Below are 144,179 nucleotides of genomic sequence, written 5' to 3' on the forward strand. Positions count from 1 at the left end.
TGCCAACTGCAATATAATTAATCCTTATTGGAGGCTAAACAAACCTGTTGGGTTTAAATGATGTTTAAATGTTTTTTTTAGTAGACTTAAGGTATGGAGATCCAAATTATAGAAATATCTCTTATCCGGAAAGCCCCAGGTCCCGAGCATTCTGGATAACAGGTCCTATACCTGTATTATAAATGAATTTACTAATAATACATTTATAAGTATCCGAGTCATAGAACAAAGTTTAAAAAATTAAATCTGTGACAATATACAAAAACATATATGTGTACCACAAGTATAGAAGAAGTATTGCAGTTACAAAACCACCTCTGGAAATGCTTTTGGGGCCAATGTTGTCATGTCATTAAAATGCTATACGGTACATTAAATAGACACATTCCTAAGAAATGCTGTGCTGTGAAATGTTGTGTACTCAGTTGGATGAGGGGTGAAATGTTTTTAAGTCCAGTTGCTTTAGACTTAATTATACTAGATACTGTATATCATGACCTGTATAAATGAGAATGACCTGTATAAATTAGAATGGTTTCTAAACAATTAATCCATAGTAAAATACCAAGCAAGATAAGAAATAATTATAATAAATAAAAGTGCTTTGGTGAATAGGCTGGCAATGGTTAAATTTTCCTTCATAAACCTATTTTTTCACTTAAATGTATTGTGGTTTAGAAGTGCTCTGGGAGCATTTGCAAATTCTGGTTGGTGGCAGATTCCGAGAAATACTTAAGGAAAACACAATAATTATGCAGTCGAATAAATGTATTGCTATATGGTAATTTGCTTGTACTATTCATGCCTAATATATCTAATAAAGACTAAAATTACTGATAGCACAAAACTGCAGTGCAGGTATGAACAGTGCGAAAATGACAAAATGACATCCCCAATCATAATATCTCAGTACACACCATATAAAGCAAATCTTTGTATATTTCTTTTTGGTTAGATCTGAGAATGATGTTTATTCAGTAATGCTGCTGTAGCAACTTATACTGGAAATTGCCAAGTCAAGTTTTCAGAAACGCTATGCAGCATTTCATTAGTAATCGGTGTAATTTAAGTATTTTGCAGCTAGACTTGCTTAGAAACGAAACCAGTGGGGGACTTATTCTGCAGTGAGTTATTGATACTGGTATACTAATTCCTTATCATCCTCCAATTAATCCATCTTTTTAGCAACCCACATGATAACTATTACTCCAATAACTCATGTTAGCAGATTATTTCTCAAAAAGGACTCACTCATTCACTCATTAAAGACTGGGAGCCATTTACTACTTGTAAAACTTTTTTTCGTATCATCATAAATCCACAGAAATAATACATGAATTTATGGTTAGCACCCGGACATTGGCTACTATTTTGGTGAGTGCCGATATTTGGACTTTATATATATATATATATATATATATATATATATATATATATATAAAATCAAATATATGTTTTTGTTCAAAGTTAACTATAGCTGTTTAGGTTGCAAAGCCCCCTGTAGTCTTCACATAATTTACAGGTATCAACAAATATTCTTGGGCACAATAAGCCATACCATTGCTATCCAAGTAGTGTCTATTGTACTTTTTGTTTTGATCATTAAGCATGGTTTGGGGGTCAAACCATGACTGTCAATGAAGTGTTTAATAAATTGACAAATACACAAAGCAATCACTGCTTTGATCAATGCATTAGTTTGTCAGAATGCATCTGATTGCTTGACAAACCAGTCAAACTTTCTTCTGTGTTATAAAGCGTTAGAGCCCATAAAATACATAATTTAAAAGCTAATTTTTGACCCCCGAGACCTATTTCCTTTAGTCTTAACTGGCCACTCTAATAACTGTTTGATTACTAATAATTCACAATTAAGTCGTTATATGTCAGTGTACCACAACAGCATTACCACTCCAAACGCAACTTGACTTTTAGGTCAAATACAGAGTAATTTACAATATAAAGTCTGAGTCTGATCTTTCAGAAGGAGCCAGCGCTACACATTAGAACTGCTTTCAGATACCCTATTGTTTCTCCTACTCCCATGTAACTAGAGGAGTCCCAAGCTGGACTTGGATTTCTTACTGCTGAGTGCTATTCTGGTATCTACTGGGAGCTGCTCTCTTGCTACCTTCCCACTGATCGGCCGTTGGGGGGGTAAAGCACCCTGGGAAATTAAGAATATGAATAGCCCCATGTGAAATTTCAAAATTAAATATAAAAAAATCTGTTTGTGTTTTATAAAAATAAAATAAAAGCAAATTTCAATGCAGGTTTCTGCTGGAGAAGCTCTAACAATTAATGTGTTTTAAAATGCATTACTTTAAGCTGGTCGCAGTGGCTGTAAGAAAAAAAATCCTTCATAAAAAATCTTTCATATAATTGCTCTAATGGCTAATTTGTTCTCCTAGGGCATTTTTTAATGCACCGTCAGCAAGTGTGTCAGGCGCATGATCCCTTCATGGACTATTACACTAAATTACAGTGGATAACTTTAAATTAAATAACTTTAAATAAAAGATAGCAACTGATTTGCATTTCATTGAGTGAAATAAGTTTTTGAACCCCTACCAACCATTAAAAGTTCTGGCTCCCACAGAGTGGTTAGACACTTCTACTCAATTAGTCAACCTCATTAAGGACACCTGTCTTAACTAGTCACCTGTATAAAAGACACCTGTCCACAGAACCAATCAATCAAGCAGACTCCAAACTCTCCAACATGGGAAAGACCAAAGAGCTGTCCAAGGATGTCAGAGACAAAATTGTAGACCTGCACAAGGCTGGAATGGGCTACAAAACCATTAGCAAGAAGCTGGGAGAGAAGGTGACAACTGTACAAAATGACCATCAATCGACCTCGCTCTGGGGCTCCACGCAAGATCTCACCTCGTGGGGTGTCAATGATTCTGAGAAAGGTGAAAAAGCATCCTAGAACTACACGGGAGGAGTTAGTTAATGACCTCAAATTAGCAGGGACCACAGTCACCAAGAAAACCATTGGAAACACATTACACCGCAATGGATTAAAATCCTGCAGGGCTCGCAAGGTCCCCCTGCTCAAGAAGGCACATGTGCAGGCCCATCTGAAGTTTGCCAATGAACACCTGAATGATTCTGTGAGTGACTGGGAGAAGGTGCTGTGGTCTGATGAGACCAAAATACAGCTCTTTGGCATTAACTCAACTCGCTGTGTTTGGAGGAAGAAAAATGCTGCCTATGACCCCCAAAACACCGTCCCCACCGTCAAGCATAGGGGTGGAAACATTTTGCTTTTGGGGTGTTTTTCTGCTAAGGGCACAGGACAACTTATTCGCATTAACGGGAAAATGGACGGAGCCATGTATCGTGAAATCCTGAACGACAACCTCCTTCCCTCTGCCAGGAAACTGAAAATGGGTCGTGGATGGGTGTTCCAGCACGACAATGACCCAAAACATACAGCAAAGGCAACAAAGGAGTGGCTCAAGAAGAAGCACATTAAGGTCATGGAGTGGCCTAGTCAGTCTCCGGACCTTAATCCAATAGAAAACCTATGGAGGGAGCTCAAGCTCAGAGTTGCACAGAGACAGCCTCGAAACCTTAGGGATTTAGAGATGATCTGCAAAGAGGAATGGACCAACATTCCTCCTAAAATGTGCGCAAACTTGGTCATCAATTACAAGAAACGTTTGACCTCTGTGCTTGCAAACAAGGGTTTTTCCACTAAGTATTAAGTCTTTTTTTGTTAGAGGGTTCAAAAACTTATTTCACTCAATGAAATGCAAATCAGTTGCTATCTTTTATTTAAAGTTATTTTTTCGATTTTCCTTTTGATGTGCTATCTGCCACTGTTAAAATAAACCTACCATTGAAATGATACTGTTCTGAGACTTTTCATTTCTTTGTCATTGGACAAACTTACAAAATCAGTGAGGGGTCAAATAATTATTTCCTCCACTGTATATTACTGATGTTAGAGTTGATTTTTGCATTTTAGACCTGAGCTTGTATTGCTCAGTAGATTGGCTCAGATAACCTTTTACCTACATAATAATATGCCTGGCAGACTTCCATGTCTGGAACATTTCTGCAAATGTTCTGCTCAACAGGATGGTCAGGATGTGGTCCAATAGCTTTATGTACAGAGGGTAGGGAAATGAAAATGGTAAAGATGAAGTCCTGCTTCTCTGGGCATCTTGCCTTACCACAGGAGATGCTTAAATACTTAATTCAATAAAATAATGGTTTTATTCTGTATATTAAATGTGTTAACCAATGAAATTACAATGGTAATAATAAGTAATTACTTATGCTAATGATGTTTCTTCAGAAGATATAAAAACATTATGTCACAGAGAGGGTGGGGAACAAATTTGTCAGAAACTGATGAATGCTGTACTGCTATTCTATGCTTGGTGCACCAAATCAATAAATTTCCTTTTCCTGAGTGAGCATTGCAAAAGATCCTGAAATGTGACCTTTGGCCTTTCACTGATTATGTTTATAAATGTTTTTGTTTCCCTTAGATAAAGATTATATTAAATGTTAGTTTGTGATATTTCCCCTTTATTTATTTCAGGCTTCAGGATAATAAAATGATAGTAATAATGTAGCTTTTACAAAGGAAAGCACAGCGTTTTTCCCCCTTTAATAACTCCTTTATACCTCCTTTATGCTCTTAAAACTTAAAAACTTTAGTTGTAAATTGTTGTTTATGGTACAAAATGCCAGTTATTACTCCATGCATTACTTGTGTTCAACTAAATTATTTAAATGTCAAATTTAAATTATGACCTAATGACAATTACTTGTATGAATCAAACATGACTTTAAAACTTACTGATGAGAGGTATTTTAAGAGCAGGAAGTTCTTTTAGTTGGAAAAGTTTCTATAGCTAAGTAAACTGAATCTGCCAAAAATATATCAGAACTAAAACTAGAAAAATGTAAACATATACACACATGAACACACTTTGGTCCCCGGATAATTTAAACATTTGGGAATAAATGTAAATTGTTTGCTAGTTTGAAAACTGGAGAAGTATTTTACTAACTTTCTGGACCCCTAAAAAGGCTGTCTTTAAGTTAGAAAACTGAAAAATATGGCTGAGGTGGACGATTTAGATAGTACAGGTATAGGATCCCTTATCCGGAAACCCGATATCCAGAAAGCTCCGAATTACGGAAAGCCTGTCTCCCATAGACTCCATTATAAGCAAATAATTCAGATTTTAAAAATTGATTTTCTTTTTCTCTGTAAAAATAAAACAGTGCTTTGTATTTGATCCAAACTAAGATATAATTAATCCTTACTGGATGCAAAATAATCTTATTGAGTTTTATTAATGTTTTATTGATTTTTTAATAGACTTAAGGTATGAAGATCCAAATTACGGAAAGACCCCTTATCCGTAATACCCTTGGTCCCGAGCATTCTGGATAATGGGTCCTATACCTGTATATGAAATTGTAAAAATAGTAAATTGTAAAAGCTGATCTACGTGTTACCCTGAGGTAGTGTGTAATTTGACATGAGGCTAAACTTAAAGGAGAAGGAAAGGCTAATAAAGAGTTAATCTCAAACTGCAGGCATACCTTCAGTTGTCTCAATAGTGCCTGTCATCCTAATACATAACTCCAAATTATTTTCTATGTTAGTTAAGGAAAATAAACTTTACTTACGCTATATAAATAATATAAATCTTGTTTCCTTCCGTCTTGGAATTACTCAAAGTAAATCAAAGTAAGCAGGCAGGCACCATTTTGTGGACACTGTTATGAAGGCAAACTTTGTATCACCCCAAAATCTTGTTTATGTGCCAGAATGGGGGACCAGATGGCCGTGCCCATGCACTGGCTACACAATTAGATAATGAGGAGGGAGGGGAAAGCGAGATGTGCAGTGACATCTAGGTAGTGCTTAAGGGAAAGCTAAAGCTGGGATTTTTAAATGCCTTTATAATGGGTTTGGATGTGTTAATATAAAAATGAATTTGGGTTTGCTGTTTACTTTGAAAAGGACTTTTATTATACAGCTTTTTATGTCTGGGTGACAGGTCCACTTTATGTCTCCCCATATTTCACCTGTTCAGATGATCAGAAGCCAAACACGAAGAAAGAACGCTGAGCTGTGTAAAGAAAATTCCCATAATGCCTCGCTCCTGCACAGACACCCAGACCAATTAACATGCTCAGTTAGTAAGACTATGAGTCAGCTTCCTGCTGATTGGCTCAGATCCACATTCCTAAGGGGGGGAGTGAGTTCTTAGCATTCTTGAGGGAGTGGGGAGTGGGAAAGAGCAGGAAGCAGAAAGCTGCATGTCTCTGGCAGAAGAAAACAGACACAACTAATCTTTTGACAGAGAAGTCAGTGCAACGTTTCTGTGAGTGCTTATGGCTGTATTTACATAAACTTTTCTGATAAAGCTTACTTGGTTTTTACCTTTCTTTCTCCTTTAACTGAGACAAATTGTTGAGCTTCAGAATTCTTAAAGGGAAGGTGAAACTGTGGAATAAAAAAGGACAGTGGTTAACTGGTAGTGTACAGCAAAACAATACACAAATGCATTAAGAGAAGAGAGGCAATTATTGAAATACGAGTGCCATGAGGTGATGCCATATAACAAATATATACTTCTGAAAAGTCTAAAAATAACCATTTATATTAGTACATTAGAGCCAGATATTGATTATAGCTACCAACAATGCTACTACAAGGCTGGATGGGGTAGGATATCTGCAGATGGAATACTATAGGTTAGAAAGGACACTTCTCAAAATACTACAACACAATGAATGCAAAAATAATTTAACCAGTAGGTGGCACAAAAAAACAAAGAATAACACAGGTGTCACTCTGGGCACAGACAGACAGCTAATGGTCTGTTCTGCACTACCTGCACCAAAATTAGTGCACTACTCTATGGCAAGTCCAGTAAAGTCAAATCCTCCCACACAAATGCTTAGAAAGTGGTTGGCAATAAAGATAGTCAGGTCATTGCAGATCTATTTGTAAGTCCCATTGGTTCCGGAGATGATGTTTAAGAACAGATGTATGTTTCAAACTATTTTGGGCTACTAATCCATATCCACAATCTACCTAGCACATTGTAATAACAAACACATTATAATATTCATAATAAGTAACATAACTTGAAATAATCAGCTGTAGACAATTTATATTAAATATATAAATTATTACATTTATTATTAAAAAAAAAAATCATATTATGCATGGCTGTTGTAAATGGACAAATAAAGAATTAGGATTACCAGAGTATGCTGTCAACACGTGGTTACAAGAGAGAGACTGTGTAATGAATTTCCATTTGCTTCAGATTACTTTCAGTTCTGTTCTGTTCTGTTCTGTAAGAGTTAAGAAGACAGAACCGAAAGCATCATGTGACTTGCAACTTAAAGGAGAATTTAAAAAGCATACTGGCCAACTTCTTTGTTAATGTGACAAAAAGTCACGTGATTTTAAGGATTCTGATTCGGTTTGGACAGAGGCATGGATGGTCGAACCTTGGCCGAATCCCAAACCAAATCTTGGATTCTGTGCATCCCTAATGGAAACAGCAAGAGAATCATCTGCATTCTGTATATTCTGTTTAGTAGATATCACATTGCCAACCTTCACATTAAGGTTAGGGTTCCCTTTATATATCCAAAATATTCTCTCAATAATGGTTTAAAATATATTTTGTACAATCACCCTTTCAGCCTAAGACTTCCCAATGATGAAGTTATTTTCCAAAGGTCATCCCCAAGTTGCCCTTTCTTACAAGAAATACAGTAATGGTGGTAGTAAAGATCTCACTGATCTGTTTATATTATTATGAAAACATGCTGTGTATGACTATATCAATTTATGAAGGGGATGAAGCTTCAATATCCAGAAAGTCAGGCAAAATGATTCAGGCAGAGAAGACCTCTAACACAAAGCATAAAAAGCTTTTAAATTAAAAAAACAATGAAACTATAGCATGGTTCTAGAAACTAAACAAACTTCTGCAAAGAAAAGTTTACAGTAACAAAGATCTTGATGTATAAAAGTTTACTTATAGAGTTAACAAGCAAAGTAAAATTGACATTAAACGGATGGTAAATAATTTACTCTAAGATTTAAAGAAGAAGGAAAGTCATTTTGGCATTTTATCACCAATAGATTAGCCACATTAGTGCAAGCTACAACACTATATTTATTCTGCAGAAAGCTTTACCACACCTGAGTAAACAGCCCTAGAAGCTACCTCTGCAGGTTTAAGATAGCAGCTGCCATTTAAACTTGGTCTCAGTAGCTTCCGTGTTATAGCTCTAGCCGTTGGTAGCTCTAGCCATTGGTAGCTTAGATCACACATTGTGATGTGTGGAGTGGATTCTTATGAATTCTTATGGGAGGGGGAGAATGCTGCGCAGACTCCTGCCAAAACCTGAAGAAGCCCTAAGGAGAGGAAGTCAGATACCAAAGAACATGTTTACGCAAACGAAGACAAGAAATCCTGTGGTTCTTTTGATAGAGAACTCAGTGCAGTTCATCTGTGAGTGCTTATGGCTGTGTTTACATAGACCTTTCTGACAATGCTTACTTTGTTTTTACCTTTACTACTTCTTTAAAGGAACAGTAACATCAAAAAATTAAAGTGTTTTAAAGTAATTAAAATATAATGTGCTGTTGCTCTGCAAAAAACTGGTGTTTTTGCTACAGAAAAGCTAATATATAAATAAGCTGCTATGTAGCCATGGGGGCAGCCATTCAAGCTGGAAAAAAGGAGAAAAGGCACAGGTTACATAGCAGATAACTAGTAGATAAGCCCCGTATAATGGGGGTTTATCTGTTATCTGCTAAGTAACCTGTGCCTTTTCTCCTTTGAATGGCTGCCCCCATGGCTACACAGCAGCTTACTTATATTAATTATAGTAGTCTTTCAGAGGCAAACACACCAGTTGTAGCAATGCAGGGCAACAGCACATTATATTGTAATTATTTTTATACACTTTCATTTTTTGGTGTTACTGTTCCTTTAAAATTTTATTCTTGAACCAACAAATGTATTTTGTTAGTTATAATATTGGTGTGTAGGCAGCCATCTCAGTGCATGCATTGTCTCCTATTCCCATGTACCTGGAGGAGTCCCAAGCCAGACTGGATTTTTTACTATTGAGTGCTATTCTGATTTCTACTGGGAGCTGCTATCTTGCTACCTTCCTATTGTGATATGTGATATCACTTCAACTTGCAGTGCAGCAGTTGACTGAAGTTTATCAGAGCACAGGTCACATGGCTGTGGCACCCTGGGAAATGAAGAAAAAGGCTACCCCTTATGTGAAATTTCAAAATTAAATCTAACAAAAAATCTGTTTAAAAAATGGATTTCAATGCAGGATTCTGCTGTAGAAGCTCTATTAACTAAAAAAAACAGGTTTTCCCAAGACAGTATTCCTTTAAAGAACAAGTTGCCAGTTGTTCACTGCAGGCAAACCAAGCCCTGATGAGTTTTTATAGAGCCATTATATGATGAAGTCTCTCTTCGCCATGTATAATGCAGTGTATAAGTACATTTTTTTAAAAACTCTTGGCCAGTTGCCTTTAACAGCCTTTCAGAGCAAAACCGATGTCACTGCACTCAACTTATATGTGTTTAGTTGTTATGTTTACTGACAAAGTGTTGCATCTACCAGTGACTCAGTGCTCAAGGTAACCAAGTTTTTACTTGCAGTGTCAGACTGAGATGGCAGTGGCCATCTTGGTGAGAGAGGACACGGAGAGGAGCACTATATAAGGCAGGACTGCTGAACCCAGGAGCGACACTGCAGGTTGTGAACAGGGAAAGGGAAAGGAGCAGCCACCTGATCCATACTAGTGACTCTTGACATGCGCATCTTATACTCTGTGAATGTATTGGGAAGTTTTATTTGTATTACAGTAATTACATTTTTAAACATATGGTGTATGCATTAATCCCATGGTAAGTGCACAGAAGGGGAAGGGAAATGGATAAATCGTGAAATTAACTTAAAGTTGCTAAAGTTGGAAATTGACCTATATGTAGTGGTTTCTAATACTGCCTGAAACTAAGAGGTGGGAAAGTGGAGATTTGTGAGCTACAAGCGAATCAATTGGATGCCATTTAAACCCAAGGGGGTCTGTAAGTAAATTGGCAATCGGAAAGGGATATCACAACTGGGCACAAAAGGGTGATAGAAGTAAAAGTTATCACTGGCACATGGGAGTGCACATTGTGAAGTAATAACAGTATTACACTATTTTTTTTTTTCCTCATAAGACCTCATCGCTAAGTCTAAAGCAGAAGAGGGCACTTTGGAGTATTCTATTGTAATGGCAGGGGCCCACCAGAAAACCCAGGACCATTGGCCCCCTCTCAAAACTTTAATGCCTCCTCCTTCACTCTTTATTATCCTAGTCTCTTTTCTCTACATACTACACTCTATCCTTCCATCTATCAAGCTTCGTTGTTCCCATATAGAAATAGGGAATGACTATGATATAGGCTAAACAGATAGAAGCAAGAGGGCCCACTGACACCTGGGCCCGCCGGGAGTATCCTGGCGGGCCAGTCAGACACTGGTTACTTGTCGGACTGTTACTGTTACTGGCCAGAGTCTGTAGCTGCGAGAAGGGAGAAGCAGGACAGCGCTCTACTGAGTACCCGGCAGCCTGTATATTCCAGTGCGCTGTCCGCAGTGCTGAAACTCTCTGCGCTCATTCCTAGGCAAAAACTTTACTGTCCGCGTCCAGCCCAGTGTAGAAGCAGTCACCTTGTGGGAAAGTGCGACTGCCATCACCGTAGAAGCGATTTGGAAAATTAGCTACTGTATATGGATGAGCCATAGTATCTCTTGGGTGGATTGTTATAAGCTGTTCCTCTAGTAAAGTTGTCGATACATACGTGTACTATACGTTGAACGTAAACAAATAGGCCTTGGAACGTACTGGAAAGCAATGATTTGTAGCGATACAATTGAGATATAAGTGCCACCTGTCTGTAGCGCATAGTATGGCTCTGCTGTGCTGTAATATACCATGAGTGTTTTAACTACCCTTTACCTTCCTCAGCACCTAAACTTCTTGGCTCCTCTTTGTGCTGGGAATGACATTAACACGTTTAACACTTGACACTGACAGCAGACACTGTAAATACAATATCAATGGCCATATGTGCTCATGCTGGAGAGTTGATACATTGTGCTGCCCACCTAAATGTTATATATTTTATTTGACCTTTGCTACACAAGCTAGCGTGGCTATAACTAAAATGAAAATGACTTAGTGGCTGCACGCCAAGCTATAGATAAGGGTAAAACAATTCAAGCCCCTTTAAGTATTGTTTTGGATTTGAATGGGGATTTTAGACAGTACCTTTTATCTCCTGAGAGGGGAAGGCTGTACATCATCAATACATCAACATTGCCACTTTAACAAAAAGTGTTGTAGTACAAAATCTAAAAGATCATTGCAGGGATACTAATTGATTTATATTCTAGATGCGTTTAACCCACACCCCACATGGCCACTTAATCTAACTGGAAGATGGAAGTTAGACAGCTATGAACAGATTTTTCTATTTTGTAAGTATGATTGTTGGACTCTGCGAATGAGACCCTTGTTTATGTTAGTGCATCTCTGCTAAGTTATGCGCGATAGACTCTGGCTAAGCAAGAAAAGGACTGATTGCTATTAAGGGGATAGCTGGGAAGAGCACCCACTCGCGTTGGATTGCTATAGTGAGTAACAGCTACTTTATCACATCAGATTTCCCCTAACAAAGCCAGCCTCGCATCATACTGCAGTATAGTCTGCACGCACACACAGAGTCCTTGTGCAGCCTTATGCCATAGGGATAACCAGACATACATTCTGTCAATAGAATAAGAAGAGGAACTGCTAGCATTTAATACTACTCAAGCCCCTTTCATAGAATCTGCTTCATTAACGCTTTCAATACAGGTGATTTATACTTAAGCCCTTTTCTTGGGGAGAGGGCGGGGTCGCCACTTGCGGGATGATAAGATCTTGGCTTAGGAGTCGTTTGGCTTTAGCCCCACGCAAGGTGCAGTCTATATATGCGCTGCCTGTGAATGACCTTGGCTCAGTCCTTTGCTGCCAGCGTTTTCTGCATTGCACACACATACTCAAATAAACCGTGCCTTTGAACAAGCCAAACTTTATAGGTCAGCAATTAGCAATGGTAGGGAATGCTGAAGCGGGCACACGCCCATCGCCTTATCCGCGTCCCCCAGTGGGCGTGCCCCGCGTTCGCCAACAGGAGCGCTGAGAGCCCAAAGCAGCACCAGTACAGCGGGCAGGTGTCTGCAGCAGCACAGAGCATAGGAAAGGGAGCGGGCAGGCTGATTGCATTTAAGCTCACCCATAAGGAGCTATTAGAAGTCTGCCATCCGCTCCACCTCCCTCTTTCCTAAATCCCTCTCCCCTTTTCATTTTTGTCGTATTTTTATATAAGACACCCCCCCAACCCTTTCTACCCCCACCACCCATTTTTTTAATGCACCGGGTCCTAGAGGATACCGCAGATCTCCTCTGCAGCGCCCAATTAAAGCAGCACCAAGGATCATCACGGTTAAAAGGGAAGCAAATCCTAATAATAAAGAGAGGCACACGTACACTCGCGTTGGCATCCCTCCCCGTCTCTTTGTTTTTGCAACCCTTTCATTTTTTCATTAGCAACATCGAGTAAGCTAGGGGCTGCTCCCATTCACTTGCATTTTCTTTTCTCTTTCCTATTCATTTGCTCCATTTTCCTCCTTTCTTTCCCCGACCGCAGATTTCTTTGTGTAATAATCCGTGGCCGGTCTCATTGTGTGGGCTACGACTACAGATCCGTGCAGTTAGGCTGCTGCTGCTTTTTAATTCATTATTGTTTCTTTTTTAACAACCGACTTGCTTTCATCATCTGCTTTATACCCATTTTTGTGAAGACTGCGCTCCTCTGTCCCCTGACAGCAGAAGGTAAGTGGGAGCATTTTTGTCCATTTATTTCCATAGAGATGCAGGACTGCATGCATTCTGAATGGGAGTTTCCGTCAAAGCAGTAACTGTCCATAGCGAGGTGCTAGCACTGCAAACCATTTAGGTGTTGAGCACACAGGTTTAACCAAGTCACTGCTGGAGGGCAAATGTCACCCTGGAGTGTTATAATTGCCTAGAGGCGCATAGGGGGCTAATTGGGGATATAATTCGGTAACTAATCAGTATGAAATCCAATGCAAAGTAATAAGATTTTCACTGACCAATTTAGCGATAGTCCTTTTATTTTATGCACCCCAAACTCACCTTATATTAGTAATTTTTCATAATAACAGTTCATGTTTTGTATCATTGTACGCTAAATACGCTAATCACCTGCACAAAGGACTTGCACTTCTGAGTAGTTTTGCTTTGATCTGCTTAGGGCTGGAATTACTGGATTACTTGGATACCAATATTAATTACATTGGCTAATTACTTCTTGTATGAATGTAGTTTAAAGAAATGTGTCACATTCCTATGCCTGGCAGGGGCAAAGCGATATGTATTGTTAAGAGACAACTGCTGGATTAGTTACATTTCCTCATAATATAGCTTTGCTCTTACAAATTGCACTTGGTTGCGGGATCATTGTAGTCATTTTATCTTAAGGCAATGTACATCTAAAGAAATATAACAATTGTTTTCAGTTAAGACCTTACTCCACCTCAATCGTGCCTGTAAAAAAGTGATGTGAATGGGCTACATAAGACTTAAAGAATAGAACTTTCCTAGTGCTGCCATCTGAACCCCCTGTAAAGTATATACCCTTGCTTTGCTCTCTGTTCAGAGTAGACAAGTTAATATAAAGTCACAATCCGACAACCCAAATGACAGGACTTTTTGGCAGCATAAGCTAAACAGGGAAGGCAGACATGCAGGAAATCATCACCAAGTAAAACTGCATGAAACGTCTGAACCAAAGCACTGTCAAAAGTTATCCTTCTACTATACACTGTTCCTTTAAAGATTTGCACATAAAAAAAAAAATGTTTTTTCCATAATCAAAGAACGTTTTATTTTAAGCAGTGTACCAGATATATAATTAAGCATTTTCAGCGATATTAAAGGTTAATAGAATTGCTGTTATACCTTTTTGTCCTGGTGTTCTTTCTCTTGAAATAATGTAGGAAAACTCCAGGTCTGTTCATCAACATTGTTGCTGAAGTCAGAACAAGCCATGACTATAGCCAGCCAGATGCTGATTTCAATATCACGTTATTTTGCCACTAACTTGAAAAACAGAATTTATATGTGTATTAGACATTTGCTTCAAATTCCATTCTATGCATCATAACAAAGTCAGATTTTAAGTGGAGATTCCTTTTTAAGCATGTCCCCCATTGCTCTTTGTGACCGTAGCATCATTTCAGCAGCCTTGATGTAATAATAGAACTCAGGCATAGTGGATCGCGTAGTACTGTAGGGTAGAATCGCAGAACAGAGAAACCTTCTAGCAGCAGGTGTTTTCTATTGTGGCGGTGGTTAGGTTGTTTCCACAAGTCCACATCTCAAATCATTAGACACTGAGTTTTTTATTCTCGTGTCGTGTTTAACATTGCAGTGGGATTAAATAGATTAAAATGACTGTAGCAGCACAAGTAGTAAAGCCTCAGTCATCAATCAAATAGTATTTTATAGTATAGGTCAATGTCTAATATATTTGCCTTTGGCCATGGGTGATTGTTAAGCCCGAACAGCTAAGTGAGTATGGGAATTGTAGCTCAAGTAGATGGCTACTAGCAAACTTCACATGCCGTGCTCTAAAACCTATTTTAGAAGTGCGGTTATTGGAGCAGCGCTCACAACTACAGAGGCACGGGTTCCTGCTCCCGGCCCTCAACTCAGGTGTTGGGAATACCCTAGTGATCACCTGTTGCTGATTGGATGAAAGAGGAGTTTCAATGTTGTAAGGCTGAGGTCAGTAGTAAATGCATAGTATCACCTTTAACTGAGGAAAGCCGTCATCTGTTTCTCCTTTCTGTGGGAAGCGAAGGCGTTTTCCGGGAACCAACTACAACCCTCTACCCGCTGCCGGGCAAACTTCGGCTCACGTCCGCACTCTTCAGGGTTAACCCCCCATTTGCGCCACCTTGTTGCTGACGTCACAGGAGGAGGCTTTATCTTGCCCTTGCGGACGGCGGGAGCTCGCTGGCGGCCTCTGCTGTTGCGCGGGAGCACACAGAGAGCAGGCGGTCCGGCAACTTGCGTTCGGCTTAGGAACGTCGCGGATATCGCTTTCTTTTGACGGAGTGGAACGCCACTATCGCCTTACGAATGACGAAACGACAGTCTAACCTTGGACGCGTGAGTAAAGTGAGTGTGACCACTAAATACTGCGTAGTGAATAGAATTCATGCAACACTGGTCTGTTCTTAAAGGTGTCCAAGCAAACTCACGACTTTTTTGGGTGTAGAGAATGACGTTTTTAGTACTTTTGTAAGTAACTTCAGGTAAACTGTCCTCGGAGGTGTAGGTCCGAGCGGTAGTAGGTTTACGCGGGCCTTCCTTCAGCTGCTTATCTGCTTTCAGTCATTACTTGTGCGCCATTCCGCCTGTGTAATGTGCCACGCCCATTTTCTCTTGTAGTCCTACCCATGGCGTGCTTCCAGCAAGACTTTCTCTTAGGTTCTCTGTTATGGAGTCCTTTATCTTACTGAGGAGAAAACGCCACTTTCTAGGTTACGGCAGTAGGTTTGGTGGCAGGAATCTGTTAAATAGTGACAGAACCCCAAGGCGACATTATTTCACAGTGTGGTAGTATGGCGTGTGTTAGTAACTACCGGCCTTCAGCTGAACTATCGTTTTTCCTTTTTGGTCAGATATTAATAATGACTTTAACACCTGTTTGGCCTTTGTGGTTGGTGGCCGTGTATGGTTTGGGTCTTTCAGTTCTCGAATGAAACGGTGATCTCTCAGGAACTTTATAAGACCAGGCCCTTTTTTGTGTCATTAATAGTGAACTCTGAATTTTATTTAACTAATCATCCAGTAAAATGTCATAAACATAAAAGTACGTTATGTACTTTGACTATTGCTGGTTATAGTAGGATTAGCAAGTCCATTGTGTGTGACAAGAATTGAGGTGTTATGTCTACATACATTTAAGCAATGCCACTTTAGCATCCTAAAGACTGTCATAGTAAAACACAAAGTACTTCAAAGTGCTTTGACATGTCACCTGTCTTAATCTAGGCTGATAGCTTTACTCCAGGGTTCCCCAACCTTTCCTACTTGTGAGCCACAGTCAAATGTTGGCGAGCAACACAAACATCATAAAAGTTAATGGAGGTGCCAAATAAGGGCTAACGGTCCCCATACACGGGCCGACTATAGCTGCCGATATCGGTCCCTTGGACCGATTCGGCAGCTAATCGGCCCGTGTATGGGGAGAGCAGAGCGGCCTGGCCGACTGATATCTGGCCTGAAATTGGCCAGATTTTGATCGGCCAGGTTAGAAAATCTGGTCGGATCGGGGACCGCATCGGCTCGTTGATGCGGTCCCCGATCCGACTGCCCCATTGCCGCCCACATAATCCGATCGTTTGGCCCCAGGGCCAAATGATCGGATTATTTTTTTTTTTTACCTAAATGCTCCCCGATATCGCCCACCCGTAGGTGGGGATATGGGGGGAAGATCCGCTCGCGAGCGGATCTGCTCGTGTATGGCCACCTTTAGATTGGCTATTAGGTAGCCTCTATGCACACTATCAGCTTACAGGGGGCTTTATTTGGTAGGAAATCTTGTTTTTATTCAACCAAAACTTGCCACCAAGTCAGGAAATCAAAAATAACTACCTGGTTTGGGGGCACTGAGCAACATCTAGGGTTGGTAAGCAACGTTGCTCACAAGCCACTGGTTGTTGATCACTGTTCACTACTCATCATATATCAGTTTGTTGAACATGTTAAAATATTTTGTGTGCCACTGCACCAGTGAAGGATAGACATATGTAACCCACCTTCTGTTGCACAGACTTCTGTCCATCTGATCTACACACTCGGCTAGCCTAGGGATAGTCACAGCAGCAGGCAAGAGCACTTGTACACATCAGGCAGAGATACCGTAGCATTTTATTGATTTGCACCCGTCTTGGGACCTGTAAAACAATAGGGAGAACACTGCCATTTTCAGGTACATCACAAGGCCAGCCACCTGCCCAATTAATTCAACATTATTATAGTATTTATAAAACTGAAAGGAAATGCAGTATAATTGAAGTACATGACATATTGCCGTATAACAATCTCAAAACAGTACAATAGCCAAAATAAAACAGATGACATCCGTTGTTTTCCACAGCAGACATTTTAGACATGTGTTCCGTCTGTCTTCATTGCAAATTTTGTGTAATATGCTACACACACTGCAAAAACTGCTCAAAGTATGAAATTGCTATCGCTAAAGGTAAACTGGTTGCTGTAGTAAAGACATAACCTTTTAAATAAACAAAAAAACTTTTGCGGTGATAAGAGCAGTAACCGACATCGTGTGTCTTCTGTGGAGCTAATGCACTGAGAAGGGACCAGACCAAATGACAAAACATAAAAGGGGGGTTAGAGAAAGTCCATTAAGGACTATAGTCTGGCAAAGATTCTGTTTAGTGTTTGGCTATGATTTGTACACAGAAGTAGCCGGTCTGTCAAACTATAAATTAATTAGAACCTAATAACCCGTAAAATATACAGTCTTATATGTTGTACTCCTGGTCAGTATATTAGTACAATCCAAGTGGTTTAACCTCTTGCAGATCAGAGATATTTAGCAAATATTCATTTATTTAAATTGTGTTACACAGACGTCTTTACTATCTTCTCTTGAGATCGTTTGGATAGTATGGCCATATGTATGATATCTGTCTATTTGGCCCATGGGCTGATTGGATAGCTACTGAAAGGTATTGGGTATGGCTATCCTTAGTAGCTAATGATGTCTATGGTGCGTTCTCATAACACATTCAGGGATAGCAAGGAACACTACTGCTCAGTCCTCTTACTTTTTGTTAGAGATACTGACACCAGAAAGTAAATATTTTTTTTACATCTATCATAACATTGTCTTTGCAAGAACTTTATAATTTTGCCATAAAAATATTTGCCTGATGCGTTTACATTAGCTGTCTGATCCCCCATGTTCCCCTATAAGGGGGCTGCCATATTTGTCCAGCAGGAGGCTGTTCGCATTAGAAGCTATAACTGACAGGCTGAGAAGGGACAGTCAGGTTGGCAAAACAGTCAGGTTTAGGGACTTCAAGTAACCATTACATACAAAACCAAACCTGTCAGCCAAAAACCGTCAACGCGACCTATAGGTAACTTTTTACGTATATTCATATTTTGAAAAGTAGTTTTTTCGTGTCAGTATCACTCTAATGTATTTAACTAATCTAACTGGCAGAATTTGACATACAAATGAACATGGAAAGGTGGGGTCATGTGCAGTAGCACTTAATGATTGCATTATGCTCCTGTAGATTTTGCTGTAAAGTAAAGCACTCTGCAAGACCAAACCTACAACCCTTATTTAGCTACCCATATTTTCCACAAGTACCTATCAACAGGAGCCTAATGCAATTGTTAAGTGCTACTGCACCACCTTGATGCCTGTGGCTGCAGACAACTCACAGCTAACTGGTAGCACCTGAAACCAACAAAGTTGTAGTTGTCTGCAGCCACAGGCATCAAGGTGGTGACTCCATCTCTAACTGATAACCTAAAAATGCTACTTTTTACAGTACATTTTAAAACTCCAGCTGTTGCCCCACAAGCCTTCACAGCATTTTGGGTTTACCATTTTCTAGTACAACAGACTTTAAATTGGTACCTGTGGCATTCTGTAAAAGGTCCTATAAGGAAAAGCTGGTCCTCTCTGACAAAGTAAAGGCCACAACCTTGTGGTTTCAGACATTCTTTCTTGAATAAGTTTTTTTTTATTCTATTCTACTCAGATGCTTTTTCCATTTTTATGGAATAATGGAATCTTCTTACAAAGAGTCAATGATTCATTTAGTGCAGGCGATTTAATTATAGTGAGTTGTGGGTCCTCTGTGTAAAACATTTTATTAAGTTTCCAGTCCTATAAATTTCTTCCCTCAGATTTGTTTTATTTTGCAGAATACTGTCCTTATTTTATATAAAGTTTTTATTTTTTTGTGGCACTGTAGCTGAATGTTTTTAATATCGAACATTTGATTATGTCCTACTACAATTTTCAAGTTTTATTGTAAAGAGCAGTACCTTCGTGTTTATATGTTAAAAAAAGTCTGTTTTATGGTGGTTATAGTTCAGCAATATCTTGGGACCCAAGGATAAGAAAATAGACAAACACATGTGCCACCCACAAGCAATTTGTTTTGCCCTTAAATTATCATCATTTATTTATATAGCGCCAGCAAATTATGCAGCACTTCACAATAAAATTAAACAAACCGGGATCTTAAAAAGTTTAACAAACAGGGTTATACAGAGTAAAAATAAGATCAGAGGGCCCTGCTTGCAAGATCTTACAATCTGCAGGATTATCTAGGTAATTTATCTTAATTATCTACTTAAACATGGCAAGATATTTTATTTAAACCAATGCAAAGGATGTTCATAATCCGCACATGGGCTGCATTAAAATACAATGGCAATAAAAACGATAGCGTTTAGGGGTTGTGCCTTCAAAAGGTTTTAAGCGGTACTTGCAAAATAGAACTTGTATAATTCTTTAGAACATTTGTGGTTGCTAGTTTGTATAACTGTCCATGTGCTGCAATATTAGCTTCTTACTGTCAATCCAGACAGAGTTGGTATCTGTCTTGTATATCTGTCCAAACCAGCATAGGGTTCCCCCAATGATCTAATAGTGTAGGCCAGTGATCCCCAACCAGTGGCTCACAAGCAACATGTTGCTCACCAACCCCTTGGATGTTACTCTGTGGCCTCAAAGCAGGTGCTTACTGTATTTTTGAAGACAAGTTTTGGTTGCATAAAAACCAGATAACAAACAGAATCTCCTGTAGGCTGTCAGACCACATAGGGGCTACCAAATAGCCAATCACAGCCGTATTTGGCGCCCCCCAAGAATTTATTTTTGTAACATGAATGTATTTGGGCATGATTTACTTTCTATGTGTTAATGTGATATTCATCTGACAGGTCTTTGAAACCTGCCTGATAGATATTTAGCTACATTTCTTGAAGTTCCTAGGCATACCTAGCTAGACTTAGGGGGAGATTTACAAAGGCACGAACGCTTTGAATGCATCCGAATACGTTTTTTTCGCAAATTTTTCGTCGCTGTCACAACTTTTTCGTATTTTGCAACAAATTCGTATTGTCACATATGAAAGCTTCTGATTCATTCGAGCTTCGGTATCGTGACTTTCCTTGGGCAGGGTTGGAGCTGCAGAGTGCCATTGAGTCCTATGGGAGGCTTCCAAAATCATGCACTAAAGGATCAAAGTCTGAAAGGTTTTCCCGCCGTTTATACGAAAAAGTTGCAACGGCGACGGAAAAGTCGCGATCTTCAGTATTATCGCATCCACTCAGAATTTTTCCCATTCGGGATTCGAACTTGTGTTTTAATGAATCGGCCCCCAAGACTAGGGGCTGAATTACTAATCCACGAATCCGAATCCCGAATGGGAAAAAATCGGATTGGAAACAATCATTTTGCGACTTTTTTCATGCGACTTTTTCGTGAATTGACGTGACTTTTCCGTAGCCGTTACGACTTGCACGAATTGTCGCGACTTTTTCGTATTGAGCGCTAGTAAATGCGATGGCGACGAAAAAATCGCAAAATACCGATCATTACGAAAAAAACACATTGGGACGCTTTCGATCCATTCGTGGATTAGTAAATCGGCCCCTAGGAGTGCCTGGGAACTACATATTAGATTGCAGCAAAGAGCTGTTATACATATTTTCCCAGGCTGGTGCAGCACAATAACATTTATTAGGACAAAAGTAGCAATAAGTAGATTGTGTGTGCTGTCATGGTTCAAAGGGTCTCCTCCTGAAAAAATTGTTACTTTAAAAATGTGTGTATCACTTACCTGTGGGCAGGCAGTTGATGCTGAATAATGGGCGCTTTTTTTTTCTCCCCATTTATCTGGAGACACTTGGGTGATCATGCCTCAGTCTGTTAGTTGTGTAGGTGTGAGTGAACTAAGCAAAAGCTTTAATCCTAGAATCTGTAATTTATGGTACTTGGGCCCCTCATACAAATATTGTAGATGACCACGATAGTCTGTTTTGGCTGCAGGGACAAGTTCACCACTGCCATTAGGCTCATAGTGTGATTCTACAGCTGCCTTGCCTCATTACATTCTGCAGTAATGAATTCTGGGACAAATTCACTGCTTGTGGTCCCAGAAACCCTTCAGAATGGAACAAGGTCTCGTATAGTTTGCAAAACACTGTGGCTTTAAGAGGTACTGAGAAGTGGTTTCTACCAGTAACATGGCTTCTTTTCAATATGTGGAATAACTACATCTGTGCAAAATAAAGGTCACTTTTGAATACAAAAAGTAAAAGCGCCTAATAAAGAAGTGATAAATCAAAATATCAGACCTTTCCAGGTGTTAAAAAAGGATTATTTATTCTTCCTATATTTGGAAAAAAAATTCCAAACGCTATATGCATTGAAACCCACCTTAAACATAAGCTGCAAAGGGCTTATTGACTTATTAAGAGACTGTATTTTTGGTGTATTGTATGTACTGTACAAATACTGCACTAGTGTGAAAACTAATTTAAGGCAGTGTGCAAGGGCCAAATGGGTTTGAAACAGATGCTGTAATTTTACTTCAGTTACAATGATAAAGTGCATTAAACTGCCAGCATGTTTTTACCCATGTAGAACTGCTTTGTAGCTGCAGTAGAGGCTTACTGGCATATTAGTGTTAAAAAAAAAAATAAATAAAAAAAATAAATAAATGCACAACTAATACTAGTTTTAACCACTGCTGAATGCAATGTGACTTTAACCCTTTTACTGCCAGCCGTTTTGGTCAAAGCGGAACTTCTACTGCCAGACAGTTTTGAACATTTTGTACTGGTTCACTTTAGGGGCCTTTCCTCGGGGGGACTTTTAGTTTACCCAGGAAAACAATATATCGTTTTTTTCAGAACAACCTAAGCTTTAAAAATATGGTAGAATTTTTGTGTAATTCCAATTCTGAAAAAAGATATAGCCTTCTAAATGTCTAAAAATGAAGAAAAAAAAATCAAATTTACCATAATATAAACACACATACTAAAAACACAAAAATTATTTTATGCACAAATATACAACTGATTTGTCTCCTGAACGTGCCAATACCAAATATGTAGTTTTATGGAGATTTCTCACTTGTATAGGTCAAAAACTCCCAGCAGTACCCTACCTAATTTTCAAAGCACTGCTTCAGAAAGCTGCATACTTTAGATTTCAAGGACAAAAATTCCACTAACAGAAGGTTTATCCCAGAAAATTGTACATTTTTGGAAAAACAGATTCTGGGGAATACAGAATAGGCACAACTGTCTGTCTACTCCAAACTATCAAGTCGCAATGCTTTCCTAAAGTTATTTGTTTTTATCAAAATTTGTGAAATTTTTAAAAAAATCGCTTCAAAGCTTCCAGTCTATAGTATCTTATCTCCTACAGGTCATAAAGTAACCAAAAAAAACCCTAAATAAGAATGCCAGGGGTATGTGGCATGTAGGGGCCCCAATGTAAACATACCCCCATATGATCAATCATTTCTGTTATTTCAGCTCCAGCAAAATCAACACATTTACATCTTTTATGTGGGATAAAGCTAGTAAAAAGTACGCTCACCCCAGAAAGTCCTATATTTTTGGAAAGTACACATTCCCCCGAATCTAAAATGGTACCCATGTCTTTCTACTCCAAAGTACCCAGCTGCACAGCTTTTCTAAAGTTAGCAATTTTGATGAAATTTCCAAAAATCCCAAATCCAATTTGCAGCATCTTATCTCCCACATAGTGTTCGGTACCAAGATAAAACACCCTAAATTTGAACGCCAGGTGTCCACTGAACAGTGTGATGCCCAATATGTATAGGTTTACCTAAATATTTGGCATGTAGGGGCCCCAATGGGAACATACCCCCATATGATCTGTCATTTCAGCTCCTGCAAAATCAACACATTTACATCCTTTATGTGGGATAATGCTGCAAAAAAAGTACACTCACCCCAGAAAGCCATATATTTTTGGAAAGTATACATTCCCCCGAATCTATAATGGGTAAACATTTCTTTTTGCTCCAAAGTACCAAGCTGTAAAGCTTTCCTAAGTTTGCAGATTTTTGACATTTAGAAAATTGCATAAAAATGTTGCAATTTGCCGCATTTATCTCTCACAATTTTTGATAAAGATCAGATAAAGGCAAGTCACCCCAAATAGGAACACCTAAGGTCTACTGAACAGTTGATGCCCAATATGCATAGATATACCAAAGTCTGCGGTATGTACTGACCTCAAAATCAAAATAGTGCATATGGATTTCTCGCCTGCCAACTCGGCTTTTGCATACAGAGACCCCTGACAGCATATTATGTGCCGAGAGACCCCCAGAAAACCATATATTTTTGGAAAGTACATGTTCAAAATAGGTAAAGTTATTTTTGTACACCAAAGTTACACATGGCAAAGCCATGCTAAAAACCGATTAGGAACACTTATACAGGGATAAAAATGCGATGAAACAACAAAAATTGTGAAACAACAAAATATGTCACATGTAATTAGTGGTCAATATCTGATCCAATAGTCAATGCTGTCAAAATAAACAGTTTTTAGGTAAAAGAAACTAAAAACAAAGTGGTAAAGTGTGTGTGTGTGTACATGTGTAAAAGTTGTGTGACAGTGTGTGTGTGTATGAGTGTATATAAGTGTGAAAAATGCAAAAAAACAAAACGATCGCGTTGCAGGACCCACATGACTGCCCCCCGGCTCATTGCCCAGGGGGCATGCCGCCGCTGCAGAGAGAATCCTTCAAATGCCGACGACGTATGGGACACGTCATTGGCAGTTAAGCCCTTTTTCTGCCACGACGTATCCCATACGTCGTTGGTAGTAAAAAGGTTAACAGCACAAGGGAAAGGAACAAGAGCGCACTGTGCCCAGCAATGGGTTATTTGGAATTTTTTTTTTTTTTACCAATATTGAATTATCCAGGTTTTCTTTTTTTACAAATATTTTATATAGTTTGGAAAAATCAACATGTATAACTCCTATGATCCCAGCTCTTGTACAGAGTCTGTAAAAGCTATTTACCAAGTTTTCATGTTTCGTAATTCAAGAACATTTGATTGCAGTGGATCACAAGATTTTGTTTCTTTGAAAAGAAAGAATCTATTTCTGTTAATCAGTGAAGTGAAGACAGATCTCTGTAAAGTAAATTACTTACAATGAAAACCATTGCAATAACTAATGTATGTACCTGCTTTAATGTGACAAGCCTAAATCATCACTGGACAATGCTTTCAACAGTTACACATTGTGTAGTCAAAGGGTTAAAGTGACTAATACAAATACACGTGTATCTGGAAGGTTTTAACTTCTGGCTAATCAGTATGGTCATAACCTGCACCATAAATACAAAAGAACACTTGAAGCAACTCTGAAAAGTACAAGCCCGAAGATGAATGCAGAAGAATCAATCATGCACAGTTAAATCAATTATGAAATTGGGAGACTTTGGCACAACTATAAACCTGGCAAAAAGAGTCCTTCCACCAAAAGTGAGTTGCTGTGCAAGGAAGAGACTGCTGTGGGTGATTTAACTGCTTTTGCCCAGGAATATTCAATTGCACTTTTATAGGAGTGGCAAAAAGAAAGCAAGGTGATTGTCATGGAGTTATTTGGTTGCTGCATCATAAGGTTATTGGAAAACCATATGTGCTTGGGGTTGCCAGTGTAACAAAGGATACAAATGTGTTATATTGCATTGTTATCATTCAATTTAGATATTTACGGCTAACTGCACACTGTTCTATATATCTTTAAAGGAGACATATCATATAAAATTAAGAATGTACCAGTGAATTATACTCTAAATAAAGGATTGTGGCGCCTCTCAGTACTGCACTGTAGGATAGGAACCAATCAGCAGCTAGTCTGACCTGATAGAGAACTGAAGTCTGTCTTTGCTTGTGTGAGTGCAAGGCTGTGATTGGCTATCCCCCTCCTGCTGTGCGTCTGGCAGGGACTGTTAGGACACGCCACCCTTCGTTTGATCTGATAGAGAACTGATAGGATCTATAGGAAGCTCCAATAAAGGGGCAATGTTTACAGATAGGATTATTATTTGTAGCCCAAAGTGAAACCAGCACCATATAATATTCATAATTGCCTACAAAATTAGGGTTTTTTTTTTCCATTTATCCTAGGTCTCCTTTAAATCAATGCTAGTTTGCTATGAAGAATGACAAGTGGGGTCATTTATCAACTGGGCAAATTTGCCTGTGGACAGTAACCCAAATAACCCAAGTAACTCAAATTGTTGCATTCATTGTTCTACCTGCAGCTGACTAGGAAAAAAAACAAGCAATGATTGGTTGCTATGGGTTACTGCCCAAGGGCAAATCCCAGCGTTGATAAATGAGTGTTGTGTCAAAGTTTTTAAGGGATTAGCTGCAACTCTGCTTGTTTAGTGTGCTGTTAGTTCAGTTCTGTGATTTAGATATGCAGTATAGATGTTTTGTGCTCTCTAAAGCTATGTTCATCAACCAACTTGTAAATGACTAATTGTGGCATTCTTTGGATTATGATACAATATGATATTGTGAAACTGGCTGTTTAAGCACTTCTGCCTTGCAAGGCTTGCATCCTTTGTTTAAGCCTAGCCTGGGCACTATCTGCTAGGAAATTGTATGTTCTGTCCATGTTTGTGTGGGTTTCTTATGAATATTTTGTATGGGATGGGGAGGAAATCAAATGGGTTGTCACCTGATAAAATTGGTCCTAGTGTGTATACATGCGATAGGGATTTCAGATTGTAAGCTCCACCAGGGTAGGGGCACAACATGAATGATGAACAAGGGCTACATAAATGTATTGGCGCTATTTGAACAACAAATAGTGAAAATATAAATGTAAAATAAATACATCTGCTGATCCAAACCTACAAGCTTTTATTTGGCAGCAAATTTTCTTATTTTTGTGTTTCCATTCTTTAACTCTATAGTGTCATAAATATTAGATATGTATTTATCTCTCTGTATAATAAAACTTACTGCATCTTTCACAGCTTATTGTCTTATCTGGCATGCAGATGTGCCTTTTGTTCTATTTAAGTTGTGGCTGCACATCAGCTTAGTTACACAGTATATTGGCTCTTTATAGAGATGTTTCTAAAGCAATTTTACCACTACAGGGTAACAGAATATTTAAAGAGGTAGTTTACTACTTCAGGGTAACAATATTCTCTATTTTAAAGGTGCGAATCTGCTTTAATTTAACTCTTTAGTATTTTATAGCCTGTCCTGTTTTTTTTGTGACTTTTGAGGACTGCTTAAAACAACAACATTCCTTTAAAATCTAGCCATGCAACTTGCTGCAGTGTAGGTACTGTGGTCTGCATTAAGGTCTTACATTTTGGCACCCCCAAGTGACTTAGCCTTTCTTTCTCCTTTTAAGAAGTAAAATTCAGGCTTACAAATGAGCAAATATTTACCGTGTAAAACACAGTATGTACTGAAGTGACATTGTGTTTTTAGTAACCAGACTGGGGCAGGTTAAGTGTGATGACCCACAGGGAAGTTATTTGCTCACGGTTAAATCTCTGCTGTTACGGGCAACCAATCTCCCCGAAATGCCTTCCCAATGGCAATAATGTAAATTGTCAGTGGGAAGGTATACACATTGGTGCTTTGCGAAGGAAATTTCTGGTGACTTGGCAATGTAGATGCCTTTCCACCAGCAATTCAGTTTGCCAATGGAAAGGCATTTGTGGGACATCAGCCTAATTTGTTATAAATCAGCGGGATGAGTTGGTTTTGGTTCCCTTTAGAAAATGACTGTAAGTGCATAGTATTCTTAATTTCCAATATTCAACATGGCTGTCAGAGTGGCAGTGACACCCAATCTAATTTACACGTTGAGGTGGAACCAAAGGTATGTGATAGAATATCCATATATTTTACAACAGGGGATATATTAAGTCACAGAGGAGCTCTATGACCATATAAAAGACAGTGCTTTTATACAGATCATGGAATTCCGAGATGATTTCTCATATTTTACAACAGGGGGGTACATTACTAAGCTCTTTATAAGGATATAATTAACAGGATATTCATATGTGTATTATAACGTTATACCGTAGAGGTCATCTTGCGAACTGCACCCTGGGTATCATCTAGTCACAAGCAGTAGTGTAATATCCGTTCACTAAATATATTGCAAATGTATGTCTGAATAATCTGTGTAAAGAAGAATCCTTATTCTCTGTTTGGAAAGAATGACATTGATTTCTTGAAAAAATCCATAGATACGAATAAAGCACCTACTATAGTTTTATAAATGCTGCTGTTAATGAACAGTGTACATGCTTTTTTAGCCCCATGTTACAGGTAAGGAATATTTTATATGCCGTTAACATTATTCAAATAACTTATTTTATATTCTATGAACTATATAATGAAAGCTAAACCTTATTTGGGGTTTAATGCCTTTTAAACATGTATTAGGCTTATTTAAAATAAATAAATATTAAAACTTGGAAGCCTTACAGCTTGAATGTGGGGGGAGGGTTGTTTAAATAGGTCACTGTGGCTATATTTAAAAACTTTCTGTGTTCTGCATGGATGCAAAATTCTTTATCGGCTATAATGGAACAAATTTTTACTTGAATTTCATTTTTTCACGTAGCTCTGGTTTATAGAGAAAAATAATATACCTTTATATTGTAAAATGTAAGAATTTGTAAAATGAAGAATCCCAGTCCAGGCCTGCTTTGCATAATTACAGAAAATGCTCTATAAATCCTAGAACTGGAGCAGGCTTTGTAACAGTTATTTTATGACCCTCAATATCCCTGTATGAAGAGTACGACAATTAGGGTTAACACTAAAAATTAAGTTCAGTGATTTCATTTTTGGACACGCAGGGGCAGTTAGGAGGTTTTTGAAGTAATTGGCTGTAGCCAAGTGATGGATCCCAACAAGAGTGGCTTTCAAAGACATTTCTAAAATGTGGAACACTTTCATAACATGGCATGTTTGGACTGCTAACAACTTAACTTTTTTACTGGTAAGCCTCAGGAAGCACTCACAAACCAACTGAGATAATGCGATGCCTTCGCCTCCCTGAATGAGTTTTCTCACAGGCATTGGATCAGCCCATCAGCAAACTTGGTGGATTTTGACATCAAAAATTCATACATATTTGTGTGTGCAATGATAGGCTGAACACAAATTGAGGGAGGTGGATTGGATTTTCTCCACTGGTTCTATATATGCCAGCAAAGAAACAGACCTGCATGCCAGTAGCCTAAGATAGTTTTTTTTTTTTTTTTTTTAAATGCCCCACTTTGAGAGCTAGACCAGTGCATGTTTAGTGGCACATGTGCACATAATGTTAATGTCACGTGCATGTGTAATGAGTGAAAGTTGCGGGACTTTTCAAAATGCCACAACTAGGATAGGATAGCCTAGTGCTATTGTTGTTGGAAACGGTTTTAAATATTTTTAGGTAACAGGTGCCCTTTAACCATTTAAGTTTGACATAATGTATAATCTATGTACTACACATAGTAGCTGCTATGTCTTGCAGCACTTTTGGGTCTGGGAATGGAGGAGCATCTTATAAGGCCGCTCCTGTACTCCCCACATGTTCCCTAGACCCCAGGCAATGAGCAGAGGTGGAGAACAAATGGGCTCTGGGTGGTGATCCCCCAGGGGCCTCATAGGAAACAGCACGCATGTGAAAACTACATATCTGCTGTTTCCTGCTCCTCTTCCTCCAACCTCCCCACGATGCCCACTTACCGTGTTAAGGCAAGAAGAGGCATCCTCCAGTTCTTGCACCAGCTTCTCCAGGACAATCTGCCTGCCTGCCAACCGCTGGGTTAGTGTCAAAACAACACGCAGACACGCTCATTAATACACATACCTTTGTGTGTTTGGGGGGGGGGGTGGAGCATTAATTTTAGTAGTTTTAGTGGTGTTCTTTACTTGTTTTGCCCATGGAAATTGTATCCGCTGTATATTGATAATATTGATTGGGGTGCTTTCGCATACCACATAGTTTAGTGAATCTATGCATATTGGGCCTCAAACTGTACAGTAGACCCCTGGTATTTTTATTTAGAATGTTTTTTATGTTGGTACTGTAGCCTGGTTGGAAAAATCATAGATGGAAAGTATATCCCTCCCAGAATCCTCTACAAAGCAGCACAAAGGGCTGTGAAATTAAGGGTCTGTGCAGCTATAAGGGCTGATTAGCCTCATCTGTAGTTAAAAGGTGTTCCAAGGGTTGTCTGGCCTGCTCTTTTTTGGGAGAGAGGTAAGACACTGGAGCTGCAGTGTGGAACTTATCCTGTTTGGGGGAAAAGTGTGTTTGGGACCTGTTTGGAACTGTTTTCTGCAGTTACCTCTGAGGGCCGGAGGAATATTTGTCCACAGAGGTGGATGGCCTAGTAGCAAGGACCAGCTACTATATGCTACCCTAAAGAGGGACTGAAGTGCAGCCGCTTCTGAGAAAGCATATGAATACTATAAAAGACTGTGAGTGTAACCTGCATTTACCTGTATTGGCTTATTCTGCCCAAGTGTGGCTGTGTGTGCCCCCTGGGAAGGACAGTTTTCAGTTTCAGCATGATTGCTACTTTTTGGTTGTATTTGGGATATCGGCTGTATGAACTTTTATGGTCTGTCAAGCCTGCTGTGTTAAATAAACTCATACCAGAATGCAGTTGGAATCCCTGTGTACCTTGTCTCTTACCTGTGTGAAAGGAGCTGCCGCTAAAGAGCTAAATCCCCACAGTACATTCTGAAATATGACACATATATTGCAGTAAAAATGCATGGTTTGTGAGAAATTTTGAGAAATTTCATAAAAAAAATATAAATTTAGCATACATTTGCAGGTATGTAGTTTGCAGTAAAAAGGGGCATTTACCCATTTTTGTTTAGTCAGAATGTGTACTTTCAGAATATCATATATGGTTTTCTAGGGTCTCTGTACTGTTAGGGGGTCTTATGGCACATAATGCACATACTGGGTGCTTATATTGCAGCAGCCAGTGTGTCAGGCATGAAAAGTCATATGCACTAATTTTGTTTGGGTATCTCTGTCACATAGTTTGGTAAATCTATTCATATTGGGTGTTAAACTGTTCAGCAGACCCCTGGGATACATGTTTCGGATGTTTTATGCTAATCCGAAAAGTGGGTTATATAATGGGGTGAATTGCAAATTTTGAGACAATTTTCTGAAATTTCTTGCCTAGACAACCCCCCAGGAAATGCCTTTAAAATGAGAGCACAAAATGTTCTGGCATTTTGTGGAACTGGTGTGAAATTCTGTTGGCACTTAGAGGGTTAAGCTAGTGTAAATCAATATAGGTGGTAGAACAAACCTATCTTGCGTTTTTTTTTTCTGTGTCCAGTAACCTGAATGCACTAGTGTTATGATGCAAAATAAATTTAAACTAAATGGTAACAAAAACACAAAGTACTGTTTTATTATTGGGAAAAAAAATATTTTTTTTTTTTACTGTATGATGAATAACATTACTATAATTTGGCGTGTTTCCAAAAAAGAGATCCTCATAGATTTTTTTTTTTGTATTACAACTTGCATGTTTTGACCCCTGTTGTAAAATTATAAGGATATTATAGGTCGCCTTGGAGTTCCAAAAAAAAGGCCAAAGGCTGAGTACTTTTATACAGGTCATGGAACTCCAAGATGACTTCTGATATCCTAATATTTTACAACAATTTATAATGCAAACATTTATAACTGGTTACATCAATAATCCTAATTTGAGGATATCATTTACAGGATATTACTCTTGTTTAATATACCAGTATAAAGTTAATAGTAAAGTAATGTTTGCAGATAACTAAAACAATCTGTTGCAGAGTTTTAAAAGTGGTCTGTGAAACTTGATTCAGGACTAGTGGTTGTTGGGTAAGGTAACCAGATAGTGTAAAATTCTAATGAATTTTGTCTGGACTACAGGGATTGCAAGCTTGTACCCCTATTCAGAGGGATAGGCGGTTCAGAAAAAGTAGGACTTGTAACCAACATACCTTTTTGCCTATTTAATCACAAAAAAACCTATCTTTCCCGCGTGTAAACAGTGATGTTTTTAAGCTGCTTCATGTTTGGTCCTTGCAAAGTAGATAACTATATTACCACAGTAACTGTAATATTGTGCAAAGATGGACATTTTTTGTATATAACTTAATTGTCTTGCAGTGCTCTGTAAAGAGACATAAAATATATCACACTGTTTATCCAGGATGTGGCATCCTTGCAGCAAGATCTTGACAAACTGGCAATCTGTGCGGCTAAGTGGCAGATGAGATTTAATGTGGATAAATGTAAGGTTATGTACCTGGGATGTAAAAATATGCAAGACACTTATACCCTTAATGGGACTGCACTAGGCAAATCCATAATGGAGAAGGACCTTGGAGTCCTTGTAGATAATAAACTTGGCTGTAGCAAGCAATGCCAAGCAGCAGCTGCAAGGGCAAACAAGGTTTTGAGCTGTATTAAAAGGGGCATAGATTTACGGGAGGAGGGTGTTATTCATCTCCTTTACAGAGCGCTGGTAAGGCCCCATCTAGAATATGCTGTTCAGTTTCGGTCTCCAGTTCTCAAACAGGACATTATTGAATTAGAGAGGGTCCAGAGAAGGGCAACCAAGATGGTAAAGCGTATGGAAAGTCTCTGTTATGAAGAAAGACTGGCCAAGTTGGGTTTGTTAACACTGGAGAAGAGGTGCTTTGAGGGGACATGATTATGAATAAATATATAAGGGGATCATATAATAACCTCTCATGCTTTATTTACCAGTAGGTCCTTCCAACTGACATGAGGGCACTCACTCCATTTAAAAGAAGGGAGGTTCTGTTTAAATATTCAGAAATGATTTTTTACTGTGAGATCTGTGAAATTGTATTGTACTGGCTGATAAATTATATAGCTTTAACCCTTTAACTGCCAACGGCGTACGTTGTTGCAGTAAAAGGCTTTATCTGCCAACGACGTGCACTGTAAATTGTTTGGCAGATAAAGTTACATGTGCCGCTTCTGCAGAGTTTTTAGCAATGACCGCCCCCTGGGCAATGAGCCAGGGGGGCTCTCATGTCGGGCCTGCAACGCGACCATCGTAGGGCCAACTCCCAAGCAGCAGATGCGATCACATCGCTTCTGCTGCTTGGTCCCGCTTCCTGCTTCCCCCCCCCAGCGCCAGCCCACTGCCTAGGGGGATTTCTGCTCCAGGACTGCAGCACTTTGTTTTCAGTTTTTTTTTCCCTAAAAGCTGTTTATTTTGACAGCGTGACTATTGGCTTAGATATTCTGACCACCAATTACACTGTCGTGTAATAAGTTGTGTGACTTATTTTGTAGTTTCACTGATTTGCACAATTTTTATGATTTTATTGCATTTGTATCCCTTATTAGTATTCCTGATCTGTTTTTAGCATAGCTTTGCCATGTGTAACTTTGGTGTAGAAAAATAACTTTACCTATTTTGAATTCATCAGAATGTGTACTTTCCAAACATATATGGTTTTCTGGGGGTCTGTGTATAGTTTGGGGGTGTTACGGCACATAATACGCTGACGGGGCTCTATGCAAAAGCTGAGTTGGCAAGCGAGAAATCCATATGTGCTATTTTCATTTTGGGGTTAGTACATACCACAGACTTTGCTGTATCTATGCATATTGGGCATCAAACTGTTCAGTAGACTTTAGGTGTTTAGGTGATTTTCCTCTGTATGCAAAAAATTGTGTGAGATAAATGCGGCAAATTGCAACATTTTTAGGCGATTTTCTAAAATGTCATAAAATTCGGCAAACAGGAAAGCTTTGCGGTAAACCAATGCACATTGGGCATCAAACTGTTCAGCGGACCCCTGGCATTCCTGGTACCTAATGGTATGTGGGTGATGCTTGGAGGTAATCTTTCAAAAATGTAACCCATTTTTATAAGCAATAGCTTTAGAAAACAATAACTTTAGGAAAGCATTGCATGTTGGTAATTGTACCAGTTTTGGATTAATCAGAAACAGTTTGTTTTTTCCAATAACAAAGTTTTATAGGGTGAACCTACTGTTCAGATATCAAGGCCAGAATTGTAACTATGAAGATTTATGGAACAGTGCCTTGGAAATTTGGTAGTGTACTGCTGGGAATTTTTGACCTATACTAGCAAGAAATCTCCATAAAACTAAACATAGTTGGTGTTTGTCCATTCAGGAGACATGGGACTTTCCAAATCAGTTGTATTTTCATGCATGTGCATAAAATCCATTTTTTGGTGTTTTTTTTTTTTTTTTTTTTTCATTTTCTAGATATTTAGAAGCCTGTGGTGTAAGCTCCCCAGCTATTGAAACCACAAAAAAAGTGTTTTAGGGGGAACACTCCCTTCTTCAGAGCTCAGTTCAGATGCAGAGATTAAACGTGAGGGGGTGAGAATTAAACACACAACTAGGCATGCCCCATCTGTTCTCCTTATTAGCATTAAATTAATTCAGTTGGCTGCCAGTATGATTAATGAAATACAAATGGGTTACAAAGAGACAGGGAATGTACAGTAAGGGCAGTGATACTTGTGACACTTGGGATGTCACCTTTCAATAATGTCTCAAAACACTGCATCTATAGCACTTTACATGTGTTGATTCAGTGTAACATAGAAATATGCAGAAGAAAGCATTTTCCTGCAACTGTTTTGATCGCCATAAGTAATGCGGTGGATAAGGTCTCTTTACCTTTGCTTTATTATATGTCAAAATACACGAGCCACAGCACAATATAGCATCGTTAATAACGATGAGCGAAATTTTTCACCAGGCATGGATTCTCAGTAAATTTCGGTGTTTAGCAATTTTTTTGCAAAACAGGAGCAAAAAATTCACTGTGGGGGGAAAAAACTGGCACATTGCAAAGTCAGACGCATCATATTTTTGACGTGCCAGACTTTCCTGCCGTGCACCAAATTTTTTGTATGTTGGCACACGCATTGGGTTTTTTTTTTTTTTAGCGAGTCATATTTGTGTTTTGCAAATTTTACAGCAAAGAGAAAGTCGCTCATCACTAATCATGAAACACCAGCGTGTAAGAGCATGTCAGACAGTGATGCTCAAGACAGTCACCTATGGCAAATAGACTCTCCTCTTTTAACTCCTCTCTTAACTCCTCTCGGTTATCTAGTCGACCCACCATACACACACCAAATATTGTATGAAATCTCGTTTCGTATGATATCGATGCGTGTATGGCCAGCTTTACTCTTTTATACTACAGCTTTATTACCTAAAATTACATTTTCATTTTAGGTAGATTCTGGGTATGGTGGTCTAATTAACAGGCCTTTTATCTGGAAAATACCAGATCCTGGATTACTGATCCCATCTTTAAAGTGGATTGTCCATCTTTTGCAACGTTTTAAGAAAGTTAGTAAGAACTTTGCAAAGTAAACATTTAAAATGAGATAAAAAAAACTGAACACGGACTAGTTTTCTAGCTTTGAGACGTGAATATATGGTATTTATTTACTGTAGTATATATTGGCCCCACACCCTTACCAATACTTAGAGATAGAAATCATGGAGGGGTCTGAAATTCACATTGTAGGTGCATTCCCACTGTGAGACCGCATTTAAAAAAAAAATTCAGGAAATCACATTGTATGATTTTTAAAGAATTTATTTGTATTGCACTGCTGCACATAAGTATTTGAACACCTGGCAATCGGCAAGAATTCTGTCTCTCAAAGACCTGTCCACCTCTACTCCACTCATTAATTTAAATTAGTAGCACCTGTCTGAGCTCTTTAAAGACACCTGTCCACCCCAGTCAATCAGACTCCAACTACTACCATGGGCAAGCACGAATAGCTGTCAAAAGACACCAGAGACAAAATTGTGAACCTCCACAAGGCTGGAAAGGGCTACAGGGCAGTTGCCAAGCAGCTTGGTAAAAATAGATCAACTGCCCGGAACTACAAAGGAGGAACTACAAAGGAGGAGCTGGTCAATGACCTGAAGAGAGCTGGGACCACAGTTTCAAAGGTCACTGTCGGTGGAAAACTACACCATGGTCATGGTTTCAAATCATGCATTGCACGGAAGGTTCTCCTGCTCAAGTCATCACATGTCCAGGCCCGTCTGAAGTTTGCCAATGACCATCTGGATGATCCAGAGGAGGCATGGGAGAAAGCCATGTGGTCAGATGAGACCAAAGTAGAACTTCTTGGTCTAACCTTCACTTGCCGTGTTTGGAGGAAAAATAAGGATGAGTTGCATCCCAAGAACACCATCCCTACTGTGAAGCAGGGGGGTGGTAACATCATGCTTTGGGGGTGCTTTTCTGCGAAGGGGACAGGACGACTGCACTGTATTAAGGAGAGGCTGAATGGGGCCATGTACTGTGAGATTTTGAGCAACAACCTCCTTCCCTCAGTTGGAGCATTGAAGATGGGTCGTGGCTGGGTCTTCCAACAGGACCATGACCCAAAACACACAGCCAGGATAATCAAGGAGTGGCTCCGTAAGAGGCATATCAAGGTTCTGGAGTGGCCTAGCCAGTCTCCAGACCTAAATCCAATAGAAAATCTGTGGAGGGAGATCTGTGTGGAGGAGTGGGCCAAAATCCCTGTTGCAGTGTGTGCAAACCTGGTCAAGAAGTACAGGAAATGTTTGACCTCTGTAACTGCAAACAAAGGCTTCTGTACCAAATATTAACACTGATTTTCTCAGGTGTTCAAATACTTATGTGCAGCAGTGCAATACAAATACATTCTTTCTAAATCATACAATGTGATTTCCTGAATTTTTTTTTTTTTTTAAATGCCGTCTCTCACAGCGGGAATGCACCTACAATGTAAATTTCAGACCCCTCTATGGTGTCCAAATACTTATGTTCCTCACTGTATATACTTGTGCCTGCCCCACCTCTCTAGTGTTTGAGGGATGGGTGAGGCATGGCTATATAAACAAGGACGGCATGCCGGGTCAGATGTGGGCTTTTTTTTCCAATATACATTAATTATCAGTGTGTTCAGTTTAGTGTAGAAGATAATTCTACTTTCAGTATCAATTTATGTTTTAAACCTTTTAAAATAAATGAGTGTTAAATATATATTGTAAAGTTGGTTAGAATCATTTTATTATGCAAAATAGTTTTTGGGTGGATATACCTTTTAAGAGTGCACTATTTATTTTTTAGAAAGTACTAGTTAGATTTGGTAGTTAATGGTGCAGATATACCCCTTTTTTGGCATGAGTCTTTTTCAGTTTGGCTTGGTAGAAAAGGTACATAAATACCTTTATGCATTCATTAATTTATGCCAGTGCTGTCTAACTTCTGTGGTATCGAGGGCCAGAATTTTTCTGGCCTGTTGGAGGGCCAGTAATGGAAGCCAGTCTTGACCACACCTATCTTTTAAACCCTTTCACTGCCAGCCCTTTTGGACAAAGTGGAACTTTGTGAAATTTTTAAAAATCACTTCAAAGCTTCCATTCTATAGTATCTTACCTCCTACAGGTCATAAAGTAACCAGATAAAACACCATAAATATGAGGGGTCCACTGAGCATTTTGATGCCCAATATGTATAGGTTTACCTAAGTATGTGGCATTTAGGGGCCCCAATGTGAACATACCCCATATGATCTATCACTTCTGTCATTGCAGCTTCTGCAAAATCAGCACATTTACATAATTTTATGTAAAGCTACAAAAAGTACGCTCACACCAGAAAGCCATATATTTTTGGAAAGTACACATTCCCCTGAATTCAAAATAGGTACCCACGTCTTACTACTCCAAAGTACCAAGCCGCAAAGGTTTCCTAAGTTTGCCGATTTTTATGACATTTCCGAAAATCACCTAAAAACTTATAAATATGCAGCATATTATTTGCTACAGGCCATTAGGTAGATCTATAAAACACACTAAATATGAACCCCAGAGGTCTACTGAACAATTTGATGCCCACTGTACATAGGTTTATCAAAGCACATGGGACTTAGAGACCCCAAAATATACCTTGTGCACACTAATTTCATGGCTTGCCTTTACTTAATTCATAAACACATGGCAGTTTTATGTGGGATAGAAGCTGCAGAAATGTAGGGTGACCCATGAAAACCATATCTTTTTGGAAAGTACACATTCTGACAAATCCAGCATGGGTAAAGAGTCCTTTCTACACCAAAAGTACCAATCTGCAAAGCTTTCCTAAAGTTAGTGGTTTCCATGACATTTCAGAAACTAGCTTAAAAATGTTGCAATTTGCCACATTTATCTCAAACAATTTCTTGCATACAAAGGCAAATGACCCCAAATAGGGACGCCAGAGGTCTACTGAACAGTTTGATGCCCAATATGCATAGATATACCAAACTATTTGGCATACAGGAACACCCAAATAACAATAGTACATGAATTTTCACATATGATGCTCCTGCTCACGCAATTATTGCGCCTGGTATGTGTATTATGTGCCATAAGACCCCCTAGACCAGTGATCCCCAACCAGTGGCTCAGGGGAAACATGTTGCTCCCCAACCCCTTGGATGTTGCTCTCAGTGCCCCTAAACCAGGTAGTTTATTTTTGAATTCCTGACTTGGGGGCAAGTTTTGGTTGAATAAAAACAAGATTTCCTACCAAATAAAGCCCCTGTAAGCGGATAGTATGTATAGAGGCTGCCTAATAGCCAATCTTAGCCCTTATTTGGCACCTCCATGAACGTTTATAGTGCTTGTGTTGCTCTCCAAGTCTTTTTACATTTGACTATGGCTCACGAGTAAGAAAGGTTGGGGATCCCTACCCTAGAAAACCATATATTTTCCGAAAATACACATAAATGGGTAAATACATCTTTCTACTGCAAACTACAAAGCTATGCTAAACAATGGTTTTTATAACATTTCTGAAAATCGTCACAAAACTTGCATTTTGCCCCATTATGTACCCCACATTTCGTAACGTACCAACATAAAACACGCTAAATATCAACGCCAGAGGTCTACTGAACAGTTTGATGCCCGATATGTTTAGAATTTATCAAACTATGTGGTGTACAGAGGAAGCCAAATTGAAATAAAGCGGACAATGGTCATGTACAAAGACAAGTAACAAAAAATGTGAAATGCAATAAAATTGCTAAAATCCAAAAAAATTACTAAAATCAATGTTTTGTTTTTTACCCTAGTTGTGTTGGGTTGAAAACCCCAACATACTGTTCTTCGACTTTGGCTTATTCTTCCGCTTCTTTTTCTTCCACTTCTTCTTCTTAGTGCCCCCAATTTTCTAAATGCTACTCCTCCTACAGTTTTAGGGGTACAACAACCAAACTCGCCACACATCTGCACCTTATAGCGGAGCAGGTTGCTTGTGCTTTTTTAAGCAATCCGGCCCCCCGTCTTTTTGTGGCGCCCCTCCGAACCCCCCAATTTTTCCATTGACTTGAAAAGGGAAGATTTTCAAACTGCTGCCACTCTTACAGCTTTGAAGCTATACCCCCCAAACTTGAATAACATCGTCATGGGGTCACCCCAAATGAAATGGCAACATTTGTTGGTTGATCCAAAAGTGGGAGGGGCTAGCAACAGCCAATCAAATTTCACCCATTGACTTTAATGGGGAAATTGAAACTGCTGCCAATGTTACAGCTTTGAGGCTACACTCCCCAAATGTTGGCGGAAATCCAACCTGCTGCCATTCTCACAGTGATAACACCGGGTTCCCCAAACGTTTTACACTTGGTCACTAGGGGACTGCAGTTTTAGATTTGAAAAGTGGGCGGAGCTACCAACAGCCAATTAAATGTCACCTATTGATTTTTTTTATTGGTTTGATGCCAGAGTTCCCAAACTTTGCACAGTCAGTCACTGGGTGACTACGCATTCAAGTTTAAAAAAAAAAAATCCGCAAAGTGGGAGGGGCCAACAGCCAACTGCTGCCAACCTTACAGCTTTGAGGCTAAACTCCCCAAACTTGAATCACATAGTCAGGGGTCAGCCTGAATGAAAATATGATGATTGTTGGATGCCCAAAAGTGGGCGGAGCCACCAACAGCCAATCAGATTTTACCTATTGACTTGGTGGAAATCCAACCTGCTGCCATTCTCACAGTAATAACGCTGGGGTCCCCAAACTTTGCAGGGTTAGGCACCAGGTAACTGTGGTTCAAGGTAAGAAATAGTGGGAGAAGCCACCAACAGCCAATCAGATTTCACCTATTGAATTTTATTGGTTTGATGCCAGAGTTCGCAAATTTTGCACAGTCAGTCACTGCGTGACTTCGTACTCAAGGTTAGAAAAAGTGGATGGGGCCGCCAAAAGCCAATCACATTTCTTTCATTGTTTTCAGTGGGAAAATTTTAACTGCTGCCATTCTCACATGTTTAATGTCAGGGTCCCCAAACTTTGCACAGTTTGTCACTGGGTGACTATGTTCCAAGTTTAGAAAAGTGGGCAGGGCCAACAACAACCAATCAGATTTCACCTATACACGTCATATGTTTAAATTTAAACTGCTGCCATTCTTTAAATATTAATACTAGGGTCTCCAAACTTGCAGAGCTAGTCACCTGGTAACTGCGGTTCAGAGTTAGAAAAAGTGGGTGGAGCCACCAACAGACAATCAGATTTTAACTATTGATTTTCAATGGGGAAATTCAACCTGCTGCCATTCTTACAGTATTAACACCAGGGTCACTAGGGGACTGCATTTTTAGGTTTTAAAAAGCGTGTGGAGCCACCAACATCCAATCAGACTTCACCTACCGTATATACTCGAGTATAAGCCGAGTTTTTCAGCACCAAAAATGTGCTGAAAAAGTCACCCTCGGCTTATACTTGAGTATATGGATTTGAAGATGTAACTTACTGGCATTCTGGCGTGCAACATCATCCCCCCCGCGGACATATGGAGTCCTTATACCAGTGGTCCCAAAACGGCCCTCCGCGGCCATTTACCCGGCCCCCTGTTCCCACTCCCATCTCCCTTGTTTGTACCTGTGTTGGCGTTCTTCCCCAGCAAATCACAGCGTTGGCGCATATGGGGGGTTGCCAACGAATGCAAGTGAGTCTTTATACCAGTGGTCCCCAAACGGCCCTCCGCGGCCATTTACCCGGCCCCCTGTCCCCACTCCCTTCTCCCTAGTTAGTACCCGTGTTGGCGTTCTTCCCCAGCGAGTCACAGCGTTGGTGCGCAACATGAAGATGTCACCGCATTACGCGCCAACGCTGTGACTCGCTGGGGAAGAACGCCAACACGGGTACTAACTAGGGAGAAGGGAGTGGGGACAGGGGGCCGGGTAAATGGCCGCGGAGGGCCGTTTGGGGACCACTGGTATAAAGACTCACTTGCATTCGTTGGCAACCTCCTTTCCCCCGTACGCACCAACATGGTGACTCACTGGGGAAGAACGCCAAAACAGGTAATAATGGGTGTTCATAGAGTTAGTTATTTGTGCATTTGCAGACCACAAATGTTGGAAACGGCAGCTTACATAGGGGTGCGCTGATAGATGGACAGCTACTAGCTAGGAAACAAAGGACCTATAAATAACCGTTTTGGGGAGCACTGTAGTCATACTTTTGCCCAATTCCAAAGTAGTCCCAGCCTGTTTTGTTGTTTAACCACTGAAACCAGCTGCAGTAAAGATTCTCCCTTTGGTGTTGCATTTAGCTAAGAGACTGTGCAAATACCTTATTATGGGGGGGGGGGGTGCGCAATGAATGCCAACGCAGTGACTCGCTGGGGAAGAACGCCAACACAGGTACTAACTAGGGAGGAGGAAGGGGTTTGCCTGGATCTGGCTACTCTTTCTGAGAGGGATGACGGCACATAAGGGATTACTCACTTATGCCCAAACTCAGATCCTGCCAAGCAAGTACCTGTGTCTGTATTCCAGTATGCCTTCTTACAAATGCAGGTATCATTCTGCCAAGTTTCACCCTACTAAACTTCACAACGTTATTAAAAAAAATATTGCTTCCGGGGCGCTCATTATTAGTATGGCAGCTTCCTTACCCTTCCTAAACTTGCTTTTGTCTGCTGCTCTTCAAGGCAAGGGGGGGCAAAGGGTCCTCCATCCACCTTTCCCTAATCTGCAGCTGTCAACATGATATATTTATTAAGAGTTCACAGGGGGTCACGCAGAGTGTCCTTTTATTATTTATTTGATTATTGAAACTTAGCAGTAGCTGCTGCATTTGCCACCCTAAGCTTATACTCGAGTCAATAAGTTTTTCCAGTTTTCTTAGGTAAAATTAGGTACCTCGGCTTATATTCGGGTCGGCTTATACTCGAGTATATTTTTTTTTTGTTTAAATTTAAAATGCTGCTTTTCTCACACTATTTATGTCAGGGTTCCCAAACTTTGCACAGTCAGTCACTGGCTGACTACATATTCAGGGTTAGAACAAGTGGGAGGAGCCACCAACAGCAAATTCTTTTCCACCCATTAGATTTCATTGGTTTATATTTAAACTGATGCCATTATTTAAATATTAATTCCAGGGTTGTTAAAGTTTCCAGAGTTAGTCACTGGGTATTTGTCATTCAAAGTTAGAAAAAAGTGGGCAGAGCCACAAACAGCCAATAACATTTCACCTATTTACTTTCAATGGTGATGTGTAAGGTGATGTGTAAATTGCGGTCAGTCTCACAATTTTTATGCCTGAGTCCCCAAAATTTGCAAAGTTGGTCACTGGGGGACTGCAGTTAAAAAATAGGAAAAGTGGGTTGGGCCACTAACAGCCAATCTGATTTCATCCATTTAATTTTATTGGTTTAAGTTTAAAATGCTTCTGTTCTTTAACTATTAATCCTAGGGTCCCTAAACTTTGCAGAGTTAGTCACTGGGTAACTGCAGTTCCAGGTTAGAAAAAGGGGGTGGAGCCACCAACCGCCAATCAGATTTCACTCGTTGACTTTCAGTGGAGAAATTTAAGTTGCTGCCATTCAGACACTATTAAAACCAGGGTCCCCAAACGTTGCAAAGTGGTTTTTACTATATAACTGTAGTCCAAAGTCAGAGAAAGTGGGCAGAGCCCATTCAGTGACGTCATGTTTTTCAATCCAACATGAAGTTTGTTCTCAAACTTCCATTTCTAGTTATATCTGCAGGTAGAATCACAGTTTGAGTATTTTGGCAAATTAGTTTTACAGACAAAGTGAAGTGTACAACAACTATGCATAACTGAAAATGCAATAAAATTACTAAAAATGCACCAAAATCACAGAAAATGATAAAACACCAAAATAATTAAGAACTAAGTGATAGTATTTGTGTGCAAAGCTAGATCTTTTATGATGTGTACAGTTTAACCCTTTCACTGCCAACAACGTAATGCGTATGTTGCAGTAAAAGGCTTTGTGCCAACAACGTGCGCCGTACGTTGTTTGGCGGATAAAGGTACTCTCTGCAGAAGTGGCATGTGCCGCTTATGCAGGGAGTCTTTAGCAATGACAGCCCCCTGGGCAACGAGACCCTGGGGCAGCTGTCATGTTGCAGGGCTGACCCCCAAGCAGCAGACGTGATCGCATCTGCTTTGTCTTCACTTCCTCCTTCCTGTTTCACCCCCCCCCCCAAGCTCTGGCCCCGGATGGAGACTGAAGCAGGAGGACCAGGACTGCGATCCCTTCTTCAGGACTGGTAAGGTTGGGTTTTTTTTTTTTTTTGCACTTACACACTCACTTACACATACACACACTTACATACATTTACACACACAGCAGAAAATTTAGCTGTTTTGTTTTTTTTTCATTTTGCACACTTATATACACTAATACACACTTACACACTGTCACACAACTTTTACACATGTACACACATGTATACACAAACACTTTTTAAAAAAAAAAAATTATTTTCCCTAAAAACAGTACATTTTGACAGCGTGACGATTGGATCGGATATTCATATGCATTCATATGCATTTTTATCCCTATATTAGTATTCCTGATCTGTTTTTAGCATAGCTTTGCCATGTGTTACTTTGGTGTAGAAAAATAACTTTACCTATTTTGAATTCAACAATGTGTACTTTCCAAAAATATATGGTGTTTTGGGTGTCTCTGTATAGTTAGGGGTTGTTACGGCACATAATATGCTGTCAGGGGGCTCTGTGCAAAAGCTGACTTGGCAGGCAAGAAATCCATATGCGCTATTTTTATTTTGGGGTCAGTACATACCACAGACTTTGGTATATCTATGCATTTTGGGCATCAAACTGTTCAGTAGACCTTAGGTGTTCCTATTTGGGGTGATTTGCCTTTCTATGCAAGAAATTGTGTGAGATAAATGCAGCAAATTGTAACATTTTTAGGCGATTTTCTGAAATGCCATAAAAACCACTAACTTTAGGAAAGCTTTGCAGATTGGTTCTTTGATGTAGAAAGGATTCTTTACAGATGTTGGATTTGTCAGAGTGTATTCTTTCCAAAACTATATGGTTTTCTGGGTTTTTCTGTATAGTTAGGGGGTGTTACAGCACATAATACGCCGTCAGGGAGCTCTGTATGCAAAAGCTGAGTTGGCCGGCAAGGAATCCTTATGCGCTATTTTCATTTTGGGGTCAGTACATACCACAGACTTTGGTAAATCTATGCATATTGGGCATCAAACTGTTCAGTAGACCTTAGGTGTTTCTATTTGGGGTGATTTTGTCTTTGTATGCAAGAAATTGTGTGAGATAAATGCAGAAAATTGCAACATTTTTAGGCGATTTTCTGAAATGTCATAAAAATCGGCAAACAGGAAAGCTTTACGGCTTGGTACTTTTGGAGTAAAAAGAAATGTGTACCCATTATAGATTCAGGGGAATGTATACTTTCCAAAAATATATGGCTTTCTGGGGTGAGTGTACTTTTTTTTGTAGCATTATCCTACATAAAGAATGTAAATGTGATTTTGCAGGAGCTGAAATGACAGATCATATGGGGTTATGTTCCCATTGGGGCCCCTACATGCCACATATTTGGGTAAACCTATACATATTGGGTATCAAACTGTTCAGTGGACCCCTGGTGTTCAAATTTAGGGTGTTTTACCTTGGTACCTAATGCTATGTGGGAGATAAGATGCTGCACAGTTGAAGCTTTGAGGGGATTTTTGGAAATGTCATCAAAATTGCTACATTTAGAAAAGCTTTGCGGCTGGGTACTTTGGAGTAGAAAGACATGAGTACCCATTTTGGGGGGGAATGTGTACTTTCCAAAAGTATGACTTTCTGGGGTGAGCGTACTTTTTACTAGCTTAATCCCACATATAATGATGTAAATGTGTTGATTTTGCTGGAGCTGAAATGATAGATCATATGGGGTTATGTTCACTTTGGGGCCCCTACATGCCACATACTTAGGTAAACCTATACATATTGGGCATCAAAGTGTTCAGTGGACCCCTGGCGTTCATATTTAGGGTGTTTTTATTTGGTTACTTTATGACCTATAAGAGATAAGATACTATAGACTGAAAGCTTTGAAGTGATTTTTTTAAAAAAAAATTCACAAATTTTGATAGAAACCAATGACTATTAGGATTAATAGTTAATGGTTTAAATTTTAATTGCTGCCGTTCTTTAACTATTAATCCTAGGGCCCCTAAACTTTGCAGAGTTAGTCACCGGGTAACTGCAGTTCCAGGTTAGAAAAAGGGAGTGGAGCCACCAACCGCCAATCAGATGTCGTTGATTTTCAGTGGGGAAATTTAAGTTGCTGCCATTCAGACACTATTAAAACCAGGGTCCCCAAACTTTGCACAGTGGTTTTTACTGTATAACTGTGGTCCATGGTCAGAGAAAGTGGGCGGAGCCACCATCCACAATTCACCTATTGACTTAATGGTTTAAATTTTAATTGCTGCCGTTCTTTAAGTCAATAGGTGAATTGTGGATGGTGGCTCCGCCCACTTTTTTCTAACCTTGAGTCGAAGACACCCAGTGACAAACAGGTGGGCACCCTGGCATAAATAGTTTGAGAATGACAGCATTTTAAATTTAAACTAAAAAAATTCAATGGATGAAATCTGATTGGCTGTTAGTGGCCCAACCTACTTTTCATATTTTTGAACTGCAGTCCCCCAGTGACCAACTTTGCAAATTTTGGGGACTCAGGCATAAAAATTGTGAGGCTGACAGCATTTTACACTTCACCATTGAAAGTAAATAGGTGAAATGTTATTGGCTGTTTGTGGCTCCGCCCACTTTTTTCTAACTTTGAATGACAAATACCCAGTGACTAACTCTGGAAACTTTAACAACCCTGGAATTAATATTTAAATAATGGCATCAGTTTAAATATAAACCAATGAAATCTAATGGGTGGAAATGGATTTGCTGTTGGTGGCTCCTCCCACTTGTTTGGGAACCCTGACATAAATAGTGTGAGCAAAGCAGCATTTTAAATAAATATAAACAAAAAAAATTCAATAGGTTAAGTCTGATTGGCTGTTGGTGGCTCCACCCACTTTTTAAAACTTAAAAATGCATTTCCCTAGTGACTCTGGTGTTAATACTGTGAGAATGGCAGCAGGTTGAATTTCCCATTGAAAATCAATAGGTAAAATCTGATTGGCTGTTGGCTCCACCCACTTTTTCTAACTCTGAACTGCAGTTACCAGGTGACTAGCTCTGCAAAGTTTGGAGACCTTAGTATTAATATTTAAAGAATGGCCGCAGTTTAAATTTAAACATATGAAGTCTATAGGTGAAATCCAATTGGTTGTTTTTGGCCCCACCCACTTTTCTAAACTTGGAACATAGTCACCCAGTGACAAACTGTGCAAAGTTTGGGGACCCTGACATTAAACATGTGAGAATGGCAGCAGTTAAAATTTTCCCACTGAAAACAATGAAAGAAATGTGATTGGCTTTTGGTGGCCCCACCCACTTTTTCTAACCTTGAGTACGAAGTCACGCAGTGACTGACTGTGCAAAGTTTGCGAACTCTGGCATCAAACCAATAAAATTCAATAGGTGAAATCTGATTGGCTGTTGGTGGCCCCGCCTACTTTTTCAAAACTAAAACTGTAGTCCTCTAGTGACCAACTGAAAAGTTTGGGGACCCCGGTGTTAATACTGTGAGAATGGCAGGAGGTTGAATTTCCCCATTTAGAATCAATAGGTAAAATCTGATTGGCTGTTGGTGGCTCCACCCACTTACAAAAATACAAAAAACCTTAAATGCGTAGTCACCCAGTGTCTGACTATGCAAAGTTTGGGAACCCTGGCAACAAACCAATAAAAATCAATAGGTGAAATCTGATTGGTGGTTGGTGGCTCCGCCCACTTTTCAAAACTAAAATTGCAGTCCCCTAGTCACCAACTGTGAAAAGTTTGGGGACCCTGGTGTTATTACTGTGAAAATGGCAGCAGGTTGGATTTCCCCATTGAAAGTCAATAGGTAAACTCTGATTGGCTGTTGGTGGCTCCACCCACTTTTTCTTACCTTGAACCACAGTTACCTGGTGCCTAACTCTGCAAAGTTTGGGGACCCCGGTGTTATTACTGTGAGAATGGCAGCAGGTTGGATTTCTGCCACGTCAATAGGTAAAATCTGATTGGCTGTTCACAGCTCCGTCCACTTTTGGGCATCCAACAATCATCATATTTTCATTTAGGCTGAGCCCATGACGGTGTGATTCAAGTTTGGGGAGTGTAGCCTCAAAGCTGTAAGTTTGGCAGCAGTTTCAATTTCCCCATAAAAGTCAATGGGTACAATATGATTGGCTGTTGGCCCCTCCCACTTTGCGGTTTAAAAAAACAAAAACAAAAAAAAAAACGCAAAAACCTGAATGCGAAGTCACCCAGTGACTGACTGTGCAAAGTTTGGAACATCTGGCATCAAACCAATAAAAATCAATAGGTGAAATTTGATTGGCTGTTGGTGGCTCTGCCCACTTTCCAAAACTTAAACTGCAGTCCCCTAGTGACCAAGTGTAAAAAGTTTGGGGACCCTGGGGTTATTACTGTGAGAATGGCAGCAGGTTTAATTTCCGCCAAATCAATAGGTAAAATTTGATTGGCGGTTCACAGCTCCGCCCACTTTTGGGCATCCAATAATCATCCTATTTTCATTCAGGCTGACCCCATGACTATGTGATTCAAGTTTGGGGAGCGTAGCCTCAAAGCTGTAAGATTGGCAGCAGTTTCAATTTCCCCATTAACGTCAATGATTAAAATTTGGCTGTTTTTGGCCCCTCCCACTTTGGGTCATCCAACAAATGTTGCTGCTTCATTCGGGGTGACCCCATGATTGTGTTATTCAAGTTTAGGGGGTGTTGCTTCAAAGCTGTAAGTGTGGCAGCAGTTTTAAAATCTTCCCTGACAAAGTCAATGGGGAAAATTGGAGGGTTCGGAGCAGCGCCACAAAAAGACAGGGGGCGCAATCGCTTAGAAAAGCACAAGCAACCTGCTCCGCTATAGGGCGAAGATGTGTGGGGAGTTTGGGTATTGTACCCCTAAAACTGTAGGAGGAGTAGAGTTTAGAAAATGGGGGGGCTCTAAGAATAAGAAGCTGAAGAATAAGCCAAAGTCAAACAGTATGTTGGGGTTTTCAACCCAACATAATTAAAAGTAAGTCTAAAGGCATTCTTTTTAAGTACTTACTGCATATCTAAATTCCCAGATCCCTGCTTGCTTCTGAGATATGGTGCTGGCAGCCTACAGCAGTGTGAAGACTACAGTGACATCACTGATATCTCTCTTCCCTTCCTGTAGGCTGCCATGGGCTGTAATATAAATTCAGATGGGATGGGTTTTTTTTCCTATATTTGACAATCAGTGTGGTTTCACCGAGAAGTCTGACACAGTCAGATTTTCTCTTTCGATGAAGATGCGGCGTTCCCTTCCAACATGCATGTCCTGTTGAATGGCAATCCTTTTATGTACTTTACACCAGATTTTTTTTTTTTTTTTTGATCAGTCCCATTTTATTTTGACCCACATAACTACATCTGACTTGTAGGATGCATTTTGTTGATCTGACACCATCCTGCTAAATATCCCGTGGAGTTTATCCCTAACAGATTGGAGCCAGCTGCTTTACTGAGATGGCGGCTACATTCACACACAAAATGAATTGGGAAAGTAAACAGAAGGGGTATTATGCAATGGAAACGTAGTAAGCACTACACCTCTGTACACTTTACTATAGAAGTAAATGGTTTATAGTTACCTTTAGCTCTATCTTCAAATAATCCCATTGTTTTAGATAACAAGATAATTTACATAGTGCTGGTAAGGATGGTTTTCATTGGAGACTTTTTTTGCATCTGTTAAATACAGTATGCCGACTTTTGAGAGTAGCACTTTAAAATCTACTTTATATGTTATCTAAGGCAATCGGAAAAGCACTTGTTGAAAATACCGCCCTATGCCTCCTACATGTGCCTGCACCCGAATGAATGAGATACGCTCAGGTGCAGGCACATGTAGCCGAAATACGAATAAAAACGCGCTTTTATGCATATTTCGGCGCTTTTCCACTTGCTGAAAATATCCGCCCTACGCCTCGTCTGCCGTCAGCCTAATAGCCTTTTTGTAGGCATGCTTGGACAAAAGCCCTTTGACAGTTTTTTTTTTTTTTTTTTTTTTTTGCACCTAGAATGTGCACCTCCGTTTGAGTTTTGTATAGAATATTATTAATGAATGTGAGTAATATTTTGCAGATAGTGTTGTTAGATGCTTCTATTGTAGTCTACAGTTTAATGCAAGAGTTAAGGTGCCCATACACGCCGAGATCCGCTCGCTTGCCGAGATCGCCAAGCAAGCGGATCTGCACCAGATATCCCCACCTACGAGAAAAAAAAAAATTCAATAATTATACTGGCGGCAAGGGGCAGTTGGTTCGAGAACCGCATCAACGAGCCGATGCAGCTCCCGATCCGACTGAATTTTCTAACCTCCGATCGATATCTGTCCAATTTCAGTTGGCCTGGCCCCTCGTTTCTGCCCGTGTATGGGGACCTTTAGGGCACCCCTTGCCGAATTACTGTTACAGACATTTGCAAATACTAATGCACAGTTGTATTTTATTTCACAAACTATAAAACATAGGAATAAGGTAAATAATTGTGGTATGTGTAAAAATTTCAGTCACCGTAGTAAAGCTGTTGTGCTTGCACCTGTCAGTATGGGCAGATACGAAGGAATGAATTACATTTCGTCCTGTGCTCCCTTCAGTGGGAAATGAGAGAAATTCACTGTAGGGGAACGCATGGTGAAATGCCCATGTGTACGAGCCCTTAGAGTGCCAGCCCAAAGTTGGAAATATCTGAGATTTTTTAAAACTTGGCAGTAGTCAACAGGTGACAACTCCTTATCGCTGTAAGGCCTAATGTGGTAATTAGTGTTAGGGCCCTTGTAGTACTGTTTCTATTGCGGACACTGCCGTTTAGAGGGAAATGCACCGGCTTTTCTCTGCCTGCAGAGTAAACGCAATTAGAGTAAAGTCGAGGTTAAGCCTTGGTGTGATATTCTAACTAAGGCAATATGTAGAGTTTTAAAAACTTGCAGTATGTTGTATTTATAGATTGCGATTTAACCTCCTTGCTTTTGCATTGTACTCTGTCTCCCATGCTGATATGCTGTGTGCTTTTACATGAGCTAGAGTTTTTAAGCAGTGCCTCTTTAGAAGTAATAGCAAGTCAACAAACTGGCTCCCCTTGACTTCCCATCTTTAACATGACTAATTAGCTTGCTTAACTGAAACTGCATTAAAAGTATCTGTAACTAGCCCTATTTTGTTTAAATGACTACCTTTTTGGACCAGTTGCCAATAATAAATTCATAAGTGAGATTGCCATGGCTTCTATATTTTTTATATGCTTCATGACAACAAAAGTGTGCTTTCTGTATTCGTTTGGCTGCAATTTTTACGTTCAAACTACTGGTAATGCCATATACACAAAATTGATTGTAAACTTATGTTGCTGTTCTATATTTCTTGGATATGTCCATCAGATTTGTGCAATAATTGCAATCTCAATATGCAGCGGAGTTCTGCTGGCCTTTGTTTGTACAGTCCAGGTGTTTTTAGTGGCAACACATGACCATTTACCAACTTTTTTTTTCTTCCGCTATCTGCAGTGTAGTGTATAATATTTAACATGTCTGATTAGGTACGAATTCTCCCACATTCTTCCTTCATGTAAGATTTAAGATGATTTGTATACTTTTATGAGTACACTTGTATTTCCTTCACAATCTAACATGCGGTACTTTTTGTGTCCATATTTGCAGACGGCAACTCCAAACTAACATGGCAGTCAGACTGTGTGATGTGGCTTCTCTGCTTAGAAGTGGCTCGTGGGCAGCAGAGCCTTGGACTGGGGTCTGTGGGCTTTTTTCTTATATTTTTTTTTTTATATAGGCTGTTATTTGCAAATGTAATGAGGTCATACCAAAATTCCAATAAAATTTTACAATCTGATAAAGAAACCTGTTGGACACTTAACTGAAAAGTATGCTTAGATAAAAAGTTTTCTTTATAAATCACGGCTGTGGGTGTTAACTAAGTTGAATAACATTCATGCTTATTAGTAATGGTTTTGGTATGGTCTCCGTTTCTGTTATTTCCCCCTCCCCTTTATTATCACTGCATACTGTTTGAAACAATTTCTGAGCAACATGCAATACATTGCAGTTTTCACATTTCTTAAGGCGATAGAGATTTGTTTAAGATATTTTGCCCATTTAATATTGGCAGTTTTGTTGATCCTAATATTGGATTAAAACTGAACTAGAGTATCATTTTAATCAAAGCAGATGGTCCTGTAGCTGAGCAACACTATTTCTGAACACTCGGGCTACTGCAGCTGTCACTTGAGTGGTGTCTTACAATATCACATGTGCCACCTTAAGAATAAATGAACAAATAGGCAGTATGTTTTATTCAGTATATATTATATCGTGTATGTATGTGTATATAATATGTGTGTGTGTGTATATATATATATATGTATATATATATATATATATATATATATATATATATATATATATATATATATATACAGTGGTGTGAAAAACTATTTGCCCCCTTCCTGATTTCTTATTCTTTTGCATGTTTGTCACACAAAATGTTTCTGATCATCAAACACATTTAACTATTAGTCAAAGATAACACAAGTAAACACAAAATGCAGTTTTTAAATGAGGGTTTTTATTATTTAGGGAGAAAAAAAATCCAAACCTACATGGCCCTCTGTGAAAAAGTAATTGCCCCCTGAACCTAATAACTGGTTGGGCCACCCTTAGCAGCAATAACTGCAATCAAGCGTTTGCGATAACTTGCAACGAGTCTTTTACAGCGCTCTGGAGGAATTTTGGCCCACTCATCTTTGCAGAATTGTTGTAATTCAGCTTTATTTGAGGGTTTTCTAGCATGAACCGCCTTTTTAAGGTCATGCCACAACATCTCAATAGGATTCAGGTCAGGACTTTGACTAGGCCACTCCAAAGTCTTCATTTTGTTTTTCTTCAGCCATTCAGAGGTGGATTTGCTGGTGTGTTTTGGGTCATTGTCCTGCTGCAGCACCCAAGATCGCTTCAGCTTGAGTTGACGAACAGATGGACGGACATTCTCCTTCAGGATTTTTTGGTAGACAGTAGAATTCATGGTTCCATCTATCACAGCAAGCCTTCCAGGTCCTGAAGCAGCAAAACAACCCCACACCATCACACTACCACCACCATATTTTACTGTTGGTATGATGTTCTTTTTCTGAAATGCTGTGTTACTTTTACGCCAGATGTAACAGGACACGCACCTTCCAAAAAGTTCAACTTTTGTCTCGTCGGTCCACAAGGTATTTTCCCAAAAGTCTTGGCAATCATTGAGATGTTTTTTAGCAAAATTGAGACGAGCCATAATGTTCTTTTTGCTTAAAAGTGGTTTGCGCCTTGGAAATCTGCCATGCAGGCCGTTTTTGCCCAGTCTCTTTCTTATGGTGGAGTCGTGAACACTGACCTTAATTGAGGCAAGTGAGGCCTGCAGTTCTTTAGATGTTGTCCTGGGGTCTTTTGTTGCCTCTCGGATGAGTTGTCTCTGCGCTCTTGGGGTAATTTTGGTCGGCCGGCCACTCCTGGGAAGGTTCACCACTGTTCCATGTTTTTGCCATTGTGGTTCGCTGGAGTCCCAAAGCTTTATAAATGGCTTTATAACCTTTACCAGACTGATAGATCTCAATTACTTTTGTTCTCATTTGTTCCTGCATTTCTTTGGATGTTGGCATGATGTCTAGCTTTTGAGGTGCTTTTGGTCTACTTCTCTGTGTCAGGTAGCTCCAATTTAAGTGATTTCTTGATTGAAACAGGTGTGGCAGTAATCAGGCCTGGGGGTGACTACAGAAATTGATATTGAAATTGAAAATTGAAATTGATAAACCACAGTTAAGTCATTTTTTAACAAGGGGGGCAATCACTTTTTCACACAGGGCCATGTAGATTTGGAGTTTTTTTTCTCCCTTAATAACGTAAACCTTCATTTAAAAACTGCATTTTGTGTTCAATTATGTTATCTTTGACTAATAGTTAACGGTTTTTGATGAGCAGAAACATTTAAGTGTGACAAACATGCAAAAGAATAAGAAATCAGGAAGGGGGCAAATAGTTTTTCACACCACTGTATATATATATATATATATATATATATATATATATATATATATATACATACATACATACATACATACATACATACATACATACATACATACATACATACATACATACATACATATATTTGTCAGTACCATATTATCTGCCCTGCAATTATATTGTGTACATTTGTGAAAATTCGGTAGCAAGTATTTGGTTATTTTCCCTTTAATTTTATTTAATGCTGCATTACATCTCACCTCATATGTACTTTTTGTTGAATAGTATTGAAGGCTCTTTCTAAGTACTTCAAAGCTTCTTAGTGCTTATATATTTTTTTTTTTTTACTATATCAAAGCTGTGAACAATATCAAACTTTGGGACTGTGTACATTTTAAGAGTGTAAATGGAAAAAATATGCACTGTAATATTATAATTTACTATTACAAATTCAACTCCAATACTGCTGCCACATAAATACCCATCCAGTGAGAGGTACAACCAGGACCGTAATACTGGGAAAAAATAGATGTTCATAATAATGACTTCTACATAAATACAAAACACTACAAATTTTATTTGACTACAGCAAAATAACCCTCGGCAAGGTTATTTGTATGCCAAAAATTATCCCTGAAATTTAATTGAGAGAATGAGAATAGTTTTGTGCTTAGATCAAATTATCATACTGTGTTAAAAATTATCTACTGAAGCCTTTTGTACTGCATATTTAAAAAAAAAAAAAAAAAAAAAAAAAAAAAAAGCCATGGGCAGTTTAATTCCTTTCTTTTGGGGTCAACTTTAGAGTGGGCTTGGGTGAATAAATGAAAAGATATATCAATACAGTATATTTACACACATGATTACAAAATAACTACAAGATTGTGAAAGTCACCCAGATTTAAACCTTTTTCTCGCCAAAAATGTTAACTGGTTTACATATGTGCATAGTTTGGTGACCTTCAATTCAGTTTTGAATTGATATAAGTGATAGTTGCTATGATATAACATTTTGTTTTATAACATTGCCTGAACAGTCTTTAATGTGAACTGGCATTTTATGGTCCGTTGTGGCTTAAATATGTGTTTTTCATATCATAGCTAATATTTGTGCAAAAAAAGCTTTGGGTTTTCTGTGTTACTGTATTTCTCAACGCCTGTAGTAGCTTTTTTAAAATATTATTTGCACCACAATCATACATATTAACATTATACATGTTATAATGCACTTTTTGTTTTATATAATGAAAGTTTAGGCAACATATGCTTGGAGGTTTAGCCATGTCCCTATTTTCCATGGTAACTTTAAAATATATAGGAAGCTGATATCAAATGCAGGTTGGATCTAGCTTGGGGGACACCTGCTTCTCTCACCCTGCTGAAGTGGTTAATCTGTAGGTGCATAAAGATCCGTGTATATATAGTGCTTCATTGTTCCACTTTCTCATGATTAAGGGTTGGTTAAGGGGAAACAAATAGGCAACAAAGCACTGAGTAACGAAATAATAAGTAACCTATATTGTACATTTTGTATTGCTCTGCCATTTTAAATGGCACTAGGCTATGCTTAAAGAGGACTTCCCCATCCCACAGAAGCTGTTTGCTCTTCCAGCCTACACACTGGGTAGGATTGTCTGTAGTGGCACTAAATGCAATGTGACCAGGCAGGCTTTACCTAAGGTTGTTCTGCCTGCTGTCATTAGGGTTGCAGCCTTTTCTAGAACTTTGTTTTTTTTTCCCATTTGCTTCTTAATAATTACCAAGTACTATTCTTACCAGTCCAATCGGTAAAATACAGGGTTGCATACATAGATGCATTGACCAACCGTGACATGCTATGCCTTGCAATGTGTATAGTAATTGTGGGACCACTTCTGTGCATATATAGCGTTTCAGCTCTTCAAACATGGTAAGCCAGCTGACTAACATTTTTAGTTGCATTATTCGGCCCTAAATTGACATTTACAAACATAGGATACAGAAACAACATTCCTGTTTGTGCCAGTATTAATCAGAGGAGTTAGCTGTGTCTAAAACAGAAATATGAGACAATTGACAGAGTAGCTTTTTGTTCACTATACAAAATCCATCTTTGTATATTTGCATTTGAACACTAGGGGGATGTAATTTTACTCTTGGCTTGTCTCTAGGTGTTGGGGCATAACTGAGACTAACCAGAGGCTACTGTTGCCTTTTGCGTATGAGTTGCTTATTGATGGTCAGGACTGTTTAAAGATCTGGTTAATTTTCCTCCCTGTTTATGACTACTTAATTAAAATGCTGCAATATTTTAAAAGAAATTATCTGCTATACAGCCATGTCCTAGTGCTAAGTGAAAGAACATTATTCATTTTTAACTTGCTGTTAGAGGTGTGGAAACTAATTAACTTCCCACTTTTTAATCTCATTTGGAACCTAGCATTATTTAATTACTAAGCTTTCCAGTCTCAGGCAAAAATACATTTGTGTTATACAATGTAAACAGACACATTACACAAATACAGTAATACATTATATTTTATCTCGCCATAAATATTGTAGGGACACCAGTAAAAAAAAAAATGAAGGGGGGGGGTGGAGTTCTGTCATTCCAGATGCTGTATTTGTAAATACATATAAAAAAAGTTATTTCCCTCCAAGTATAAAGTTTAAATTGGACATTCTACTCTGTTGAATTTGGAGCATTTTTATTGAAGTTTGTCTGAAGTTGTGTTTTTTGTTTTTTTTTTTTAACATGCATTTGTATCATGTTTGATGATGGAATATTAAATTTACACCAAGCTCTTTCCAATCATGAGCTGAACTGCTACTATATTTCCAAGAAATTATGGTACATTTCTATTAATCTGGCCACAATATAGACACGTGGTTTAACAGGAACAAACCCTTAAGTTTGCTAACCAGTATGTCTAATTTCAAAAGAGTTCTGAAAACTGTCTGCTGGTCTCTGCTAGGTGCTGCTAGATTATATATGAGCAAATAGTTTTTGGGCATTTGAAAAAAAAACAAAAAAAAAACTGAACCATGTGTGCTAGAAAATAAATTTTTCTGACAAGCTTTTCCTGTATCCTCTGTATTTTAGCAGGTAATTGCTGCCATGGAAACACAGCTGTCCAATGGACCCACTTGTAATAACACAGCAAATTGTCCAAACACCATAAACAACTGTTCATCACCAGTTGAATCTAGCAACACAGAAGACAGCAAGACCAATCTTATAGTGAACTACCTTCCGCAGAACATGACACAGGAAGAATTGAAAAGTTTGTTTGGGAGCATTGGTGAGATAGAGTCCTGTAAACTAGTAAGGGACAAAATTACAGGTATGCTTAAATATATACAACATTTTTCTTGCTGCATAGCAGATAAACTGGAGTTTGGTAATATTGTATTTTTTTTTTATTAAGGCTGCATTATAATTTTCATGCTCAACTCTCAAGGTATTTAAGATTCATGTAATAGTTGAGGTATAAAGCTGGACAATAAACATCAGACTACTAATCTTTATTTGGATACAGCTTTGTCGGATAACTCCTCCATACAGTAGACACTTCTGATGAGCAACACTACATCAGACTGTGGATGCAAACTTGTTACAGTGGGTCTGCAAAGGGACTCCAATCATTGTTCCAGGGATCTGTCAGTCACAGCTTTTTGACCTTGGTTGTCAAACCAGCCAAGGATTAATTTGTTTGAGGAAATGTTAAACGTATGCGACCCGCAAAGGACTAATTGCACTTGCTGGCTTTCAGAGGGTCTTTTGCTAGCACATCTTTGCATGTTATCAATTTGCACGTCTTTATCTCAAAACACTCATTTAAAAGGGGACCTGTTGGCCACACACAAATTTTGTTTTAAATGAAACTTGGTAAACCATGAAACACATCCATACTTATTATAAAGGTAATTAAAATTCTCAGCTGTCAGTTATATATTGGCTGCTATGGCTTATGTCCCACAGTAAGAATAGTTGCCTGCGGTTAATCTCAGTCATTTCAAGTGACCTCCCCGAAATGCCTTTCTTCCAGCAACAGGAAACTGTGCAACTTTGTAAAAAAAAAAAAAAAGCAACGTGTATTTATTTACGCTAGCGATTCACTTTATTGATGGTGGAAAGGCATTTCCGGGAGATTAGTTGCCCGTGGTAGCAGAGATTTAACTTTGGGTGACTAATCTCCCTGTGGGCCATCAGCCTTAGCCTCAGGTGTAGAGGTGGGGAAGGCAGGTATTTGTTTTTTTACTTTCTGCTGCACACACACACACATTCCCCTTCCCTTCTATTATTTTGTAGCCCCTACAAAACAATAGATTATATTAGTGTTCAACCCCTTATCTGGAAACCGCCTAAGAATTATTGATTACAGGTCCCATACCTGTACTAGCATTAAACCAAAAATGCCAAATGTTGGGCTCCCTTTGTCAAATTATATTTTAATTTTGTCAAATGTGGTAGTACTGTATACTTTTTACAAAATTAAAATCTGTGCAGGAATCAAATCCAGGTATCAGAGTGTTAACATATTGTTATATATAAACAATTGTTATTTAATTAAAGTCTTAGTTAATTGTCTAACACGGCCTTGATAACCATTTGGTGTTGTCACTTGATGGCATTTGAGCCTAATAGAATACCTTGCACCCAAACTTTGGACGGTCACTCAATAACCATGGGCTTCCCTAAGTAAATGAGTGAGGACCTGAAAACATAGCTAACTGATGTCTACAAAGCAGAGGAATGCTATAAAAAAAACAAAAAACCTGTTCAAGCTTACAATTTTTTACTGACCATTACATCATCAATAAATGGCAGTGAAAGGAAACTGAATGTCAAAGCAAGATCTGGAGAGCAAGAAAATTCTTAAAGTAAGAGCTGCTGATATTCTGGCAAGCCCTCATGGCTTTGAGACAGGAAGGTTTGGTTGGCACAGGAGTGGTATTGCTCTATTTCACACTCCGCATTGCTTGCACAACCATAATCTACAAAAGTCACAAGGAGGAAGCCTTACCTGCAACCCCATCACAAATGTCAAGGTTTGAGGCATACAAAACAGCATTTAGACTGGTCAGATTACAAGCCTTCGTTAATCCAAGGTTTGGAGAAAGCCGTATTTGAGGAAAACATTTTGCCAACTTCTTAACACAGGTTTAGATCTGTTATGCTGTGGGGTTTTGTGGCAGCCAGTAGCTGTGTACAGGGAAGCGTTGATTCTACTAAATATCAACACATTTTTGATGCCAGTGTGAAGGAGTCTGCCAAAAAGCTGAAAAGACCATGCTCCTTGAAGAAAATAAAGCTAAAGGTTTTGGAATGGCCCATGCAGTCCACCTGGCTTAAACCTCATTAAAACATCTTAAAGCAGCGTGCTGTGTTCTGAGTGTTACTAAATGTGCAATAACTAGTCTTACCTATGTTTAAAAGTTTTTGAAATAAAATGTAAATGTGTGTTCATAGCTGCAAATATGTTTAAACCTGCTGTAGTAGTACTTTGCACTTTTACAAAATTAATTAAATATATAATTTGTAAAAGGGTGCCTAAACTTTTCTTTCATCCAACTGTACAGTCTTTTATATAGTCAATTATACAAATATTGCAAAGGGGAGCGCCACCACGATTTCAAAGCCTAAAGTTAATCAAAGAACGTGTGCAAGATCATAATTATATGAACCTATAATTTTACGAAAGAAAAAGTATGGCCATAAGGATGCACCTACCCTTCTTAGAAATCCAAGACAAAGTTCCTCGTTAAAATATAACTTTTATTCAACCTAGATAAAATGCACACTATGGGGCACATTTACTAATCCACGAACAGTCCGAAGGCGTCTGAATGCGTTTTTTTCGTAATGATCGGTATTTTGCAATTTTTTCGTAGCCATTATGACTGTTTCGCAAAATGTCGCGACTTTTTCGTAGCGCTACGACTTGCGCGAAAAGTCTTGACTTTTTCGCAGCTTTCGCGGCGAGTACAAAAGTTTCGGATTCATTCAAGCTTCAGTATGGTGACTTTTCTTGGGCCAGGTTGGAGCTGCAGAGTGCCATTGAGTCCTATGGGAGGCTTCCAAAATCATGCTAAGTCTGAAAGTTTCGCCCGCCGCTTACGAGCACTCAATACGAAAAAGTCGCGACAAGATACGAGCAAATCGTAATGGTTACGAAAAAGTTGCGACTTTTCGCGCAAGTCGTAATGGTTACGAAAAAGTTGTGACAATTTACGAAAAGTCGTAACGGCGACGAAAAATTCGCAAAATGTTCGTTTTCCAATCGGAATTTTTCCAATTCGGATTCGTGGGTTAGTAAATCAGCCCCTATGAGTTTGTGCAATAACAGAAAAAATGAAAATAAAATATATTAAAGTTATCAAACAGCACAGGGTTACCTGATGAGGGGGATCAGACCCCCGAGGGAGAGAGAAATTCCAGTCGGTAAACAATTGCACTGCTCGGTTTTGATGCACATGAAATGCTGGTTTATATGCTAAATTCTTAAACCACTATATTCCAGATAGCAGCATCTATAAATTTGGCTGAAATTTATAGATGGTGAAATCACACCAAATCAAACCCACACACATTCCATAGAGTGACCCAATAGCATGCTCACCAGAAATGAGTCAGTGGTAAGAAATGGGTCGAACCTACCCCACCTGCAAACAATTCCCCAGTACCAGGTCTTGATAAAGCACCAATGTAAGGAGTGAAATGCACGTTGGCCCTTTTTAGTTTCAAATCAGGCAGAGTTTTTTCTTTATAATCTACCTGATGGGGAACTTTTCTTTGTAAGTACTAGGCACTGGGCAATTGTTTGCATGTGGGGTAGGTTTGACCCATTTTCCTACCACTGAGACTCATTACTGGCGAGCGTGGTATTGGGTCACTGTATGGAATGTGTGTTGGTTGGATTTGGTGTGATTTCACACATTGACAAATTTATAGATGGTGATATTTGGGATATAGTGGCTTGAGAATTTGTCATATAATCCAGCATTCCATGTGCATCATAATCCAGCAGTGCAATTATTTACCAACTTCAGGAATTTTTTTCTCCCTCGGGGGTCTGATCCCCCTTTTCAGGTAACCCTGCGCTGTTTGATAGTTTTAATATATTTTATCATTTCCATTATTACACAAACTCGGTGTGCATTTTATCTATATTGAATAAGTTATATTTTACTTAGGAACTTTGTCTTGAATATCTAAGAAGGGGAGGTGCATCCTTACGGTCATACTTTTTCTTTCGTAAAATTAGTCTTATATAGTATTGGGGCAGTGTTTGTTTAAAACTCTGAATCTTTTATCTGTAAGTGATTCTGTATTGTAAGTATACGTTATGAATTGCTATGGAATCCTCTAGAACTCCAGTAGTTTTATTAATGGGTAGTTGACAATACTGCAAGTACCTGATATTTTATGTAGCTATTTATTTGTGTATGGGAACCTTTCTGGCGGGTTAGAGGCTTTTATTTTTTGTAATAAACTCAAGGCATCAGCAAGATGGTCAACCTTCTTATATTGTTAACAGTGCAAATCTATATTGTACTTAAAATTAATTTTTGGGCTGAAATAATGGGTTAAAGTGTATTATGAAATGGCTAAAGGATATGATTAATGCACTGACCTGATGAGCTGTACAAAAATGTTGACTAGTGTGGCCAGCACTTAATATTTGGTCTTAAAGAATCCCATATGAATAGGTTTCTAATAAGTTGTCCATTAATTGTTCAAACTAAATAGGTATGTTTAAGGTTTAGGCAGAACTCAAAATTTCCCTATTTAGATCTTGGAAGTCAAGTGTTTAATCATCTGCTATGAGATTGGTCAGTGATCCTGTATGGCAGTTACACTTAACCCAAAAAATTTTCCAGATAGCTGCATGTGTTTAAAAGTTGACTTCTTGTAAAGTATAAGGGCAATGGCAGCAAGGTTTGTCACCCATAGTTAAATCTGCGCTACCTTGGGCAACCAATTTGCCAATGTTCTGCTTAATCTTATATTCTGCTTTTAAAGGCAAACATATTTGAACTAGTAAATCAAAAACCTACTACTTGAAAGGCCTGCTACTTGTACTCATGTCTCTACTTCTATCATCTCCTATGAGCTGTTAAGGGCCTAGTCACTTTCTTAATTTTGAACAACCCATGTTTTACAGTTGGACAAATTATTCCTTGAGCATTAAGCAGTGACAGTCAGGCGGTTGCTTTTTTTTCACTATTTACGTCCTGCATTCATAGCTGCTAAAGTTCTCGGTTGAGTTGTTGTCAAGGAGTTTAACTTTTAATGAATAATCAAACCCATTCGATGTAAATAGAGCCCCCCCCCCCCCCCCCCCTTCTCTTTGGGGCAGTTGCACAGATATGGTAGTTTCTTCTAGCCAATGTTTCCTCTAATTTCTGTATATGTGCACACATTTTAAACTTGTGTGCTCATTTTTTTAAAGCTGTGTACTTGGTTCAAAATAATGTAAAATGTTATGTTTTTGCACACAATTCTTTGTGCTCACCACAATTTCTTGTGTGTGCAAGCTCACAGCCTAGAGAGAATATGGCTTCTGGAATATTTCAGCCACTGGAGAAGTGTTAAAACGGCTGCTGGTTCCTTTTTTTCACCTTAAGAAATTTCTGACAGCTGTGATCTTTCTACAATGAAAACAATCATTGGAGGCCTGATGTAGAGGTTATGTGTCTGGTATTTTCATTATTTTTTTATATTTTTTTAATACAATGCAAGCAACACAACTCTTCTGGTTATGGAAACGTTAGTTTAACTTGAAGCATAATGCTGCATAAAAATGTGTGAAGTGTAGCTTTCAACACAGTATTTATACGGCAAGCTGATTAGTGAACATGAGTGCTTTCATTAATGGCCCTGGAATGATTTGTTCTAAAGCCAGGATTCTGATATTAGTGCTCAGTGGTACTGTGGCGTTGGGTTGTGTGGTTAAAATGTGTTTTGCTGCCCAGTGCAATTGAACACATTCTGGTGAACCAAAGCAGCTATTCGTTTTGTAAATGGAGTAATTATTAAATTCTCCAGGACTCCCTGTTCTATATGCAATAACTCATGTGTGTAAAGAACCTAATGCCTTTTGAACTAATATTTGATTACCCCCACCTTCCTTCACCAAAATGCATACAGCTACAAATGTCTGGTTGTTGCTATCCACTCAAAGGCAAAACTCTTTACCTATTGCAAATGCTATGTATGATCTTAATATAGGATTTTAATTTACTTTACTGTGGCAGTAGTAACTACTAATGTATGCATAATCTATCTCTACCTGAATATTTGTGCTAGTAGGAAAAAATCACTTTCCGTAGAGCACATTCTCTTAACTAGCGTGTGTTGATCATTTATGATCTTGGTCCATGGAATGCATCATAGAAAAGGAATATGTTGCATAGGGTTTCCACCTCACCCCTTTAATACCGACCACTTACTGAATCCACATCTTGCAGGGCTAATTAGCATTTAATTAAGATGCATGCTGCAGACTTAACTGATTTACGTGCAATCATGTAGCATGCATCTAAATTAATTGATAACTAGCCTTGCTGGATGGGGATTTCATATGTGGCTGGTAATAAAGGGGTGAGGGGGTGGCAACGCTGATGTTGTGCAGAAATGTTTTACGTGCCTATTCCAGTGTGTTCCGTTTCAGCTGAATGTTTTTGTTTTTTTTTCTCACTGTATGTTTATAGATATGTTTGGAAAGGCTGTACTGGGAAAATAGTGTCAAAGCAGAAATGTATCTAGCCTCGGTGTGCCCATATATTTAAGAATTGCATCCTTTGTAGTTGCAGAACAAGCTGTTACACCATTTTGTACCCCTTTTTTAATGTATACAGTATTTGGAAAATGGCTCCCAGTTTCATGAAATGTTATGTAATACTTAGTGTCATCATGCCTTAAATTTTTTTCTTGATTTTTAAACTAAGCCATTTTAAGAACATATTGTATGTTTTCCTTTGCTCCCACAGCTCATTTGAAAGAGACCTAAGCTGCCATTGTCTTTCACAGGGGCTGTACTGTATGTAGAGATCTTCCTGTTCAGTTCAGGAATATTTTGGTGTAGTAGCACTTTGAAAAATTCAACTTTAAAAAAAAAAAAAAATACTTTCATGACTATGCATTAAAGTGCATGCCTTTGTGAATGTGTGCCCCCCTTTCATTGTCCACCCCTGCTGATTCACCTGCATTTTCTTTTCTGCCATGCTTTGCGGACTTACAAACACTGGCAATCACTAAAATAGAAGGTATGTTGTTATCAAATTTATGCACACTACTGTTCCCCTGAACTGCTCCTTTTCTTTACCTCTCGCATTACCCTTGTGTACCTGTGTATTTATAGAAAGCCAAAAATATTAAGATCTGAACCAGCATGCATAACTAGTTATCCTCCTTGCATAAAGATCTCTCACGGACTACCCTCTTTCCATTATACCAGTTAAACATTTTTATTTTCTAATACAGTTAAAGTTTTTAATATGAAAATGGATTGTCCTCACACACTGAACACTTAAAGGTAGTGGTCACCTTCAAATTAACTTTTTGTATGGCATAGACATTAATATTCTAAGACAATTTACAGTTGGTTTTCTATTTTTTGTGATTTTTCAGTTATTTAGCTTTCTCTTCAGCAGTTCTGCAGTTGCAATTTCAACAGCTATCTTGTTGCTTTTAGGGTCTTTTTTACCATAGCAACCAGGCAGTGGTTTGAATGAGACTATCAATAGGGCAGGATATGAATATAAAGATAAGAAATAAAATAACAATAAAAATGTAAGCTCGAGCAATAGTTTTTTTTTTCACTGTTGGGTCAGGGATCCCCATTTGAATGCTGGAAAGATGTACAAGAGGAAGGCATAATTCAAAAACAATAAAAATAATGAAGACAAAGTTGCTAGAAAAAGGGCATTCTATAACATACTAAAAGTTAACTTAAAGGTGAACCACCCATTTAACAATTGATTTAGTATCACAATCACATAGTGGCTGGACAGGCTACTTATAGTAATAGGTACATAACTCGAAATTTTTGCTTAAGCAAATTGTTAAAATTGTTACATTTTACAAATAACCCCAAAGTTAAAAAAAATTTTTTATGAAGAGCTAAAACAAGGCCCAAACACATACTATAGATTCATAAACACATGGTTATACTGGTTACAGCAACATGATAAAGTTTAAAGTTGAAAGCTTAATGTGTTCTAACAGCATGATAGTGGCAGCTGATGGAGCCAAAGTCAGTGGCAAATTAAGCCATCCGTTGAGTACACAAAGAAATATGACTTTGTGGTGTAAAGGAGCAGTATTGCTGGTATAAGGTTTATGTATAGAATGCTAATTTAAGGGGCCCTTTCACTCTAAAGCTGTTAAATACCACAAGTGGTGGGGGGGGGTAATTAAGTATTGACTGTTGAGCATGGTATCACTCTATAGATTTACCTCTGTTACACCTAGTCAATAGCATTTTTTGCAGCACAGCTTTCTCATTATAAATAATGGGTTTAAACATTAGACATACATAATTACATGCAAAGCAACCAATATTCGATGCAAGAGGTGGAGGGCCCTGCCCAAAAGAGCTTGCAGTCCATAAGATATAGGGGTTGAGACAAGGTGTGGAAATGGGCAAAATCATAATTGTGTAAAATGTAGCAAAGGGTAAAGCTTTTAGTAGCCTAATGAGGTTGTGCTAAACTTAATGAGGGTAAGCTTCTCTAAATAAATGAGTTTGTAGAAATCTTTTGAACGCAGAAAGATAGGGAGACGGACATTGAGAGTGAATTCCAGAGAAGGGGTGTAGCCCTTGCAAAGTCTTGAATGTAAGTGTGTGATGAGGTAGTGAGAGAGTAGTTGAGGAGCAGGTCCATAGAGGAGCAGAGTTATGTGGCAGTTATAAACTGCTTTAAATTTGAGGGTCACGAGTTTGAATTTTATTCTGGATGGTGTTGTAAGCCAGTGCAGGGATTGGCAATTTGTCATGGCAAAGGAGTGTTTGCAGAGGTGTATGAGCCTAGCCTAGTATGAGTCTCTGGAGGGAGAGGCCAATTAATAGGGTTACAGTAGTCCAGATGTGATAAGAGTGAATACAAATTTTGGCAGCATCATGGGTGATAATCATATTTTGGAAATGTTCTTAGGTAAAAGTGACATGATTTGATAAGTGACTGCATATGAGGAGTGAAGGACAGGACAGGGCAGAATCGAGAATAAACCCAAGGCACCAGCCTGGGAAGATTTAGGTGATAGTAGAATTGTTAACTGTGATAGATACTTCTGGGTTGTTATGGAGGAAGGAGAACCAATCCTTATTTATAAGTATATACCAGCCATCCTTATGTACCTTTTCATTTTTCTGCTGCTTTATACCCAAGACATATTTAATCCTGCATTAGATGTAATCTTTTACATCTTCTGACTTTGAATCCATCACTGCCACCAGTACAATCAGTTTTTTTGTACATACATTTATAGACCATATTTTCATATTTTAAAAATGTCACTGCTTTCAGTGCAATATAAAGTGTTTGGTTTATGACCTAATTGACTGTAGTAATTAAACATTTTCCAATAAACTGAAATGAAGGAATTCTGTTGTTGTTGTTGTTGTTGTTGTTGTTATGGTGTAGTTTTTAATACTATATTAAACTCTGTGCATTGCAAATACTTTTACCATTTTAAAATGTGATTCTTGAACTAACAAATATATTTCTATAACTTTTTTAATTTTGTTTGGCAGCCATCTCGGTCCAATATGCATGATTCCGTGCTTTCAGAAACAGCCAGCATAGCTCAAGTCCTTTCAAGCAACTATTCGGTTATGTCCCCAGTAGCCATAGACTCTGAGCTTTTTCTTTCTTATCCTTGGGTGCTTTTCAAACATTTACCACTAGGTGGAACTTGTAAGCCTTTTTTAGCAACACAGACTATTTGAGTTCATTTTGACATGTGCAATATATATTTGGGTTGTCACTACCCTCTGCCTCTCGCTGTATTATGTAATTTAGGATCTTTAGACAATGTTCCTGGAAGTCAGTGTATTATTTACAGGTGCATACTGTCTTTGTGTGTGTGTGTATATATGTTTGTGTAATATATTTTATATATGTGTATATATATTACTCTAGCGTCCCTCCTGTCAGTGCAGATGTATGAGTTTTGTCTTCATTCACCTCTGGAGGCAGGAGACAGAAACTGATAATTGCTGGTGCCCAGTCCTCCTGCAAATATGGGCTGACTCCACCTTCTGCCCTCAAATCTTTGTCCTGCCTCTGAGGTCTAGGACAGGTTTTCGTATTTTAATTTTTAACTTGTTCTTTGTTTATTTTGTACTTTAGTGGATTATTAAAGGCACACAGGACACACAGAGCCATCCTCTTAGTTGCCCCACCACAATGCTGTCTAAATTAGGAAAAGGTCTAAAGTCTCTAGGCAAACTTCATAATAGAGTTTTGCAGGAGCAGGGATTGTGGTCTCGCTGTACAGGAACACTTCACACGTGACGCTTGGGAAAACTACCTGTTGGCTGCGGTCTCCCCCTTAACAAAGCTACCATCACTCCCAGTTAAACTTTAGATCGCTATTAATGATACTGACTACTTAACCTCCAGACTCATGAGGGCATATTATCTTTCTGATCTAAGCTATACAGTATAAAATGAAGTCAGATTCTCCTAAAGGATCTTGAGGGAGTGATTAGAAAAACATGCAAACATTCTTTAAGAATGTCTGAGAGTGTTTCCGGCTCTTATTGTAAAGCCTCTTCAGATTCAACAGCTGAGACACTAGTTCTTTCCCCGCAAACCAACTATACCCAGACTCCTGAGGAGCCTACTTTAATCTTGAACAACCTCCACAGCAAACTTGCCACTACCATCATTGCCTCCTGCCACCCAGCCTACTTTTATAGAGGTGCCTACGCAAATGCCTTGGAAGCAAAATCTACCAGTTTAACAACTGGCCTAGGTTCCCGCCCAGTTCAGAGAATTTTTGCAGCCTTACCTGCTGGGGAGGCTCCCTTTAAATATGGAGAGTGTTCCTAGCCTGGTGCAACACACCACATCCTCTGGGATAACCGTTTTCACATGTTCGGTGTTAGAATTTCTCAGAGGGCTTTTGGAAGGGCTTAGCCCTATGCACACTGAAAGGTCTTTGCGCTGGCCACCCTAACGCATGTCAGATAGCTGAGGATTCTATTACCCAACAATTCCTTAGAGGTGTGGCCAGGTCATAACCACCTCTAAGGAAGCCTCTTGCTACTTGGGATCTTCTGCTGGTACTGACGGCTTTACAACAACTCCCCTTCAAACCCCTCTCAACTTGTGATCTCAAGTAGCTTTCATTTAAGGTTGCCTTTCTCATAGCGATTTACTACTGTGAAGCAGGTGTTTGCAAGGAACCATGGCTTAGGTTCTTTCGAGACAAGGTGGTCCTTTGGATTTCATATGAACAAAGACATCATTTTACCCTCCTTCTGTTCAAGTCCAGCAAACGACAAAGAGCACTCCATAAACTGGACATAGTTTGTGCCTTAGGATATATTTGAAAAAATCAACAGCATATAGACACTCTGAAAACCTGCTAGTCTTATACGCTATGACTTAGACGGTGTCAAAGAGAACTGTAGCAAGATCGATGGTGGAGGCCATCAGTACTGCTTACGGAGACCCAGACAATTTGCAGTAAAGGCTTGTTCTGCGAAGATGCAGAGTATATCCTGGGTTCTGCAATACAGAACAGATCTGTCAAGCAGCCACCTAGGTGTTGCCAAATACTTTTAAGTACTACAAGTGAAATGTTTATGCATTCCAACCTGCTGTGCCTGGTTGGAAAGTTCTACAGGATGCTGTAACACAGTGACCATGCGCACTATGCTACGTATCCTTCAGTTATACCCACCCTGATTACACAGGACAGCTTTTGGATGTCCCCCATACATCTGCACTGACAGGAGGGCCGCTAAAGCCGCCAGTTATCCTTATTAATGGATTGTTCCAAGTCAGTACGTGCCGTTTATAAGCTAGAGCTTGCTGCTTCTACTCTCTCACTGCAGCTCTTCCTCCACTCTTGCCCCCTCCTGTTTAATTTTCTGGCTCAGCTCATAATTATTTGGCACAGCATTCTTCTCCTTTCTCACTCTCTCCCAGCTACAGTCCCATTTTACTTCCATGTCGGGTCTCATTCTTCCTGCCCCTGCATGATTTGCTCTCTCCCCTCACCACATGTGTGTCTGATCTATCTTCCCCTCATTGCTTCAGTCCCTCTCTGGTTTCCCACCCACTCACCCTCCCACCTTCTCAAGTTTTGCTCCTTAGTGTCCACTCTGTATGGCTTTTTCTTGCATGATCTCTCTCTTTCTCTTTTTCAGTGGATGTTTTTTTCTTCGTACCTAATGCTATGTGGGTGATAAGGGTGCTTAAAAGTGGAAGCTTTGAGGCAATTTTTTGAATATTATAGAAACTAAGTTCAGAAAATAATTGCTGTTTGGTACTTGGGAGTAGAAAGACATGCTTACCCATTTTGGATTTGGCAGAATGTGTACTTTTCAAAAATATATCATTTCCTGGTGTGAACCTAATGTTCCAGGTTTTTTGGCTTTGGAATCGAAAGTATGCCGTATTCCACAGTGCTGTACAATACATTGGACATACAGAGTAACGTATAAAGTAAACGATAACCAATACAAGAGGGCCCTGCCCAAAAGACCTTAAAATCTCAAGAGAAATAGCAATTTTTTTTGGTATTTAGAGCTCTAAATCTTGTTCCAAGAAGCAGAAATACACAAAAACAGATTTGGAAAGCTCCGGTTCTCCTGGAAAAAAGTTTTCCTATGTAAACGACCCCCACACACTCTCACTCCAGTAAAGACCCCTAAAATGAGAGCACAAAATGTTCAAAAGACGTCTGGCACTGAGCAGAACTGAAATGTGCAATTCCGCAGGCACATAAAGGGTTAATACTATTGTCCTGTCATCACTTACCTCTCTGAACTGCAAGCATTTTTTCTTTATATGCCACTACTGACCATATCTCCATCTTTCCCTGACTTGTAAAACAAGACAGTAAGTGCCTATATAATAGACTAGAGTAATAAATGTGCCTGTGCCCTATAACACTGCTTCTATCTTAATCTCCTTCAACTTGACATTATGGCAAAGAGGTTTATTTCATAATTAGGAGAACTTTAAAGGCTGAGCTTTGTGCAGTAATAGTATTATAGTTGATACAATTTAGCATTTGCTACAAGGTTCTGGTGCAACTTCACCCTTATCAACAATCTTTTAAAACCAAGAAATGCAAGTTCTTTTAAGGTTAAAGTAACGTAGGTTCTCCTTCAAATGTTGGTGGTATTCTTTTATTCATGCGTGATGCTGTGTAATTGATTCCCCATGAAAACAGAAATGGCAGCACAGTTTGGATAGCCATCTACTTTACTTTGTCAGCTATACTGTGCTTTTACGACAGAGCAGTACAGTAGTTCTGCTGGGATGACTGTCTTGTCAGCAATCAGGCTTTGCCCAAATATGCTCACTATGCTAAACAGTGGTTTCTTGAGGTTTTTTTGTTTTTTTTTTATAGCCAGTGTTGGAAAGTTTGGGGGACTTTAAGTTTGAAATATATATATATTCTGGTTAGATGAAAAAGCATTCTTCTATTTTAGTGGCAACATTTTATGATATCTAATAAATGCCCATATGTGCAACCATTGTGTAATTAATCTACTCTGTTCTTCTTGAGACTGCTATATCTGTACTTCTGTCTGTAGTAAAGCAGCCTGTGTCTCCCTTTTATTCAACATAGCGCATATACAGTGCTTTAGAGAGGTGACAGACGGGGAGATTAGTCGCCCTGCAACAATTCTTAATTGCCGCGGGCGACTACCGGTAATCTTCCCACAATGCCACCCCAACGGCAAGAATGTAAATCGCCGGTGGGATGGTATACGCGCCACTGCGATTTCCAGAAGTCACCCGAAATTACCTTAAGAGTAAATCTAAAGTGGCACTTGCCTTGCCTGTGTCTCCAAACAGATGTAAACAGATGGCGTAAAGGAGAGAGACACTATCTGATGCTGATTTGTAGGAAGGTTGTTATTTTACATTTCAGCAGGCTAGGCACAACTGTGGCCCTCTCCCTGGTAGTCTGCAGAAGTTAAGCCAGGGCTCATTTGACTGAACTCTCATATTTAGGTTCTCTCAAAAACTTCAGGGAGCATCCATGTCTTAATTTCAGGAGACAAAATAATTAACTTCTAGTGACATTGAAAAGAAGAGGTTCTGGCTAACCTCTAATTGAATGAAGGGTGGCCTGATTATGTAGTTTGACCTTAGAATTCATTTGATGGGGTGAAGTGGTCCCAAGCAAGCTACAAAGCATATGATCTGGCATAATTGTTTTTCCCCAGACTAACTTTTCACAAGGCAGATTTTTATAAGGTGGCATTCTGCACTGGGTTTTTTTTTTCTTCTGAAGGTCTTTATAGATTTATGACATCTAAATCAATTTTACCTTTTGCATATTTTCTAATACAGGTATGGGATCCAGTATTTGGAAACCCACTATCCAGAAATCTATTACTGGAAGGGCGAATGATTTAACACTTTCAAACATTCCCTTTTTCTCCATAATTAACCAATACCTTGTACCTGATCCCAGCTAAGGTATAATTAATTTTTACTGGAGGCAAAACAACCATAAATTTTTTTTTTTTTTTTTTTAATGTCTAAATGATTTCTTAGTAGATTTAAAGTATGGCAATCCAAATTACAGACAGACCCTTATCCAGAATGCTCAGGACCTGGGGTTTTCTGGATAACTGGTCCCATACCTGTAATGTTAATTTAGCTGCCTAGATTTATATTTACAAATGTAATATTCTGGATGTGCCGACTAAACTTTGTATAAAAAATGTAATGTACATATTTTAATTTATAGTGCAGTTGTTGGCTCTGTAATGTTGCTCATGACTTTTGTATTATAACTATGGTATAAATTCTCCTGAAACCCTTTTTTCAGAAAGCTTGGAACTACTGGAATGCAATTTCCTGTAGTGCACTATTAAAACAAGCCTTCACTTTTGACTCATTTGTTTCTCTGAAATACATTATTGTACTTAATGATGATGGTAGTTGGCATAATCTATGTTGATAAACCATTTTTAAGAATGTTTTTAGCCTTATTGAATCAGGCTCCACATTACAGCATTCCCAATAATTGATCACACATCAAAGGAAATACTGTACCCTTGAAGGAAAAACAGTATTGGAAGTAGTTTTGAAGTTCAGTGACGTGTATAATCATATTAGCTTTGTGTTTCTTATAGTAAAAAAAAAAAAAAACTTAATTTTTTTGTTTTGTTTATTAGGACAAAGCTTGGGTTATGGCTTTGTGAACTACATTGACCCTAAGGATGCTGAGAAGGCTATCAATACGCTGAATGGACTGAGACTCCAGACTAAAACAATTAAAGTAGGTTGAGGTTTATTTTTATTTTTGGTAAAATGTTCATTCACCATTTTTGATTATCAAATTGCCTTCATTTGCCGGCAATAACGATGCCTTTCTAACTCCCCAAGCTTTGTAAAAGAACAGGCTCTTTAGGGTGATCCTCATTGTACGCTTTGAAGAGGATATTTGGGGCATTTTAGCATATTTGCTTGGAAAAAAGATTTGGGCAGTTTTGACATTTTCTGTTGCAATTGAACACTTAATTAAAAGCTAGTGTCACCATCTTTGTAAAATGAATTGTGTCCATTACCTCATATATAATGGTGGAGGTGTGTATAAATTGATAGGTTACGATCTAGGACCCAAAAAAGTCCTTAAAATCAACCACCGAGCTTTTAAGACTTAATTGAAAATATGCTTGATATCCAAAAAGCAAAATTCCAATAAAACCACATGTAAAATGTTTCAATACAAAGATTAGAATCATTGCAATTCTGTATAGGATCACCTATTCAACCTTTTGTAATCACAGTAATTTATCATAACATACAGCCTTTACCTTAGTCACTTGTCAATAGCAAATCGTTACCATTCAACATTGTCACTTGAACATAAATAGCCCTTAGGTACCTGACTGCGTTAACATTCTTTCATACAGTATTTTAAATGGTTAAACTGCATCATTTTTGCACAATATCGATTGTTACAGTCAGTCAAGATTATTAAAAAAAAAAATATTTTTTTTTTTTTATCCCAACATGACCGCACAAAGTCCCTTGGCCTAACCTGTACAGCTTTAGCCCAAAAGTATAGTCAGTGTAGCCTCCCATTTTAATAGTTTTCACAAGGCAAACCCTGATTGCTTGAAGGTTTTCAATATCCAATGTGAAATTAGGCTTCAGTAGAGGGCATCTAAGGATCAAAGCATTTTAATGTGAAAATAAGCATTTTTAAGTTTGAAATACTGAATTAATAAAGAACTGAATTTTGGTGCCTGAGTAGTAGTGTAATTTTAAGAACATACTTTCAAGTTGTCTGTAAATTATTTTTAATTGTTGCTAAACACCACAGTGCAGAGTTATGTACAGCTTGTTTGTTAACACACAAATGTTGCAGGAGTAATTTGCTTCCAGGGAGTAGCCCAAGAATGCAAAGAGTGCTTGTGGTACCGTGGTTGGATAAGAAAATTTAGCGCTCGTCTTTCCAGTATTTGTCATACCAGGCCTGGTGTATCCAATATTGGGAGGAAGGAGTGGAGAAAACAGCACAAATACTTTTCTCTCTGGCCAGCTAAATGCTATCATTTGCACATAATTGTCCATAAATGACAGATTTAAAACTTTATTAATGACCTCAAATTTACAGTTGATGCCTAAGGAACATAACAAAATCACAGTCAACTAAATAGTCATTGTGATAACAAAACTGAAGTTGGGGTGGTTCACGTTTATTCAAATACAGCTTATATAGCAAATGATGTAAAAAGAAGTCTATTTCTAATGTATATGTATTAAAAAATCTCAGCCATTTATAAGATAATGACCTGGAAAGTTGGCATTATATGCTACTGGAGTTGGAGGGTCGGCAAACCCTTCCACAATTGTTTGCAGAAGCGCACCACTCTACAGTAATAAAATCACTTTGTACTGCGCATGTGCCTGTTCTATAAGTTTGCATCCCTGTCCTCCTATTGGCTAATAAGCACTAAATGAATCGGGGCCTCTTCAGGCTTATCAGAACAAGTGATAACACTGTTGCAGTGACTAAGTTCAAGAAGGCAGAAAAGTTTGTTTAAACGGGAGAAAAACAGTGAACATGGTTAAATGATTTCCTTTTTCTCTGCAATAATTGAGTAGTTTGTACTTGATCCCAACGAAGATATAATAAATCTTTATTGGAGGCAAAACAATCCTACAGAGTTTAAATAATGTTGAAATGATTTTTTAGTAGACTTAAGGTATGACGATCCAAATTACAGAAAGATGCCTTATCTGGAATGCCCTGGGTCCCGAGCTTTCTGGATAACAGGTCCTATACCTGTACCAAAATTTAGGCCACACACCTTTTGTGTGCAATATATACAGCAGGTATTTTTTCTATAATTAACAGTTTATATAATTTACATTGATGTGCTAATTAATGGTCAGTTCATTGAGGGTCTATGAAGTTTGCCCTAAGATTAAACAGTGCACTTTTTCTGCCCCTGTTCCATAAACTGTAAGTTAAGGGGCCAAACGATGTAACTTTTGGGCTCATTTCCCTGCTGGAAAGTTCATGTAGGAATTAGCTAATATAATTCAGTTAAGAGCTCCCAATATAAACAGCTAACGTTAATCTGTAATAAGCAATTTATATAATTAAAATTAATTGTGTTAAGTCAGTTGGTTAATTGTGGGCAGTAGAATTTACCTCTACCTGCCCCTGTCAAGTTTTTCAATTTTATCAAATCGCTCTGCAAAGTGGCAGCATCCTGCATTGAACTTATAGCTTTGCATTTCTATTCCCACCTCCAGGTCATTGATAAACAAGTTAAAAAGCAAAGGACTAAGGACTGACCCCTGCAGTACTCCACTAACACTGGCCCAATTAGAAAATGTTCCATTTATCACCACTCTTTGTAATCTAGCCAGTTTTCTATCCAATTGCAAATATTATGTTCTAGGCCAATAGTCCTCAATTTTATCATTAACATTCTGTGAGGTACTGTATCAAATGCTTTAGCAAAGTCTAAGCAGATTACATCCACTGCTATTCCAGCATCGAGGTTCCTGTTCACCGCCTCATAAAAGGCAACTAAATTAGTCTGGCAAGATGTGTTGCACATAAAACCATCCTGGCACAAACTTATAGTATATTACTATATTCTAGTATTATATGCCTTATTACTCCTTCCTAAAGCTTTCCTACTACTGATGTCAGACTAACAGGCTTATAGTTTTCAGGCTGAGAACGGTATCCCTTTTTAAATAACGGCACCACATTAGCAATTTGCTAGTCTCTTGGCACCATGCCAGACCTAAATGAATCCTGAAAAATTAAGTGAAGAGGTTTGGCAATCACAGAGCTAAGCTCATTTTATACATGGGATGAATACCATATGGTCCTGGACCTTTGTTTACCTTTACATGTTCTTGAATTTCCTCCTGTGTGACTACATGCATTAGTAGTTGTATTGGAATAATGGTATAAAAGCCATTGTGAGTTTGAAAGCTCCTCTTGGGATTTCGAGTTAAGCAAAGCAATCCTGTTCTTTCTCCTGACCAGACCATCTCCAGATGTGTAAATCCAAGCCTGAACCATATAGGAGGCAATGCCTTGAATGCAAGTCCATGAAATAGCCTATGGCCCCATATAGGATTTGTGAGTGCAGTGTTTTTTTGTGGGAAATGTGAGCCTATGGTTTACACTTAAGGCTGCATTGTTTATGTGGGTCTTTTGTGTTGCTGGTCTATTTTGTAGGACTTTCTGAGGGGTTAACAAAGTAGAGAGCACCCATTTCCAAAGCCTACACAAGGATTGTCTTGGTGTTTAGGGAACATTTAGAGCAGTGCTGTCCAACTGGCGGGCCGCATGCGGCCCCCCTCTGTGTGGCCCCCCACCTGTCTGGCTGCTTTGATGGCTTACTCTTGTGTAAGCTTTAAATGGTATCAGTACTGTGATTAACTGGCCCCCTGCATGGTTCTCACCTCAGATTCAGGCTGTAATCCCCCTGTATTGTTTAAACATGTAATCCCCTGTGTTTTTCACACTTTTTAATCTCTGCATTGTTCTACCCCTGCAGTGTTCACACCTCAGGCTCAGGCTATAATCACCCCCATTGTTCCCCTGTTCACACCTCAGGAGCAGTAGAAACCCACAAATAATCCCTGCACACTACAAAAAGAACATATACTGAGGGGGTACTTCAATTAAAAAGTTTTTTAATATATAGTTATTGTGCAGACTGTAGGAGCAGTGCCAGCATTGTGTCACTGTATGCTGCCTGTGTGTGCCATACACACAGGCATCATAGGGCAAGCAGAGTATGGCACACACAGGCAGGGTAGGGAAGGCAGAGTATAGCACACACAGGCAGAGTATGGCACACACAGGCCAAGTATGGCACAAACCAGCCAAGAATGGCAAACACAGTGAAAGTATGGCACACGCAGGCAGGGTAGGGAAGGCAGAGTATGGCACACACAGGCAGGGTAGGGCAGGAAGAGTATGGCACACGCAGGCAGGGTAGGGCAGGCAGAGTATGGCACACACAGGCAGGGTAGGGCAGGCAGAGTATGGCACACACAGGCAGGGTAGGGAAGGCAGAGTATGGCACACACAGGCAGGGTAGGGAAGGCAGAGTATGGCAGGGTTTTGCTGTACTACAACAATTAATATGGGTATGGTCATGTGATAACATGGGTGTGGTTTCAAGTGGGTGCGGTTTCAAAAGGGGGAGTGGTCAAAACTGGCTTCCATTATCGGCCCTCCACCACGTAGGTCGGAAAAATTCCGGCCCTCGGTACAACAGAAGTTGGACAGCACTGATTTAGAGTATTATGGTAAGTTGGACTGCTAAAAAGTAAAGCAGTCCTTATTTTTTCCAAAGCTTGTGTGTAGCTGTGAAAAAATTCCCAGATACATGGAGCTGTTTTCCAACTCCAGGGGGACAGTCAGACTTTTACCATGTACTGGAGGGTCAGTCAGGAATAGAAAAAACAGAAGCTTCCACAACGTGTATGTAATCTACTCTTCAAGGTGGTTCTGTCACCCAAATATAATAGCTTGTTATTTGCGCTCAGCTGTAACTTTTCAGTGACCAGTTTGCAGACCCTGTGTATAACCACTTATGAGTAGCAACTAGGGCACTGATCTTAATTTTACCAACTAGCAATGCTTTAACAAAATCTTACTAGATCCCACAGATCTGCTCCAAAATCTGTAAAGCCAATCAATGCTTATTCTTTTTGCACATTTTGTAACCACTTAACATAAAAAACAAAGGGTTTTACTGGCTTGCAAATACCCCTGGGTTCTAAGGGCTCTGGCACACGGGGAGATTAGTCGCCCGTGACAAATCTCCCTTGTCACGGACGACTAATCTACCCGAACTACCATCCCACCGGCGAAAATGTAAGTCGCCGGTGGGATGGCACGCTGCGCAGGCGATTTCGGCAAATCAGGCTTGGCTCGATCAATCGATCGCCGCATAGTTGATGCATCTCCTGATACTTTCCCTGGTATCTCCGTATCGCCTTTGTTCAAATGACAGGAAGCCACGTTTTTTACAGGTATTTTCTACTAAAGCATTCAAAATAACAAATGGTTTTCAGGATAGGGCAATTATTGGGGGAGGGTAGAATAGATATTTTAGTTAAAAATTTTTAGTGTTACTTTTCCTTTAAAGGAACAGTAACACCAAAAAATAAAAGAGCTTTAAAGTAATAAAAATATAATGCACTGTTGCCCTGCACTGGTAAAATTGGTGTGTTTGCTACAGTAACACTACTATAATTTATATAAGAAGCTGCTGTGTTGCCACGGGGGCAGCCATTCAAGCTGGAAAAAAGGAGAAAAGGCACAGGTTACATAGCAGATAACAGATAAGTTCTGTAGAATACAATAGTGTTTTATCTGTTATCTGCTATGTGCCTGTGCCTTTTCTCCTTTGAATGGCTGCCCCCATGGATATGTAACAATAATGAATGTTAAGGACATAGGAAACTGTTTAAAGGGATAATGTTTTTAAATAAGACTGATAGAGTTTGTTTTTATGGATTTTTATGTATTCATTTTTGCAGATCTATACCCATTGTTTGAATTATGCCTTGCTTATGGAAGTTTCACTTATGGACACTGAATACTGGGAAGAATGGTTAATTCTGTATAATATAATTCATCAAAGTTTTTGTGAATCATGTACAGGTATCGGACCCCTTATCCGGAAACCCGTTATCCAGAAAGCTCCGAATTACGGAATGCCCGTCTCCCATAGAATAATTCATAATTTTAAAGCTGATTTTCTATGTAGAAATAAAACAAAACCTTGTAATTGATTCCAAATAAGATATAATTAATCCTTATTGGGTGCAAAACAATCCTATTGGGTTTAATTAATGTTTTATTGATTTTTTAGTAGACTTAAGGTATTGAGATCCAAATTACGGAAAGACCCCTTATCCGGAATACCCTTGGTCCCGAGCATTCTGGATAATGGGTCCTATACCTGTATTGCACAATTTTGATAAAGTTTTTTAGAGTGTTTTAAAGGTTAATATATCAACCAAACAATCACACATGTTAATGTTGTGACTATTTAATCATCTGCACTGCTGTGTGTCTGTATGCCTGACGAAGGGGTACGCCCCCCAAACGTTGCATTTTGAATAAACACGCAGGGGCTAAGCCCTGCTTGCACTTTACTTGTTGTGCTGGCTGAAATATTTTGATTGGACTGTGTGGAGAGTGCCGACTCTCTAGGCTGTGCACCAAGTAGTAATTCTCTGGAGGAGGTAAGGGTGTGCTGGTGTAAATATTTTTCCCATTGCCCTCATGGCTACACAGCAGCTTATTTATATAAATTTTATAGTAGGCTTTCTGAAGTAAACACACAACTTTTACCAGTGCAGGGCAGCAGCACATTATATTTTAGTTACTTTTATACACTTTCATTTTTTGGTGTTACTGTTCCTTTAAAGGAACAGTAACATCAAAAAATTAAAGAGTTTTAAAGCAATTAAAATATAATGTGCTGTTGCTCTGCAAAAAACTGGTGTTTTTGCTACAGAAAAGCTACTATATAAATAAGCTGCTGTGTAGCCATGGGGGCAGCCATTCAAGCTTGAAAAAAGGAGAAAAGGCACAGGTTACATAGCAGATAACTAGTAGATAAGCCCCATATAATGGGGATTTGTCTGTTATCTGCTAAGTAACCTGTGCCTTTTCTCCTTCGAATGGCTGCCCCCGGGGCTACACAGCAGCTACCTTATATAAACTATAGTAGTCTTTCTGAGGCAAACACACCAGTTGTACCAGTGCAGGGCAACAGTACATTATATTGTAATTACTTTTATACACTTTCATTTTTTGGTGTTACTGTTCCTTTAAGATCACAAGTCGGCTCCCTAGGAAGCAGCATTTAAATGTATTCTATCTAATCTGCTCTGTTGTCTTTACCTACCTGGACAAATGAGCTAAAATTTGAGTTGAAAGTTGAAAAGTTGAGATAAGAATAAAATGTACTTTACCCAAAAGCTCTAATAGGGGAAAATGGAAGCCTTTAAAGGAAAAGTAACACTAAAAATTAAGTAAAAAAATCTATTCTACCCTGCCCCAATAATTGCCTTATCCTGCACACCATTTATAATTTTGAATGCTTTATTAGAAAATGCCTGCTAAAACTTGGCTTCTGGTCATTTGAAATAGGGCGATGCAGGGAAGAATCCACTATGCAACGATCGATTGATCGATCCTAACCTTCCTTCTGTATAGGAAGGAGTCGGGCTAGGATCGATCTCATTAGAAAAAGGGAGTTTGAGTCTGTGGATGACATGAAAGTAGATTATAAAGGCATTTTGGAGAATTCTGTTCCAAATCAAAGGTAGTCAAGCAGGACAGCGAAGCACAAAAAGCATCCACAAATGATTAAACACTGAGGGAGCCATTTACTAATGCTAGGATATTTTTTCCGGATTTTAGTTTTTAGCACAAAGTCACAAATTTTTTTTTTTTGAGATTTACTAAGTCCAAATGGCTAAAAATACAAATCCAGCAATTCGCCAGCTAAAACTTGCTGAGGTCAAATCAATGACAGAGGGTCCTGTCCCTTTTCTTGAAGATCCTTCTTTTGTCTCAAGGTTTCAGATTTTTGACACTGGTTTTTTGTGCAACAAATTGAAACATTTGGGAACTTAGCGACTTTTTCAGTTTAGACTCTTTAGTAAATGTAAGACATTCCTGGAAATAGTTTATTCAGTTTTTTTTTTTTGTTTTTTTTAAATTAGAAATATGAGTTTTAGTAAATGTGCCCCTAAATGCTGGACTGTTTGAGGTCCAGATCTAAATCACATTGGGCACTTGCTAAATCCAGATCTAAATTACATTAAGCATGTGCTTATGATTGTGTATGTATGTGTGTATATATAATATAAATGGTACATGATTGGGAGGAAACATGCTATTGGGTGTGGGTCTGTCCTTTTAACTATTTATAGAAGTATTGGTTTTAATGAGATTGTGGTCTTGATAAAGTTCTTAGGAGACCGAAACCTTGTCCTGATCTGTAATGTATTAATTATTTAACGAAATAAGTTATATTTTAAAGGATTCCCGGTGTGCACCAGTCTACACATGAGTATATAAAAATATATATTTTGCACTATGGGTTTTTTCTTGATCAAGAATCACCCTACATAGTGCTCATTGGGGAGCGGCTTTCAAAATATTGGTATATTTAAAATGCTTATGTTGTCCTGAGAAAATGATAGTTCTTTTCTAGGTAAAATTAGTTGTCCAAAGGAAATAACACTGAAGTAAGGATAAGCACAAACATTTCTTTTATAAAATCAGTTAGTACAGGTATGGGATCCCTTATCCGGAAACCAGTTATCCAGAAAGCTCTGAATTACAGAATGCCCGTCTCCCATAGACTCCATTTTAATCAAATAATTCAGAATTTTAAAACTGATTTGCTTTTTCTCTGTAATAATAAAACCGTATCTTGTAATTGATCCTAACTAAGATATAAATAATCCTTATTGGATGCAAAACAATCCTGTTGGGTTTGATGTTTTATAAAATTTTTTAGTTGACCTAAGGTATGGAGATCCAAATTATGGAAAGACCCCTTATCCGGAATGCCGTCGGTCCCCCGAGCATTCTGGATAATGGGTCCTATACCTGTACAATACTGCAAATCCCAGAAAAGAACTTTAACAGAACAGTTGCAACACTAAGGGGTATATTTATCATGGCGTGTAGAAAGTGGAGCAAAAGTTGTGATGTTGCCCAGGGCAACCAGTCAGCAATTCGATTTCAGTTAGCAGCCAATCCGATGCTTTGCTTTGGTTTTCTATGAGCAACATCACCAGTACTTTTTACACAGTATGATAAGTGTACCCCTAAAGTAACCATTTTTGCAAATGATTAGAAGCTAGAGATGTAATCCAACATTTGCATTTGTAGGTTACATCTGCTGAGTCCTGAAATAGAAATGTCGTCATATTTACTTTTTCTGTTCTCTTAACAAAAGTGAAATTATAGTTATAGTGCTTTTTAAAATTTTGTCTATGTAAAATGTTTAAACCCCACCTTTTATTTTTGCTGTGGCGTCTGCATTCCAGGGACATCCTTGAAGTCTTACTTAGGCCTAATGAGCCTAGAATTACTGTTTATACAAAACAGTTTTACAAGCTATCAAAATAATTCTAAAAACCAAAGGCAAATTTAGGGCCCTATGTCCTTGAATATTATATTAGTATTGGGTAAAAGATATTATATTAGTATTGGGTAAAGGATGGCATTGTTAAAGGAGAAGGAAAGTTATTTTGGCATTACTGCCAACAGATTAGCCACCTTAGTGCCACCTAGAACGCTATATTTATTCTGCAAAAAAGCTTTACCATGCCTGAGTAAACAGCCCTAGAAGCTCCCTCTGTTTAAGATAGCAGCTTTGATTTTAGCTTGGTTTCTGTAGCTTCCTGCTGTTGGTAGCATAGATCACACATTCTGATGGGAGGGGGAGTACATTCTTATGCATTCTTATGGGAGGGGGAAAGAGGAAGCAGACTCCAGCCAGGAATGAAGGATTTTTTTGAGAGGAAGTCTGATACTGAAGTACATGTGTACACAAAAAAGACAAGATATCCTTTTCTGAAAGAGGACACAGTGCAGCTTTTCTGTGGGTGCTTATAGCTGTATTTAAATTGACCTTTTTGATAGAGCGACTTGGTTTTTACCTTTCCTTCTTTAAAGGGCACCTTTCATACCAAAAATGTTACCCCCACCAGAGGTGAAGGCTAACAGCCTGGCCTCAGGATGAGGAAAAACAATACTTGGGAAGAAATTCTCCTAGTAAGTACTATGCTGCCTAATATAGAGGGAGCTCCTAGTGTGGTGACCTGGGGTTGTCTCCTTATTTGCTTATTCTGATCTGATCTCACATGCAGGCACATTATGAGCAAACTGGGAAACTTTGTAAAAGTGTGGTTGCAGGTAATAGAAATACCATAGTAGCTTTCATTTCTTTAAATAAGTGCTTAAAGTACCTTAGTTCCTCAGGTCAGTCTCCATCGTATTTTCATGACAAGATATTTGTTTTTATTGTTACACTTAAGCTTCTAACTTAGTAGCAGTAACTGTTTATAATGTATCATTAACTTAAAACACATTTATCTAATAGGTATCCTATGCCAGACCGAGTTCAGCATCAATACGGGATGCAAATTTGTATGTCAGTGGGCTTCCAAAAACCATGACCCAAAAGGAGCTGGAACAGCTTTTCTCTCAATATGGCCGCATTATTACATCTCGAATTCTAGTTGACCAAGTTACTGGTAAGTAAGATCACATTAGTTAAGTGAACAATTTCAGTCAACTTTGTTTTCCAGGACCACAACCATTAGTGTGCTTTGAACTTTCTCAGACTGTCCTCCGTTTGAGTCTTGAATGACTGGAAATAATAACTGTTACTTGGAATTAAACAGTTCTAAAGCTAGTCAGAAATCACTTGATCTTCGTACAAGTATATACACTGTAGCATCCAGTGTTCTGTTCAAAATAGCGAACTGTTTAAATTAACCTTAATTGCTGCCTCTGCTGGAATGTGATGGATTTTTTTTACTAATTCAGGGCCTTACAACCAATGTAAATTAACCCACAATAAAGTTCATAAATATATTATCTTTAATGTTTTTAACGACTTACCCTAAATCCAAAACCCCTAGAACCCAAGCATTCTTGAATAACAAATTATGCTTGGTTAAACACACAGCTACTGTACCTTAAAGTTAACAGCCAGAGCAGGAATCTTGCACAGCACACACAGGGTGGATGACTATGGAGTTTTGAAAGCAATTGATTATTTAGATGGTTTTCTGTGCTTTGCAAGCAGCTGATAAAGGCTCCAGTAAACACAGAAGGTTGCCCCAGTCCTGCAAGTGACAGACTGATGGAAATGTATTTAATGTTTTATACTAATAGGTCGGCACACAATTTGTATTGTGTAGTGTGCTTATTTCCGTGTCTATCCAATAAACATGCTGGGTCATCTAAATATTTTTAGTTAAGTCATAGCAGTTGTGCACCCTGTGCATATTAAAGGCAATATGTGGGACAGAAAATGTCATTTTCTGCTGGCATTGTTTATACATATTAATGTTCAAAAATAGATTGTTGAATAAAATGAGCAAGTTGAGTCATTTCCACCATTAAGGTGCAGGTTTGAAAGCAATTTTGTGCTGTAATATACATCTGTTATAGTTACAAGCCTTCTACTTAAAAATACAACCCCCCCTCCCCCCCCCCCAACACGCTCAGAATGGCTAATTACTGTAATTACTTATAATTTTTAAAGATAAGTTTAAAAATTTTTCTGTGAGGCTTATTCCAAATTACCCAACTAGAATTTTTTTTAAGGGAAATTATTAGAATTTAACTGATTTGTTCGAGCTAGTAAAAAGTGGTTTATAGGTGAAGCAAAAATGTTTAATTTTAAGCATTGTTTCCATTGAGTGGAATTTCTTTATAATGGTATTCGTGCTGGCTGAATGCCAAAAATTATATTAATTGCCACATCTGTATAATTTTAGGTTTTGTATAAATGTCATTATTGCACAGACTTTAATCTAGGATTAGATTTTATGTATATGGAGCAAGTTCTGAGACATTGAGGAGGAGTGCTCTCACTGAGAAGAGGCTAGCAAGAGAACGCCTAATCGCTGGATAACCTGGGGTGTAGCCATACTGAGAATTTGTTAGCATTTGGAAATAGTTGTAAGGGGGGTCTCTAAGGTGTCTATGTGCTGGGTCTTAATATGACGTACATTTCTTTCACTTATAGGCAGATAGAGGGTGTTTTTTTTCCATAAAAACAATCAACGCACCAGAGGCCACCCCTTTAGATTAGAGGAACGGAGCTTCATTTGAAGCAGCATATGTGGTTTTTCACAGTGAGGGCAGTGAGGTTGTGGAATGCCCTTCCTAGTAATGTTGTAATGGCAGATTATGTTAATGCATTTAAGAGGGGCCTGGATGAGTTCTTGAACAAGCAAAGTATCCAAGGCTATTGTGATAATATCTACAGTCAGAATTAATGTTTGGATATATAGTTTATGTATGTGAGTGTATAGATTGGTAAGTATAGGTTGTGTGTGCTGGGTTTACTTGGAAGGGTTGAACTTGATGGACTTCTGTCTTTTTTTCAACTCTATGTAACTATATGAATGAAGGGTGATATCCCTGCAGTGAGCACCAACCATTTAGGTTTTTGCTGCACTGCTACCATTCATATGGGTATTGTCTTAAATCTGTTGTGATAACATGGGTGGTGTTTTAAGTGGGTGTGGTTTAAAAAAGGGGAGTGGTCAGACTAGCTTCCATAATCTGCCCTCCACCATGTAGTCCAGAAAAATTCTGGCTCTTGATGCCACAGAAGTTTGATAGCACTGGGCTAGGTGAAGAGACAATCGGCATATACGGTGCAAAAAGTGAATTTACAGGCAAGAATTAGTAGTAACGACAGGTAGAGGAATCCAGAAATGGGCCAAGAATCGGGGCTGGCAAAAGTTAAGCAGAGACAAAGTACGGGCCAGAAGTCAGGACGGCTAGCAAGTAACCAAAGTCAACGTTCAGTCTGGAGGTCAGCACTGGGAAATCCACAAGAACAGGGCTAGGGTTTGGGGCACCCAAGGCAAGCACACCCACCTGCTTTCTCTATGCTCACTGCAAACATCCCTGGGTATTAAACGAGCTTAGCGCTGTGATTGCCAAACCTCTTCACTTAATTTTTTAGGATTCATTGAGGTCTGGCATGGTGCAGAGAGACTGGTGAATTGCTAATGTGGTGCCATTATTCAAAAAGGAATCCCAGCCTGTTAGTCTGACATTAGTGGTAGGAAAGCTTTTGGAAGGGGTAATATGGGATAGGATACTTGAATACATTGCAAATCACAATACTATTAACTTTGTGCCAGCATGGTTTTATGCTTAACCAATTTTGCCAGACTAATTTTAATTGCCTTTTGTAAGCAGGTGAGCAGGAACCTCAGTGCTGGAATGGCAGTGGATGCTAATGCATTTGATACAGTACCACACAAAGTTCATAACCATTGAGGAATATTTTCTTAGAACACAATATTTGTAATTTGGTAAAAAAAAAAACTGGCTGAAGGATAGATTACAAAGACTGGTGGTAAATGGAACATTTTCTAATTGGCCCAATGTTAGTGGAGTACTGCAGAGGTCAGTCCTTGGTCCTTTGCTTTTTAAGGCAAAAATAAATGGGCTTCTACAATTCCCCACTTGTCTGCTCTCCGTCGGGAATCCATGAAATCCATTGATGACCAGCCAGTTAGAGTAGTGAGTAACAATCAGCGCTGCTCCGCATTGCAAGGGGCAGGGAGGCAGAGCAGGGCTGTTTCTTACCGAGCTTAGCCTCCGTGTTAAGCAAAAACATTAAATAATGCCAATCTGCTTCCCTGCCCTTTGGAATGTGCTGCTTGATTCTCACTACTCCAGCGGGCTGACTCTGGACGGCCATCAAAGGATTTCTGCAAGCTGATCCAGAGGGAGAGCAGACGAGTGGTGAATTGAGCCGTGGAAGATCATTTAAAAAAAAAAAAAAAAAAATACATATTTTCCAAAGTATATTGCAAATATGCTTCTTTTTTTGGTGGAGAAAGCAGTAAGTGCAATTTTATTAACTGTTTTTGAATAGTTTGACTAGTTTCAGACTAAGAGGATATTATGTCTGAATTCCTCTGAGGAAAAAGGGGTATTTCTTGCAGGATTGGATAAAGAAAATGAAAGGAATTGCCTTAACTCCCATCTTCTGTCTCACTCTCCACCCTTTTTTAAACCGTAAGCTCTGAGCAGGGCTCTAAAATTCCCTAGTTTATTTTAAAACTACAATGTGTATTTGATTCATTTTAAGATGTTGTTGTAATTATTATTATTATAATTTTATATAGCGCCATCAATTTACACAGCGCTTTACAGAATAGAGGGGTACAAAAGACATAACAGTTAACATGTACATATAAACAATTCACAAAAATGGTTTGCAGTTGCATTGGATGAGGATCGGAGACACTAGGGGGAGGGCCCTGCTCGCGAGAGCTTACATTCTAAAAGGGAGGGCTGAGACATAAGGTCAGGGTAACTAGCATGGCGTTGGAGTTCATGTAGGTGTGTTAAGTGACAGTAAGTGCAGAGTGAGAGGTGAAAACCAGTGGGTTAGTGAATGTTTGTGGGGTTTAGGTTATAGGCTTGAGTGAAAAGGTAAGTTTTAAGAAACAGTTTAAAGGCTTGGAGAGTCTGGCAGTGCCTAATGGGACGGGGAAGGGCGTTCCAGAAGATGGGTGCAGCGCATGAGATGTCCTGGATGTAAGAGGAGATGATGAGTGAGAAGGAAGTCGTGTGTAGAGCAAAGCTGGTGTCTGGGGGTGTACTTGGGGATTAGGATGGTTAAAGGACAAGGAAAGTCAAAATCTATTAAGCACACTATTAAATAGTACTATTATTGCTGTGTAAAAACGCTATATTTCTGGCTTGCCTAATGAAAGATTTACAGAGATACACTTACTACAAACTACATGCTTGTTTCAGTGAATGGCGCCGCCATCTTTAAAAACAATTTCCCTCACCATCTCTACTGCGCATGCGTCCCCTTTCTGCTCCCCGCTGGATTACTAGTGGCACATTCTGCTTTGTAACCTCCGCTCCCCGCACCGCACCAGAGTCTTTGTCCACCAGTAACACACACCCACCGTCTGTCCCCCCCCAGCTCCGCTCCCCGCACCAGTAACACACACTCCCCGCACCTTTGGAGTCTTTGTCCTTGTCCACACCCCCCCCCCCCCTCGGCTCCGCTCCGCACCTTTCCAGTGGTCTTTGTCCACCACCGGTAACACTCCCCCCAGCACTCGCCTGCCGCGTCCTCTACTAATGGCTCAGGCGCGCTGCTGCATGCACTATTTATATAGCATGTCGCCATAGCAACCAGACACCGGTTGCCAGTCTGAAGGGGAGCGCGCTTGCTTGCTGAAGAGGGACATGTACGCATGCGACGCCTAGCAGTCCTGGTCACCAAGTCAGTGAAGGAGTGATGCATTATGGGAATCCTGTTTGGCTTCTGATAATCTGAACGATCAGAATTTGGGGAGACTTAAGGGCACTCCTGAGACAACTGAAGGGTAAGCCTGCAGCTTGAGATTAACTCTTTATTAGCCTTTCCTTCTTTAAATAGAGTGATGCAGCACCAGTGAGTGCTTTGAAGGAGAGCACAAGAATCTTGAACTGAATCCTGTACGTGACAGGTAGCCAATGCAAGGATTGGCAGAGAGGGGCAGCACTTGTGGAGCGGGAGGAGAGGTGGAGTCTGGCAGCACTGTTCATGATGGATTGGAGTGGGGTCAGTTTAGATAGGGGAAGCCCACAAGTGAGATATGACAAGGGTGTGTGTGAGAATTTTGGCAGTCTCATGAGTGAGGAAAGGTCGAATGCGTGCAATGTTTTTGAGGTGGAACAGACAGGATTTAGAGTGTTTGAATGTGGGGAGTGAAAGAGAGAGCAGAGTCAAATGTGACTCCTAGACAGTGAACTTGTGGAACTGGGGTTATATTAATAATTTCAATGCAGACGGTGTTATTAGGCAGGGAAACTGAGTTGGAGGGTGGGAAGATAACCAGCTTGGTTTGTCCATGTTGATTTTTAGGTGGTGAGAGGACATGAATGCAGAAATTGCAGTTAGACAGTTGGAGACACGAGCTAGGAGTGAGGGCAGGTCTGGGGAAGAAAGGTATATTTGGGATATTGAAATCCAAAGGAGCTGATTAGTTGACCCAGACCAGTGGTGTAGGTTGAAAATAGAAGGGGTCCAAGAACAGAGCCTTGAGGTACCCCAACTGAGAGAGGCTGAGGGGGAGACACTGAAGGAACAGTTGGAAAGATAGGAGGGGATCAAGATAGAGCCTTATCTTGAATCCCCAGCGAGGATAGAATATGGAGCAAGAGAGAATGATCGACAGTGTCAAAAGCCGGAGAAAGGTCAAGCAGGATTGAGAGAGTAGTGGCCCTTTGCTTTGGCAGCAAATAAGTCATTCGCTACTTTAGTGAGGGCAGTTTCTGTTGAGTGGTGGGGGCGGAAGCCAGACAAGAGTCAAGTAGGGAGTTAGATGGTGTGAGAGTTTATGTACATGTTCATCAAGCAGTTTTGAGGAGAAAGGGAGTAGAGAGATCGGCCGATATTTGGAGGAGAGTGTAGGATCCAGAGAAGGCTTTTTAAGTATGGGCTTGATGATTGTGTCTTTGAATGTTTGGGAATATGCCAGTAGAGAGAGAGGTGAAAGTTGGAGTGAATATAGGTGAAAGCGGAAGAATGAGATGAGAAGGAATAGGATCAAGAGAGCAGGTGGTAAGGTGAGCTTTAGACAGGAGAAGGGAGTGCAAGGATGCAAGAAAAGTAGCAGCTGGGGGAATGTTTGATAGTGTGATGTCCTTAGGGTTCAGATTTATTTCCATGCGGATTTTTTGAATTTTGTCTATGAAATAGCTAGCAAAGTCCTCCAAAGTGATAGAGGAGGCAGCAGTAGATTGGGTGGGTGGATGTAGAATGGAGTTGAAAGTGTTGAACAGTTTTTTGGGGTTGCGAGATTGCACAAGGGTATGCAGCGCTGTACAATCTTACAATATACAAAATTACGCACAGGGAGGACAAGTGTTATAATAAATACAATAAATAAGTATAAATACACAGGGAATAAGTGCCATGTGGTATGAGACACAGTAGAGCTTACAGTCTTAAGTGTGGATATGAGATTGGCAAAGTAGGACTGCTTTGCAGAGGACAAAGCATCCCTGTAGTTGTGTAATGCATTTTTGTAGTGGTCGAAATTAGACCTGGAGTTGTTTTTTCTCCAGCGGCGTTCAAGACAGCGGGACTGCCTTTGGAGTTGTTTAGTGTGCCAGGGTTGTCTGTTGGTGCGACATTGGTGGTGCGTGGAGAGGGAAGCAAAGTTGTCCAAGACTGTGGTGATTGTGTGGTTGTAGAAAGATGCAGCAGGCTCAGGGTCAGTGAATGAAGAGATAGAGGAGAGCATTGGCTGTAGAGTTGATGAAAAGTGTTGAAGATTAGTGTGATGAAGGTTCTTTCATCTGGTGGTAGGATTTGGAGGAGGAAGAGTAGTGTGAGAGAGAGAGCGTGAGTGTAAGTCACTTGTATGTTTTATTTGTATACCCATACTCTCTGAATTACTGTGGGAGACAGTTGCTTTATTAAAATCAGTCTCTGGCAAGCTTGGCAAGAATGTCTTGTTAATTCTTACATTTATTTTAAATGCGAAAAATGGGAATGATGGTTCTTTCTTTACTTGCAACAGAAATCTTCTATGTGTGTGATATTATAAATGTGCATATATATAGATATATAGATATATATATAGATATATATATATATATATATATATATATATATATATATATATATATATATATATAATATATATTACATGTTTGGTTAAGAAAACTACTACTGCAGGAATCGTTGTAAAAATTGCAAATGGTTCATTTCCTTTCAAGAACTTGAAAAAAAACAATTACTTTTTTTTAAGTTTAAACACTCAAAAAGTGTTCAGAATCTTTTATTCAACTTGAAACCCAATAAACCCAGAAAGCATATTGATGAAAAATGACAAAAATCCGTTTTATTGTGCCAGTTTTTCCACAGTGAACGTTTTAGGGGGGTTTCTTCCTACCCTTTGAAATGTTCATTGTGTGAAAACTGGTACAATAAAACAAGCATTGCAAAACAAGGCATCCATACTGCATTATTGTGATATGGCCAAATGTCTAGAAAACAGCAGCATCCTTGAGTATCTACACACGTAGTGGTCACTAGTGCTCTCTACACATTTTTGTATGTACTACTAATAAATACTTTAAAAAAAAAAGATAATTTAATATAATAATAAATGGCCTTCTAAAGAATCTTATGTATATCTGTGAACTTACAGTTTTACATCTTTCCCTTAAGCCACCATTTCATGATGGTCTGTGTGCTCCCTCAGATCACCTGACCAGAAATAATGCAGTTTAGAAGTCTGGGAATAAGACAGATATTAGTCGGTTATCTGGCTGATGTGAACTAACATGTATGTGTACCCTTGGTTTGTATGCACCGTGAATCATATGAGGGGCATTCCTTAATACTGGCAATTTTCTGTTTAGGATTGCCCAATGGCACATACTACTAAAAGTAGATTTTTAAGAAAATGGTTTATTTATGTTAAGTAGTGTGTTTCAAGTTATTTATGAATAACTTCAATGTTCACATGTCAGAATGTGTTTAACTTAATAGCAGTACAATGGATGTTGTCACAGCAACACATAGCTGACAGGTGCTGGAATGGATTCCTCTGGTACAATACAACACTCTTATAGAAACTGCTGACAAGACGGTGTCTATAGCAAAACTTAGTGCCAACAAAGGCACAATTACAGAATGCACAACTCCTACTACCCCACCACCCTCTGGAAAAGAGACTCTGCCCCATTAGTTTTTATGTGCAGCTTTCCTTTCTTATAGAAACTAAATGTGCCTTATTTTTCATCAACAGTGCTTGCTTTGTATCAGGCAATGATGATGATGGTGGGAACAAGTTGAGGCATGAAGGACTGGAGACATTTTTGGAAAATCAGAGATGGGCAAGAGCAGTGGGAGCAATGAGAATTTAAGTGGGGGGGAAGGGTGCCTTTTAGCCTGTGGTTTTGCTCACAAAGCCTGTGGTTTTGCTCAACAGCTCAAGAAGTTGTGTGACCCTTCTGATATTATGTCCTTGGCATCAGCTCTAATATCCAGGGGGATAGATCTGCCTAGGTTTCCCAATATCAAGAGTTTGAGGCAGTTTAATATCCTGATATCCAAGAAGTAAAGCAAATATTCCTGAATAAACCTTTTACACCATTTAAGAAGGCACTACAATTTTCCCTGTGCTTGAAATTGTAGAGCAAATCATTAAACAATTAGATTGGAAGATACCAGATTGAGGGTTAATCAAAGGCACACGGGTTGATATCGACAACCCTTTAACAAGCTGCACAGAGAAATGTAAATTTTCCCCAAAAGTCATATAGGAAGACTGAATTTTATTTAGTGATCTAGTGGCTAGAAAAGCAAAAAGTCTCTCAACTATCTTTATTGCCATGACTTACTAGACCCTAGTCCTAAGGCTAAAAGGTGCTTCAGCAGCCTATCCAGATGAGAATAACCTATGCAACGCCTCAACAAGGTAGCTTCAAAATATAAAACTCAATTCTCAATTAAAGCATTTTTTTTTTATCCTTCCATCCCTGGGAATATATCCCAGCAATGCTAGAAGACTATGCGGTCCTATTCAAGGTCTGTAGTCCCACCAAATTGTCCCGTCAAGCCACCAAGCAAAGCTAAATTAGCATGAATTCCTGTTCTGTCCAGTCATTGTCAATACTTAGAGCCTCTTAGAGCAAAGTTCACTTACCATTAAATTAAATTATGGTAACCCAACACAGATGTGTACTGTAAACTGTTTGTTAACTGTGGCAACATCATTAATGTTGCAGTCTAGTGGTGATATTATGTTGTTTAAAGGGCTCATACCGATGAGTGTTTCACCGCTGGGGGGCACTGGATGAAACCTGTTTCATTCTTTCTTATGGAGTTATTATAACAAGGTACATGTAAGTTCAGTACACAGAATGTAGTTTGGTGCATTTTAGCTTTTTTTTATGCAGGTGAAATGTACCAAAGGCCTCTCTGTTGATTTGGGGAACTGAACTTTTTCAACAGTGAAGGTGGATCTTCACGTTGAGGGCAGTGAGGTTATGGAATGCCCTGCTGTGTGGTGATGTCATGCTAGATTCTGTTAATACCTTTAGAAGTGGTTTAGAATATTTCTTGAACAACCCTATTATCCAAGGCTATATATATCTATATAGAGACATATTGCTAGATATAGATCTAACTAGATACTGTCATTGATGCTACATTGCCTCCTTGAACATATAGATTTGTTTGCAGACATTCAGGTTTTAACCTATGACAATGCAAGACAAGGGATCCTGTGGGCTTTGTGAGAGTCTGGTTGGGTTGCATCTAGGATGAGTCCAGTTTGGTGCCATCTGGTCTGTGAAAGTGCATAATTATGGGTATATGCCCACATGTCTTTGATTCTGCTTTGTGATCTATTAAGGCTGGCTTGTTGCTGTTTTTTTTTTTTTTTTTTGCATGATCAACTGATACCTGATCGATAGGGCTTTGATCTAAAGCAGGGATCCCCAACCTTTTATACCTGTGAGCCACATTCAAATGGAAAAAGTGTTGGGGAGCAACACAAGCATTAAAAAGGTTCCTGGGGTGCCAATAAGAGCTATAAATGGCTACTTAATAGCCCCTATGGGGACTGGCAGCCTACAGAAGGCTGTGTTTGGCGTTATACTTGGTTTTTATGCAAACAAAACTTGCCTCCTTACCAAAAATTCAAAAATGAGCACTTGCTCTAAGGCCACTGGGAGCAACATCCAAAGGGTTGGGGAGCAACATGTTGCTCACGAGCCACTGGTTGGGGAACACTGATCTAAAGGGTAGATCTAAACTAATAAAAGTTCCCATTAAGATAACTTTTTTTTTTTTTTTTCTCTATGGTAATTCTTCTGCGACATTACGTCTAGGTAGCCAGTATAGCTATTTTTTTTTATTATTGTTGCTGTGCTATATTGTATGCCGAGGAAACTTCGGCGATTTCAGCTCCGCTTATGCCATCCCAATGGCAATTTAAATTCTAGCCGGTGGGATGGCATATCGGGGAGATTAGTCGCCCGCGACAAGGGAGGTTTGTCGTGCAGCGATTAATCTCCCCATCTGCCACGGCCCTAAAGATTCCAGAGTTTACGGTCAAAGAGACAAGAGGATGTAGGCCCCTTCCCCATAGAGATTACAATCTAAATATGAGGGAAAAAATCCTCTTAGGTTTATTTAATGTTTAAATTAATTGCCCCTTCTGAGTGCTCAGGACCAGTTAATAAAGTAAGCAGTGGTGCATATATTGGAGGACATGGTAGAATTTACTTAAAATTCTTTGATTGTTCTCATTAAAAGGTTGTTATAACTTTTTCAGCAAATGTAAATTGGCACAAAGTAATTTGCACATTGGAGGCCATACATACCAATACAAATTGTTCAGTGCAGTCATTTCTCCCAAGTTGTATATCTAATATGTCCAAACAGAATTTGGGCCCTTTGTAATAATTGCTTAATAGATTTGTGACTCGGCATCAGCACTTGGGAAGGTTAAATCTACAGTGTCTAAGAACTGTAATTGCTTTGTACTTCTAGTTGCATTTCAACATTGCTACAAGCACAGATGGGGGAGAGTGGTATTAAATGTGAACATGTGAAGTGAATATGTATACAGGTATGAGATCCCTTATCCGGAAACCCGTTATCCAGAAAGTTCTGAATTACGGAAAGGCCACCTCCCATAGACTCCATTAGAAGCAAATAATTCTAATTTTTAAAAATGATTTTCTTTTTCTCCGTAATTATAAAACAGTACCTTGTAGTTGATTTTAACTAAGACATAATTAATCTTTATTGGAGGCAAAACAATCCTATTGGGTTTATTCAATATAAATGATTTTTTTAGCAGACTTAAGTTATGAAGATCCAAATTACGGAAAGATCCCTTATCTGGAAAACCCCAGGTCCCGAGCCTTCTGGATTACCGGTCCCATACCTGTACCATGTTTGATATGTAGTGGCAATCTATAGCCAATTGTGTTTACTGTGCAATTACAGCTTTTAACTCGGGAAATTTTACTTAAAACAGAAGAAAGAAATGTGTTTTTCTGTGTCTCTAAACCTATACCTTGATTTTTGAATATTTCTATCTCATCTTTACAATCAGGTGTGTCAAGGGGGGTCGGCTTTATTCGCTTTGACAAGAGGATTGAGGCAGAGGAAGCAATCAAAGGACTAAATGGACAAAAGCCACCAGGAGCAACAGAACCCATAACCGTTAAGTTTGCCAACAATCCAAGCCAAAAAGTTAACCACACCATTCTATCTCAGTTGTACCAATCCCCAAACAGGAGGTACCCTGGACCATTGGCTCAGCAGGCTCAACGTTTTAGGTTAGTATGTACCCTTAAAGCAATGTAAACTAATGTCTCACTTCTCTGTTCCTAACTGTATGGACTTAAAAAATTTGGCAAAAATACATCTTTTTTTTTTTTTTTTTTTTTTTTAATTCAGATTTTTGAATGGCAATTTGTCTGCCAGTGTAAAGAGTGCAAATAATATCTCCCATGCCATATTTCTGGGATATGTTGTGCTATGCTATTTCTGATATGTATATGAACTCTGTGTGTGGGCTCTTTTTTTTCCCAACTCCAGTTTTTGTTGCCCTTTTGTGCACACACAGTGACTCCTGGTGGTAGCTAAATGCTGAGTTTATTTATAGCTCCTTAATGTCTTACACTGGTCTCACACAGGCAAACATCGACTGCAGACCTGGGTATTGCTGACAGCTACTTATTGGTCTGCATTTGGGTCAAAAATGGCACTGACCAATATATGATTAGCATTACATCAGAAAGTAATCAGACTTGCATAAGACAATGGGTATATTTGGTATAGTTGGTACTGGGTATTTTCTTACTGTTCTGCATGGATTTACCTGGCCAAAAAACTGGATTGCAAGTTGCAGCGGTATTAGAGTGGGCACATGTAAATAACTGTATTTGCTAGAAATTCAGCTGGCTCAAGTAGGAGCACCTACAGGTGGACTTTTTTTTCTGTTACTCTGCATGGATAGCTTAAGGCTGAATTTCTCCTTATGTGTCCAGTCAGCCATTTTTATTTTTGTTATTCCATTTCTGTAACTAGATACAAGCTTCCAAATATCTAAAAGTTAAAACCCCATTTTTTCCATCAGAAACATAATTTATTTTAAGCTTGAAAATACAACTGACATGGAATCCAGTGTCTCCTGATGCCTTACCAAATTTGCAAAGCCACCTGTCCAGTAGATTGCATACTTTAGAATTCAAGGCCAAAGGGTTCACTAATGCTAGGTTTATCCTAGTAAACCATACATTTTTTTTTTTTTTTTTTTTAAACCACTCCAAAATGGGCAAATGTCTTTCTACTCCAAGCTACTAATCTGCAATTCTTTCCTAAAGTTGATTTTTTTTTCTGAAGTCTTTGAAAAATCACCACGAATCTTCTAGTTTACAGGATCTGATCTTCCACATGTCATTGGTTACCAAAATAAAACTTTCTAAATTCATCCTAAATACGAATGCCAAGGGTCCACCAAACAATTTGATGGCCAGTGTGCATAGGTTTATAGTATGTGGCATGTAGGGGCCCCAAAATAAAAATACCCCCATATGATCCATCATTTCAGCTACTGCAAAAACATATTTACTGCATTTTGTGTGGTAAAGCCACAAAACTTAAATTCACTCCAAACACCCATATATTTTTGGAAAATACATTGTTTGGAATACAAAATGGGTAAATATAGCTTTCAAACTACCAAATTGCAACGCTTTCCTGAAGATAGCCCTTTTAACAATTTATGAAAATAGCCTCAAAACCTCCTATTTGCAGCATCTTTTCTTCTATAAAGATAAAACTAAAAACACACAATGAACAATACAAATCAATGAAACTGCAAACTAATGGCTTGACAGCCTGGTTACCTGATCCAGCAGTCACGTTGTCTATGAAGATTCTCATTCAACTGAAGAAGCCACTCAGATGAGTGGTGAGCCATTTTCAAGAAAAAACTCAAAAGTCCAATTGTTTTAGACTTCTACTAGATTTAGTAGTCATGTTGTCAATTGGTTATTGGTGAAAAACAAGACACTAATAAAATGAATAACTAATAAAAAAAAAATGTGTACACTGCTAAAAGTTTTGTGTTTGTAAACATATATATGTGGGCAAAAAGAAATCTTTACTAAAATGTATGTTCTGTACTGATGGCAAAGAATGCTTCGAATTGCTAAGAATATATACATTCTTGTCAGTTAGTCAGCCACCCAAGTTAACTGACTACAGGAATGCATACCGCTAGGATGGCCGACGCTCTGAGGCTCATTTAGAAACCCTGGTTGCCATGGTTATGCAGGATAAACAGAATGCTATCTACAGTACATAAAAATTGGATCAGTGCTGAATAAATACCTTTAGCTTTTTCCTTTTGTTCTCATGGGACCACACAGGCTGACTGGGATTTACTTCCCGAAGGGTTAATGAAGTAATTACATTTTTCTTATAAAAAGGCAAACTTTGTATCAACCAAGGTGCTTGAAAGTTTGTGAGCCCTTTTAAAATTGTATTATATCTGCATAAATATGACCTAAAATGTGATCTGTTTTTCATGCAAGTCCAAAAACTAAATGACAAGTGAAAACATTACAATTGCTCATTTATTGATTCAGGAAAATGATCCAGAGTTGCTAGTTGCAAAAATATGTGAACCTCTAGGATTCACGGTTCAATTAAAATGGATAATAATCGCTTGTAGTTGTGGGAGGACCAGGTGTATTTAAGTAACAGAAATTGTGTGTCTTTGAGCCATGAGACACTTCCACAAACCCATGCTGTGGAGGTCAGATTTGCATAGCAAACGAGATTCTGAGGACTTCCAGAAAAGTTATATATGCTTATCAAGCTTAACAATATCTCCAAGACAATGTGAAGGAATGATTGTTACCGAACACCTTTATTTGTAGTTGTTGGCTAAGGGGGCAATTACTGAAAGCAAAAGTTCACATGCTTTTGACACATACACACAGAGGCGCTCACACCCTACACCAGTTCAAATGTCCTGTGTGCAGGTTAAGTGTACAAATGTATAGAAGTAGTACCGCACACATGGGCTTAATGCAAAAAGAAAAGTGTTTCTTGAAAAAAGCCCAATGTTTTGTCTCTGAGGAGGAGCACCAACTGTGCTCAAACCAGCTGGTGTATATCTTGGAAATATTGAACTTTTTATACTCATCTAGTTTAAGGGCCTGTAATAAACAGGTAACATTTTAGGTTATAGTGCACAAACCTTCAAGCACCAATGTACCTCTTAATATACAAGCCTTGTGATGTAGTCAGACTTATGTTCTGTACTGTCACTGATCACTCTAGCTGACCTAAACCACCTCAGTCATGCGAAAATGATTGGTCAAAACCAGCATTAAAACCATGTCCTTCTGTGATCTTAGGGAACAATCAGATTAATATTTCTAGGTAATTTTCTTATCTATACACTGGCAGCCATGTTTCAGAAATTTGCTAGGTTTTTGTACACGTGTTTTGTTAAATAGTAGATGATGATGATTTGGTCACTTATTTCTCACCCTTTGACTGTGGTGATAGTTCAGTTCTACCAATAATCCTTTGTTCTGGTGCCTTGGACTGTGGATCATAGTGATGGTTTTAGGTGTCTTTGCTGTTTTGTTTTTGTGACCCCAAACACCTAAAAATGGCCCCTAATAGTGCAGATTTTTAGTTTACTCTCAGCAGTCAATGGAGGATGTGCCATTACCTAAGATGTCCACAGTAATTAATGAAAAAAAGGAATGCTGTCTTTCTACACTGGATTGCCATGTTGTATAGATAGCCAGTGCAACTGAAATGTAGTGAAGTGAAAGAACAAATTCTGATTGAAATAAAAAAAAAACTTACACCCTGATGTTCCTTTCTAAATATGAAGGGAACAGTATATTCTAAGACAATCTGCTAAATGTTTTGCAGGTTGGACAATCTGCTCAATATGGCTTATGGAGGAATAAAGAGGTAAACTGTAGTAGATATATACCCTCCCTCCCCCCATGTTTTCCCTGTTACATTGTGTTCTGAGGTTTTTGTTTTATTTTTACACAGCCCTCCTTGTCTGCATGTCTGATATGCTTGACCATCTACAGGACCTCACACACAGGCATTTTACACGCAGTCCCATGCGGTGGCTTTTTTTCCCACAATACAGGGATGATTAGTTAACAGAGCCCTTTCTTATCAGGCTTTTTCCAGTGGCACCATGGTGAAATGTGTAACCCACATAAGATTGATTGTTGCAGCTCACATGTATGGAGTTGACCTGTCGGTACAGTACAGCACTAGAGAAGAAAGGGCTCTGTTAACTTGTGCATTCCTATTTGGATGAACTAAAAATCCACCTTGTGGAAATGGAAAATAAATGCCTGTTTAAGGGCCCTAAGGAAGAAGGTATTTTGTTTTTTTGCAGGCCTTATTTTAGTGAACCTCGCCCAAAAAGCTTTTTTTTTTGTGTGCAAAACAAAAATTATTCTAAGCATCTTTCCAAAATACATTTAAAATCATCAACACTTTTTAGGTTATTTGTAAATGCTGGTTGTCTTGAAATCAGGAAAGCAGCAACCAGCCAATTAACAGACCAGAAGGAGAATGGCGATTGTTTTAAGTCAGAACCAACAAATTGAAAGGGATACATAAAGTATTATCAGTGCTTTTTAACTGCACCTGCATTTACAAATAATTTTTAAAATAGTTTAAACCTCAATGGTATATTGGAAAGTTGCTTAGAATTGCATCTTTTTTTTTTTTTAAGGTACAGTCTCCCCTTGGGTAATCCAAATAACAAGGGTTAAAAAAAAAAAAAAACTCTTTAAATGAACATGCTGCAATATATGGTAACTTAACAAATTAGGATTTTAATAGTGACATATCTAAATGTAGTGGTTTTCCTTTTGAAAGTACCCCATTCTAGCTGGGTATATTTTTTGCCTAATTGATCACTTATTTTAGGAGTGATGCAGATCAGTGTCTCCACTTACAGTGTGTGGATAGATAGAGGTGTCTTAGAAGTACTGTGCCTGGGTATAGTCCACATAACATGCCTGTGGAATTAAGGAATTCCGCCCTCACAGGTATGATCTTGGTTAAAAAGTTGGTATTTAATTCAAAAGGGACATTTTGGTGCCTGCACCATCCTTTCTCAAGTTGCAAAAAAAAAAAAAAAAAAACAATCCAGTTGATTGGGGTTGTTTTGCATTTTTTTTATACGAAATGTTGGTTTTGCATTAATTTCAACTTTTTGAGCAAGATAAGACCTACAAGTGTGGATTTTCTACAGTACATGGATATATATAATAATTAGATCCCCTGTGTTAAATATATTGTACATGCTTTCTTTGAACAAAAGTACTTTAGCAGATGGTTTATTTAGGCTGGAGTTTAGGACTAAACTGGAATAAAGTGCAAACCCTGATTGTTTTGAGGTTTTACCCATGTTGGTAGATTCCAGTGCTAAGCACAAAAAAGTGGAACAGATTGGTGGGAATTGAAAAAGGAAAAAAAACAAAACTGTAAATGTTTGCATTGCCATTTGCTAGAAATATACAATTGAAAGTCCTTCTCATTGAAATTACTTAGATCTTACACTAAAGTATGTTCACAGAAGGCTTAACTAATTTCCCTACTCAAATTATTTGGTTTTAGTGCACATTTGTTATTTCCAAATTTATACATTAACCGTTGTATAACTTTCTGAATTTGGATGTGCACCATTTTACTGTATCATGTTCATTTTTTAAGAGCCAGAGAGTGGGATGGCAGCAGTAGTAAACTGTTGGCTAGATAATTTGATCCTTGAGACATTGGTTTCCATTTGTTAATGCTGTGGAATTCATTTTACATGAATTTTACAAGAACAAAAAATAGTTTTTTTATTCTGAACAGTTTACCACTCTTACAACAAATTTATTCACATTTATGTGTTATGTCGCGTAGTTTGCTTTCTTTTTTTTATACGTTTTGTCTGAAGTGTTATATTGAAATCTGTTGTGTATTGTTGTACTACTTTGGGTGCATTTGCATGACCTGTAAGGCATGCTTTGTGTGTATCTTTTTTTTTTTTTTTTTTTTTTCTTGATAAGTTGTGTTTCTCTACAGTTCTGTTTGTTGGTATGCTATTTTGCGTGTGGCTTGAACAATTCACTACCAGAATCCTAACATTTGATGTATTTTGTCACCAAAACAAATTCTATCTAATACTTGGCACTGATATTCTATTTACTTTTTTAGTAGATTCTCTCCGATGACCATCGATGGTATGACTAGTTTGGCTGGGATTAACTTTCCTGGACATGCTGGTACTGGATGGTGCATATTTGTTTACAACTTGGCTCCTGATGCAGATGAAAGTATCCTGTGGCAAATGTTTGGCCCCTTTGGAGCAGTCACCAATGTAAAGGTCATTCGAGACTTCAATACCAACAAGTGCAAGGGCTTTGGTTTTGTGACTATGACAAACTATGATGAAGCTGCAATGGCTATTGCCAGTCTCAATGGTTACCGCCTGGGAGACAGAGTCTTGCAGGTGTCGTTCAAAACGAGCAAAACACACAAAGCTTAACAAGTTAACTTCTCCCATTTTACACACACGTGCAACAAAGGCAAGTTAATAAACTTTATACTTTTTGAAATTGTCTTTGCAAGTAAGTGTTACACCAAAGTGTGTGGGTTTGAGGGAGATCAGGCAAAGAGAACATGATTTAGTATCTTTAGAATATGTGAGATTGCTATTGTTGGGTTTTGGATTTCTATTTTATGTTTGTGTATGGACCTTAGGTAACAGGGTTTTTACCTGTCACATTACATTATGCCTTCTATTGAGGAGGGGGATCTTTTTAGATATTTCAGCAGTGGGAAGACATTTATGTTCATTTTTTTTTTACATTCTTACCTTCAAATCAGTTAAAAATGCTTTGTTTGGAAGGGTTTTTGTAATGTTCTGTTAACCTGGTTTAGTATATGGAAATTATTTCATTTTTATTATAATTTATAAACATGTAAAACCATATTTATTTTGCGGTTATTTAGGGAATTGGAGGACTCCACTATAAAAAGCCTATTGTAAGAATACTGGAGACTTTTCATAAAGCAGTACCTTGCCAAAGAGATAAGAACCTCTTTGATGTAGGTTTCAAATGAGAAAAAGCATCTATTTTTATAAAAAATAAAAAAAAAATGTTCAAGAAACTTTTTACTGGTCCTGGAACAAAATATTTTGACTTGAATACTTTGCAAAATCTACTTCATATGACAGCCTTGTGAGCTTTTAAAACTTACCAGGATATTTGTGTGTAATCAATATTTTCTGAAGGGGGAGGGGCCTGCAGTCTAGCAGTGGGAGGGAAAGAAGAAATTTCTGATATAGGGAGTAATATTTTCTTTTTGTTTAACTTACTGTATTTATATTAAGGGTCAATAGCAGTAGGGCCCAACTATTTCTAGTATTTATCTTCCTGGTTATTATGTGATAAGTGCTCACAGCAATTTGTGAATTTTTCAACCAATTAAATGGAGAGGAAAATCAATCATTAAACAGCTGGCAAGAAAAGTAAATTGCTAGTTTTACTTTTGGGGGAAACAAGAAATCTGTTCTTCCAAAAGCATTCCCTTCAGAAGGAGCTCATGGTGTTTAGTGATGTACTTGCAGTATTGTTTGACAATTTTATTTTGAATGCAATTTTTTTTATATAATTTTATTTTATTTTTTTTGTTAAAAGAAAAAAGTTGCAATTGCACACATGGTTGTACTGCCAAGCTGTAAAGTGATATAATTTCTGTTAAAGATTCTGTTAATTCTAGCACCTGAGCTTTGTGTATTGTAAATAAGATCAGGATCATTTTTGTAATGGCATAGCTAAATAGAATTGTGCAGTTTAATGGTAGATAGCGGTTTTAGTGCTGCCAGATGCTGCATATATTTAGCTTTCCCTATCAAATGGTCTCCTTTTATGTTTAACCAAACTGACTTTGTTTTTTCCTTATGCTAAGTGATGTTGAAACTTTAATAGTTTTGTGTATTATCTTTTTTTTCTTTATATATGGAATTATATTATCTCCTTTTATGTTGTAATTTATGACCCCAATTATGCTGCATCAAATTAGTTGCTAAGTTTTTTTGTCTTTTATTTTACTTATTTTTACCTGTAGTTAATGTTAACTTAAGCTTTATGATGCATCACCGACAGTATGTTAGTGGTATAAAATAAGAATCCATAGATTTGTTTTCTTTTATTTAAACTATATGAGTGCAACTGAAATGTAAGTTTGTATGGTACATAAATCACTGTTGGGGAAAGATTAATAATCCTTAATTTGCATCTAGTTTACAAAAGTGCAAAGTTTTACACATTTTTCGTAGACAGAAAGTAATTATTTACATGCAGTTTTTTGTACAAATAAAAAGCCTTCCCCCCCCCAGGATAAGCAATGTGCTATGCATTACACATTTGTAAATTCTTTAAAAATTATTTTTCTTTTTAATCTGTAGTTCATCAAATATATATACCTTCTATGGTAGTCCAGTACATATACTGTGAAACGTGCGTTTCAAAGTGTCAAGGTAAATTTTCATGCTCTTTCCACTATGGTTTTGAAAATGCTAATAGATTTGTTTCCTCTAATTTTGAGAAAATGTGGGAAATATTTTCAGAATCTTTATAAAGCAGTGGAAAGCAATTGATTAAACTTGAGTTAAATTTGTTAAAACCTTTTATTTCCTTCAGTGCGCTACTTTATTATGTAATTAATCCAAAGTCATACTGCTTTTAGCAGTATGGTGCAAAGAGCATGGAAATTGGGCCTCACTTTGCAGTGTGTCAGAGCACTTAACAAAATGTGAGGCTGGTATTTATTTGAATTTGTACTATATGACTTGATTAACACATCTGTTAAAATAGAATATATATTCTGTTGAGTATTAAACAGGCTGTGCAATTTATTTTGTGTTTGGATCCTTTGTACTTTTCCATGTTCAGTACATCAATAAACAAAAGTTGAAGGGAAACTGGTTGCAAATTTTATTCTAAGTTGTCTGTCAATTGTCCTGTACTGTACTTATTTTACTTGTATAAGATCTAGTGCTTTAAATATCCAAAAACCTTTTTTATTTACAATAGGGGAAATTTATTTTATAAGACTGGAAAAACTGATTTGGAAAGTCTTAATCCCACAAGGCTTCCAGTAACAATATGTACAGTTTTATGGAGATTCTGGACTCCTAGATCAAAAATTACAAAAGAAAAACTGCACCAGAAATAAGCATTAGATTTTAGGCTATAACAGTAAATTAACCCCAGAATATCTTTTTTTTTTTTTTTTTTTTTAGTACACACTCTGATGTTAAAAAGGAGTTTATTTTATGAAAAACACAATACAATACTTACTGTAATAAAGCCGCTTAACAATATGGTGATCACAAAATATTTTTGAAAACTAGAATTTATGAAGTCATAATTGACTGTCTATACACACATACCAAACCACAATTTGTTTTTATAAAACTTGTTTTTTTGGTATGTTTTTTAACAACGTTTCTATACAATTGGGGCCAAACAAGTGGCTGTTTTTCTGCTAAAGTCTCAACAGAAATGGTCGCCAATTAAAATATTAAATTAATTCTATTGCTACTCTTTGTGGTTTAATTTAGAAGTAAATAAGAGGCAGAAGAGACCAGAAGCTGCTTTGAAAGAATATAATTCTGCAAGTGTTGGGAAAACAGAAAATGAGGAACAGAGTATGTGTGCTTTAGGTAATAGAAGTAATTTGGTTATAAAGTATTCAGAAAAAGCAAATCTGTTTAATGTTTTTCAGTGTATTCAATAGAGGAGTCAGTTTCATGAGTCATTGACTGACAAAGGATATGGTACTTAAATGTATACTAAAACTTAAAGGAACAGTAACACCAAAAAATGAGAGTTTTAAAGTAATTAAAATATAATGTACAGTTGCCCTGTGCTGGTAAAACTGGTAAGTTTGCAACAGAAACGCTACTATAGTTTATATAAATGAGCTTTATATAAATGTCAACACGGGGGCAGCCATTGAAGCTGGGAAAAAGGAGAAAAGGCACAGGCACATAGCAGATAACAGACAAGCTTTGTAGAATATAATGGGGTTTTATCTGTTATCTGCTAAGTAACCTGTGCCTTTTCTCCTGTAAATGGCTGCCCCCGTGGCTACACAGAAGCTTTATTTATATAAACTATAGTAGTCTTCCTAAGGAAAACACACCTGTTGTACCAGTACAGGGCAGCATTACATTATATAGTAATTACTTTTATACACTTTCATTTTTTGGTGTTACTGTCCCTTTAACGAGAACATAGCACCAGGGTATGATGGAATACATCCTCAAGTGCTTAGAGAGCTTTACAGAGTTTTATCCAGGCCACTTTTTCTTTTCTTTTTTTGTCACTTATCAGATATGGTACCTATGGATTGGAGGAAAGCTGATGTAGTTCCAATATTTAAAAAAGGGGTTACAATTTCAGCTATTCAGGATTACATTCTGGAGAATGCAACAGAGTAGTTATCAGCATGGCTTTATGAAGGACAGATCATGTTGGTAAGATTAAACTGGGTTTTATGAAGACGGAAAAAAAAGAATTTGGAAAGATGTGATCTATTTGAATTTTAAGGTTTCGATACAGTTATGCATAGAAGACTGCTTTCTAAACTAATATAGGTATGGGATCCCTTATCCAGAAACCTGATATCCAGAAAGCTCCAAATTACAGAAAGCCTGGCTCCCATAGACCCCATTTTAATCAAATGATTCAGATTTTTAAAATTGATTTTCTTTTTCTCTGTAAAAATAAAATAGTGCTTTGTATTTGATCCCAACTAAGATATAATTAATCCTTATTGGGGTTTAATAATGATTTATTTATTTCTTAGTAGACTTAAGGTATGGAGATCCAAATTACGGAAATATTTCTGGTTAAATGGTTCTTTAACAAGAGAGTTCAATCAAAAATATACATTTATTTACAAATTACTGACACATCTACAGAACTAACATGCAAAATATAAAACACTGATTTTATGTAAAATAGATACAATTATTTACAAACGTAATAACATGTGAATTTTACATTAATTCCACTGCTTCCCTCATCCTTCCATTTGGTCTGGACTCTTACTGCAGGAACACCCTACCTAAACCTTAACCCATTCTATTAACCTAGAGACTGGCCATAGGTTCATGTGTCAACAGAATTTCTGTACATACATGCTTGCACAGCACCCTTTTCAACACTTTATTTGACTTTTTTTTTTTTTTTTAGACAAGTCTATTATTGTGTAGAATTTAAGTGGTTCATCATGTTAATTTGCATTAAACATTGCTTTTGACCTTGGTGGGGGAAAAAGCTAAATGTTGGTTTCATCTGATGAAAAAACTTTTAACATTAGCAGCTGAGCCACTTCTTTTTGGCTAAGTAAAGGCCTGCTTATTATGTGATTCTTTTTAGTAATGAGTAATTTTGTGCCACCCCGGCCATACCAACTGACTTTATTATAGTTATGCCTCCAGTGTTATATTGTGCCACCTACTGGTTTCTTTAATGCTTATATTTATGATTGCCTTTAGAAATGTCCTTTCTAACCTACCATACTTTACCATGTGTATAGCTGCCATCTAAGCAGTGTTAACAGCGTAATATACAATCTGCATTAATTCTACGCCATCCAGCCCTGCGGAAGCATCCGTTTATTAACCCCCAGTGTTGTACAGGTGGTAATTTTTGTGTTCTGAAACTTTATTAGTTTATAACTTTTTATGTGCAGTCACCTCATGGCTCATCAGATGTCTCTTCCTTTATGCACTATTGTACATGATATAAACCACAATGTTTACTGTACTTTGCTGTGTTATGTTGTATAGTAAATTCTGCCATATTTTTGCATACTTTCTTGGTAATAAACTTTTAAAGCCGCCTAATCTGTCTCAGTGAATTGATGAAGGAAGGAGTTTAGCTTTTGTCAAACAGTAGAGAGGACAGAACAGTGAAACAATGGCTGCAGAGGAAGCTACATTGCAAGCAGGGGCAATATTCAAATTCAGCCACTGCTACTAAGTTGCAGTAGACAAGAGAAGCCAGTACAGCTAAAGAAGGCCAAAAGCATCTCCACTGTTGCATAATGTCACAGAAGCAGACACTTTTAACCAGGTCCCAGGTTTCTTGTTCTTCCAAGCGCTGCTCCTGTTATCAGTGCCACTGCAATTGCCCATGCAAAAGCAGAAGCAGTCAAAGCCCAAGCATCCTTCGCAGTAAAGCAGATGTAGGCAAAAATGGAGAGAGCACATCTGGAAGCAGAAAGGAAGCTAGAAAGTGAATGCTTGCCTAGAAGCAGAAAAGAAACTGGAAAGTGAACACCTAGAAGCATTTCTAGAGAAACTCACCATAGAGAGGGAAGCTGTAGCAGACATAGCTGAAGCAGAAGCTCTAGACATAATGGTATACCCTGACACAGAAGGGTGCCTGATCTGGAGATTGAAGCCCAAGACCCGCTACAACGCATATCTAGTCCACCAGCACTCCAAACAAAACATATTCTCTTTCAGCACAAAAACACCAGGTCAACGCGCTAGCCAGGAGCCACACCAACAATGCTATATGGCTCAAGAAGTCGGCAACTCACAAGTTCACCAAAGATATAACTCGGACCAAAGTAATCGTGCTTTCGACACACACATTAGCCATGTACCTATGCTTATGGGTAACCCTACAACCACCTTCTCTGCAATGCAGTATGTCACAAATCAGCTAAAAGGAGGACCTCCAGACAGGTAGGATTACATGACACCTTCTCACTATTACACACATCTACCCTGGTGCCAACCAGGCCGCTATGGATTTTGGTGACAGAGGACTTTGCAAAGGACTTTCAGAACACTATCAGAGACTTGGGCCTCTCATACAGTGAGGAGACCTAATCGGATACCTAGAAACTGAGTCTGCAGTGCATGCCAAAATGATCAGGGTGGTCAACATAAACCACCTAGAGACTGGTCTTAAAATGATCTGGCACAGTCTTAACAAGTTTAGCAGAGGCAATAGAAAAAGCATTGTCCCTAAAATATCTAATAAAGGTTACCAAAGGCTATGAGAACTAAGTGATCTGTTAATGGAACTCCATGTTGCTAAAGTTTAAGGGGACATACAGGGACATGAATTTCTTGACACAGCCAGGGGTCTTAACCCCATTGTTCGTATGCTACCCTACAACTTGCAAGACTGGTGGATGGCACACAATGTCACATCTCCTCCCTTCACCAGCAAGCCAAGATGAGGCATTACCTCGGTTTTGATCTCTGCCACATGCCACCCCACTACCTAACACTCGCAAAGTAGCAGTAACTGTTCACAAAACAAATGTTTCCTCTTCAGATTTTTTCCACATCACCCGACTGCTCTCTTCTCTTACAGCGAAAGCCTTGCTCTCTTCTGAAATGCAGACCTTTCAGAGGAAGTCCATAGAGAACTGCAAAGCCTTCCTATAGGAAAACCGCATCTGCTACAAGTGCTGCTCATTAACATCTCACCTTGCCAAGGACTGTAAGGTCAGTGTTTTTTTTTCAACCATCTCTGTCATTTTCTCATTAAAGAGATGGAGTTACTCATCTAACCAACTTCTTAGGAAGCCCTTGTTGTGAGAGCTATCCCTCCACTAAGGATTATAATCACTTGGGTTGCACTGTTTTTCTGAGATTCAAAAATGACAAATGGCTGTCCCTCTCCATTGAACACAAAACCTTTTTGGGGATCATGGAGCAAGGTATGTGTAAAGACAATGCTAACAGCAGGGTAGCTTCACCGTCTTTCAGACTACACAGATTTTGCCTTCCTAATAACAGAGAAGAGACACTCAAAACATGTTTTACTTCCCTTGCTCACACATTCCAAAAGAAACTAGAGGTGAGAACACTTTTTTTACATTCATGAAAAAGATTTTTGAAAATCTTACAAAATCCTACCTACATACCGTGTTTCCCTGAAAATAAGACACTGTCTTATATTTTTTTAAGCTCCAAAATATGCACTAGGTCTTATTTTCAGGGGATGTCTTATTTTTCCATGAAGAAGAATACAGTACACATTTATTCCATCGTTTGGGCGAGATTATTGCCCAGCCCTAGGTGGGTGTCTTATTTTCGGGGGGGTGCCTTATTTTCCAAGGGGGGTGAAAAATCGGGGGGGGGGTGCCTTACTTTCGGAGGATGTCCTATTTTCGGGGAAACAGGGTAGCAGCCTAGGCATAGATGTCAGTAAATTTGAAGAGAGAGTTTCATGTAGATGATGGCCTGAAATCATCGCCCACTGGGAAGACAGCAATCAGTCTACTTAAGAGTAACGGTTAATAGGGTGGTCCCCCAAATACTCAGCGCTTCTTGGTGGAGTTCTTAGAAACCAAATCTTCAGTATAGTAGAAACTGTGTGATCGTGTGCTGCCTCCTCATAAGAACAACCCTCCCTTTTTAGATGGGTCTCAGATGTGTGTAATCGGGTTGATGGAAGCGCATGGAATTAGAGAAAAACAAAAGCAAAACTAGTGCAATACGTACAAAATTTTCTTTGTGACTAAAACGCTAAAAGATTTTTAGCGTTCTTATTTGGTGCAAAATGTGCAAATATATTAAGTGAATCGAACAATCAAAAGTGCTTATATATCAGCCCAATGCAGTGTATAACTCTCGGGTCGCCGGCACCCCGAGACACAACAAAAAGCCCAACGCGTTTCGCATGCTCACGGCACGCTTCCTCAGGAGCAAATGAGCCCACCATCAATCCCCGGCACCATAGGTTATCATTATAAATGTTTGACTAACAAATCTTGATATACACATATTCTGTAAAGATAGGCATATTGACACTTATTGTCCTCTTATATCTATGGGTATGCTTTATTTTATTATATCTTGCTGTTGGCGGGTAAAGATAGGCATTTATTGTCCTCTTATATTTATATGTATGTGTTATTTTATTTTATTATTCCGCTGATTTTAATCAATCCCCACTGTGTGAAATTACTATGTATGTTTCCGTAAAGTTTTTAAAAAAAAAAAGTGGGAAGGGTATAAATAGCCAGGGGGGTGGGCTCATTTGCTCCTGAGGAAGCGTGCCGTGAGCACGCGAAACGTGTTGGGATTTTTGTTGTGTCTGATATACTGCTTCACACTGTAAGTAGCCTGCATTGTGCAGGGGCTTTATTTTATATATTAAACGATTTTATACTATTTTCGATTCCTCTTCATTCCATATACTCTGAGGACTAAGGATGCAATCAAAAGCCGAATTGACTTCTCTACATGCTCTTATTTTAATTAAATCTGGTGAGCATTTACTTTGGACACATCGTGTGGGTGTGATACACTGCATTGGGCTGATATATAAGCACTTTTGATTGTTCGATTCACTTAATATATTTGCACATTTTGCACCAAATTAGAACGCTAAAAATCTTTTAGCGTTTTAGTCACAAAGAAAGTTTTGTACGTATTGCACTAGTTTTGCTTTTGTTTTAGTCTACTTAAGAGAACACAGCATAGAGGTAATGAAAACTTTCCTATCCCAAGACCATGCTAATGATTTAAGACACCTAGATTTGGGAACAGACAACTTACCTGTACAATACCTAAATTGGGACTTGAAATCTGAATCATTTACATTTCAAGTAAACAAGGATGAGAAATCCTTCACTCATAGAGGAGTCATGTCTACAGTAAATAGTTTGTATGACCCTCTAGGGTTTGTAGCTCCTGTGACTGTTCAAGGCAAAGATCTACTACGAGAACAAGCAGTAGAATCTTGTGAATGGGATTCCCCCTCCCAGCAGAAAAATAAGTGTGGATAGAGTGGAGACTCTTTAAAAGCATTATCCAGCATTCAAATTCCAAGACAATACATTAGTTCTGCTGCAGGAATAAAAGTGAAAACTCTACATTTTCTGATGCTGTAAAGGAGAAGGAAAGGTTAAAACTAAGTAAGCTTTATCAAAAAGGTCTATGTAAATACAGCCATAAGCACTCACCGAAACGCTGCATGGAGTTCTATCAAAATAAACACAGGATTTCTTTTTTTTTTTTGTAAACTTTTTCCAGTGTCTGACTTCCTCTCTCAGAAAAATCCTTGATTCCCATGGCCAGAGTCTGTGCAGGTCTTTCTGGTCTCCCCTCTCCTGCTCCCCCCCTCCCACAAAAATGGTAAGAACTCCCTCCCCCCCCCCCCCTCTTAGGAATTTGTGATCTGAGCTACAATGGTTAGACTGCAAACAGTAAGCTATTTAAAATGGCAGCTGCTGTCTTAAGTAAACTGAGAAAGCTTCTAGGGCTCTTTACTCAGGTATGGTAATGCTTTCTGCATAATAAATAGTGTTCGAGGTGGCACTAATGTGGCAGTGAAATTACAAAATGATTTTCCTTCTCCTCTAACCAAGGCAATAGCTAGTGTTGCTTACCTTAAGACTGTAGATTGCAAAGGAAAGTGGCACATTTGATCCAGGGACTGGTCAGATTGCCATCTTGGAGTCAGGAAGGAATTTTTTCCCCTCTGTGGCAAATTAGAGAGGTTTCAGATGGGGCTTTTTGCCTTCTTCTGGATCGACTAGCAGATAGGCATTATGGTTGAACGTAATGGACGTACGTCTTTTTTTCAACCTAACTTACTATGTTATATTGGATTTGTTATGGGTAACGCAAAACTAACTCCATTACCGGGCCACACTATACTCGGACTAGAGCTTTGTGCAGCGGTGTTAGCAGTGGAAAGGACTGACACTTCAGAAATTAAACTTCAACTAAGTGAGGCTGAAATCTACCCAGCAAGGTAGTGTTGGACTACATCTGCCATGAAACCAGATGCTTCTATGTCTGTCAGTAACTGAATTCTGCTCATATAGAGATCAACACACCTAAAACAATGGCAATATGTTATTTCCAAAGACTGTGTCTTACAGAAGCCTGACCCATTTATTGTTGATAATGGCCTATTAAGAGTTGGTGGTCACATCACAAATCCTATACTTGGAGAAGAGAAGAACCTCTGGTAATTCCCAGCAATTATCACTTTGCATTTTTACTTGTTCTGCATTATCACCAGTAGACAAGGCACCAAGGACATCTGTTTACTGAGGGTGCCCTTTGTGCAGCTGGATTCTGAATAGTGGGAGGGGTAGAAACTTATAAGTAATGTTAAATGTGTCCCTTTCAGAAAACTTTGTGGCCAGTTTCAGACTGGCTAACCTGCCAGCAGACTGACTTAGTAGAGAACCTCCCTTTACAAATGTTGGCATTGATTTATTTTGCCCCTGGTCTGTGATTTCATGCCATACTAGAAGGGGTCATGCTAATAGCAAACGCTGGCCAGTTATGTTTACTTTTCTAAATATCTGGGCAATATGCATAGAGGCTATTGAATCCTTGGACACTTCCAGTTTCATCAATGCTCTCAGAAGATTAATTTCAATTTGTGGCCCTGTGAATAACATTTACTCTGATAGAGGGACAAATTTTGTAGAAGCCTGCAAAGAGCTAAAAAATCCTTCAAACATAGACAGCAACCTTGTTAAAGATACTTGTCTGACCAAGGTTCTACATAGACATTCAACCCTCCTCATTCTTTCCACATGGGAGCTGTTTGGGAAAGGATGATAGGAATAGCTTGCAGAATTCTTGATTCTATGTTCTTTCAAGAATGGTCAACAAGACTTACGAAACTCTCACCACCTTCATGGCAGAAGTAGCAGCCATTATGAATGGCTTGCTTACTCAAAAAGTCTGTGCCATTAAAGTGCCTCCTGGGGAGTTTTACACTAAAGACTATATAAACGCCAGTAGAGAGAAGTCCAGAGTGGTTCTAATGCATCCTGGGATGAATAGAAGAAACACTTTACAGTCCAGGAATAAGTGTAGACTGACAAACAGAACATTGAACCTGGCAGCATTGTTCTCATGACACTCTCCAACCAAGAGAAATGAATGGCAGAATGAGACTAAACTTTGCCTTAGACCTATATCTGAACTAATCATATTGCTCTTTTCCAGAGAACTTATAAATGTGTGATATCTTACAATATCAGGTTGGGAGTGTTATGCCTTGCACTGTTTTATTGTGCCACCTACTGGTTTCTTTAATGCTCATATTTGTGATTGCCTTTAGAAATGTCCTTTCTAGCCTACCATACTTTAACATGTGTATAGCTGCCATCTAAGCAGTGTTAACCGCTTAATATACTGTACAGTATGCATTAATCCTAACCCATCCAGCCCTGTGGAAGCATCATTGGTAGGTATTATTAACCCCCAGTGTTGATACATTAGTACAGGTGGTATTTTTTATGTTTTGAAACTTTTAGTTTATACTGTAATTTTTATGTGCAGTCACCTCTTGGCTTCTCAGATGTCTCTCTTCCTTTATGCATTATTGTACATGATATGAACCACAATGTTTACTGCACTTTGCTGTGTTATGCTGCCATTTTTTTTTTTTTCAATTTCCCCCTAGTTTCCAACCTTCCCCTGTGTTAATAAACTGAAGCCTACCAACCTGTCTCAGTGAATTGGTGAAGGAAGGAGTTTAGCTGTATGTCAAACTACACACTGCTTCAGGGTAACACATAATGAGAACGGAACAATGGTTGACATATACCTACCCAGTCTGAAGAAAATCTGATTCACAAAGCTGTTTACTTCTAGTTATATTAGTAATTGCTGCAAGTAGTAAGTGTTCCGATCAACCATAAAATGTCAATGAACTCTTTTTTTTGTAGTGACTGTCAACATATCTTCATGTTCTATTCATACTAGGTATGAATTTGTTGAATACTGTCTTTCATGTGTGGTGTGTTTATATACAGTGGCTTGCAAAAGTATTCGGCACACATTTTGTGTAATGTGACAAAATGTGGAAAAGTTCAAGGGGGCCGAATACTTTTGCAAGCCACTGTATAGTGCAAGTCTTGTAAGCTCTACAGAGCTTGGAACCAACTTCCTAATGTGTCTCTTTCGCATAGCACTAAGGCAGATTTATCAAAAGTAGTATTTTCAAGTTTCTAATTCGAAAACCTCAAATGTGCATTTTCATTAAGTTGAATCTTGCTTGTGTAAGAAAAAATATTCAAAAGCACTGAAATCATTCTACCCATTATTTTCAATGATTCTGACCAATTTCAAACTTTAAATTGGAAATAGCTTGAAGTTTGCCAACATAAATCCCAAAGTTGAATTTAAATGTTATCAAATATACCCCTTCGTTTATCCTTATTGCATTGTTTGTGTGCACTTTTCAATACTGCAAAATTCTATAGGGCTGCATATCATGCTATGTAAAGTTATTAATTTGCGAAAATTTCTTTAAAGGTTATTTTGCCCTTTTTACCATTTTGGTAGTTTGAATTGCCGGTCAGTCTTAAAATTGTGCATGCATTCTTCATATTATGTGATATTTGCATACCGCATAGTTTTTTATTTCTCTATATCTGTTTAGAAGTCAACTGGCATTCTTTATTTTTGATGTTTTACCTCTGTGCTCCAGAACATACAGGCGATAGATTTTTGTATAGTGATAGCAGATTAATAATATTAAAAAGATGTGAGGAAGTGGAGCATTTGTGCCTTCCACAAATATAGTTTTCTGGGATCAACTTACTGTTAGAAGTCTTTTTGGTCTTGCAGTGTAAAGTATGCTTATTTCTGTTTTATTTTTAATGTTTTGGGATTTTAAAATATTGGCTGGCATTTACAGCAGGACGTGTGAAACACTTTAAAGCTATGGAAGTCTTGATTTTTTTCCAGCATAAAACATTACATTTTAACCTATTTTGAGGTTTACCGCTTTAAAAAATGAATATAATTACAATAGCATATGCTGTTCAGTTCATTGTAACATACATTTATGAAGATCAAATTATACATGAGTTTCTTATGGTTTCCACATGCCACATTTTGTGCTCATGTACAGTTGAGTTATCTCTTTGGTGCTATAAGCAGTTACGATGATTCGGATTAAAGGGGTATTTTTGTATGATGTAGGAAGTGATATTCTGAGACAATGTGCAGTTTTTCATTTTTTTTTTAATTCAGTTTATTCAGTACCTGTTTAAAATGTTAGCCTCTTGTAGCTAGGACTTATTTTTACAATCAGGCAATGGTTTGAACGAGAGAATGGAATAGAAATAGAAGAGAACCTAAATGCAATTTGAAATATTACAATAAAATTGTAGATTCAGTGCAATAGGGTTTTATTTTTTTGTTTTTTGTTGCTGGGAAAAATAAGTTCCTCTGTCTATAGGCCGATCTGATCCCTACTCTGTCCAACTAAGAATCTGTGTACAAGCATCATCTGAACAACCTAAACAGTCTGGACAAACGGTCTGCAAAAATTAACCAAAATATCTTTGGAACATACCAAAATAACTGAGGGAGATATTAGTGTGTGGGAGTGTAAATATTTTAGAAATATGTTGTTTGCGTGAGATTTGTTTAACATTCTGAATTAAAACCAAATTTGTACACTGGTGCTTTGAAATAAAAATAGTGCAACATTTCATAACATGTTTAAACTAGTAATGGGTCTGAATGATGAATGTATTGGGTGTGTGTGATATTTTTTTCCCCTTTGTACTACAAATTGCCAGGGGAATACAATTGGAGGTTTGGTGGCGAACAAAATATGTAACCATTTCCAATAAGACTCCCCACACGCATTAACTTTTTTGGGTAAGAATACGTGCCTTATTGGTACTATTCAGTAAAAACCTCTTGAGAGTCGAGGAGGGACAGAAAGTTGAAGAAACTAAGAAAATAAAATTTAGGATATCTGCATTAGCAGTAGAACTAGCAATTCAATTTTGCTAAATTCTGTGTTGTGTTGAATTGATATGCTGTCTTGTTTGCGAAAATGCTTGAACATTTGATGTGCCGGCTTTATGTATACCTTCAGTGAGAGGGAATCCAGAAAAGTGACATAGAAGATGAATATTAGAACATAGTGGGAGGTACTCACAAAATCCATTATAAGATAGTGCTTTATTAATGGTTTTTAATTTAAATGAAATTATCAAAGACTCTTAACCATTTTTTAAAAAAAATAATTTGTTGACAAAAAATTATGTAATGGTGCCAATACCTCACAAATGTTAAATCCATATGTCATTTTAAATGTTGGGGGGTTTACAGGCATGGAAAACAGAGTTGTGCTGCACTATAAATTTTACTTGACTTTCAGATACCAAAGTCTGGTCATTACATTGGTCCAAATAAACCTTTTATATAGGATCATGCAATTACACAAAAAAAAAGACTTTTCACCCAGACATAAAAAGTCGTTTTCAAATTAAACATGAAATCCAAGTTTATTTTAGTAAAACATCCATAGCTTAATCTTTTGTCCTGTTCGATCAAAAACACTACTGATTTCCAAGGCTTTTGCGATATCGGTCATCTTGTTGATTCACCATACACGCACGAATATTGAACAGAACCTTGTTTCAATCGAGGGATGTAAAATCAAAGTTTGACTGCTTGTACAAGCTCATTGGTAAGTGCTGGGTAAGTGTTCAATGTCCACCCATAGTGCATTAAAAAAAAACAAAAACAAAATGCAATGGATATCATACAGCCAAAATTGCCACTGCAACATAAACCCTTAGGTAAACTCACAATTATGTCCTGTGTTTTTTTTTTTTTATCTGTGTTGGAACTCTGTACAAGAATGCTCTTGTATATTATTCTGATGCCATTGCAAACTGTAAGTGTCCTCAGATGTTTGACCGCTTTTAAGTGCGCAGACTATAAAATATTGGTCCACCCCATAGTTTAATATTAAGTGTATGTTTTTACATTGTACTGAAATACAGAAAAGGACATTTATGGATTGTTAAAACTGGCACAGTTTTTCCTCCCCATTTTTTAATACATTAACAAAAAAAAAATGATTACCTGGTGATGAATTGTGTTTTCCTATACAGGGACGTAATGCAAAAATATTCTTGGCCAAACTAGTCATGTGGTTTCATTTGGAACCATCCCATGGCCATATAAAAAGGAAAGCTGCATATATCCTGCATAGGGAATCAGGGCAGTTTTATCAATGTCACACCTGTCGCACAACAACACAAATCTGACCAGCAACATTAATTACCTTTAAATCAAACTGCTTAGCATCACGGTGCAAACCAGCTGTTCTGAAATTCATTAGTGTTTAGCTGCCAAAGAATTTTCTTCCTGTAGCAATTGTGTTCATTCTTTGTAATGCTGGGAGCAATTAGCCAGAATGGGCACAGCTGTTAGAGGCCGCTCCAGCAGTGCTCATAAAAGGCAGTGATTACATTTAGGCACTATCAGGCAGATACGCTAATGGGTTCTTTTTTACTTGGGCATTTTCCGTATCCGTTAAGAACAAAAAATTGGAAGCACAAATGAAAAGGTTAAAAGATCTTATTGGTCACCTATGTGCATTGATTGTAACAAATCCGTAGCACCTGCTGCCCAAGCATTAATTTTTCTGCCATTTAATGAGCTTTACTCTACAGGAAAATTGTTTGCAGTTTAGAGATGAAACATTGGTTATACTATATTATACAGCATGCTGTATTTTTTACTAAAAAATAAAGAAATTCGTGTTTAGGGTTTACATTCTGCACCATTTTATACTTCTTCTCACTTTAAACATGTTACGCATCTTAAAATTTTATGGAGGGCAATTTTTGTTTTTCTTTCCCCAGAAGGATAAACTGACTTATATTGGTGCAATGTGCGTAATTCACAGCCTCTAGTACACTTTTTTTTTTGGGTGTGTGTGTGTGCAGAAGTATCAAGGAGAATAAAATATTCAGCTGGTTAAACAACTGAAATCTACCAGTGTGCCAATCTCCTTACTTGGTAATTGGTGTTTTTTAGGTAGACCACAAGGAGTTGGGCCTGACTTACTTGCTGGTAAGGGGGGTGTTTCCTTTTAAAAACATAAGTACACTGCGCTAGGTGAATGAGGTAGAAATCTTACCAATGGTAGTCGAGGGCCCAGGTGCTCATGCCCCAGACCTTCAGCTTAGGGAGCCAATCTAGGAAATCGAAACAAAAAAGGCAGGCACTCCGGAACTCAAACGTCTGTAGGAGCTCAAAAAACTTGACGTAAAATCAAAAATTTTTAATTAAACTTACACATAATGCTACAAATTCTTGTGCGTTTCGTACCTAAAGGGTACTTTGTCATAGGTTGTCTATGACTAAGTATCCTTTAGGTACAAAACACATAAGGCTTTGTTGCATTATGTGTAAGTTTAAATAAACGTTTTTTGATTTTACGTCAACTTTTTTGAGCTACTACAAACCTTTATTTGAGTTCCGGAGTGCCTGCCTTTTTTGTTTTGGTATTTCCTTTTACCAAGTAATTTGACCTTTGTGCCGTCGGCACCAACCAAGAGATTGTAAGCCTAAAGAGTTATGCAAGAGAACTACTTGCACCCTGTTTATTTGAGAGACTTCTGTGTGTGAATTCAGTGTGGTTAACCCTTCCTCCTGTGAGGGCCCACATGAGATCAAGAAAGGTACAAGGTATGAATAAGCAGGCAGTTTGCAAAAATGTTACAAGTAGGAAAGTTAGTACTGTGCCTGAATTCAAACTGGCTTTTTTTGGCTGATAATAGTTTGTATATAGTATGTACTCTGAATGCTGATCACTGCAGCTGATCACATCTTATTAAAAATTATGATTTGGTGAGCAGCTGCACATGCCTAACATCACCAGGTGCAACACCATACGTTGGTGCAGTGGTGTAAGGATCAAGGGGTTTTGGAGTGTGATGTGACCAGTACAACATGATGCAATAAACTCAAACCCTCACACACTATCTCGCTATGTGATGCATACTGTATAGCAAGTCTGTGTGGACCAGGTCAAAACGTGTTCCACTTTATGAGGAACAACAAACAGGCTGCTCCTGTTTTTTGTATAATTTTATTAAGGATTAGTTTAAATGTTCACACTAGCTTCTATTTGCTTATTGCAAATGAACAGAACAAAACTCTCTTCAAAAGAGCTGGAAGAGAGGTGAACTGCTTGTTTCTTTACTCGAATCTGCACATATACAGATTTTTAAACTTAAACTGCTATATGCTTCCTCCGGGAGAGGACTCAACCATCCAATATGAAATAGATACAAGAATGATTTCATTTTGCAATATCAGTGTTTTGTATTGTGTGATATTTGTCAGTGATGCCTTATTCCTTAATTTGGTTTTGCAGTGAAGTCACCCTTATTATCTCCCATGCCTAGACATATGGATGTTTTACAGTGTAAAAAAAAAAAAAATCTTTCTCCCACTATAGTGTGGCTGTGAAGTCAGATGCATAGATTTCTTACATGTTAATTGCCTTGCTGCAAAAAACTTTGCTAGAAATGAAAAAAATCAGCCTTTCTTATGAATAACACATTTTGGAAGCACAGATATGTGAAACAAATTATTGGTGTAGCCTCAAAAATAAGCATAAACTATGTAAGCACAGGCTGATAAACATAAAAATAAAATGTGACAAAGTCCCTACAAGTTTTAACCAAAAAAAGTAAAGCTACTACTTACCCAGAAGCAAAACACAAAAAAAGTAGAAGTAGTACTATAAATAGGGATGAGGGAAACTTAAAGTTGCTGCCAGATAAAACCCACTGCTTTCAATGCGTTTCGCAAATGTTTTTGGACGAAGCAAAACAGGACAGATTAGCTTATCACCAGCTATACATTATCAATAAGACCATGCTGCTTTGAAACAGGTCTTGATTGGTGACCCTATACAAGTCTATAGGATCATGTCCCACACAGTACATATCTGGACATAAGGAACCCCATGTGCTGCGAATTAACACAACAAATAATGCCAGGGTAGTTCAAATATGGAGTTGAGCATACATGTATACAGTACTATCTACTGTGATATTCTGACATTTATTTTTATCAATTTAATGCTACTTATTGACTCCCATGTTGAGAAACCCAAAGGCACCTTACACATGGGCATTCCCCTTGTGGTGAATCTTTTTTGCATTCCATTACATAGCAGGGTGGTCAGTATTTAGTGCTTCCACTGGATTTTATCAATGTTTTGATTTAGTAATATGCTTGTGTGATTATGTAAATTAACTTGTAAATGAAAAAATGTTGCATTTGTTGTAAATCTCTCATTGTGAATTGTAAATCCTTCATGTCTTATTAAAGGAAAACTAAAGCTTAACCCGGAAGTAGGCTAGAAATGTTGCTCATTATGTTTGGAAATTCTGTACCAGCCCAAGGCAGTCCCAACCCTCTAGCAGTGTAAACCTGTGCCTCCAAAGATGCCCCCAGTACTGTAGCTCACCATCTTCTTTTCTGCTAATTTACAGCACATGCTCTCTACATGAGCTTAGGGATCGACTCACAATAGGCTGTATATTTAGAATGTAAATGTCACAATACAAGACTACATAATTCAAATGGAAACTTAGAAGCAAGTGTAATTTGTATCAGTATGTAATTACCAGCCCTGTTGTATCAGGTTCTATGACAAGCCAGCCTCATTTTCTGCTTGATAATTTGGGATGACCGCTAAGTTTATTTTCTCAGCAGCTGCTCATAGCACACGGAGCATGTGTGTGTCGCTGACACTTCAAAATCCAAGATGGGGAGCTTCTGTGCAAAACTTTGAAGGCCTGGATCATTACCTGGAGATTCTTTAGACTGGTGCAGTAAATTTTGTATATAGAATGTGTTTCTATCTACAGTATATCTCTACCCATATTTGTTTTTACTGCATAGTTCGCCATACAATTGCCATAAAATTATTTTGTTAAAATTGCTAGTGATAACATTCCAGAAGATACAAATTAAAACTAGAAAATGACAACAAATCTTTTAGGATTCTAATATATGACAATATGTCATAAAATGATTGGGGATACCATGTCTGTCTTCTGGTGCGCTTTTCAGGTGCGGTTTTGTGAAATGGGCCTGTTTTGGGGGGGTGACCATAAAGTGGGCGTGGCCTAAAAATCTTTGCCGCGCTACGCATGCCAGATATTTTTGTCCATTTTTCTGCTTTTCAAATGTTGGGAGGTATGAGCTACTGGTGTCATCTTCAGAAGGTCAGATCTTCACTGCTAAAGGACAGTGATGGCTTTAGGCTGGTACAGAATCCCACAATTATGTAAGCGACCGTTCTTTAACTTTGTTTTCTAGAATATCTAGGACAGCAAATAAGTTTAAATAAGTTAATCTCTCAACCAAATTCCCCGAAGGGTGGGCTTTAATGACATTTAATGACCTATTCAAATTGGTTATAGCACACAGGATCAATCAAATTACATACATATGTGAATTGAAAATAAATGGGCAGCTTATTATGGCAGTATGCCTCCTTTGCAACATTAGTTTAATGAATAGGGCTTGTGCACTTCTAATGAAGAAATTTGTATGGATTCTGATCATTTTTTTCATTTAAAGGGCAAAATTTGAAACTGAAAGTGAAGCCATGTTCCTTTGTATAATTTTAATCCTCTTTCTTACCCCAGCTATAAGTTTCTTTTTCCAATAAGGAGCGCCTAATTATTAGGGTTGCACCAAATCAACTATTTTAGGATTGGGGCAAACCGCAAATCCTTTGTGAAAGATTTGGATGAATAGGGAACCGAATCCTAATTTACATGTGCAAATTAGGCCAAGGAAGGGTTAAAAGGAACTGCATGTGTGTTCATTGAATAATTTGTAACTTCTGTGTTTGTGACAAAAGTCACATGAATTTAAGGATTCGGATTTGGTTCGACCAGACATGGATTGAGCTGATTCCGAATCCTGCTGAAAAAGGCTGAATCTTGTCCGAATCCTGGATTCTGTGCATCCCTCTTAATTATACATAGAGCTTCTCAGCAAAAATAAAGACACAATTTGACCTGTTGCAATATCTTCCTAATAAGGTAGACTATATTTACCTTTAAACTGCACATTTTCTTTTTTGCCAGCATTTTTTAAAGAATGTGATACACTTTTTAATTATTGTGTAATTATCCCCTGCTAAAACCTGTTTAAAAATTGCATCAAAAAACTGTGTTTTAGTACTTACATAGAAACTAAGGGGCACATTTACTAACCCACGAACGGCCGAATGCGTCCGATTGCGTTTTTTTCGTAATGATCGGTATTTTGCGTTTTTTCGGAAAATTGTTGCGACTTTTTCGTAGCCATTCTGAACGTTTCGCAAAATGTTGCGACTTTTTCGTAGCGTTACTACCTGCGCGAAAAGTCGCGACTTTTTCGCAGCTTTTGCGCCGAGTACGAAAGATTCGGATTCATTCAAGCTTCAGTATGGTGACTTTTCTTGGGCCAGGTTGGAGCTGCAGGGTGCCATTGAGTCCTACTGGAGGCTTCCAAAATCATGCTAAGTCTGAAAGTTTCGCCCACCGCTTACGAGCGCTCAATACGAAAAAGTCACGATACGAGCGAATCGTAAAGGCTACGAAAAAGTCGCGACTTTTCGCGCAAGTCGTAATGCTTACGAAAAAGTCGCGACAATTTCCGAAAAGTCGTAAAGGCGACGAAAAAATCGCAAAAAATACGAAAAAGTTGCAAAATGTTAGTTTTTCAAACGGAATTTTTCCAATTTGAATTCCTGTCTTAGTTAATCAGCCCCTAAGTGTTGTTTATCAGATACTTGAGATGATGGCAAAATGAAACGAGGAGGTGCGATTCTAATTTGCACCTCACTCTGATGTGCCCAAAGTATCTGTCTGCCTTTGCCGGCATTGCAGACCCATGACCGGAATATGTTTTTTTAAAAGGCGATACGAACAGATGTGACAGTCACACATATGGGGTATTTACGCTGACAGTATGTTACTCTTGTTCTAAAGCCTCCTTCCTGCATGTGGTAAGGATTCAGAGAACTACAAGAGAACAGTGTATTCTAATTAATCATCATCACACTTGTACAAATTCTCCACAGCAGGATCTGAATAGGGTTTTCAGAGCATCTTTAACATTCAAGCAACTTGAGTTGTTCTTGATTGCTGAATGCCCAGGTGTGGGTCCCTTAGTTTGTGCCATATGTCTAATTCCTGTAATAAGGGGCTCATTAATATGCCAGTCTACTTTTACATTTGAAAACCGCACTTAAGTTTTAAAGCAAGGCAGATTATGTTATATATGTAATGCAATTACTCTAAAAATGTCTGCGTAATTATCATTTCCTTTATATGTCATGCTCTAGTCCGTCATTTCCACTGGCAGGTTAATGAACATGGTAAATTAAGGTGGCTGTTTTTGGCTAAATTGTCTCTTTCCAATGACAGCAAGCTGTGATTTAAATCATATACTTTGTTGTAAGGTAGGGATTACATTTCTTCCCAGCTGTGTAGAAAAAAGTAAGTTTGGTAGTTTCTCAGACCATTCCAATAAATTCACGAAACTGAGCAGGTTACCATTTACAAACACATTATGATTTAACTAATGTGAGTCAAATGGACTTTCTAACCTGAATTTCCTTTTCAGTCACAAAACTTGCATTGCACGTCTGTGTAATGGGAATATTGTGTTATTTATCTCAGCCTAGTTCCTGTAATTTAGTAACTACTGTAAGATTATTAAATTGACCAAAGTTCTGCAATATAGTGTGGCAAAGAGATCACTGAACAATAAATGTAAAAAAAAAATTATATTTGGAAACATAAGTCATAAAGTAGATAAAACGCATACAACAAGGGACTACAATAAACACAAAAAGGTCATACAAAAGAATATACTAGAATACACTACAAGTATACACACTAACTTAACTAAACACACTAAAATGAAACCGAGAGGCCCGACCACCTAAATAATAATATCCCACACCACACCTTATAAACACACTCTATGAAACCTTAACTCTAGAAGATTACACAGGCTAAGTATACATCTCCTTAGGTTTGATAAGGTGCCTGGTCTGTGATGTCAGGATTTCCTCTGATCTGTTACAGTGGTCACTCCTCTCCTAGCCCTGTGTCTATCTGTGCCCTACTGAAACCAACTTATATAAAAGATAGATGGGTGGCTTCTAGAACTTTCTAGAAGTCTCTCCTGATTGGTCCATTTGAATGATGCTAGCATATACCACTTAGTTACAGGAAGTTACCCGTCCACCATTATGGGTATTCCAGTCTTCATGTCTGCATCTCCATCAAGACTGTCCTTCCTGACTGATTATGCATATCAACAGGGATCCATTCAGTGCTGGCTCCAGTGTACTTGACCCTTTGTTAATGTTAATTAAGGATGACTCCTATTATTTGGACCAGACAACCAGGTGACAACTAATAAGGCTATTTCCTCTCTAAGTCAGGTTTAAATGTAAATAATAAAATGTAAGAACCCACAATATATGTATATTTTGCAATAATCTTACCCTACCGACCCGGATCCTTAATTAATACTACAGGTATGGGATCCGTTATCTGGAAACCCGTTATCCAGAAAGTTACGAATTGCAGAAAGGCCATCTCCCATAGACTCAATTATAAGCAAATAATTCTAATTTTTAATTTCCTTTTACTCTGTAATAATAAAACAGTACCTTGTACTTGATCCCAACTAAGAGATAATTAATCCTTATTGGAGGCAAAACAAGCCTATTGGGTTTATTCAATATTGAAATTATTTTTAGTAGACTTAAGTTATGGAGATCCAAATTACGGAAAGATCCCTTATCCGGAAAACCCCAGGTCCCGAGCATTCTGGATAACAGGTCCCATACCTGTACTATTGTTTCATTTTAGTGTTAATATAGACAGCAGTGAGTGTAGTTTAAGGACCATTGAGCATGTTCAGACATTACTGGGGGTGTGATCATGAAGAAAAGAACTTTCATTCTGTAGATAGAGATAAAATGTAACTGACAATGTATAGAGTTTCTGCTGTAATAAGCACAATTCAGTAGGAGGAATGTAGCAGGAATATCAGCGCTTACAATACTTGTACTCCATAAATTAGTGTCTGGACAGCAGTAAATGACAAGCATAAAAATGTTCCAGTTAGCATTGTTGTTCTGTGCTACATTAACTTAAATCGCTGGAAATAAAAACATTTAATTGTGGAGGGCTTGTTCATAATACTAAGCTAATTACAAAATCAAGTTCAGGACCTGAATTTTTTTGTACATGAACACTAATCTAAATTTACATGTTTGCACATTGTTCCTCACATTGAAAACGGAAAACCAATACACTATCTAAAGGAAAAAAAGTACAAAAGCAAAAAGGAAGCAACCCCAAAGTAGAGAGAAAATTGGAACTTTCTAGAGAACAAAAGAATTAATATGGGGGGGGGGGGGGTGAATATAATGTCCACAGAACAGAAAGGCAAACAGCTAAAGACATTAACAGTGAAGAAGAGTGATAGGATCATCAAATATGAATTGGAAGACTGCACATGAAGGAAAAACCCAGCAAGTCATTTCAGTGCAGAACAGAAATCTGCGAAAAGCATGAGCAGTAATGGGAGAGAACAGAACTGCAGCCAACAATGGGGAAAGCAAAATGAAAGAGAACCGGTATCCTAAAGAATGTGGAAGGGGTATTCGGCTATTTAGAGGGAAAAGATATTGCATACTGTACGCTTCCCCTTGAATTATAAGACAAAGGAAGGTTCTAAATCTTTTTACTGGATCCACTTCACAAAGGAATATGGATGTATTTCCAAAGGGTAGGTGATGCTGGCCTCAAAGTTTAAGTGAAAATTATACAGCATAATGTAGTTTAGCAGATCTTAAGAGCACATAAAAGAAATGTACATTATGTAGCTAAGCAGCCCAAGCCTGATCAAAGAATTGCAGTATAGTTATTACCCCAGTAGTAATAAGTGTAGTGTGAATCTCCTTAAAGTGTTCCAGCTTGTAAGTGTTATTAAAGAGATTTTGTAGTGATTGATTTTAGCTGTCATACTGATGTGTAGGAAGTCATCTTCGTGCTCATGTCTATCACTAGGTGGGGCATGGGAGCAATGTAAATGTTTTTTAATTCATTTTTAATAAACACAATGCTAAAATAATTTTCCAGCCTACAGGAAACCTGTGTTTTGGAAGGATAAGGGGTTCCCACTGCCTTTCACTGCAGTTATTGTATCTGCAGCCTCTCACTTGGGCTGTCTTGAATTATTGCCTCTCCTGTAATTAATGTATTTAAAGGAGAAGGAAAGGCAAAGTCAAAATGTTAAGGCACCCCCAAGTGACTTTAATCGCTTACCTCATACCCCGGGCTGGTGCCCCTGTCAGGAGAAAACAGCTCCAGCCCGGGGTACCTGGAGCGCAGCGCTTCCTGCTTCCTTTCTGAAAATGCCAGCGGTCGGCGCATGCGCAGTAGAGTTAAAAGCCGACTTTTCTGTTAAAAGTTCGGCTTTTCACTCTACTGCGCATGCGCAGCGATCGATGTTACCCCAGGTTGGTGCGGTTTTCTCCGTACAGGGGCACCAGCCCAGGGTACGGGGTAAGCGATTAAAGTCACTTGGGGGTCCCTAATATTTTGGCACCCCCAAGTGACTATACCTTTCTTACTCCTTTAAGGCTTAACTTTCCGCTTCTCGCTGTTTTTAATGTATCTGGAACTTAAGGTCCCACTTCTCACTGCATTTAATGTATATGGGGCTAAAGTTCCCACTTCCTTTCACTGCATTCAATATATTAAAGGTACCAACATGTGCTATTATCCCAAAGCAGGCGTAGCAGCATGGAACATGGAGGCATTTCAGCTCAGGCAGCTGAATCCTGCAGCAGAGGTTTCCGACTCCAACTTGAAGCACAGGAGTAAAGAGAGACTGTAGTTTATTAGACACGTAACATTGCTGGGTGCGCTTGGGAAAGTAAGAATGTCTAGCCTCACATTAAATTTCAAAAATATTAAAAATTGGTTTGCTCTTTTGAAAATTTGATTTCAGTATAGGGTTCTGAGAGAGGAGAACAATTAACAGATGCATGTTGAAAAAAAAAAAAAATGTTTTCCTGTGACAGACTGCTATTGAGCTCCATAATTATATGCGTATTCCCCAATATATATTATTCTACTGCTGCACAATGTGTTGCTCTACGAAATCAAGAACCTTGTGCTGGTAATGCAAATTCCTTCTTTACTAAATGCAGGACTGAACCGTCTGTGTAATGGGTCTAAGTGTAGCCTGTTTTCTATATAGCACATATGGGGGGGGTATGGTATATAGAGAACACCTTATTTGAGAAAGTTGAACAGCTCAGCTCTCTTGGTTGAGCGACGCTATTACATTACTGAAAATAGATTCAGAAGCTCTAATGATCACGTTAACTTTTTTTTCATTTCATAATTAATGATATGGGGGATTGCAACGTTATGCAGCTTTTGCTAGTCTTAAACAGACTAAACCCTCTGAGTTTGTGTTAGTGGGAGGGTAAAATTGATTAACATGGTGCAAAAATACTTTATAATTTAAGAATGTTTTTGTATAAACATAATAATGGGTCAACCTGGCAGCTACATTAGCCTGTTTGGTTGTCAGGGTACTATTATCTGTCCTACCCAAACCTGCTTGATCAGTATAACTCTACTTTAAGCTTCTCCTCCTGTATTTCTAATCAGGAGGCCCATGAGACAGACATCTGGCTGACTTTTTTTGTACATGATACAATCAAGATATATGATCTACAAAATGTACATTTATATTTAAATATGTTTGTCGATAAATGGGGCCATCGCAAGCATTTTACTTAGGTTTGCCACCTGTCCTGTTTTAACCTGCGGTTTTTGGAAGAGCTGTCCGGGTCAAAACCCTCCTGCCCAGGTTTTCCAAATTAGGAAAACCGGGCAGGACTCACTGAGATTGTTGCGGCGATCAGCCAATCGTCATGATGTCGCAACCCTGCATCTTCTCCGCCCCTGTGATGTCACTTCCTGCCCTCCTGCCCCCTGCCTGGAGAAAAAAAGTTGTCAGAGGTGGCAACCCTAATGTTCGCACCTCTTCTTCCATTAACTTGAGTGGTAATCACTTGTCTGTCAGAAGGTTCGTTTTTTTCAGTTTTTGATCTATGTGTTATCATGCTTTCTATACATTTTATCTACTCTAAAGGTGCCCATACACTATAAGATACGCTCGCTTGGCGATGTCGCCAAGCGAGCGGATCTTCACCCGATATCCCCACCTACGGGTGGGCGATATCGGGTAGCAAGCTGCTTTAAAAAAAAATAATCCGATCGGATTACATTTGAGATTATAGGGCAGTCGGTTCGGGGACCGCATCAACGAGCCGATGCGGTCCCCGATCCGACCGGATTTTCTAACCTGGCCAATCGAGATCTGCCCAATTTCAGGCCAGATATCTGTCGGCCAGGCAGCTCTGTTCTGCCCATACACGGGCCGATTAGCTGCCGAATAGGTCCAAGGTACCGATATCGGCAGCTATAGTCGGCCCGTGTATGGGCACCTTAAACAGCTTAACTATGCTGTGACTTGCAAATACCGTAGCTCAGCGGCGCAGTCCAACTTAATACAGGACATGTGCTGGGCCAATTATCTCGCATACAATGTGTTTGAGAGTCTGGATATTTCAAAATGATGATGTCATAGAATGAAATCTATGGTTTCTCTTGTGCAGAATGTGGACCATAGAATTTTAATCAGCCATATCTGGCCCACAGGCCTCCAGTTGGACAGCCTCACTGTAGGTGATTCATAATGGAATCTGTCCGTTATAGTAGGGTAAATTATAACTTAGTGATTTACTGCATGTGTGTTTGATACAATAGCGTTTGATTAACTCTCAAATCCTTAACCATTTAAACAAATAAAAGAAAACAGAAATACAAAGTGATTATAAGTTGGTGTATAATTTGTTGAGGTCGTCAAATGTGCAGTGTTCGAACAATTTAGCTACCCACTTGGTGGGCCACATTGGGCCCATCAAGTTTCAGGCCCCTGGGCAGGTCTATTAGGACCAGATGCCATAAAGAGCCTGATGCAGTCCATGACAAACAGGATTTTTAAATGTATCCAATAGATATCTGGATAAAACTAAGCACACTTAGAAAGACAAATATGTAAATAACTGCAGTAGTCACTGTCCCCTTTTCTGTTTTTATATGGTATTAACCATTGTATTCTCACTGTGTTCAGGCTTGTTCATATTGTAATAGGTTTAGAAAGGTTAGGGAAATATGCCTGGCTGCACTGCAAAAGGATCAATAAGCAAGAAGCAGCACAGCAACTAAATAGCAGGATGTACAGGCTGAGATAATAGAATGTTGGCATAGAACATTCTGTTATATGCAGGCTGGTTTTGTTTGCAGATTTGCGATTTAATATTTGGAGATGTGTGTCATCCACCAGCATGAAAACCAATTGTGTTTGTCACATTGCAAAATGATTAAATGCCAGTCTTAGAAGAGATAATGCTGTATTTTTGATTTACTGGAAGTAGCTTTGCATCTGTTTTCCATGCTACCCAAATGCGATAGAAAAGCTGATGCTGTACTATCCATCCTTTTATTTTTTTCAAATAACGGCTTTTTACCAGCATTTAAATAGCATGGGTATAACTATTTGCATATATATTACAGTGTACATCTGAATGCATGCTGATCTAATAGAAAAGTCAGCCTATTAACAGAGCATTTTTCCCTGAGGACTTTGTTTGTTCTCACTTAATATAAGCTTGCTTAAAATAATTTCCTTGATGTGCAGCCTACGTCTTCTACCTTCATTTTTTCTTACAAAGTAAAGTAGGTTCCTTTGCACTCTTTTCTAGGGAAGTTGCCAACTTTAAATAATCTGAAAGTAGCTTCCCAAAAAACAAACTCACTTACAGTGGCTTGCAAAAACAACCTCTGAGGCCGTCACAGAGCAGCTGTATTTGTACTGACATTAGATTACACACAGGTGCACTCTATTTAGTCATTAGCACTCACCAGGCAATGTCTATGGGCAACTGACTGCACTCAGACCAAAGGGGGCTGAATAATTACGCACACCCCACTTTGCAGTTATTTATTTGTAAAAAATGTTTGGAATCGTATGATTTTCGTTCCACTTCTCACGTGTACACCACTTTGTATTGGTCTTTCACGTGGAATTCCAATAAAATTGATTCATGTTTGTGGCTGTAATGTGACAAAATGTGGAAAAGTTCAAGGGGGCCGAATACTTTTGCAAGCCACTGTACTTTTTACCTGTAAAGACTATGAATCTAAATGCTTTAAGGCAGGGGTGACACAATCATGTAAAGGGTCCGAAATCTAAAACACCGGCTAAGTTGTGGGCCGAATTTTTTTATTATACTTAATCTTAGTAAAGGATAGATCCTTCCTCGCCCTGTAACACTATATCACACGTTATCCTTGTGTATTAATCATGCTTTGAAAAGAACAAGAAGCACAAGGTAAACTAGACAGGACTGGATGAGAGCCTGGCCAACCTAGGCCACAGGTGAGCAGAGGTACATTATGTGACCCGTGGTGACTGCCTGACCGTGCAGCTGACCAATGGCCTGACTGCGCCGTCCCTGTGTCCCTGTGACATTGCCTGACTGTGCAGCGTGGCTAATTGCCTGACTGCGCCTCCAGGCGGCCACTCTTTATGTTCTGCCCTGCATGGTGCATGTAAATTATCATTAATACATTAGAGCAGAGCTCCCCAATTTTTTTTTTTGTTCACTAGCTACTGGTTGGGGATTCTACAAAATCTCGTGTTGTTGCATGGAAAAATTAAATCTGTCCCACAAAATGTCATGAAAAACGCTTGTGGAGTTTAGCCCTAATGGTCAGCCATTAGACATTTTCTGCTACTCGCTACATGGAAAGTGGGTGATATTAACTCTACCAACATCAGCAGGAGAGCACTATTAACCATATATGGAATCTGAAGTTAGACCATGGAGCACAGACATAAAGGTAAGCTGTAATATTGGTGTGTAGGCAGCCATCTTAGTGCATTGTGCCGGAGTCCGAGTCAGAAAGAGCCCGTGTTACACATTAGAACTGCTTGTAGGTATCCTGTTTCTCCTTCTCCCAGGTAACTGCTATCTTGCTCCCTTCCCATTGTTCTGCTGATCAGCTGCTGGGAGAGGGGTGATATCACTCAAACTTCAGTCACACTTTACTGCTGAGCTACAAGTTGATCAGAGCACAGGTCACATGGCTGTGGCAGCCTGGGAAATGAAGAATATGGCTAGTGCCATGTGAAATTTCAAAATTAAATAAAAAAAATCTGTTTTTGAAAAATGGATTTCAATGCAGGATTCTGCTTAAGAAGCTCTATTGACTGATGTGTTTTGAAAAAAACATGTTTTCCCATGACAGTATTCCTTTAAGTATACCTGTACTTTTTATGATTCATCAACATCTTAGATAAGCAAAACAACATTTAGATTAGCCAGAGGCCTTTTTAAATTAAAAATGTATTTTCAATCACAATTACGAAAGGATTGTTTTGGAGAAAGAAAAGGAGCAGGGTGTGATGAAAAAAAAACACCTTGTCAACTTGGGGGTGAAGCCATTATGCTATATGGTTGTGTGGCACAAACCCTTACAGAGACCCCCTGGTTTAAGGATCATGGAAATCTGTGGGTATATTTGACACACGCAAGATGACCTAAGTAGATTTTGGTATCAGAAGTGATCACTTCTATGGGCAAAAATCCCAAAAAGAAGGAATGTAAGACTATTTGCTGCTCACAGATGTGTGATCTGTGCCACAAGGGGTTGTTAATAAAGACTTTAGGGTGCCAAACCTTTGCACATAACTAATTACTGTTTTCTTTGTTTCTGTGTTTTAAAGTAATGATGCATTCATATTTTTATCACTGATTTCTACAGTAGTTACCTTCTTTGCACTTATAAAATTAACTATCTGATGACATTTTATAATATCTAAAAGCTTGCATTGTTTATATAGCCAAAAATCTATATCAGGTTACCACAAAAACTATTGAGACAACAGAAGGTATGCCTGCTGCTTGAGATTAACTCTTTATTAGCCTTTCCTTCTCCTTTAAAGAAAAAGTAACAGAAAAAATGTTTAAGTAAAAACTCTATTCTACCCTGCCCCAATAATTGCCCTATCCTGCAAACCATTTATTATTTTGAATGCTTTAGTGCAAAATACCTGTTTAAAGTTGGCTTCTGGTCATTTGAAGAAAGGCGATACGGCGATGCAGGTGAAGTATCAGGGGAAGCATCCACTATGCGGCGATTGATTGATCGAGCCTAGCCTTCCTTCTGTATAGGAAGGAGTCTGGCTAGGCTCGATCAATCAATTGCCGCATAGTGGATGCTTCCTCTGATACTTCACCTGTATCGCCTTTCTTCAACAGGTATTCTCCAACTTTTAACAGGTATTTTGTACTACAGCATTCAAAATAATAAATGGTTTGCAGTATAGGGCAATTATTGGGGCAGGGTAGAATAGATTTTTTACTTAAACATTTTTTCTGTTACTTTTCCTTTTAGTCTGTTCACCTTCCACGACCGCACTGAGCAATCTTCCTATTATACACCCTCTATGATGACTGTTAATTAGGCTAATGGGGGGGACCCTTTTCCTTCAGTGGAACTCATTGTAACTGCTATACATTTTATGTGTTTTAGTTTAATTAAAGGTTTCTATCTAATTAGTTTCCTTGCAGCAGCAGCAGCACTTTGAAACCCTATATTAAGCAAGTATTTGCTGAGGTATCTGAGAAGAGCATTCTTTTAAGAAGCATGGGCACATTGATTTTTAGCTAAATGATTGAATGTGCATGCTCCTGTTTTTTTTTTTGGTGTTCACTAAGTTTTATTTGAATGCCAAAAAGAACTTGAAATCTGGCATATTGAAAGGCAAATATAAGGCAAATGGCATAACAAGTGATGAGTGAATCTGTCCTGTTTCACTTTGCTACGAAAAATTAATGTCCAAAATTACACTGGAGCCAATATGTGTGTGTTTCTGGTGTGATATTTTGGAAATCCATGCTTGGCGAAAAATTTCAATCATCACTAGACATTAACAAGTGCATTGTAAGATTTTACACAGGATAGTTAGGCAGGTAATCAGTTTTTGGTCATTCAGTAAGCAGCAATTTATTAACTTTAATATATCATAGAAAGCTAGGAGCAACCCATTTATCTATGTGGGATACTATACAAGACCTTACAAGATTGGGTATTAATCTTTTTTTTATATTACAAAAGAGGTTTATATGATACTTTTGACAGGTGTTTGTATGCTATGTTAGTTTTTTAAGCAATGTAAGGGACATTGTGTATAAAATTCTCATTCTGTCTGAAATTCTGCATTCCTCCCCACCCCCCATATATCTGCTTGAATCCTCTCCATACATTCCCTTTGAGTCCTAACACTGAAACCAGATAATACCAATAACTGTCCTGATTGCTTAGTAATGCATATTGTCATAGGTGGTTCTGTACATAGAGCTTTATCTGCATATTTGGGTAATTCATGCCAGTGGGGAATTTTGTTAATTTATACTAATGGGAGTCACCAAATTCAGCTCACAATAAAACTTGATCCTAATGAAAAGTGCCTTCCACTTAGCAAATTTTGAGGAATAATTTTAGAATGCATCTTCACATTGGTTGAATCATTTTTTTTACAAAGAAGTCTTTAGACCAAGTACTGTTTCTTAATTCAGCAAGAAAGTTATGCAAAATATGTAATATTTCCAACATCTGTAATTAGATTGCCAAGTCAAGACTAGCTATGCCTAGACAAATTGCCACCTAGTTAAGATGTTTACATGTCAGGATTTATTAAATACAGCATGTGCAGAGCCACCAAGCTCTGCCTTGCTGCCCCTTACATTTGGAATGCCCACCCTGATTTCCTCCGGAGAGAATCCTCCCTCAGTCTTTTTAAAACTAAACTTAAACGTAACTACCTTTTGGAGCACTCGCCCAGCACCTGATCTGGGAACCAGCACTTATATTGTAGTGTCATCCACTGTGACCTACAGCACTTATACCGAATTTGCCTATTTGTGTCTGTAAGTTACCCTCCCATATAGATTGTAAGCTCTACGGGGCAGGGACCTCCTTCATCTTGTGTCCTCGACTCTTAACTTATTGCAGCTGTATTTATCTTGTATTTATTGTTATACTTTGTATTTATCTATTATTATCTTAACACCCTGTTTGTATTAATGTATTCTACTGTACAGCGCTGCGTACATAAGTTGCGCTTTATAAATAAAGATATACATTCATTATAGCAATATAAATATTATAACTATATGGTATTCTAAGAATGAAAATCTGATCAAAATTTACAGCAAACACTTTTTGAATTGGATCAATGCCCATTGCCAGCAACACGCTTCATAAATTATTTTCTCTGCAATCACATACATTGTGAGTTTTATGGTAATAGCTACAAGGTCACCCTAGCCAAGTACTTTATGCAGGATTATTACAGAATATTGTGCCCCAAACCAAAAAGGCTGCACTTTAGAGAACAGATTTTAAAAGCATCCGATCAGCTAGAGGTTGAGGGAGCTGGGACAAACAGCACTGCAATGCTGGAAATTGTTCTAATAGGGATCCAGTCATAAGAAATTAATAATATCTAGTGTAACAAATTTGCATTCCTATGTGTAAATCAGGCTGCTAAAGTTAACTCTTAAAGTATTCTGCACCGGCTTTCTACCATTAAATTGTCAAATTGATGAAAACCTTTGCATGTTTACACTATTATTAAATAACACACAGAATGACAACATAATGGGAGCACCTAATGAAAATGACATTTACTAAATTAAAAACCATTCTGCACTTATTTATTTCCATACAAGTTGTATGAAAATTCTGCTCTAAAAGAATGTGGGAAAAATGACACTTTAATGTGTGCATTTAAAAAAAAAAAATGTTACTTGAAAATGTGATAAGGTTTTCTAAAAAGGATAGTTATATAAATAAAAAGAAATGTAAATACTGAAGTGTTGAAGATCATAGCAGCAATTGCCAAACAAAGAAAAGTAATGGTGGCTACTATCAATGCGTGCTGATAGGGACAGATAATATTGTAGATTAAAAAAAAACACCTTTGAGGAACCCTTTCTCAAAACAAAACAATAGGGGTCGATTTCACAAAGTTGGAAGTTATGGTAGAGCCCCCATTCGTTAGGTAGTTACACAAAGTTATAACTTAATGTATAAGGCAGAGAAACCTGAAAGGTAAAAGTGACTTGATGCATTGTCTTCTCCAACTGTTATAATGGATTTCTTATGGGATAAGCAACCATCTTGTGAGCTGCGCTGTGCCTGATTATTACTCCATAGTGTGATTGCATCCAGGCATTTAGAAGACATGAATGCATTTTTCTGAAGACCAGAAACAGCATTTTACCCATTGCTTTTTCAGTAACCAAGCCTAAACATCCTAAAACTGCTGAAAAAAAGAAGCTGATATACTAGACACTAATTGCATGAGAGCCATTGCCAACAGACCAGCAGCCATTCTGCAATTTGTTCTTATCTGGCTAATATAAATTAGAAAATGAAAGCTTTGTTATTTAGCATCTGAGTTAGTAAATCAGCTTTAAAGTGTAGTTTAGATTCTCACTTCTCTCATAGCCCAAAGCACTTCAGGATTTTCTTTTTGAATAATAGTTCAATATAGCAACTGTCTATTATTGAATAAATATACATATATTGTTTCATGTTTCCATTATGTTGTTAACACCTGTAGTAATAACTTCCACTGTTTTATTTTTGCCTAATTTGCATTTTTTCAAACAAAACAGGTTTCAGAGAACTGCAAATGCTGAAATGTGATCCTGCGGGGTTTGGAAATGGTGGTATTATTGAAAACATTACTAGTGCGTGCAATACGAGGTTTCTATTGAACAATTTACTCTGAGCAGGTTGTTTAACTGTGGTAATTTTGCAAACAGATGATTTACAATCACCGCTCTTATTATAATAAATCCGGTAAATTGTTCTCTCCAGAAACTGAGAATCTCAGATTGGCTATGGCTTTTATTAGATTAACTTTATGAGATCCTAATGCTCATCAGCAGTTCAGTGATAGATTTGCATATGAATACAGCACAGATGCAAACAGGTGACATTCCAATGGCAAGGTCGCAGATGTGTCTGATTAATGTAATACCCTTCTTATGGAGGCTGTATTTTTCATTTACCTTTTCAAAGAAGAACTGCTGCGACATATTACTGTTGCTGCTATTTTGTTTGACATCCAGCGCCCTTTTCCCCATACAGCTTGAAGTACCTTTTTTTTTTTCTCCACAGATTATATGAACAAGTTTGTTTAAACGACCTGATAATAATTATTTGTAAATATTTACAGTTTCAAAATGGTATTGATAGCTTTTATAGAAACAGCTAGAAGAGTGTGTATAAATATATATATATATAAATATATACAAGAGCAAACAGAGCACACCCTATAAAGGCTCAAACGCTGGCAAAAATAATAATAGTATACGGACAGTGAGCCGCACACAACAGGACTTTGCAAAAAATGAAAAGTTTATTTGAAAAAAAAGTCCAATGTTTCGAGCACGGACTGTGCTCTTCCTCAGGGACAAAACCATATATATATATATATAATATATGTGTGTGTGTATACACCCATTATTCAGAAAGTTCCGAATTACGGGAAGCCCATCTCCCAGACTCCATTTCAAAAAATAATTCTTATTTTTAGAAATGATTTCCTTTTTTTCTGTATTAATAAAACAATACCTTGTACTTGATCCCAACTAAGATATAATTAATCCTTATTGGATGCAAAACAATCCTATTTGGTTAAATTAATGTTTAAATGATTTTTAAGTAGACTTAAGGCATGAAGATTCAAACTACAGAATGATCTCTTAAGAACCCATGTCCCGAGCATTCTGGATAACAGATCCCAAAATTCAGAGCCACATGTTCCTATGGGAAACAACTGATTTCCCAATTACATTTTAAAGGAGAAGGAAAGGCTAAGTCACTTGAGGGTGCCAAAATGTTAGGCACCCCCAAGTGACTTAGATCGCTTACCTTGTACCCTGGGCTGGTGCCCCTGTTAGGAGAAAAAAGCACCAGCCCAGGGTACCTGTAGGAAGCGCTTCCTTCCTCCTTTTTCTTCTGCCGGCGAAATCCGTGGGCCGGCGCATGCGCAGTAGAGTGAAAAGCTGACTTTCTTGTTTAAGTACGGCTTTTCACAGTACTGTGCATGCGCGCGCAAGCGAATAGGAAGTAGGAAGTGCTTGCTGCTACCCCGGGCTGTTGCTGTTCTCTCCGTACAGGGGCACCAAGGTAAGCTAACATTTTGGCACCCCCAAGTGACTTAGCCTTTCCTTCTCCTTTAATGCAAAACCCACTCCCACCATATCACCCTGCCCCCATCTACCTATTAACCAACCTGAAATATGTCAACAAAGGTATCAAATAAATTGAATCCAATGTGACAGGTCACACTAATGCCCTAAGGTTGTATGATATAGCACACTCCGTCACATTAGTATTATTGAGACATACACCACATTTTAGATACAATTTTAGGTACAATCCATATATTTATGTAGGGACCCATAGGGTTAAGCTCCCTATGGCTTTATACCCTACCTCTTCACACCTTTATTGTTATTGGGTAAGAGTACTTAAGTTACAGTTCTAAAACTATTCCCTATAGGTTTAGCCTGGTTGTACATGCCCCCTGCAGACTGATATAGTGTCTAGCAGGAGGGTGTGACTTCCTCTTTGGCTGAAGTCTGCCTTCCAAGCAACACTCCATTGAGTCTGGGAGCAGACAGTAGGCCCCAGAAGCCATTTTGCCCCAAAGTGATAGCATCCACTTTGGAGAAGTCGGGGACAGGGCCCCATGAACGAATTTAGCCAGCACAGCAGATTGTTTAATAGCACCTTTTAGGAAAGTGACATGGTCAGCTCTAGCTAGAAAGGGCAGCCTAAAAGCCCCACCAAAGGAGTGATTAGATCAAGGAGTACTTCTTCTATTCGGCAGTGTAGATCCACGGAGTAGAGATAGTGACAGGCAGGATAAGCCCTGATTCATCCACTAGAGGTTATCAACCTGAAGGAGTAGATATCTACCCAGACTACCTCCCAAGGGGTACTCGTCTGAAAGGTGTGTTTCCTTGCCCAGACTCTACCAAGAGGTGGAATAAAACTGTGCATACCCTCTCTTCTGCCTCAGTGTATTCTAAATCTACCATCTATACTGCTTGTGTCTGTGAGTATGATAACCCTGCATAACATCTGTGTCTTGGATCAATAAATCTGTATTATAGTTCACCATAAGAACCTCTCTGGCATCCATTTATACCACCTGCACTACACAGTATCAGCAAGTTGTAGTTCAACTACACCCTCAGCTCCTATCCAGCTTTCTTCCAATTACCGAAGGCCCAGCCTAAGAAAGAGGGTCACATGTAACACATGCTCTCCATACCGCCTGGTTTTAAATCCATATCCTAGCCAAACAAGTGTTACATTTATATACATGATATATATTCAAGGTGTGCATCCAAAACTTTTCTCTTTTTTGGAGATAATGAAGTCTGTTGACCCTACATAGAAGTGGGGGGTACAGCTTAAATTACTAAAAATTTGAGGGATGCAACATTTGAATGTTTGTATTAAAAAGAAAATGTGCAGGGACAAGGTAGTTAATAGGTAGACTGGGGCAGCATGAAAGTGTCTTTTGCTTTAAAATGTAATTGGGAAACTAGATGTTTTATATGTCTTTACTAAGGAAAATAAATTAAACTTGTGTGCAAAGTATTTTTAGTTACTTTTTTTCTATGTACAGGTATAGGACCCATTATCCAGAATGTTCGGGACCAAGGGTATTCCGCATAAAGGGTATTTCCGTTATTTGGATCTCCATACCTTAAGTCTACTAAAAAATAACTAATTTATAAAACATTAATCAAACCCAATAGGATTGTTTATATCCTAGTTGGGATCAATTACAAGGTACTGTTTTATTACTACAGAGAAAAAGGAAATCAGTTTTAAAATTCTAAATTATTTGATTAAAATGGAGTCTATGGGAGATGGGCTTTTTGTGATTCGGAGGTTTCTGGATTACGGGTTTCCGAATAAGGGATCCCATACCTGTATACCTGCCACAACGTGCTATACTTACAGTAATTCCAACCAGCTTAAGATATATATATACATATATATATACAGTATATATATATATATATATATATATATATATATATAGTGATCCACTAGTTATTTATTGTTGTTTAAAGAGTGGTTTTATTTTTCCAAGGCGCTGTGCCTTTTCAGTTTACTGTTTCAATACATCCTGAATTATTCAAGATATTTTTATTGCACTTTTCTATATTTTATTGAAAGACATTATAAGGCTTGTGGTGGTGTAGCTATTGCAGCTAACTTGTACACACCTTGAATGTAAACTACTCTGCACAAGGACTGCAGACCAAACATGAGAATAAACTTTCCTTACACTAACATTTTTTTAAACAGAATTAGTTATTTAAAATTTACACTTTAGTGAATATATAAACAAGCAAAATGTCTAAGGGGTTGTTCGCCTTACAATAAACTTTTACTATGATAGACCACAGCAAATTTCTGTATTTGTTTTAGGGTTTTTTGTGTGTTATTTACATATATTGCTTTTCGGCACCTTGCGGCATGAATTAAACATGCTGTCTTGTTGTTAAAGGTTAATTATCCTAGCAACTAGGGGGCACTTTTAAAACATTTAATTTATATTTTGATTGCTGGGGTTAGTGGCTCCCCCCCAAACAGCATGTTCAGCTGCAATCTGGTAAGAGTTAGAATATAAAGAGAAATAATTTAAAATTATACAAAACAAACAACAGACCTAGGTAAGTTATTTATACAGTACATGTTTGTTATGTTGTATATTTATAATACTGAAAACTGGAAAGCAATGGAAAAGCAATTTAAAAGAAAAAAAACTATTTCTGCTGCACATATTATTTTAAAATGATAAGCTCTGTGAATGATAGATGTATAAGGCACATATTTATACATCTGTAGAAGTTCCCTGTGGTGCATACATTTTGTATGTAAACGCTCTGGTTCACCCATTTATAGAAGTCAGTAACCAGAGGTGTACTAGAATTTACACAGTTATTCTGCACCACAAAGGAATTAGTAAAGTGCATTGAAATCAACATAAACCAGAAGTTGTGCAGAGAAAATGTGTGCAGAAAATAGTATAGGTAGTAAAATCGTGTCAGCTCTGTTGATTTTTCCAGCTTTTAGATGGCAAACAGTGTTTCAATATGTGGCACAAGAAATTGTATTTCTGCAACGCAAGTGTCTTTCAGTCCTTCCTAACTGTGCAGGGGCAATTCATGCCCCTCTGACTCCCTGAGGCAGCATTTATGTTGCTACCATCCCTCACCCCCTGCACTTACCTTTACAGCACCAGAGGAGGTCCAGGGAAGGCCACATCACTAGCCCGAAATTCAGCTGTTAAAGGTACCAGGAGCAGAGTTTTTTGATGCTTTAATCTGCTTAGGCCAACATTAAATCGTCATAAGTATGTTGCATAATGTGTGGCCATTCTAACATAGTCTATATTTAATGTATGTCATTCTCCAGATTTGTGGTTCACTCAATAAATATATTGGGTTTCTAGCATATATAATTATTTGTATAGCGTATAGTATTGGCTACTTTATCTAATCTCTTGTTATATTATTTTCTCTATTTATGTATTCTAGTGGTGCGATACCTATGAGAATAAAAAAGGACATGCTTTTAATAGCAGTTATAAATACAAATGACTTAAAAACCATTATACATTTGTATAATATGAATGTATATTGCAAAGTTGCTTAGAATTTTGTTTAAAAATTATATTCTGGGTTGACTTGTCCTTTAAAACCATTCTTATCCATTCATTACAGAAATGGAACAAGCAATTACCTAGATCAGGGGTCGGGAACCTTTTTGGCTGAGAGAGCCATAAACACCACATATTTTAAAATGTAATTCCGTGAGAGCCATACAATATGTTTGGCCTCGGATGCGGCAGGGCAAGCTAGGGTGGGTCCCAAGGATGCCGGATGCGATGCGGAGGAGGGCGTGGCCTGCGCTCAGCGGATAGAAGACGTGTTCTAAGGCTTAGAACACGTCTTCTATACTCCGTGCGCAGGCCACGCCCTCGTTATTTTCTTTTTATTAAAGATTTGGCAGCGAGCCAGATACAGCCATCAAAAGAGCCACATCTGGCTCCCCAGCCACAGGTTCCCTACCCCTGCTCTAACCCTTTGTCATATATGAGATTTGTGAGAGTGTTAAGGGCAGTTCACCTTTAAGCAGTATGTTATAGAATGTCCCATTCCAAACAAATTTGTAACTGGTCTTCATGGAGATTTGGGGATACAAACAGCAGTAAATTCTAACATGGAAATGAGAAAACGCTTTGTAAGTAGGGATGCACCCAATTTTGGGATTCGGCCAGACCCCCAAATAATTTGTGAAGGGTTAAAGAGAATCACATGCACAGTGCAGAGAAAAAGTCCAACTTCCCGAACAGCTTCCCAGTTTCTGACAAAAAGTCACTTGATTTTAAAAGGGTGGTTTAACTTTTAGTATGTTATCGAATGGCCAGTTCTAAGCAACTTTTCAATTGGTCTTCATTATTTATTTTTACAAGCTTTTGAATAATTTGCCTTTCAAGCAGGGGACACTGACAAAAAATGATAGCTTTGTGAGGCTACAGCTTTATTGTTATTGTTACTTTTTAGTACTTATTATTCTATTAAAGTTCTCTACTAAAATCAGTTTTTTATACAAATCACACCCTGGTTGCTAAGGTAATTTTGATATTAGCAACCAAATAGTTAGGATCCAAATTGGATACTAGATTTGGTGCATCCCTATTTGTAAGCCTATGTTATTTCATAGAAGTAATACATAAAGGAAACCATAGGTTGAATTCATAGTGTATGGGACATCCCATAACCCATGGGACCTTGGCAGATTCACGTTAAAGAAAATGTTTGTCAGTATTAAAATTCTGCTCTGATAGGTGGGAGCCTGGCTACCAACAATGTTATCCCATAGGATTCAGATGCACCCCTGATTATTCAGATCACATTCCGGCACCTCATATCTAGCAAATAACTAGAACTTCTTTAAATAACAGATATAAAGCCTGTTTTGCCATACGTTCCGAAAACTGTATTTAATAATAAATGGGGCATTCTGTTATTTTTCATAGGAGCCGGCGCATAAGGAAAAGTATTTCCAAGAACAAAATGTTTTACCTGACGAAGGGGCCTTAGAGCTCCGAAAGCTTGTAATGCATTTTTATTGTTAGCCAATATAATTATCATTTCTACAATACTCTATTAATACAATACTACAATATTTGTGTGTTTTTTTTATTATGAATTTATTAGAACAATCAGATTCCCAACTACAGAGCGGGTTTTGTCAGTCTCTTCTCCGGCCTCTTCATTATTCCAGGATTAACGTTGCTGGGAGAATATATCGTTTGGCTGGCCTTTCCCATGATATTGCCTTCCTTTTTTGAATGAGTAGAAGTAACTTACAGTATCTCCATCTTTTGGCAGATTAGATTCAGAAGCTGATTCTCTCATTATGTTGCAGCTTATTTTCTATCCAGCCATGTAATGTTTAGTGTGGGTTCCAATTCAACCACACAGGCATCTACTTTTTTAGGAAATTCAGTAAACTTCCTTCTCTCAAAGCAACCAATGAGATGTCTTCTCATTTTCTTGCTCTCGTACTTGCAGATGGGGGTTCCGCCGGACAGGAACTCAAATGCATTAGCAATAGCATAAACCCCACAGTCATAAGTGTTTTCTTGTTCATCAACATCCAGTATTTCCATAGTTCCTTCAGGATCATTCACTAGTTCACTATAGCATTCATTTATCTGTTTCCTCAGTAAGGTACCGTGGTGTTTAGTCACAGCGCTGTCTGCAATCTCCACATGATCCATTTTAAAGCAGCTTGTCAACCAATGTCTCTCTACACTGTCATAATGTATCTGTACTGATGGTCCTTTAACTGCATGAAATCCAATTTGGGAAAGGAGGCAGCTTTGAAGCCCCTCTGCCTCAAACTGGATTTTCAGCAAGGACTGAGCTGCATCAATGATTCTGTCGTCCAGACATTCCCTGCCTCGCAGGGCCATTTTATGCTCTTGTGTCAGGTTCAGTTCAGGGATCCAGGCATCAGTCCCCTCAGGGAAGGGCTGGCCTGGAACTCCAATGTACTTGCAAGAATCATCAGAGAATTCATTCTCTTCATCTGCATAGAATCTTAAGGGTGATTTGTATTCATCCGTTATCTTTTCTCTCTTATTCTTTTCCTCGGCCTTGATAGTCTGTCTGTTGTACTTTCTTCCTTTCCTTGCCTCCTTTTTGTCCCTTCTCTCATGTAAGAAGGGTGTGATTTCATGCTCCTTATTCATCCAAGGAGTGAAATCTGGATCAGTTTTCCATTTGTCAGTTTTGTAAGTGGATGGCTCATTTGTGCAGGCATACAGGGGTCTGTATAAGCCCACAGAGTCCCATTCTGGTTGTTTCTGTATTTCTGCCTTGATAAGGCGTTTCTTAGCTTTCCTCTCTTTTCTGGCCATCGTTTTGCTATTTCCCTCCGTTAGGCAGATAGTGGAGGGTTTTTCTTCTAATTCCACCTTGATGGTCTGTTTCTTATTTTTCTTTCCTTTCTTTGTAACCTTTCTGGTCTTTTTCTGCGTTTTGCTTTGATGTTCCTCTATTTTGCAAAGAGGGGAATCAGGTTCAGGTTTCTGTTCCTCCTTTTTGCAAGTGGTGGAATCATCTTGATTTTCATTGCATGTCTCAGGTCTCTCTTCCTCTAGGCTGTTGGTTGAGAGATTCTGTTCCTTTTCATCTTTGCATTCAGATTCTGTTGTTTCTTCAGGTTCCAAATTTGAGAGATTCTTTTCATCTTCACATTTGGATTCTGTGGTTTCTACAGATTCCACAATTGCTACCTCTTTGGTGCTTTCCTCTATTAAGCAGAGGGTGGGAAGCTCACATATCTGTTCCTCATCTGCGCAGGCACTGAAGTCTGTGCTTCTTTCTTGCTCTGCTTTGCAGGGGACGGGGAGCTCGTTTCTCACTGTTATGCAGGTGCATAAGGCAGTGTTTAGTTCAACATTATCGGTGCAGGTTTGCGGTTCTTCTAATTTGTTTGTTTTCTTAAAAAAACAAAACTTTGAAAAACATCCAGAACGCTTTTTTGTCTTTGCTTTATCTTCTGCACTACATACATTTTTTGTTGAATTTTTGCTTATATTTTTTATAGAACACAGTTGAAAAAGTTTAAAAAGTCGTCTGATACAGCCAAAGCGCCTAACAGAGGCCATGGTATAACCACAGTCTAAAGTGGAAAAGATAAATTATAATTAGTAATTATGTTATAAAAGCAAGTTCTTACAAAGTCTACTAATTCTCATGATCAGAATGTAGCAATAACTATCATGCACTCATACACAGCTGGTGCACAATTAATCCCAAACAAAAATGACAGTAACTTGGGATTTCTGACCCTCTGCTCCTCTTAGACTGTCACCAAATCTAAATATAAAGAATTGTGATGTAAATTATCTATTTTGACCCGGTCATGTCCATTTTGACACAACTGCGCCTAATTTTAGCAGAAGTTTTGCGTAACAATTTGCCATTGGCAAAATTTGCTGCGAATCCATGCCTGCTGAAAAAATTAGCTCATTACTATATATAAGTTCTTTAGCGCAACTTTTCTAAAACCTTATGCTGCTAGTGTATACTGGTTTTATAGAAACAGACAGTCATGTCATGATAATGTCACATGACAAGGCATTTAGGTACTGGAATTAAAGATCAGAATTACAATTGGAATATCAGGTTCAGGTTAAAGCAAATTTTGTCGTTATAATATTTATAAGATTCTTTAAGATCTTTAACTTTTACATACAAATGCATTTATAATTTTTTGTACGTGTTTATGTACACACACACACACATACAGAAAAATCTCTTGTGTAATCAGGACTTAAGAATAATAAGTGAAATGTGTTAAACAATTCCTATGAATATAAATATAAAATGCAAAAGAAGTGTAACACTACAGTTATGGAAACCCATTATCAAGAAAGCTCCAAATTACAGTACAGCCACCTTCTATAGACTCAATTTTAACCATATCATACTAATATTTAAAAATGATTCCCTTTTTTTTCTCTAATAATAAAACAGTACCTTGTATTTAATCCCAACTAAGATATCATTAATCTATCTTGGAAGTAGAACAATCCTATTGGGCTGAGTTAATGTTGAAATTATTTATTAGTAGACTTAAGGTATGGAGATCCAAATTAGGGAAAGACTCCTTTTTCAGAAAACCCCCAAATCCTAAGCACTACGGATAACAGGTCCTATACCTGTACTAAATTGCATTCAATTCTATATTTAAGCATATTAGAACTTGTATCTGGAACTTGTCAATCCCTGTGTATTTGTTGCAGAAGTGTCTAATTCTAATATGTGTTAATGCAGCTTTTAATGCAAATTGTAAGCCCTTATGTCATTACACATTTATTTATAGTAATTTCATGGTAGACTTTCTTTATTTATGTATAAATAACATACTTTCTAATAAGCAATAAAGAGAACGATCAGTTCTGAAACACAACTTTTCTAAAACTTTTGTTCATCTCTGCCAGTGTATACAGATTTGCAAACTGTAATAAATTAAAATAAACACATTTGGCCACAATTTGTACTCACCTCTGCCAGTCACTGAGTCTGAGTAAAGACTGATCACACTGTGCCTGTGATGTGTGTAACCCTTCTTGGGCATTGTGATGTCA

General features: G+C 38.3%; 1 protein-coding gene across 16 annotated transcripts; it reads left to right on the top strand.

Annotated features, from left to right (window-relative positions):
• The first annotated feature begins 11,779 nt into the window (after positions 1-11,779).
• On the top strand, positions 11,780-102,347 carry elavl2 (ELAV like neuron-specific RNA binding protein 2). 16 transcript variants are annotated; one of them, XM_012963570.2, is made up of 9 exons: positions 11,780-12,970; positions 50,475-50,565; positions 55,915-56,155; positions 63,081-63,083; positions 71,198-71,301; positions 81,659-81,812; positions 93,414-93,639; positions 97,268-97,309; positions 99,575-102,347. In XM_012963570.2, the coding sequence occupies exons 2-9, from the start codon at positions 50,494-50,496 to the stop codon at positions 99,903-99,905; spliced, it is 1,173 nt and encodes a 390-aa protein (XP_012819024.1). In that variant the 5' UTR covers positions 11,780-12,970; positions 50,475-50,493; the 3' UTR covers positions 99,906-102,347. The 16 variants fall into 16 exon arrangements, with proteins under 16 accessions (XP_012819024.1, XP_012819032.1, NP_001025498.3 ...); XM_018093799.2 differs by lacking the exon at positions 11,780-12,970 and adding an exon at positions 15,253-15,334; XM_012963568.3 differs by lacking the exon at positions 11,780-12,970 and adding an exon at positions 15,261-15,343.
• The last annotated feature ends 41,832 nt before the right edge of the window (positions 102,348-144,179 follow it).

The sequence above is a fragment of the Xenopus tropicalis genome, chromosome 1, assembly GCF_000004195.4.
Source record: "Xenopus tropicalis strain Nigerian chromosome 1, UCB_Xtro_10.0, whole genome shotgun sequence".
In the NCBI taxonomy this organism is placed as follows: domain Eukaryota; kingdom Metazoa; phylum Chordata; class Amphibia; order Anura; family Pipidae; genus Xenopus; species Xenopus tropicalis.

Excerpts from the sequence above, each read along its gene's own strand:
- elavl2 (XM_012963570.2), top strand. The coding sequence starts at position 50,494 with ATGGCAGTCAGACTGTGTGATGTGGCTTCTCTGCTTAGAAGTGGCTCG. Across the intron at positions 50,566-55,914 it reads CAGCAGAGCCTTGGACTGGG|CAGGTAATTGCTGCCATGGA; the intron begins GTCTGTGGGCTT and ends TCTGTATTTTAG. Across the intron at positions 97,310-99,574 it reads GCTTATGGAGGAATAAAGAG|TAGATTCTCTCCGATGACCA; the intron begins GTAAACTGTAGT and ends TTACTTTTTTAG.